This window comes from Dunckerocampus dactyliophorus, chromosome 11 (genome assembly GCF_027744805.1).
Source record: "Dunckerocampus dactyliophorus isolate RoL2022-P2 chromosome 11, RoL_Ddac_1.1, whole genome shotgun sequence".
NCBI lineage: Eukaryota > Metazoa > Chordata > Actinopteri > Syngnathiformes > Syngnathidae > Dunckerocampus > Dunckerocampus dactyliophorus.
In genome coordinates, this window is record NC_072829.1 from 23358863 (window position 1) to 23494830 (window position 135968).

Below are 135968 nucleotides of genomic sequence, written 5' to 3' on the forward strand. Positions count from 1 at the left end.
AGAAACTTGAGTTAAAAGATAAACAATGTTCGCCATTTTAATTGTAATAATAATCATAAAAATATATTTTTAAATTGTTTTCTTATTGTTTTTATTTTTAAATTGTTTATATCCCACAGTTTTGGGGGGGAAAACCACTGTTAAAAATGATATCATTAACTATGTAGATATGCCTGTAGCCTATTGACAAAATATAAGACTAATTTTGCACATAGAATTTTATGTAAAAACGTAAAAAAATAAAAATAAAAACAAAGAAAATGTTTTTTAAAATTCAATGCACTCTCTAATGACAACTGCTGAAGGGTTATTTTTTTGTGCAACTTTCTTGTGTTACGTCCAGCTAAAAAGATGGATATTTAACAAATATAAATACAAATTAACTCACTAAAATAACAATTAAAGAGTCCGTCTTGTGTCAGAAATCACTCAGAACAGAAAGAGGTCGTCTGCCTCAGTGTAGACATGTGGAGTTAGGCTGTGTCTCCATCTCGTCCCGAATGGACTGAGTCAAATCCTACACCATATGTCATCTTGTTTCTATTAGCTTCACTTGAAATATTCCGGAGACTGTATATACAAATGCTGTGTGCACTGAGTAAGTGTTGCTGCATCAAAGATGTTTTTTGCAAAAAGCCTAGTGCAGTGAGGCATGCAGTGTACAGGGAAAACAGAAGCTTGCAGAGAGTGATTAATAATTGTCAGGGCCAACTATGACTGAATTAAAGATGAGGCAGGAATTGGATGAAGCGCACAAATGGAAGAGTACAGTTACTTGTCTACTTTCTGAGCAGTTCAGTAGTATGCAGGTAAAAAAAAATATGTATGTATACTTATGCTCGTGCTTAATGTATTGTTAACTACAGTATGACAATAGTAGTACATTTTCTTCTTCTCAGCCACAATGTCCAAACCTGTATATGTTCGAGCGTCAACACATGACGCACCTGCTGCACCACGTGGGCGGACAAACATATCTACGCGCAAAACCCAAGCCAAAAAAACACCCATATATTCCCGCCGCAAGGGTAGCTTGTGGTACTCTTTCTCCCAGCATTCTGTCGCATTTCCGCTAGATTGCAAAATATGTTGAGGTCGTCAGAGAAGTAAACACGGAGGAGTTAACATACTATTGATATCCAATCTTTTATTGTTCATAGTTCGTAGTGTTGTTGCAGCTGGGCTGCCCAGCATGCTTTGCGGGCATTTGGAAATAACACTTGTAAGTTACGGGTTATGTTTAGTGCGCAGTTGTTTGATTTATGTGATGCGCTAACTTGCTGTGGATGTGTTGTGTTTTCGTTTCGTTGCACCGTGAAGCAAGTATGTCGTTCTGCTTGATGCCACCTATATATACACAGTAGACAGCACCTCCACCAATTTTCTTTTAACCCAATGTGGCCTGCCGGTCAAAACGTTTGCCCACCTCTGTATAGGATGCTTTCAGTCTTTGTGTCAAGATGGCCACCAAGAAGTGTACAGTAAGTATACAGTATATGACAGCTTTTGGTAGAAAATAGACAGTTTTGGCACAAATAGACAATGAATGTGGAGTCACTTAGCTTTTCTGTTGAATAATTTCCACACAGACAGCTTCTAAGATGATCCAAGGAGAGAATTCCATCCAGACCATCAGCGAAAATGACCTCACCGACATTGTTTTAAACAATCTATTTTTAATCTCATCTTCCTCTTGTTTCTTTCACTTTACTCCAAGTGGCTAGTAATGCATTGCTAGTTTTTAGGTCACATTTTTAGGTCACTTGTGTGTCACCTTTAATGTCTTCCCCACTTCCTTTTCCTTTGTTGGACTCCCCATAGGTCTGGTGAAGCACTAGCCTTCCCCATATTTACTCACCAGCCACTTCATTAGGCACACTTGTACAATGTACTGAGATCCAATGTGTCACAATTTCTGCTTAGTTTTATGCTTATTTTTAATTGACACTAATAGTATGTTTATTATTGGCACTGCGCCTCTTCAAGCTGCATGAAATGTGCAAAATATATGAAAACAGTATGGTTCAATACAGTTTTACACCACAACTACATTAATCAGCATATTGTTCCGTTGAAAGTAAAAGCGCTTGTATTTAATATCATGACAAGTACCGAATAAAGTGTCCATTGCGAGGTATGATGGTAATTCTGTGTCCTGGCAATAACATGTCCATGTATGGTCGTCTGTCTTACAATGGTTCATGTCTAGTCACCGTGAAAATAAACCAAATATGAGTTGGATTTATGGACTTTTCACTCTATTGTGAAAGCTCTGCTGAAAATTCCTCACACGTTTCTGTTTTTGACAGGATCATATCACACAGTATTTAACCCAAACCCTCCACAGCACATTCTAATAAAAATAAAATGAAAAAATAATGAACTAAAATATTCTCTTATTACAGTTATAACAAGTTTTGATCGACACTATATAACAATATATTTATTATTGTGGTTGTAGCCTTCTCTTTAAACATATTTAATTATGCAAAATTTACTTTTGAATGATGTTATAACAGTAAAACGTCGAAGAACCTGTTTTTGAGCACCAGATGTGAGTTGCGTTGATTGTTAGTTTCGCTTTTGAGACAAGACACGCTCAAACGGTCATGAAGTTTCATGAAGGAAAAACCTCATTCCTCATGGAAATGATACTATCTATGACCCCCACCTACATTAGCCTGCCCCGTTTATATGCCTACCCCATTATGGAGAAGAGCAAAACAAAACAGGCTTCGCTACACATCTTAAAACAATGCCAGTCACCTACAGACATGGGCGATGTAAGTTTGATCTTTTTTTTTTTTTTTTTTACAGCACACAGACTAACCTAGCATGATGTTGCTGTAAAAGGGTGTGTCCTCCTGCCCCATGCCTTAATGTTATGGTAGGTTGGTGTTGCAGCATAAAGCAGTGATTCTCAACTGGTGGGTCCTATTTTCAGTGGGTCATGGGTCTTTGCCTGGGCAAAAAAATAATCTTGTGCTTTAATTCAGATTTTCTCTGGGAAAGCTTGCCTTGGTTAGAGTCCATTTTGGTTTGAGTCAGACCTTTTGGCACGGATTAACGATGCTAACCAGGGCACCGCTGCACATTCTTGAAATATTTCACTGTGTGTGGTGAATAGGATATATGAGTTTCACTTTTTGAGTTGAACTACTGAAATAAACGATCTTTTCAAAGATACTCTAATTTATTGAGGTGCACCTGGATAGATGGTTTTCTGTATTGGAAAAATGTCCAGCTAATGTTTAAAACAAACGACAAAATGAGAATAAATTCAGTCTAATTCCTCACACACTTGTTTGTTAAGGATCATATATCCTTATTATATACAGGAGCCCAGGCACCACCCAGGCACCACCACAACAGTAACAATTTTATTGTGAATAGCTGTCAAAACCGAGCATTCTTTGTGTTTTGACACAGATTCAGATTTTACGTTTGGTGTAATTCTTCAGCATTAAGCCGTTTAATCACTTCATTATGAAGCAGAAACGTTCCATTTTGTCTGTAAGTATCCTTTGTGGACACACGAAGGCGCCATTTCCCTCCTCCGTGCTTGACTTCTCTTATAAAGGTCGCTCACTAAAAACAAACCATTGTTAACCATCATTAATAATAGCTGGATTTAAATTTAAATTACATATTCGACTTGCTTTTCCACGAGTTGGTTCTTTTGGATGTCATCTTCACAGACCTGTCAGGAACATGGACTGCACGCACACACTCTCGCACACGCACACGCACACGCACACGCACACACTCACCGACAGACAGTTGCACAGAAATGCGCTCACAAGTCATCTGCCTTGAGAGCTTGAACACAAGTGCAGCCTTTATTGATGCCAGAAAAAAAAGCCAACACGGGACTCACACTCTTGCTGTGTGCATGAGTGAGCCTCGCATCCTTCCATTACGCACCGGAGCTGGGCTTACATGGGCTCCCCTCAACCAGCACCCCCTGACACATGGGGAAGAGACAAGGCACCCTGACGATATGTTTACCACCTCATCCATCAACTTATTCCACTGAATGGCGTTAAAAACACACTACTGCTGCACCACCGCCAACAACGCAGGAGGAGCTTTTGGATTCGCACCACAAGGAAGTTTAAAACTCCCTCGGGTTAAGTGTTGTTTTCTTTTCTACCCCGCTGAAACACGGAGGAACACTTCCACCATGGTCGCCGTGGCCTGAGGGGAGATGGATTTAGACGGAGGAGAGCTCAACGGCTCCGCTTGTTTGTCCCGGAATGAGAGCGGCGCCGGGCTGAGCGCCTCCGCCGGACTGTCCACTGCGCTGGCCAGCGTGCTGATCTTCACCATTGTGGTCGACATCCTCGGCAACGTGCTCGTCATCCTGTCCGTGTACAGGAATAAAAAGCTGAGGAATGCAGGTGAGAGAGTGGAAACACACCTTTGCTTTGAGTAAAAAAAAAACAAAACATGATTAATTCTCATGATTCTTCTTTGACTGCCTCACATGCAGTACATATGTCCAAATGCATTCTGTGGGCATTCAAGCAATGCCAGTCCAAGGACGAGCAGTATGCAGGTTCCAGTGCAGACATCGGCAAACTACAGCCCGCGAAGCTTTTAAATACCGACCGCCAAATTATTATTATAAAACCTTTAAATCGAAGCTGTGGCCATTGATAGGATTTGTAATGCTATTTTTAAATTAACACAAGATCTCCAGTGATACGAGTCATTACAGTAATCTTAGGGACTGCGCCTTAGAATCAAAGACGAGGCTTTGATACAAAGCAGAGTGGGGGTTTGTCTACAGCAGTGTGAGCATTTGTGACAAAGAGGGACAGACGCAAGCTTTATACAACAAAGTTCTGCAGAAAAGTGATTTTTTTTAATATTTGGGTGTTTTTTGCTGCCGTTTCACCATGTGGTTTATCACTTTTTGGGTGGGGGGACTGCGCCTCAGTATCAAAGACGATGCTTTGATACAAAGCAGAGTGGGGGTTTGTCTACAGCAGTGTGAGCCTTTGTGACAAAGAGGGACATACACAAGCTTTATACAACAAAGGTCTGCAGAAAATATTTGGGCATTTCGCCATGTGGTTTGTCATGTTTTGGTGGGTTTTTGGTGGTCAGGGAAGTAAACAAGGGAGTATTTTCACTTACTCTTGATATTCAGTGTACTACTACTACTACTACTACTACTAATAATAATAAATAGGAATTATAGTTAACAAAATTATTCAAAACTTTGCAACTTCATGAAAGCAAAAAAGAGTACTAATGAAAAATAATAAACTTTGCATGGTTGTAGTCCAACACAATGTATCCTACCAGACATATTCTGTATTATGTGTTATGAGAAGTAATACTAACTTGCAATGTATGGTTGAAGACAACCATAATGTATCCCACTCGATCTATTTCAGACCTCAGTCAAGTCTTGCTATAACAAATAATAATGACAAGGCATGCACGGTTGGAGACACCATGTCGTGTCTCACCACACCGCACAGACAAGTTTAATGTAGCCAGTAATAATAACAACTAGGAATGCGGAATTGTAGACAACCGTAATGTATTCCATTAGACATTGTTTGAATGCAACTCCATCCTATTCATTTTCTATGCCGTTTATCCTCACTAGGGTCACGGGGGTATGCTGGAGCCTATCCTAGCTGACTTTGAGCGAAAGGCAGGGTACACCCTGGACTGGTCACCAGCCAATCGCAGAGCACATATAGACAAACAACCATTCACACTCACATTCACACGTTCATGGACATTTTAGAGCAGGGGTCATCACTGCGGTGCCCCCACAACCGCATGAGGCGCCCGCAAGTCTGCTTTCCGTTCAGGTTTTCAGTTAATAATGTGAGAACACTAGAAAGAAATGCATTCAGGAAAACAAAATGTGAGTTGTGGATACCAGCATTTTGCTAATGTTCTGGTAAAACAAGCATGTTTGTTTGGATTTAAATAAGATATGACAATAAATGTTACAAAAATGAGTAGCTCTTGGCCATTTTCAGTCTGTAAAAGTAGCTCTCACAAAAAAAAAAACATTGGACACCACTGATTTAGTCTCCAATTAACCTAACATGCATATTGTTGGAGGGAGCCGAAGAAAACCCACGCACGGGGAGAACATGCAAAACTACACACAGAGATGTCCAAACGGAGATACAAACCCAGATATTCCATCTCTCCTGACTGTGTGGCCAATATGCTAAACACTAGGCCACCGTGCAAACCCTGAATGCAAATCGTGTATAATAAAATAAATGAAGACTGCACTGTTGTACACAACCATAATGCAACCCCACCAGACATCTAATGGATTTTGTTATGCATTCCAGTGCAGGAATCAAAGTACAAATAAAGTCTATGACTGTATACATAGCATATTGTATGCTCAAAGTTTGTGCCTCAACTTATAACTTGAGTAATGTTTGGCAGTCTTGCAGTGTACATCGAAATCCTCTTATGAAAAAAAAAACATAATATGACTTAAGTTGCCTCCATCTGCTCTGCTAGACTGGCTGTTATCTAAAGTGAGTCGCTCTAGGTGTGATGGAGTTTCCACAGCCTTGCCTGTCATCTGTCACATCTCCCCATAAATAATAACACCCCCTTTCCTCCATTTGGCTTTATCCTTGGTTCTGCATCCCTGATAAATCACACCCCTCCCCATATGAGGACCTGTAGATGGCTCATGAGGTGCCAAGGTGAGTGACTGTTGCATCACTACACACAACCTCATATCATGTTGTCATACACTTGAGGGGTCCTAAGTGTCGCGTGAAGGTGAGCAAGGTGTTTATTACGGACGCTTGAAGGCTATTTTTCTTACCTATTTTATTCCCATGGTGGCTTTTAGGAACTTAGCTGTTGAACTCAACATACACAATTAGGCTATTAGGCTATTACGTTTTCTTTTGCTATTGACAGCCACAGTCGAAGGACAATTTGGGAATTTTTTTTTTTTATTTTCATTGACAGGCGTCATGAAAATAAAGTATACAGGTTGTGATTGAATATACAGACCGCTTATCCTAGTTTTAGAGTCCATTTCAGCTTGTCACGATCTGGCTTGTTTCCACCACTGGGGTTAAAGACGGGATAACAATAGCTGCATCAGCTTTGTAAATAGTAACACAGCGCAATGTAACCCAACAGTAGTGGCAGGTGTCAGGGCCAGCAAGGCCTTCTCTGCTGGCCTAAACCCAATCAGAAACACTGACCTATATTTACAACTTAAATTCTAGTATTGTAATAATTGATTCCCAACAGTCTATTATCTTCATTTCAAAGTATGTCCCTTGGCTGCATTGTTTCCAGTACAGTCGTCCCTCCCCACTTCGTGCTTCAAATTTTGAGGCTTCAATCTATCACAGTTTTTATATTAATTAACTCATTCAATCCCAGCCATTTTTCAAAAGACAAACCCTTCAGTACTGGTCATTTCAAACGATTTGACTGATCTTTCAAGGCACACAGAATATTGTACAAACATGGAACCTACCAAAAGATTAGACTCTCGTCTTTCATCAGAAAGACTTTCCGTCTTTCCGTTCTTTAGTAATCAGCAGCATCCTAATCCATTGGTGAGGAGTTGCATCATCACCTCTATAGCCTCTGGCGCAAAAAAAACCTAAAAGACATAAAAATACGTGGTTCACGTTTATAAAAATGTATAACTATGTCTTTGGTATTCCATCCATCCATCATCTGCTGTTTATCCGACGTTGGGTTTGTGGAGGCAGCAGTCTAAGCAGGGAAGCCCAGACTTCCCCCTCCCTGGCCACTTCGTCAAGTTCCTCTCGTCAGATCCCGAGGCATTCCCAGGCCGGTTGAGAGACATAGTCTCTCCAATGTGTCCTGGGTCTTCTACCGGTTGTATGTGCCCTGAACTCAGTGCAGAGGAGCAGCAGTTCTACTATGAGTTTGTCCTGGATGACAGTGCTTCTCACCTTATCTCTAAGGGAGAGCCCAGCCCCCCTACGGCGAAAACTCATTTTGGCCGCTTTTACCTGCGATCTTGTCCTTTTGGTCACCACCCAAAACTCATGACCCTAGGTGAGGGCAGGATTGTAGATCGACTGGTACACTGAGAGCTTTGCCTTTCGGCTCAGCTCTCTCTTCACCACAACGGAGTCTGCATCACTGCAGACACGGCACCAATTTGCTGGTCAATGAGGATCTCATCCCCGACCCAGAGATGGCACTCCACCCCTGGAAATGATGGCAAACCGATTCAGTGATAGTTAAAGGTCATGGCTCGATGAAGCCAGCAGGACCACATCACCTAGAACAGAGACCCAATCCTTCACCCACCAAACCCGAAATCTCTCAACGCCCTGGCTGTGCCTACAAATTCTGCCCATAAAAGAAATGAACAGAATCGGTGACAAAGGGCAGCCTTGGTGGAGTCCAACCCTCACTGGAAACGGGTCAGACTTATTGCCGGCAATGCAAACAAAACTCTGACGCCGGTCATACAGAGAACAAACAGCCTGAATTAGCTGGTCCGATACATCACACTCCCGGAGTTCTCCCCAGAAAATTCCTCGAGGAACATGGTCGAATGCCTTCTCCAAGTGCACAAAACACATGTAGACTGGTTGGGCAAACTCCCATGGACCCTCAAGGACCCTGCCGAGAGTGTAGAGCTGGTCCAGAGTTCCACAACCAGGACGAAAATCACATTGCTCCTCCTGAATCCGAGATTCAACTATCCGGCGGATCCTCCTCCCCAGAACCCCTGAATAGACCTTTACCAGGAAGGCTGAGGAGTGTGATCCCACAATAATTGGAAAACATCTTCCGGTCCCCCTTCTTAAAAAAGGGGACCACCACCCCGATCTACCAATCCAGAGGTACAGCCCTCGATGTCTACTTGAAGCTGCAGAGTCGTGTCAGCCAAGACACGCCCACAGCATCCAGGGCCTTAAGGAACTGTGGTACGGTGTCTTTGGTATTGAATGAGTTAATCAATCATGCTGTGTTGTGGTTGAATACGGCCATTTATTAGTCAGAAAATATGTATATTTAAGAAAATGTTTTGTATTTTTGTCTAAATTAAACACTTGCTAGCATAAAAATTGCTAAATGAACTAAAATACAAACATAAGGCATGGATAGGTCACATTCAAATTGTGATTATAGTATATTTGGTATTTATATATATATTATATTATAGTATTGTGATTCCACACTGACCATTAGGTGTCATTAATGTTACTGTAATGTTCGGTGAGACACACAATCGCCAGACTTGTGCGCCGGGACAACAGGCTTTTATTGCAGGTTTGAATTTTCTCACAGCAGGGACAATAATTACATAAGAATTATAATTATACAAATCATAATAACAAGTTCCAAACCCCCAGTGTCACTTCCTATCTGCCACCCACGCATATCCCCTAGCAACAGACACAAGCACAAGTTTTATTAATGTCTTAAATCGCTTATTTTCTGTTATGCCTAATATATTATAATAAATAATAATAATAATAAAAATAAGCGTACATAACTTGCTTTGAAGTTCAAGGTGCTGAACCTTAATCCTAGGCTCTTTGTACCGTGCCTTCTCAGTGAAGGTGGTGAAGTCTTGTGAGAGTGAGTCGCACAATGATGCTAATGAGCCCATGAGAACTAGGCAGCAGTATGTTAGGTCAGAGAGTGCTTGGAATAATGAGCTTTTACCCTTTTCAAATGCATTACATAACACAGTCGACGTTCTCCTGTATGCCCGCGCCACAAGCAGTTTGGCAAGAAGTGTCCGGGAACAATTTGATTATCGATTTTGCAACAAAAAAAAAAATGACACAGTTGGATGGGCTCAGACAAGAGCAGCATGGGTGCATTGAAAAGCATTGCATGCATGCCAGTGGGCTGTGGGAATGTCTTCCATTGCAGATGTAGCGCAACCATCGCTAATGGGACTGACTGATTAGAGCAGTCACACGCGAGTTTACAGTACATTTATAGGCATGTGTGAAACTCAGCAGATACTTGCTCGCACGCTACATCTCATGCTTTTTTTTTTCTTCATATCTTCAAAATCAGTGTAATAGTGGTACAGTCAATTTATCAACAATCTCTGCTCTGTTCTTAAGAAACAATTTATAGCCTCGGCTGTCTTGTATGAATGTTTGATTGTGAGTTTCTTAGAGGAAAGCAAAGTCCTGGAACAAAGCTGAACATGCTCTTGTTTGGTCTTGAGCTCATCTCTTCTAAGAGGTAGTGTTTGGCGTTTACATGTTTTCCCAGTGCTTTTGTTGGTTTATTTGAGACTTTACAGGAAAACTGCGCTTTTTTTTCATCAGCAATCTTATGTGAGACATGAACACACGTGTCTTTGTCTTTTATGTGCTCATTACTGAACGTAATGGGACACACCTATACCGCTGTTAAAACACCTCCAAAAACCTCCAACAAGGCTTTATGTACGTGCTGTGACCATGTAGCAACAGGTACATTCATGATAACATGTAATACTTACAGTATTTTGCATATTTTGACCATTTTAAGCATTCCCGGAACTTACTTCCTCAGCGCATTGATTTCACAAAGCAACATACAAACGAACGCCTACACCTTGCGTTCACTTTTTCAAACTCCGAAATAAAAACACAGCAGCAGTGGTGTCAGTTCAAATGTGTTGCCTTACCTTTTTGTTAGTAGTCTGAGGCGTTGTGAGAGCGACGCTGACGCGTTGCAGGCGAGTCTGTGGTGAAGCTAGTTGCTAGCTGGCTAGTAGCTAGCCGGTGTGTTCTGGCTAATTGTCAGTGCGCCAGTAACGCAGTTCGATCGGCGTAACAATGTTAATAATAATACTAACAATGTTGCTGTAGCTTGGTTATATGCGTGTCACATTATATGTAAATGCAGCATTGTTGGCGCTTTTTGGAGTCTTTTTCAGAAGACTTTATAGACGGAACAAGTGGTTCCCATAAGTGCAGTAATGAGCTGTCTCTTTTTATGTTTTTATATCTCAGAACACGCAGAAAAGAGAAAGAAGTGTTCATGTCTCTCATAAGGATTGTGGATGATGGGCAACATTAAAAAAAAGTGCATTTTTCCTTTAAATTGTCCATAGGTGTGAATGTGAGTGTGAATGGCGTTCTGTATGTGCCTGGTATTGATGGGTTGCATGTGACGCCACTTCCAGTTGCAGTCGTCACTGGCGCAAGCAGATCAAACAAACAAGTGTATTTGTATCTAGACATCAAGTGAAGTGGGTGTACCCCGCCTGTCGCCCGAAGTCAGCTGGGATAGGCTCCAGCATGCCCCCGCGACCCTAATGAGGAGAAGCAGCATAGAAAATGGATGGATGGATGGATGGATGGATGGATGGCTGGCTGGCTGGCTGGATGGATGGATGGACTTTAGGTTAGGGGTAGGAGTGTTGCGAGAGGAGACGATTACATGAGATCGGTTCTACGAAAACGAGACGAGACAAGATTTAAACATTACGCTTAAGATATTTAAAAATGTATGACAATATCCATCCACCCATTCATTTTCAGGGTCGCAGGTATATGACAATAAATTATATTATATATTATTATATCTATGAATATAATTTCAAATACGTTACACTCTTCTGCACTCTGTGTGTATGCTACCGGCCCCGCCTCCACCCACTGAGACAAAGAGCACGTATGACTGACAAAATTGCTCACTCCATTCTATGGAACAAACATGGAACAAACACGCCAAGGTGCTGAAACCAATGCACAGAGTGAACTCCCATCCCGCCTGCCTGTTTCATTTATTGTGTGATTAATTAATGAATTTATTATTGTCCCAGCCCAGCCAGTTTTTTTCCAAATGAGACATCTTGTCACGTTTTAATCTTGCGAGAGCTTGTGACACCCCTAAAATCGAGTAATACAAGTGTAAAAGGTAACAATAGGGGTGTTATTTCATGTTTAGAGGGCTCTAGTAATGTTAAAAACTGTATTTAGAAGGTCGCAACAAACAGGTTTTCTGTGCTCTTCTACAAAAATATTTGATTTCTAAATAAGGAATCCTACTTTGCAGAAATTCACTTATCACTGTCACTATCGCTGTATCACCAATTAACCGTGATAAACGAGGGATTACTGTATTTACACTCATGTACAAAAAAGGAGTGAAAAAAAGCATCAAACCTCTTCTCCAGAGGTTGCTCATTTCCTGTGTTTAAATGGCTCATAAAATAAAAATACCAAAAATATTTTTTGGACCACAAATGTGCAAATGTGCCGGATCCACTGCTGTACAGTGTAGTATAGTACCTGCATTTTCTTTTTTAAAAATTTTTTTTAGTTCAATTAACCTCAGCTTGAAGCGAGTTTGAAAGTGAGTTGTTTCCGGTGTTCCTTGCTATGGGATGACACACTAATTTACAATATATCAAGTTTTTTCTTCTGTAGGAATGTCGTTACAAAATACTACTATACAGTATATATGTTGATAATTTGACCCAAAAGGTCAAAGGTTTTTTCAAGAAGCATGCTCAATTAAAATAACCCAGCGTGTGCTAGCATGAAAGCAACCTTAGATAGATACAGCAGTTTACAGTAATATTCTGGTGCAAAGTATTATAATGAGTTATGAACCATTTGTCTTGTCTGTGCTATTTTTATGGCTGCTGTTGAAAGTCTGTGCTGGAGTTTACTGGGTATGTACTGCACATCCTATCGGACAATTATTGTAAATGTGTTAATTTATGGTGAACAAAAACTCCCGACGTCACATATATTTTGTAGACAGCAAAAGCAAACATCCAGTAGAGGAGTACAACCACCTTTTTATATCCATCTTTTCTATTGTGCATTTGTATTGGAAAGGTCCAGGGGGAAAGGGGACACATGACACTGTGGTACTGCCAACCGGGTGTTAACATTGCAGCGTCCCAGTGGGGTTAAACAAACTAAAAATACACTCACAAAAAGCGCTCATGAGAGAAGGAGCAGATGGTGGAAAGAATGACTTGTTCTGCTTGCACCTCCATGACAGGAGCTGTGGCTGGGGTAAATTTGACGTCATGTACTGTATTGCAACTTATGAATAAAACCTCAAAACTGGGGTGTCCCTAAGGGTTGGTTAATTGAGTCATTGGACTGAGTGAGTTAAACCAGGCCGGGCATCTTAAGCGGACAGGATGGATCCACAGGGAATATCACTTGGGACGCTACATTAACTTGACATTTTTTTTTCTCCTAATGTGGTAAGCATGGTGGAAGTTAGGATAATCTGATTAAATCACACCAGATAAGATGACGACAATTGCATTTATGCTGCATTCTGTCTTTCCTTTCACATAAGTGTTAGGATTGATGATAACATTTACAGGACATGGACACCAGCTATTTCTCAGAACCCGTGGAGCATAACTGGCAGCTTCCCTTCAGCCCAAATGTGTGTGCTTGTAGTCCGTACTCAGTGTTGTGTTTGTAGACTTTATCTTGCCTCATAAACACCATTAAAACGAAACATTGCGAAGCAGATAGATGCTGTCCATACAGTTGCACTCGAACTTATTCAACCCTCATTGTGAATTCTGTTTGAAGTTATGAGCATACAGTAGCCTGTGCATTGTTGTCCAACAAAACATAAATAATTGATACTACACACATACAGTAAGGGTTCAAGTGCATATACTGCTTTAAACATGCGAAGACACAGTCTGACTTCTCTGTCTCACTAGTGACCTGCTGGAGCATGATATGAACAAAGTCTAAGTTTAGTTATGCAGAAAATGCTATTGTGGGTTTTTCCTAATTTGGTGAATATGCCTGATGCCTCAAGCAGTCAGGCTCTGAAACTAGACCTAAATGAATGCACAATGACTGAATTGACTGAATGTATGCAGTGGGGACAATTGCATTGAAAAGTTGCATAACTTTGCATCCTGTCAATAGAAATTGAGCACTGCGCCGGTCGCTTCTTATTTTTTCTGAAGGTACGCGAGCTGCGACTGAGATGTGATATTAGAGTAGAAGTATTAAAGAGAGAAGCCTTACTTACTTACTTTACAGTCTTTGCAAATTGTATATTTACAATCCGAAGGCATCGTAAGCTAGCAAGCTTGTTTCTGTGTGGAACACAATGTCATCACCCGCACGCTGATAGGGTTATCAGCAGAAAAAACAATGTCAATATAAACATGTAATATCAGTCACCAGCTATTAGCAGACATCTCTATTTATGATATATGCTCTTGCATCCCACTCTCATATATTCATAAAAATGCTTTCTTTTATTCTGTTCATATTATTATCGGAATTTCCGGTGTATAAGCCGTTACTTTTTTTCTTAAACTTTGAACCGTGCGGCTTATACAGCGGTGCGGCTAATTTATGGCTAAGTTCTAATCTCGTGACACCTCTTTTACTTCAGAACTACTACTAATCGTTTAAATAATGCGCCACTCGCGATATCAGTGCACTTACTACGAGCTTATCAACCCATTGGAAATCACAGGAGGTCATTACTCAATATAACACTCTGACTCACGGTGTCATCTTACAAAGAACACTAAACTCATCACACAGCAACTTAACACTCAAAAGGTATACCTAAGAAGAGTTTAAAATGAAAAAAAAAAACAACTATTTTAAAGTTTTCCCACAGTGCATTGCGTCTGAGCAAAGCATTCATTGGTGCCTGCCTGGGCGCTGCAATGATGTCAGCCTCCCTCTGGGCTCCTCTGGCTACCTCTGTGGACAGAGGCAGCATTGCAGCGCCATCCATCCATTCCATTTTCTTAGCCGCTTGTCCTCCAAAGAAATGCTTTGCTCAGATACAACGCCTTATGGAAGAACTTTAAAAAAATATATTTTTCATTTTTAACTTGTATTGGTACTTGTTTGTATATTTCTTAGGTATACTTTTTGAGTGTTAAGTTGCTGTGTTAAGTTTAGCATTCTTTGTAAGATGACATCGTGAGTCTGACTGTTATATTGAGTAATGACCTCCTGAAATTTCACAAGCTCGTTGTGAGTTTTTTCATAGCCCATGATTGGCTCCTGTCAAATAAAGTGCTTCCTGGTCCTCATGGACTTGTGCGTGCCACAATATGCCATTTTATGACATGGCCATATATGTCTTATAGTCCGGTGCAGCTTGTATATGTACAAATCTGTTTTTTCCTCTAAATTTAGTGGGTGCGACTTACACACCGGAATTTACGGTATTTATTTTCCCACTTCTGTTGCAAGAGGTTGGAAAAAATATCAATATTACATTACCTCTCACAGTACATTGTCCGTACACAAGCACCATATACTGTATCGCTACTACTGTAGGCGTGTCACGATACATTCAGCTCACAAGACGAGATGATACACGACGTTGATTAAAAGTTAATCTAATGACGGCAGTTGTAGCTGCTACTACAAATTATTTATATTGACGTGTAGTCATGTAAAGACACATGCAAAATAGATTGCAGAAGATTAGGTTTGTTTACGATTAAAGAACTACATTATTGCATTTCCGAAGCAGTCTTAAGAAGTCTTAAGCAGAGATCGTGTTTTGATCTGACAAATCTTGTGTTTGATCATATGTACAATTACTACTGCTTCGACGTGGACACTTACACCGCCGTAGCTGTTGAACTCCAGTGAAAAAAAGCACCTCACATCTCAAGTGAGTGAGGCGGGGAAAACCCGAGGCCAGCTCAAATTACAAGGTATATAGTGTGCGCAAAGCACTTCATGTGCGGTTCCAATCCTGCCTCGTGGACTGCCACTTCCATATTACGTGTGTTATCATTCACACACTCGTTTTAATCTCATCACACCCCTAATCGATGCTGTTGCTGTCCATTGTGTATGTGCAATTGCACACTTAATCACTTGAATCAAATATGACGTTTTCTCCTCCATATTGCCAACACTGCAAATCGAAGTAAATCATGACAGTGATGGTTTACTACGCCATATGTTTAACAATTGGCTGCAAAGCTGCTTGAATTCTTTCATTTACTTCTTGACAAAGAGTCTGATGCACACAGGCCAGAATAGGGCAGGTGGGGGTATTAGGGCTGCCTTCGACTAAGGATTTTCATAGTCGTATGTCATTTGTTAGATTTTATCCATAGTTGACTAATAGTCAAATATATATATATATATTTGACTATTAGTCATATATATATATACAGTCGTATGTCATTTGTTAGATTTTATCCATACTTGACTAATAGTCAAATATATATATATATATATATATATATATATATATATATATATATATATATATATATATATATATATATATATACAATTTTATTTATTTTTTTTTAAGCACCGCTAATGGCGATCCCTACAAATAAACAGATCTCAGACTTTTTCCGCTTTAAAGAAAGAGGCTAAAACACTCAGATAAACAAATAAACATGGCAGGTGTGCAACAACAGTACCTTGGTGTATTTAGCGACACAAAAAGCAGTTCCCATAGATGCACAGTCCTCCGCTTTTGGTCTTTCCGGGTTTCAGTCGCTGCTTTATCAACCCGAAGTGTGTGGCGGTTAACTAGCTCAATAGCATTGTCCGCTACTCCACTGTTTAATCATGTGAAAATTACGGTGTTGCAGTCCAAAAGTCTCTTACTGTGGGTTATGTGGAGTCCTAACTCGTCCATCTTATTCACTGAAGACCGCACATTAGCGAGGAAAATAGGGGAGTCTTTGCGGTGTTACTTAAGCTTAGCTCGTATTCCTCTGCAGCTTCCTTGCCTTTGTTTATGTTCTCGACGCCACAGAAGAGCACTTCTGCCCGGCTGGGTGGTGTGTGTAGACTCCGGTACTCTGGAGATCTCAGGGACAAGTCGAAGATCGGTGATAAAAAACATTGGCGCTATGAAATCCAATATCCAAAAGCTCATGTTGAGCTTGTCGAGAAACCATGAGCTTTTGGATATTGGATTTCACCTATGAGCAAACTAATAACTACAAAAATGCAAATCTGGAAGAGATGCTGGGACACTTGTATTATCCAATATAGTAGACATAAGAGAAAATAAGCTATTTTAAACATAAATACAACTCGTGCTCCTGAGTGTTGTCATAAATGTGATCTCTTAAGGTGGAGAGTGAGTGGCGGACCGGAAGTGAAGTCGGGTTCAGAATTGGATTTCACCTTGCCGTGGGTTACGGCTGCAATAGTAACCTGTGTTTTTGCTACTTTTCTAAGGGATTGTGCCTCTTATGAAATAATTCAAGCGTGCAAGAAAAGCCTGTTGTCCCAGCGATGAAGTCTGGTGACTTTGTGTATCACTGAACATGAAACTAACATTACTGACTCCTAGTGACTAGTGTAGGATACTACATCAATGTCTTTGCCGAAAATGCCGTAATATTTGCTTAAATATGCATATATTTTGACTAATAAAAGGCAGCATTCAACCATGAAACAACATAATTTATTAATTAATATATTTTTGAAAAACTGTGATAAGTGAAGCCGTGAAATTCGAACTGCGAAATGGCGCGAGATGATTAATTAATTGGTAATTGGTGGGTTTGTGTGGGGGGTCACTTCGCTGACTATCATACATCTCGTGTGGGAATAAATGAATGTGCTCTTTACAATTGAACTGTGACTGACGAGTGAGCACTGCAGCAAGACGTCTCCCTACTGTGATCCTGAACAGGATAAGCGGTATAAATGGATGGTTGTAACGTTCAATCATAATAAAGGAATGCCCATATTCCTTTTTATGCTCTGAAGGTCTTTCCTTGAGATGTGCGCACAGATTGAGCATGCTTACGTGCACAGAAAGAGCCTAGAGTGTGACAGGCGAATATGAAACCCTCGAGATCCACATGTGCAGCCATGCAAGTCTTTTGCATTGCTTATCTTCCCTCGTGGTGTATTATTGTTGTTGCTTATTTGTGTCGGTCTTGCTGCTATTTTGCATGACTGACACAATGCTCCATAAATATGCCGACATATAGAATCTATTTTTATACTTGTGCACAGCCTTGTAGGCTTGGGGGAAAGGAGTGAGTCACTTCATGTTTCTGGAAGTGCTGCGGCCCTTTTGTACACTGGTGACAAACATACCATACAGACTTAGAATGGTTCCCTGTTGTGTTGTTTGGCTTTATGCATCATTCGTCAGAAATATTGTTTATGACACGGAGCTCCTCCTGTGGCGGTTCAACATGGTGGTCAAAATAAGGGTTCCTTGGTTGGACTCTGTTTTAATAGACTACAAATCCAAAATGGCTAAATACAAAGCTACTGTAGGAGCACATTGAACACATTGAACATGCAAATAATCAACTTACTACACGACGTTTTGTGAAAAAACACAGGAGAAATATCTCATATGTACACACAGGCTAATTACACTGCAAGCAACAGCTGGTGGGGACACAGGGGAAGAGAGGAAGCTGATTGAAAAAAATCTCCTTGTGACCTTTTGGTTTTAATTATCATTATATGTCTTGTATATGTAAAAATGTTCCCTAAAGAATAACCTGATACAGTAATCCCTCATTTGTCGCGGTTAATTGGTTCCAGACCCATCCATCCATCCATTTTCTATGCCGCTTGTCCTCACTAGGGTCGCAGGGGTATGCTGGTGCCTATCCCAGCTGACTAACAGACGAGAGACGGGGTACACCCTAGACTGGTCACCAGCCAATCGCAGGGTTCAATGTCAGTGTTCATTACTCCAACATAAAGAAAGACACTGGGCAAAACCGACATTAAGATTAAGATTAATATTAACGCTCATCTTAATTTTGCCAGAAGACATCTTGATGACCTCCAAGACCTTTGGTAAAATATTCTGTGATCTGACGAGACAAAAGTTGAACTTTTTGGAAGGTGTGTGTGCCATTACATCCGGTGTAAAAGTAACGCTGCATTTCAGAAAAAGAACATCGCACCAACAGTAAAATATGGTGGTGGTAGTGTGATGATCTGGGGCTGTTTTGCAGCTTCAGGACCTGGAATACTTGCTGTGATAAATGGAACCATGAATTCTACTGTCTACCAAAAAATCCTGAAGGAGAATCTGTTCGTGACCTCAAACTGAATCACACGTGGGTTCTGCAGCAGGACAATGATCCAAAACACACCAGCGAGTCCGCCTCTGAATGGCTGAAGAAAAACAAAATTAAGACTTTGGAGTGTCCTAGTCAAAGTCATGACCTGAATCCTATTGAGATGCTGTGGCATGACCTTAAAAAGGCGGAAACCCATGCTGGAAAACCCTCCAATGTGGCTGAATTACAACAATTCTGCAAAGATAAGTGGGCCAAAATTCCTCCACACGCTGTAAAGGACTTATTGCAAGTTATCGCAAACGCTTGATTGCAGTTGTTGCTGTTAATGTTGGCTCAACCAGTTATGAGGTTTAGGGGACAATCACTTTTTCACACAGGACCATGTAGGTTTGGATTTTTTTCTCCCTCAATAATAAAAACTTTCATTTAAAAACTGCATGTTGTGTTCAGTTATGTTGTCATTAACTAATATTTAAATTTGTTTGATGATCTGAAACATTTAAGTGTGACAAACATGCACACAAAAAAAAATCAGGAAGGGGGCAAACACTTTTTGACACCATTGTATATGTATTTTTGTATGTATAATAGTTCCTTCCATTATTCCCCTTCGGGATGATGTTAAAGTTGTTTTTTTCATGGTACAATGACTACAACAAATAGTTAGGTAAAAATTAATCAAGACGATTTTAGAGGATTTTGCCAACGTGCATACTAGTCAGTGGGATGACTCTGTTCTACAAACGACTAGGACGACTAAGACTAACGACTAAGAACGACTCAGTTTTGTAAATCAGAACAAACACAACTGTGTGCAGTGTGTGTTTTCAAGAATGTATGCTAACTAAACAAGCCTAACCGTTTCACCGCAACCCTCCGAGCTGTGAGTGCTTACCTCATCATCTTGACGATATGGAGGAGAGATGGTTTAGCCAGCGAGAGTTCAGGCAGCAGCTCGGCCTGCCTTGCCAGCCTGCGCAGACGCTAATGCCGGGCTGCACCACATCAGCCAGCAATCAAACCTCTGCACAATGACAAATGCACATAGTGAGGTTAGCATCACAAATACAAACTGACAGATTTGCCCACTGAGCTGACTGGAGAACGGAGTACAAATGCTTTTATTTTTATCTTAACAAGCCTGAGAGATGGCCTGTGCTGTTAGGTCTCTTAATGCACAAACTATATAATGTTATGCATGGAAATTAGATTTTAAAAATGCTAATATTTTTGCTACATTTGAATTAAAGACAAATGGGGCACACACAGTAAAATAGCAGTTTGCATGCGTACATGTATTTATTGTATCCAGTAATCCCTCGTTTATTGTGATGAATTGGTTCCAGACCCGACCGTGATAAGTGAATTTAGGATTCCTTATATATAAATGGAATATTTTCAGCAGTGGACTATTGAAAACCTGTTTATTCATTTTCAATTTATCGATTTTCATGCTTGAAAATGCTTAATTAATGCCAAGAATATGTCACATTTGCTTAAATATTTTTTTTGACTAATAATAAACCTTAGTCAACCACGAAACAGTGATCATTTCTCAATTAATTTATTACAGTGATAGCGTGAAGCCATAAAATCTGAACAGCGAAGTGGCGGGGGATGACTGTACAGTGGATTCCCACACATTTGCGATTCAGCATTCGCGGACCCTTTTTTTTTTGCCAAAAAGAGATTTTTTTTCCTGCAGAAAACACATGTTATTTGCACAAAGGGCCTGTTCTACTCAAGGTACATGTATAAAAACATATGCATACTTCAGATGCTTTAAAATGCCATCATATTTACAATTTTGAAGTTGTTTGCAGAAAAGGAGGAAACAAATCATAGACCAGACACTGATATATGTAGTTCTCTTAATAGGGGTGGCTAATGCTAATGCTTTTGCAATATTCCCAAGTAGATTGAATTGGGGCTCCACTGTAGAAGCGTCTTTATTATCTGACACAGCATTACAATTTGATTTATATTTTATCTTCCTGACCCAGTACAGCTACACTGTAACAACATCAGACGTCATTTTCTATGATTCATGCCCTCTGAGAAGATCCAGTGTCACGCAACCGTCAGCTTTGACCTGAGGAGGAGAGGATAATAACGCTCTTGCTCTACAACCACAAAAATCACAATCCATGCTCTGGTTTTGTGTGTGTGTGTTTGTGCTTCCAATGCAGTGTCCTCACAATGTGCAAACATAAATACTCTAGATTGAGAAGGGCTGCCCTTAATCTGCAATTACTGGACTAAACAGATGTCTGTGCTGCATGCTGGCGAATGACAAATTGAGTTAGTTTTGGTTCTAAAGACACGTATTGTTTAGTAATCTAGCCAGCTGCTTGAAAGTCGGCCACGGTGTATGAATCACTGCACTATCAAAGACTAAACAATAATAAAGATGCTGTTAAACAAATACCTCTTTATAGCTCAAATAGGTTTGTTTTGTCTTCTTATATAGTATATATTCAGTTTCTTATATTCAAATAGTGGTCAGGTGACACCTGGGAGGAAGACTGCAGATGATAACATGTCAAGGTAAAACTCCATCTAATATACCTAAGCAGCTTGTGTGCATATAAGAAAGTAAACATATATAAATAAATAGCTGCTTGGCAGTGTCAGTCATAATTGTGAGACAAGAGCTTATAATTTAATTTACTTAATTGGACAAAAAAATATAACGGAGAAGGATATGCAGATTGAGTTATTTCTTGTCACTTTTGGATGTTTTAGTCTGCTCGCACTGGGACCAATGGGGGCCCACCAGATCCAACAAATGGAGCTATGGTGAAAAAAGGTTGCTGTGCACCCATATTTGTGTTGTGCATTACCACCACCTACAGGGCTGGAGTGGAACTGTATCACGCAGCCCGACTCGCATGGATATCTTTAGGATTTTTGGAAGGCCTTGGTGGAGGTCTGCACTAGAGATGTGCAAGTTATGAGTTTTTCACTGAATCGGGACTTACGGGTACTCAACTTTTGACTCACTCACTCACCCCTGCCTCCACTAGGTACATTTAAAAAAAAAAAAACAGGTAAGATGTCATTAACTGTGCAACTGTTACTCTAAGTGCATTTGTATAAATGTATTAGCAACAAACAAAAAGCAACACATCCAGTCATTGCCTTAAATCAACTCACTTTTCCCCTTTCTTCCTGAACTGCAACACGGGTGCTCGACGACTACTTGGGTTTCACCGACTCACAGGTATAGGACAAAAACTCGAGTTTCTCTGACTCACGAGCATCTACAGCTCAGCTGCCAATCGTGTTGTGCATGTGTGAGTTTCTGTGATGGGCGACTCGAGGAAATCAAGTACCCAATTCACCTCAGTGAGTGACTCACAGGTTCTCGAGTCAGTCAAAGGAATCAAGTTTCCCATCACAAGTCTGCACTTTGTTGTCAAGACATAATTTATGCATGTGTACTTAATGTAATGGTATATTTAAAAGTACAGTTGACGACTTTGATGGTGCATTTGACCTCACAGTCCTTCCTTCTACCTAGTGTTGGAGCCAGGACCACATAAACCAAGTCCAAGACTTAGAACCAAACCAAGAACTAAGAACAGGTTAGACTTGTATGATAGCATGGAGGAAATTAGTTTGAATACTTGAAAAATGAAATCGGCTAAACCACTTTCCACAATGAAACAGTTTCCAAATTGATCCTCAGGGAACAACTCAAAAAATGATGACAATATAAACTAAGCCGCAGCAAACAACCTCTCTCCTTGTAAAGTAAAAACATGAATGAAGAAATAATCCAATGACTCGGTGAAGCACTGCTGTTACCACAGTTCTGCTTTCGACAGGTGTTGAGAGTAAATCTTGAGTCCTCTATGTGTGAGTCTAAGAAATACAATTGATTCAGACTGACAGCCGTCAAAAGTGCTCTGAAACTGGTCTTATGACTAGGACGGATCCCGTGTACGGCAACACTGCTCCAAACCACCAGAAAGAAGGACACTGCACCAGAATATTGGTAAACGGGGCTGCATGACCTGTAGCAGACCAGTTTTTTGTGGTAATCCAATCAAGCAGTCCAACTGCCTAAAGCATTTATCCTTTTAAATGTTTTGTAAGTACTGTATTGTGAAATGAATCTGAGCAACTGTCCCTTTTTCCTCTCTTTTGTGTTCATTCAGTCTGGGAATTAACAACTTTTTCGTTATAGGCTGTTTGTATTTGTTGATAATAGTCATCAATCAACCCTAAGAGTTTGGGTTTGAGCCTCAGAGTCCTCACAGTCATGTTGAAATATCCTCAAGCTATGTAAAACTGCTTTGATTATCTTGGGGGTAGGAAAGCAACATGCAAGTGAAAGCCCCGTGGGTTCATGATTATCTTTAGAAATTTCCAGGAGTTTGTGCAAAAGAGGCTTTTAGTTCGGAATTAAGAAATGTTTCGAGGGAGCAGCACTACCAGTTTTTAGGCCAAAACAAGTCTCAGAGGGCCTAACAAACTGTCTTATTTATGAGAAAGTCAGATTCAAGGTGGCACTTGCTTGTAGGATTCATCCCCAGGCCACCGTGACTCTTTCCAGGAGGTAGGCCAGACACTAGACACTAGAAAGGAACCACAGCTACCACCTTTTTAGACTTTGTCAAAACAAGCCAAGGGCATAAAAACTGCATCTGTTGTGAGAGGAATGGTTTATTTTTGGCAGTCTGTTGCTGTCTGATTTAAAGAAGTATTTTTGGTTATTTGTGGTCATGTGTTGTCTGTTGTTTGAACACCCTGTGTCTCTCCAGGCAACATCTTTGTGGTGAGTCTGTCAGTCGCAGACCTGGTGGTGGCGCTGTACCCTTACCCTTTGGTGCTGACGGCCATCTTCCACGATGACTGGACCATGGGGGACCTGCACTGCCAGGCGAGCGGCTTCATCATGGGCATCAGCGTCATCGGCTCCATCTTCAACATCATGGCCATCGCCATCAACCGCTACTGCTATATCTGCCATAGTCTGCACTACGACCGCGTGTTCAGCCTCAGGAACACCTGCTGCTACCTGGGCCTCACCTGGGTCTTCACCGCGATCGCCACCGTGCCCAATTTCTTTGTTGGCTCGCTGCAGTACGATCCTCGCATCTACTCCTGCACCTTCGCCCAAACTGTTAGCTCATACTACACCATCTCCGTGGTCATCATCCATTTTCTGATCCCGCTGCTGGTGGTGTCTTACTGCTACATGAGGATATGGGTGAGGGTGATCCAAGTGAAACATCGGGTGAAACCGGAGCAAAGGACCAAACTAAAACCGAGCGACGTAAGGAACTTCCTGACTATGTTTATGGTCTTTGTGTTGTTTGCTGTCTGCTGGGCACCGTTGAACTTCATAGGCCTGGCAGTGGCGATAAACCCCGCGAAAGTTGCGCCGAACATACCCCAGTGGCTTTTTGTCACCAGCTACTTCATGGCGTACTTCAACAGCTGCCTCAACGCCATCATATATGGCCTCCTTAATCAAAACTTTCGCAAAGAATACAAAACGATCCTCCTTGCTCTGTGCATCCCACGTTTGTTGCTGGTGGAGACCTCCAGGTGTGCCACAGAGGGCCTGAAGAGTAAACCTTCAGCAGCTGTAACCAACAATAATGTAGCAGAGATAAATGTATAGCATAAATGTTGTCTTGAGAAAAGGCATTTCTCAGGAATTTTGTGCCTTTAAACTTGATGTCATTTCCTAGTTTGTATTCCGTTCAGGGTGACCCCAGGAGCTGAAGCCTATCTGAGCTGACTACACCCTGGACTGGTCGCCAGCCAACCCTGTGCCAAGCTTATGTGAACCACTGTAACATCAGTGGTGCATTTGTATTGCAATGTAATCACATTTGGAGAGGCTGCTGCTGCTGCACATCGTATTTCTTTCAGAAGCGTCACGCACATCATTCGCAGTGATCCACAGCCGCAGCTGTGCTCCCTTCCACAATGAATTTAAAACACACTGAGACAAATCAAGTTTTCACCCTAAACTATTTGGCTTTAGAAAAGCAGTCAGCTGTGTGGGGTGATTTCCCAAAGTCTTAGGCACAATATGTCTGTTTTGTGGCTTTTGAAAGCGCGTCCCAGCATGGTCGCATCACATGCGTGCTCACTGTGTTTCAGTCAGATGCATTCTGCTTAAATCCAAAACAAATAAAAAGTGTGTTTTCTATTGCACTGTTTTGATCTTTTAAATGCAGCATTAGGGATGAAAAAAAAAAGGCTCGCTGCAGTGCAATCCGTCTTCAGATGCGGGATTCAAGCTGAAGCCTTTTCACTCAACGTTGAGCTCAGATCCCAAGGATTATGCACTTACTTGGAATTTAGCGGCCAAGAATATTGAAAGTCCGGAATGACTGATTGTAATGCTGCTGCATTATTTCATCTTCAATTTGTATAAATGTGAAGTGTAAGCCTTCTTTTCACAAGGAATGTAGCTTTCGTTATGAATCACTTTGATACTGTTGGACTGTGTGGAACTGTGACTCCAATTCCATTAAAAAGACAAACAAGGAGTGTTAGTTTCATCTTAACGTGACAAGGCATGCCCTGTAACTAAAACTGAAATCCTTAAAAGTCCTAATTTGATTTTAACACTGCTTTTATCGGGTCGTCAACAGCTGCATGCGATTCGAATTAAATTCTACAGGGTGTTGCCTCAAACACATTAAAAGAAAGAACAGAACAGATGCTTATACAAAAGGCTACAATCATGTTTATTAAAAGCCAGAGGGGCATGATATGCATCAGGGAGCCAGTGATGTGATTGCATGATTACACTAAATCACAACGCCCGCCACCTCAGCTTTTATGGCTCTGAAGCATATCTTCCCAACAATCTTTCCTGCGGTTCCCCTCCCACAGCGGCCCAAAGATGTATTACTGTCTTGAAACATTACATAAACTAGAAAGGCACTTGGGAGAGTGCAGACCTCCGCCAAGGTGAAAAGATGTGGTCTGCATATCAAGGCAAAAGATCCCTGGCAAAGAAACAGACGGTGATATTTTTATTCACATTGTTACATGCACTGTATATAGTGGAAGCGGACTCATTAAGACAAATGATATGAAGGTGCTTTGCCAAGTCTCAATGGAGAGTTATGGAAGCAAACACTATTAACGGAAAGTATGCAGCTTCTGCAGCAATACTCCATAAGTAAGTCACATGTTGTTGTGTAAGTGACTTTACAATGTGCGGGATGTCGAACCTATACAAGACAGGACCACCAAGTCGGGGGGGAACAACTGTATTGTAAATGCAAAAAAGAAAAAAACTTAAAAACTTTTTGCAGAATGATATTCTAATTAGACTTTACCACTGTAAGTCAAGTAAATCTCTTTGCTTTTATCACATAAAATCTCTGGACAGGATTGGTAAATACTTTTATTCTTTAGCATATCAGATTGTTATGCTCTATTTTTGTTTCCCTTTATTTTAAAGGGGACCTTGTATTCTGGTGTTAAACGATGCCAACGCGTCAGATAATGAGGTTTTGCGCATTTGGAAGTGAGCCCTGAAAGCAGTTTTGGACGGCTCTGCACGCAGTTTTTTTTAAACATGTAGTTCCACTGACGTCAATGCAACCCGGACTTCCTTATATGGACATGCCCAGCACCGCCCCCTCTGCTTCACTCTGTTCACGGCGTTAGCACGTCCAGCAATGGCTCCCAGGAAATGTTTGTTCGGGTGTGCCTAAAGCGGCTAGCATCAGGCAGAAGTGGTTGGAGTTGCTGATTCCCGGCCAGCAAGAGCAAGGTATGCTTCAAGGTATGCTTGGTTCAGCAACGTATGCTTGAAAGCAGCATGTGCAGATTCTAACTTCAGCTTTGATTTTTTTTGGTCCATAGGTATCAATGTGAGTGTGAATGGTTGTTTGTCTATATGTGCCCTGCGATTGGCTGGCGACCAGTCCAGGGAGTACCCCGCCTCAGCTGGGATAGGCTCCAGCATACCCGCAACCCTAGTGAGGATAAGCGGCGTAGAAAATGGATGGATGAATAGTAAACACTGAATCCTGGTTTTATAATGTAGAAATTATGTCATTTTATAAAGTAACATTTTGTACACCCAAAAGTAATTTGTTTCCGTGTAGCACCTGACAAAGCAACCACTTTATTTCTGTCATGTTCTGTCATGCTGCTCTGTTGCCGCCTGTCTGCATCCTGTTGCAGTACACTGCAGACTCTCCTGGGAGGAGTTACCTGTCCACACCTGCGCCCAATTAGCGTGCCTGCGAGGCTGTGCAAGTGTACGTTGGTAAACCTCACTCCCTCTGCCTCGAGAGCTGCGCTGAACACTCGGCCGACAGTCCGGGCTTTTGGCCGTGTAGTCAGTGCTCTCGTCTCCCATTGCGAAGGTCATGTGTTTCGAGCCCCGGTGCGGGCGGTGTGAAGCAGGGCGGGTCACATTGGCTTCTCCGGCAGCGGTTTTGTATTTTTGTAATTTGGGCTCTAGTCTCACCTGCTTGGTTTTCATGAGAACATTTTTGTTATTGTTAGTATTTTTTCCTGCTTGATATCTCAGCAGTGATTTTTAGTTCTTTTATATTACCTTTTTCCTGCAGAGTTTGTTGGTAGTGTTTTTTGTTAGTGACTATTTTTCCCGTGGTTCGGCCCGGTGGCCTTTGGTTGTACTCTTTTCTTTTTTGTGTTTGTGTTTTTGCTCTTGTGGACACCTTTTTTGTTGTAATAAACATTGCGTTTTACGGAATGACTTGTCTCTGCATTTTGGGACAATTTCAGCATAGTAAGAGTAACATAGAAAAGAAACTTGGATCTACTTTAGAGTAGTCAGCGTACAACTTGTATAGCTTTACGATCCACTGAAAATGGCTGACCATTACTGTCTAAATAGCTGGGAGCACAAGTGAGTCCAAGATAATTGTGTCTTAGTCTGATGCTGCATGAGTGGTGCTGGCACTGGAGGAGCTGCGGTTCACTGAGGGAGAATTCCAATATATACTATGTTCTGATGATGGTACCATGGAGAAAAACAACAAATAAATTCCTCTATACACATTATTATTCCAATGTGCACCAAAACAGGCAATACCCAACTGTATCAGCATTCTCAGTATGCTTTAACATCAGGACCGTTTTGACTTTTCCTCCTGCTTCACTCAGATAAGCTGTGTGATGAATGACTGAAATCAAAAACTGGCTATTTGTGGATGCAAAGATGAGATGATGCTGACGTGACTCAAAGTGTGTTTGGGTGCAGCCGCTGTCAGGTGACAGAGCAGCAAAACGGCACAAACCTGCGCCTACAATCTCACAAGTCAGCGTCTGTGATGTGGAAAGGAAGCAGCTCACATGTCAGTGCAAGGTCAGCCACAGACGAGTGGCTAAAGGAGCTCCGGGGAGGTTGACAGTCTCGGCTGCACCGCACCAAAGAGTCACTCACTAATGGAGGGGGTCACCCCTATCACCCTATACTGTTCTCGGGAAGTGGAAGGAAGAAAAAGAACAACACCAGGGAGCGATCCCATTGCTAACATCTTTGAGTCTGGATTATGTCTTAAAAGACTTATATTATGTCTATTACATTGGGTAATACGAGAGTAAAAGTGACTATAAGGGTGTTAGGTCATGTCTAGAGGGCTTTAATGTTAAACAATGTATTTAGAAGGTCCTAAACAGGTACAAATACATTCCATTTATAACAAGAAATCCTACACTCCATTCACTTATCACCGTTGGGTCTGGAACCAATTAACTGCAATAAACGAGAGATTACAGTACTTGCATTTAATTTTTGTTATACACTATTACATAATTTACATGTCTTTTTTTTACTGATATTAATGACATGAATAAATAAATACAAAAGGGACAAATTAAACAGTTATTCTCTGACTGCGCTGATTTACGAAAGAAACATCGGAGCTCTGTAAAAGACCAATATGTTCATTGGTCAATAAATTACGTTTAAGATCCAGAACACACCATGACAGACCCACACATTGGGCCAGCAGCCACTTTTGGTTATATGATCTATCCATGCATCAATCCATTTTCTATGCCGCTCATCCTCAGCAGGCCACCGATCTAGCCTTGTAGTTTTATATTCTATTTCTCATCTGTTTTTATAATTATTTGATTATTTTTTCCCTTCTGCTTCCACAACAGACATAAATCAGTCCATTTCAATGCCACGCTAGATAAAATGTATTATATACAGTGCTTAGTTCTGGCCCTACTCAACATGGCAGAACATTCATCACAAAGGCGATTGTGTAAAAGTTGTTTTCAGTAATGACAGTGAGGGATCAAAAGAGACACTGAAGACACAAAATGTCTTTCAGATTTCCACCACTAGCGAAAACCGCCACTTCCAACACAATTACCAGAAAATGAAAGAGCAACGAGGCATTTGCGTGGATGCGGCTCGTCTCTTTGCACACAGGAATTTCTATAGCTCTCGCACTCCATTGCATTTTACAACAGTCAACGTCTCTCCTAAGTCTCCTAATGGTTTTGTGCATTGGATTTAGCGCTCCATGTGTTCTCATGCATATAATGTGTTCCTACATGTCCCGACGGGCTTTGGGTCACAATCATACCAGGAGGTTTTTGGTGTCATGCATCCACTGAGGTGGATGAGAGCGGGAAATACGGATGATGAACATGAATTGCTTCAAGTGTGTTGAATTATTTTTAGATGAAAATAAAGTTGTGGGGATTTTATCGTAAATTGTTCAAATAACTTGATGTTAGCACGCAGAGGTTTTACATCATAGCATTTTGTCTTACGGAGAACGTTGATGATAAATTACATTCAACACAATCCCTCAAACTTTGAAGAAGATTGATGGAAAACCAGGTGTGGTACAACACAACGCAGATAATTGTGCTTCTTGTCGTGACAATCTTTGAAAGTTGGAGATTCTCTACACATCTTAAAACAAAGCCTGGTGCTTTGTAGGAGTTGTAAATTTGACCATTTTGATTCTCTTCAGCGAATACAAGAACTTGGCAACCGGTTAAAATGTTAGCACTGTAGCTTACATAGCTATGCTCGTGTCGCTAACGTTTCTATCCTTCCCCACTCATTAATGTTAGTTGTTGTATGTGATATTTGGCATATATTACGTTACAGCGTAGATGTAAAAAAAAATGAATTAAGTCCACATTACCTCTTCTTGGAAAAACACTCTCTGTCAGAGACAAACGTGGACAAACACAGCTCATTAGCATTAAAGCTACAAACACACAAAAAGGTGTGCTCCCAGTACAACTTAATAAAAGCTTAGCTTCACACTCAATTTCTTGTTTCATGCTTGCTAACTTGTACAAGAATCTTCGGTTCGTCTGCAGCAATATGTTTTAACAGGGATACAAAAACGCTACAGTACAGCGGAACAGTACTCATAGAAGTGAAATATGCGTGAGTGACTTACTAATTTCTCGTGTTGACCATTAAGGTTGATCTTTAAAATTCAAACGGAGGTTTGAACCTTTTTGAGAGTGTTTAAACAAGAGAGAAATGTCAGAAAATGCTATTGCGTGTCTGAGAAAAGTGTATAAAGTGTATGATGAGGGGTTTTACAGCCTTAAAGCATATATAATAATTGTAAATTAAAAAATGAAGTTGGCTACTTCACGGATTTCACTTATTGTGGGCTATTTTGGGAACCTACCCCAAGGAGGGAAGACTGTATATCAAAAGTGTTGTATGTTAACAGTTTTGGGTGTCCGGAACGGACATTATTTCTACGGTTAGCATACGTTTCAGTTTGAGTCGGTTCGAGAACAGATTAATGACGCTAACCAAGGTTCCACTGTATTACTCTATACTAAAGCAAGAAGGCTGCTACGTTGAAATATCAAGTACCACCTTCCATCTACGCTCTCGCAATCCCAATTTCCCAACGACCTTCACAGTCAACACGTCTTCACTTGTGGTGTATACGCAGCTGCCAATCTATTTATACATGATTTTATTCTAACTCGCTAAGGATGCCGTTGATCCAAACAACAGGTGTAGCATGCCACGCCTCATTTGACAGCAGGAATGCAAAAGGACATAGCTGGGGTTTCCACACAGAGAGAACCATGGGAAATCTTTTCAAATAAGGTCAGAGGTGAAAAAGCTACAGAGAAAGGCAAACCATTGTTGAACTTCCAAAGCTATACGCTCTAATTCCATTGAGAACATGACCTTTTTTAAGCTCCCATTTTTGACGTGGTTGTTTTTATTAAAATTCCTAATCCCAACATAACGGGGGTGATCATGTGTGCCCTGCGACTGCTGCGGCTGATTTTCCCAAAGCACAGCTCAATAAACCATCTAATTGCTTTTTACTTTTGCAAATGTTTTCAGAGAAAATATGAACCCAGTAATTTGAGGGGATGCAATGCTGATCGGCAGTAATAACTAAAGCTGTCATGTTTAGGAACACACTTTGTTTTGTACATTCACTGAAGATGAGTCAAAAACGATTCCCCGATTAAGCTTTGACAGTGGATGACTTCCATGGTGCCTCAAAAATAGAACAATTTAGATTGCATTATTTTCTGGGCAAAACAAACACAACTTGAAGTTTAAACCATCAGATGTCAACAAATCTAATAAGTCTGCAGCTCAGTGTTTTGTTTTTTTTTTCCTTTGGCTCGTGTTGTACCTGTGACGACAAAGAGAAAACGTGATGATAACCATACAACCAGAAACTGCATTTATTGCACCATTTTGCATGTGTTGTATATCAATTGCATACACAAATAAATGCTGTACTATATTGGGTACTGCAAGTGTAAAGGGGTGTTAGTTCATGTCTAGAGGGCTCTAATAATGTTAAAAACTGTATTTCGAAGGTCGTTAACAGGTTTCCTATGCTCTAACTACGAAAATATTCCATTTATAAATAAGGAATCCTACTATGCAAAAATTCACTTATCATGGTCAGGTCTGGACCGTGATAAACGAGGGATTACTGTATATGTGTTCTAGTACACAATTAATAATGTTGTGTGTCATACATACATACTTATACTTACTTACATACTTATACTTACTTACATATGCAGTACATATTATACTGTATGTTCTCATGCTTGATTTATTCATTAAATAAATTATTTATTGAATTATTAATTGAAAGAAAAGGGTGAATCGCACCCTCTGGGTTGGGAATGTGGTCCTGCCTCACTCAGGTGGAGGAGTTAAAGTATCTGAGGTCTTCACGAGTGAGGGAAGGTTGGAGTGTGAGGTCGACAGGCGGATCGGCGCAGCGTCTGCAGTAATGCGGTCGCTGTACCGGACCGTCACGGTGAAGAGAGCGCTGAGCCAGAAGGCAAAGCTCTCAATTTACCGGTTGATCTATGTTCCCACCCTCACCTATGGTGATGGCCTTGGGTCGTGACCAAAAGAAGGACATCGCGAATACAAGCTGCTGAAGTGAGTTTCCTCCGTAGGGTGGCTGGGTAGCTGGACTCACCCCAAGAGATAGGGTGAGGAGCTCGGTCATCCGGGAGGGGCTCAGAGTTGAGCCGCTGCTTCTTCACATCAAGAGGAGCCAATTGAAGTGGCTTGGGCATCTCGTCCTCCCCCCTGGTGAGGTGTTCCGGGCATGCCCAGAAGGCCCTGAAGGCCCCGGGGCAGACCTCGGACATGCTGGTGGGATTTTGCCTCACTGCTGGCCTGGGAACACCTTGGCGTCCTCCCGGTGGAACTGGAAGGGGTGGCCGAGGACCGGGAAGTCTGGACTTCCTAACTGGGACTGCTGCCCCTGCGACCCGGACCCGGATAAGTGGAAGAAAATGAAATGGAATGGAATCAATTATTGATTTAAATACATTAATGTTATAATTTAAGTTATTTATTTATTTATTTTACACCCTGAAGTATATTGAGGTAGCGGGGTGATTTACAATATAGTCAAGCTAATATACATAACAAAAACAGAGGACAAAATCACACAAAATATGTGAAAATTGTATTTTAAACAATAAAAAAAGAAAAGAAGTAAAATAATAAAAGCAACCAAACCAACCAAATAGGCAGAAGCCAGCTATAAAATATCCCCCGGTGTTTCATCTTGCAGCAAGTTTGGGCACAATTTGATTCACCCTGACAGCTCTTGGCATCTGCAGAGTTGGCAACATGCTGGCCTGAAAGCTCTTAAGAAAGCAAAATGGTGGTCCAGCCTGCATCAGTGGACTGCTCTTAGTGCTTGTGGCCTCTGTCTTTTGTCTGCCCTCTCTATCTTCAGTGTGTTTTGGGGAACCTGCAGAGCACCGGAACAGCGAGGCCGAAGATAACTGGAGCAGAAAGTGCTGCTCCTTGACACATGCCACCAGGGAGCACAACCAGAAACACAGTCAGTGCACCACCACTAAATCTAAATGTATGTATGCAGCATAAAAATGATGCAATCCATTTAAGAAGAAATAGTGGCTGCTGTTGAAATGTACAATAATGTTGGGTTTACAAAGCACTTAGCCTGTAGAATCACTGCAGGCGGATCTTCTTTATCTATTTTCCATTCAATGAGAAAGATTAATTCCAGTGGAAACATTTAAGCAAACTTGAATGTGATCTACTAAAGAAGACAAGACTATGTAAAACAATTCCTTATACAGTGAAACCGCTTACCAAGGTTGAACGATTTGGAAATCAACCATTTGAGCCACTGTCCGCACGCATCAAAGTGTTTTTCTTGGGCGTTTTGTGGCTTTTTTGCGTCACCTATTCCAAAAAAAGGGCCAGCCTCAGCAAGGTCAGTTCAGAGAATAAAAATATGACAATAGGAAGAATACTATACAGTAATCCCTCGTTTATCGTGGTGAGTTGGTTCCAGATTCACCATGATAAGTGAATTTCCGTGATGTATGATTCAATATTAATAAATGCATTTTTTTGTAGAAAAAAACCTGTCTATGACCTTGTAAATATGTCTTTTTTACCATTAGAGCCCTGTAGACATTAAATAACACCCCTATAGTCACCTTTACACTTCTATTACCCAATATCATAAACATGATAAAAGAAAGTAAGCCATCTAAGACATGAATACTATAAGATAGACTCACATATTAGCATTGACAGTGTACTCTCTGCGGTTGTCTCATCAATGTCATGTTACTGACACCTAGAGACAGAGCAGAATACTACCCTTACTGCTGGTGTTTGTGGTTAAGGAGAGACTCACGATGCACTTCGATCGCTTCATTAACAAGCAGAGAACACATGCAGTGAACATTCACACAGGGGTTGCTGTCGGCCACTCTCTACACTGCTAACCTGCTGCTCGCACTCAGTTAACAGTCAACGCTAGCGAGCCGATGTCACACACGTCAACAGGTCACAGACACTATATTACACTTCACATCACATCTTTCAAATGCCTTATATTTGTATTTCATTTAGCCATTTTTATGCTTGAAAATGCTTAAGTTATGCCATGAATATGTACAATTAGCTTAAATATGCTTTTTCTTTTTTTTTTTACTAATAATAATGTCATAGTATGGTGTGGTGATGACCCCAGGATGCAGAGACGGTAGCCCAGTGCAGGTAAAAGAGAAACTTGCAGAGCTCGTGGCAAAAAAAACACTCTAAGGGCACGAGACATTGACATACGTCCAAAAGCATGTACAGTAACATATACCTGATACCTAGTGACTAATGCAGAATAGTACGTGTCATTCTTAGCATCTTTGAATACGTCTTCAGAATGCCTTATATTTGTATTTTAGTTCATTTAGCCCTTTTGATGTTTAATTTAGACAAAAAATGCCTAAAATTTGCTGACTATGTGAATGACCCACTGCTCACTGAGCCACTGTGAGCCACTGCTCACCCCACCCCTTTCTACTGCTGTGCAGGCCCTTTAACTGAGGGAGCGGGAGTGTGAGCAGCATGGTGCATGTCTCACCTTGAAATAAAAGCTTTATTCACCTTGGTTGGGAGGTGATATGTGAGATATGTAGCAAACTATGCACCCAACATTTTAACTCAGCTTAGCTTTTGGCCTTCACATGATTGGGTTGGTCCAAGAAGTCAAGTAGTCTCCGTCAGGCAAAAATCCAAGCAGCTCAAACAGAGACAGTTAACATGACTTGGTTATGTAATTTCACACTCGATGCTTGGACAGGCACTCCAGTATGCCTAATACAAACAATTAAAAAGTCAGTTTTACATAATATGTAAAAGTGAGAAATCACCCGTGCTCTGCTCCTTCATTACAAGTCATGAAGTCATTGTTTAGACCTTAAATTAATAGGTTAAATTATTTTTTACAGTTGTTTGACAATTAAGAACATCCACCCATTTTCCTCCGCTTATCCCGGTCGCGAGGGCAGCAGTCTCAGTAGGGAAGTCCACACTTCCAGTTCCACCGGGCGGACACTGAGGCATTTCCAGGCCAGCTGTGAGACATAACCCCTCCAGCATGTCCTAGGTCTTCAATTGATTCTTTGTGGACCGATGCACGAACAATCTGCAAAGTTGTGTGGGAATCACAGCCGTGTGTGTCCTAACAGCCGTTAAAACAACAACGTTCAAGATTCAAGATTCAAGAGTTTTATTGTCATATGCATAGTAAAACAGGCAGTTATACTATGCTGTTGACTTAAGACTATTGCATGATACTGTAGATGAGTCGGCTTGGCTTATTTAGGTTTTGAGCAAGTCTTTGTCACTTGGGAATGAACACAAGACTTATCATCATATTTGATTTAATTGTCTAATTGTCATATTCAAGGTGTGGAGGGAGACTTTTCTTGTATTCATTTTTTACCCTTAAAGAGATAGTTTGGATTTTTTGACATCCCCATCAGCAGTGTAGTGCATCAACAGTGACTTCGTCTCATCATCCGAGTTCTGGTTGGTTTTCGTGGTGGAGGAAAAGTTCCGGCGTTGAGCGTTTTGCTTCTCAAAACAATCTGTGTTCAAAAGAGTAATACATTTGCGTCACAAAACCATTGCCGACAAAAAAGGCAGATCCCCTTAATCGCTCTACGTTATTTTCTCTACGTCGGTATCACTGTGCGCTGCCGCTTGTCCATTGTCGTATATGCGCTCCACAGCGTTTAAATGCGCGGATGAAGGCTGCTGCGAGCGGTCTTCTAGCGCCCACTGCTGGCCAAATATATTCCAAAGTGCTTTCAGAGACATCTCAGCCTTTAATGTAATCCAAAATCATTTATTGTTGCCTTGCAATAACCTCCACTCTAACATAAACTCTGATAAGATCGTTGGCAATTTGTCAACACCGTAGAAAAAACGGGGACTAATGAAGTCCTTATGGCAGATGTTCATCACAGTCAGCTGACATGACCCAAAATGTCATGGAATATAATTTAGGAACCAACGGACATTATGTATGTATGTATGTATGTATGTATGTATGTATGTATGTATGCATTTGATCATAATTCCGACAAAAACATTTTTTTCTATTTTACCTGCAACCAGCGCATGAATAAAACTGACACTGTACAAACATTGTATTAAACATAAGAAAATAGATGTACACTTCCCTATACTGCTGATTGCTATATATATTCACATTTACATTCACATTCAACCCTCTAGTTAATGTAACATGCATGTTTTTACCATGTGGGAGAAATTCGGCCCACTTATATAGAAAACCCATACAAGCATCTCCTGACTGTGAGGCAGGCATGCTTACCGCTCATCCACCGTGGTCTCCAACATCAGTTGTATAACATAAAAGCAGCCTGGCTAGTCAGATGATATCGTATGCACACACGGCCAAAAAATGATGTTTTACAGTGATAATACTTATAATACTGATTACAGTTACAAGTTCAAATATTATATTGTTCTCACGATTATCAGGCGTGATTCACAACATGATTCATAACAATGGACACTTTTTTCCCCCTACTAGATTAACTCCTGACATTCAATTATTTGCCTGCATTGCATTCTTTTGACATTTTTTAAATAATGAAATGAAAGTTTAAACAATATTGTGCACATTTTCATTAGGCAAACACATGCCTGATTTCTAATAGGAATAAAAATAAACTTTAACCTGAGTGTGTAAATAAATAATATGGCCCACTACATTATATTAGTAAGTTTAAATTGTGTATGGTTTGTGTATTGCCATTGATTAAAAAAAATAAATTCTTGGAACTTTACTTCACAAAAAACACTTGGGACTCTTGTTAAAAATAACAAATTCTTCTTATTTAAAAAAGTGGACTCCTAAGGCCTCGGGAACCCGACACGTTATCTCGTCATGTGACGGCACGGTCTCGTGACCTAATGCGGAAGTGACAACACAACATAACACAAGGAAGAGCCGTTCGTGTTGATATTCGCAGCGTAGTAGCTCATCTTTTTCGTCTATCCAAACAACAATGGATGGATCTATCAGGGTATCATCGGACATCGCAGGCGGACCGCCACCTAATTTCAGAACGTAAGAAAATGAACATATTGTTCCCTCTTTTGTTGTTCAGTAGTTGCTATTTAGCTAGCTTAGCTAAAATAGCAGCTTACTGTTTTAGCGTGACTCGTGTCCTCCATGTGGAGATTTACTTAGGAAAATAGACATTTAAAATAACATAATTAATAAAAAGGTAGAATAGTCAGCTCAGTGGCAGGGAAGGAGTTGCACCCAAAGAGAACAGTAGTTGACTGTATGCATGTGTGCGTGTGGTCTCTGTGTTTGTGTCTGCCTCTGTGTCGGTTGCTTGCAGGAATGAAGGATCATTGGTTTCAGCCCTGAAGACGCTGTTGTTCTTCACCATCTTAATGGTCACGCTACCGATTGGTTTGTACTTCGCTTCAAAGGCTTACATCTTTGAAGGTAAGGAATCGCATTATCTAGTGTATGTACTAAACTATATAAGCATACAAGTAGAGTAACATGTACTTGTCTCTCATAATGTTTCAATAAAATGGATATTAGGACTGTAGTAACAAACCAGTTACGCGAGAAAGTGTCAACAGTCCGCTCTATATGTTACAGTGCTTAACGCGTCTATTAAACCACCTGTAATAAAAGAAAGAATATGTATATACAGAATTTTACAAAACTTACAATAACTAGCTGAACACTTATTGTTACCATATGGCAAGTAACAAATGTAGTCCTTTTTCCACACATAATACCCATATGCCTCTATTTTGTATGACATCCTGTGGCCTATAATTAAACTATTTAGATTTGTTTATTTTATTTTTTAAGTAAATATCTATATCAAACATGCTTTACTAATTTTTCTGCAAATTAAAATTTAATATCGGTAATTACCAATGATGTTAATTTAAGTCAGCTTTGGTGTGAACCACGGATGTCCAAACATTTTCCAGCGAGGGCCACGTCTACGTTGTTCGTTTAAAAAAAAAAAAAAAAAAAGCGAACATGAAATTTGCAAACATTGCATTTTTGTATGTGGTGGGCATCATTTTGGTCTCAACCTCTTAGAAAAGGGGCGTTTCCCAAGTGACGTTGGGAAGGCACAGCTCTGAGCTGATCATGCCTCGTAAACAAACCCTTCAAGTCGACTTCGTTCGATATATTTTCCATCAAAATGGTAGTCATGCCAAAACGTTGTGTTGCCGCTGGCTGTTCTGTGTCCGAGTGAAACTGGAAGTTTCATTTCTTTTCCGAAAGACATCGGTTTAAGACTACAGTGAACAAAGGAAGTACAGAGAACGACAGCCAATTGGACGCATCACCTCACATTCTGTTCTTTTCAATGGTAATTTCACTGAAGACTGCTATTAAGGAACACCTCTTCAAGAAGCGTTTGGCTCGAAAGTACTGTATAAACGCATTTGGATGCTAGGATGCTATTCCTGATGCTGTGCTACACAGGAAGGGACAAGACAAACCACGTCAAAGTTGCCACAGAACAGTAAGTCATATTTACATATTGTATTGTAAACACTAAGCCACCATGGCGACAAGCATTGAAAGCATTATACATGTTAAAGAAGGCTCCAAAGACCACTTTGCGCTCATTAAGAAGCCGATTTAAAACAGTAATTGAAGGATAAGCAAACTAATGATGCATTGCTCAGATTTTTGCTATAATGACTATAAACATCTTCTGTCTCGTCCATCCTCTCATGTTTGTTTACTCTGCCTAAGATGACAGCTGCCCCTTCGCCTACGTCACTTCCGCAAACACCCCTTTTCTGCGGCGGTCAGTGAACGTTTCTCCCGCCACGTACTATAAATGCAATTTTTACGAAGTTACCATTCACTTTCAAAAAACTGACAGCGTAGAACATAATTACAAACAATATAGAACATATTTAGACAAAGTTGATAAATCATGTCGGTGACCCTTTTAAATGCACTAGTGTACGCTCACAGCAGGTTTCCACCATTGCTGTGCCATACCATGCGCCTTCTTGTGTATAGTTTTTGCTGTTGTATACATATTTGTGGCTGGAATATCACCCAGTAATATGCTGCTAAAGCGAGAGCTGCTGAACCCCAACAATGACAAAGTTCTATTCTGGGTTCAGTGAAGTAAAACATGCCGCCGGCATGATTCAACTCCCTCTGAGCCTCCTCCGGGGTTTACTGTATGATCTGGTTGCACACATTCTCCATGGTTCATCATCTCCATTTTCTGTTCCCAGGCTCAATGAAGATGTCAAGCTCTGATAGCTACTTTTACGCCGCCATCGTCGCTGTGCTGGCAGTGCACGTGGTTCTGGCCTTGTTTGTTTATGTGGCCTGGAATGAAGGCACTCCCAAAGGGAAGGGGAAACATGACTAAAGCGCATCGCCATCCCTACAGTAAGACCAGAGCAGATGCGCAGACCTTGGGAAGGGATGCTCTTCTCCCCACCATCACCACTATCACCACCCTGGCTCAGCACTTCACAGTCAGGGATTTGGTGTTTGTTGGGCTTGAATCCGAGGTTAGGGCTATTGAAGCCACTGGACAGCCTCAGCACGGTCCCTTCTGACTTCTTTACTTCTGTCAACAGAGGGCAGCTCTTGTGTGGAAGTGCAGAAAGTCTCTGTACAATAATGTAGCAAAACATCTTCCCTATGTACATCAAGGAGATTATTTGCAACAATTTGACCATCAGAATTGCAAGTTTTTTACGCATGCATGTTCAAAATTAAAACAAAAAAATAGGATATCGTTTTTCCCGTATCATAATGTCACACCTCAGTTTTGCGGTCGAGTGGTGCTGTGGCACTTAGAATTAGGAAACAATTGTGATGTTGTGTCATGGTTTTTGTACAGATATTTGCTAATGTAGATATTGGTGTTAGGCAGAATGACCTCGTTGAATAAACTTAAAAATATGCAACCCCCTCAAACTGATCAGTCACTTGATTGTGATGAAGATTTCATTGCTTAAATCAGGGATGTCCAAACTTTTTTCAGCGAGGGCCACTGAAAAATGAAAGGATGCAAGGGGCACTGATATTTTGTAAAGCAGCACATGTAGATATGCTCAAAAGTTACATATATTTTCAAGAAGAAAAATGCATCTCATCTTCGTCATATACTTTAGGTGAAGAAACGTATTATTAATATGAACTTGGGTCTTTGCTCCTTTTTCCCCCCCATTTTTGCTGTTTTTTCCAAATATTTCAACTTTCTTCAGAAATAATCTCGTAAATTTTCATCTCTTAGTATAATTACTTTTTTCTGTAATATTTTGACAATATTTCCGTAACAGTATAACTCTTTACCCAACCTAATTTTCCCATTACGACTTTTAAAAAAATCTTTTTGCTTTAATATTTCATCTCTATGCTGCTATGTTTTTTTTCCAACCATTTCAACGTTCTTGTAAATTTTCTTCTCGAAATTATGACTTTACTCCCACAATATTTTGACCTAATTCCCATAATATTATAACATCTTCCTCAACCAAATTTTGAAAAAATTACAACTTTATTCGTTGTTTTGTTCAAAATTGCGTCTTTTTTTTCCTTTAACATTTCAACTTTATGCTGCTAAACTGACGAAATTGTTTCTCATAATATTAAATTACCATGTTTTTACAAGACTTTATTCATGAGGGATGCCCACTGCAACATCTGCACCTGAAGTTTACGGTGGAGTTGAAAGAGAAAGCACATTCTGAAAAGGTAAAAAAAAAAAAAAAATAACCCCAAAAGAATTAGCGATTGCAGCAAACATGATCTGAATTAAATGTATTAACAATACATGCTGCCAATTTGCATCATGTGGTTATAAAAAAAAACAGAAATCAGTTCGACCCCCCCGGCCCTCGCAAGGCGTTGAGGCGGTCACATGATGGCAGCAAAACACATGTTGCCAACATCCGAACTATCAAAACCAGGATTGCAAGAACATTTTCTGGCTTAGCAACCATGTCTCCGGCTGCTTCGTTCTTTCTCTCTTTAGTGCAAATTTGTTGTCATCTCCGCTGTGGCTTTGCAGCAGAATGTGTGCGTGGAGTTGACGGCTGAAGGCAGTCAAAGTCGTTCAGTCAGCATACATCACAAGATTGTTTTTCTTCTTCTTCTTTCTTCCTTTGACAGCTTTTTGTGAAGCAATTGTGAGCTTTGCTTCTGGCTGTTAATCATTTATTACACATTAGCAGGTTGGATTGTCCGTAAAATTAAATAACGCTTCAGTTAAATAAACGCTTCAGTGGTGCTTGACGGTTTTATTCCAAAGTATTATATGCACATGTCGTGGCTGAATAGATGAGGGAGCCATATTGGATACGTACAGCATGCTGTATCTGCTCTCTGCTTGTTCAATACGCTGAAGTTCCTTTAGAGTCCAGCAGGTGGCAGCGCAGCAGCGTCCCAGTGCTGATGGAGGCCTCGTCTAATGTCTGCCTGCGGCTGCTTGTGGCTCACATGGGGCAGCAAACCACACTAAGGTGACAAAATAACTCATCTGGACACCTGATTTTAAAGCCTCAATTAAAAATAAACAATAGAATGTTATTCCCCATGAAATTCTTCCCAGGTGTTTCTTTGAAGACCGCCGTTTAGAACAGAACCAATGGGGTGTCCCCTCCAGGGCCCATTTCTTAGTAACCACAACGCGTATGCTACACCTTTCTCTCTCATGGTTAGAAGCATTACTGAAGCGCAAAAGGTCCAAAAAGTGAGAGGACTGTGCCACACCTTAAAAAGGTTAACTAACCAAATAGCTAACATAGTCATAAATAAAGCCATACATTAAAACAGAAGGACCATTTTTACTCTCGTCAAAAGATCATCCATAAGATCAAATATCTTTTAAGGACCTAATGCAAAAATGCAGGTCAAAGATAGTCGTGAAATGACAAGAGGCTCTGCTGTCAAAGATCATCTACAGTCATGGAAAAAATGATTAGACCACCCTTGTTTCTTCAGTTCTTCTACGCTTGTCAAAGATCATCTTTATAACATGGGGTGCACAGCTGTTTTTAAGGACCTACTGCAAAAAATGCAGGTCACATATCTTCATTATGACAGGAGCCTCTGCTGTTTTTAAGGACCTAATGCATAAATGCAGGTCAAAGATCCTCAATGACAGGAGGTTCTACTGTTTTTAAGCATGTACTGGGGAAAAAAAGCCTGTAAAATAATTTTATCAAACAGGAGGGCACTGCTGTTTTTAAGCATACTCTGCAAAAAAAAAAAAAACTTGCCAAAGATCATTTATATGACAGGACTGCGCTGCTGTTTTTAAGGACCTAGTGCAAGACATGCTTGTCAAAGATAACCTACTGTATATCACAGGAGGGCACTGCTGTTTTTAAGGACCTAATGCAAAAATGCGGGTCAAAGACCCTCAATATGACAAGAGGCTCAGCTGTTTTTAAGAACGTACTGCAAAAAATGCTTGTCAAAGATCATCTGACAGGAGGGCACTGCTCTTTTTAAGGCTCTAATGCCAAAATACAAGTCTGAGATCCTCAATATGACAGGAGGTGCTGTTGTTTTTAAGGATCTACTGCTAAAAACGCTTGTCAAAGATACAGTAATCTACATGACAGGAGGCCTCTGCTGTTTTTAAGGAGCTACTGCAAAAAACACTTGTCAAAGATAAGCTATATGACAAGCGGCACTGCTGTTTTTAAGGACCTACTGGAAAAATGCAGGTCCTTGATCCTCAATTTGACAGGAGGCGCTGCTGTTTTTAAAGATTTACTACAAAAAACGCTTGTCCAAGGTCTTGTATATGCCTGCTGTTTATGAAGACAACTGCTGTTGGCTGACAGGCCTCATTCGATTGCATCTTAACAATTGTTTTGCACCACAAAAGAATGAAACTATTCTTGGTTTGGGGGGGTGCCTCTGCCTTAGAAAATAAATACTTGGACCTTGCAGCGTCTCCTCAGATGAGAGCTGTCCTATCTAGTCTTTGAGCATGTACAGATGAAGCCTGCTGGGATGAGAGGTGAAACGTCTTCGAAGACACCCTGACCAGTGCAGTCGCAATCGATTCAATACCCTGAGAATGTTTTTAAGGACCTACTGCAAAAGTGAAGGTCAAAGATCCTTAATATGATAGGAGTCTTTTTAAGGAGATACTGCACAAAGATCATCAGCATGACACGACCGCTCAGATGTTTTTTAAAAGGACCTGAGTCAAAGATTCTCTATGCAACAGGAGCACTCTTTTGTTTGCAACATGTGTTTGTCGTTCCACCAAAAGCATACACACGCAAAGACGGCTGAAATCTAATGATCTGGATTTGTTTTTAGTACATTTATATTGCAACACACACGCATTTCCTCCTTCCTGGACGTCAAGTGTTAACAGGGAAATTATTATCACACCAGGCAGGAGGCGTGTGAAAGCTTTGCCGTCATGAACAAGCTATGCTATTAACTCATTTACAAGCTTTTTTCCTTTTATATTCCAGAAGTACCGAGGTGATTTCCTGGATGAGCTCAATGAGCGCATGTGTGGGTATGCACACGTGCACAATATGTTGTTTGGACGATTGTGTGATGACTCACTCCCACGATCAGTGACCCCCCCCCCCAAAAAAAAAAATTGCATGGCAGTAGAGTGTTACATGTTTGTTCCATCAAATACGTCGTGTTGTGTTTGTACTTTTGTGATGCCCCCACTGAAGGATACCAGTGGAAAAATGTAATGAAAACCATAGAACAGGAAATGGAGCTCAGTGTGAGAAACACGTGTCCCTGTCCTGGCTGCTCAGTACAATACGAGCAAAGCGACAGTAACGATAGAGAAGAAGATGAATGTACAATATATTACTGAGCTGTGTTTGGTCTTAGTGTGAAGAGACTCGCCTCCCAGGCAGAAGCAGTAGTCCTCCCTCTGTTCTGCTGTTTTATGCCAGTTAATACAGTCCAGCAGTATGTCATGGTAACACTTTCACACTGGAACAGATTCATTCAAGTTCTCTTTTACTCCTTGAGAAAAATTGCATTGCGTTGGACCTTTGAGGTTCCACTAAAGCACAGGTGTCAAGCTCAAGGCCCGGGGGCCAGAATCGGCCCGCCACATAATTTTTTGTTACTGTGAAAGACTGAAAATAATTCACGTCAATTTTGACAGAAAATATGTACCGAATGCGGTTGGATTATTTTTATTTTTGGTGATTGTGATTGTGTGTGTGATGAAAACCCAGAACTTTGAGCAACTTTTCTCTCAAAAGTAAAGCTAAGATGATAGATTTAGATTTCCTTTTACATAATAAAACAGGATTGATTGGCACAGTTTTGCATAATAGGGCCTTTCAAGGGAGAACTGCAAATTGTTCTGGAATTTTGTCTGTCATCCACAATCCTTACGTGAGACATGAACACGTCTTCCTCTTTTCTGTGTGCGTTCTAAAGATGTAAAAACTAAAAAGCTAAAAAAGGCAACTAATTAGTGCACGTAATGGGACACACCTATTCTGCCTACAAAGCCTGCTATTAAAACACCTCCAAAAACCCCCAACAAGGTTTTATGGTTTTATATACAAGCTGTGACCATGTAGTAACAGGCACATTCATGATAACATGTCATACTTCAGGAATTTTGCCGTATTTTGATCATTTTAAGCATTACTGGAAACATAGAAACGAACGCCTACACCGAGCGTTAACTTTTCCAAACTCAAAAGCAAAAACACAGCAGCAGTGGCGGCAGCTCCAATATGTCGCGTTACCTTTCGGTAGTGGCCCGAGGCGTCGTGAGCGAGGTGCTGTGAGCCAGTCTGTGGTGAAACTAGTCGCTAGCTGGCTAGTAGCTACACGATGTGGTGTGGCGAGGTGTCACTACTCCGGTAAAGTAGTTCTTCGGTGTAACAATGTTGATAACAATAATAATAACAATGTCACTGTACTGTAGCTTGGAACGTTGTTGCCGTTTTTTTCAGAAGGCTTTATAGGCGGAATAGTTGCGTCCCATTATGTGCATTCTTAGCTGCCACTTTATATCTGTTTTTATATATTTAGAACGCACATAAAAGAGAAAGATGTGTGTTCGTGTCGCACGTAAGGATTGTGAATGATGATTATTCAAAAATAAGTACGGTTTTCCTTGAAGTACATCTTGATTTGTTCACTATGACGCCAACTACTAAATGTCAAATTTAAGACAAGTTTATTTCAGGATTTTTTTTCCCCAAAGAACATTGTCATCAAGTATGGTACAGTAATCAAATGAGAAAAACACGAGATAGAAACAGCTGTCCTTAGAATGTTACTGCAGTGTGAAAGAGACAAATATGGAAACTCCTGAGACGAATGCAGCCTCTCTTGAGGCACGTCCTGGAATAGGATACACTGGTTTCATGAGTGCCAGGCATTTCACAACATTGCACAAGCCTCCATCGATGCTGGATGTTGACGAAGTTCTAATTCACTTTGTCTTATTTCCTCAGAAGACTTCAGGTCCAAACTGAAGCCGTGGATTTGGTTCTCAAAAGTGGCAAGTTTTCTTGTGGAGTTTAACGTCCGCCATAAAAACCTGAGCATACTTCTATTTCAGTGTTCAGTCGCAATGGCGGAAAGAGCTTTTCACCATTCACACCAGGGACGTCACTAAGTTTGAAAGCTAGGGGGGGGCTTGGTCCCTAGGTGTATGTCTAGGAATGCCGGGAATTTTGTAACGGCACCAACATACGCTTCATCAATGAATCAATTATTTGAAAAAGTGTCTGGCTTTATTTGCCTTCCCTGGAAGACTTTACTACCACAGTATGTCTTCAGGAAATCTTGTTGTGAACAACGTAAGTAAACTTTACATTACATGAACAAGGACTGACATCAACTTACAATCTGATGTGTGAGAAATTTGTGTGAACCCCTCCGGCCGACTTCAGGATCTTGACCTTTTGCGTAACTGCGAAGCAATGACATGCACCTTCTGCCTGGTGTGAGAGAATTCAGGTGAAAACCGCCATTGTTTTATTTTGAAGCTTCGTTTGCACTGAACAGGAAGTCGCCGTGTACATGATTTATTGATGTTGTGTGACTAGACAAGAAGTATGTGAAGTTGTCCAACCAACACACGGCACTTGGGTCCTAATGGTGATGTCTGCCATCATTTTAATCAAAAACACAGTCAAACCTCGGTTTTCAAATGCCCCAGTTTTCGTACTATTTGATTTTCAAAGAATTTTTGCAGTGGTTTCCGTACACCATCTCAGTTATCGTACAAACTAGTGCGTTTGCCCTGTATTGTATCATTCCACGGAATCGAGTGCCCAAGTAAAGCACCCTAGGCACTGCCGACTCCGTGCATTTTTTCATTGAATGTGACTGCTGCATAACCCGCCATGGGGCCAAAACATTTTAATAAAGGTGAGAAACAATACCGAATTCAAAATAAGAAATCATCGCTAAGTGAAAAGGTGGCCAATCTTGCCAGGATGTGTGGGAAGTCAACAAGAAGGAACAGTAAGTTCCAGAAAGTAGAAATCAAGGACGCTAATGTTGTTGGTGGGGATAAACCCCTCCCCTCTTCCTTGTCCACTCCTCACCGTAAAGTGAAAGGTGAGGTTAAAGGTTCATTCATCCATTTCGTTCAATAACTGATATGTATTTCACATTGTTTTCTGCATGTGAAACAGATTCATTGGATTTACATTCTTTCTTTTGGGAAGAATTGCATGAAAACCGAGGTGCCACTGGAATAACGACGTTATTTGTATTTTATTCTTATTTGTTTTTTATTGCTAATATTATTGCTGACTTGTGTCACAAAAAATCAGCTGTAATTTTGGCAGACGTAGGAACATTTTAGCCACCCTAACATAGACTTAGTGACGTCCGTGATTCACACTCCTTCCAAGTACTGTCTTGCCTCAGAAAGTGGACCGTGCACCATTTCCTGCGTCTAACAAAAGAACTTTACCGAGGACCTCGAACGTCAACTATGGAATGAGTCAAACCTGCACTATGAGTGAACGCTCCCAAACAACATTCACTCCCTTCACAGCGATGTAAGACCCTTCAGACAGAGAAACCTCATATCTTCAGATCATCTATTCTCGTCTTGTTGCTGGTGTGTTTGACACCGCGGCCCGGCCTGGCCTGCGTGGGTGTCCCGGGGGCCGACCCTGCTGGCTTCTTCCCTTTCAGGTCACATTCCTCCGTCTTGCTGCTGCTCCTTTCCGCCGCCAAGTTGTCCTTGTTTTGGTCGTAGGCCGCCTTGCTGTGGCAGGGGTGGAAGGACGAGTCGGCGCCCTCAGGCAGAGGCGAGAGGTTGTAGCTTGGCGGGCGATGCTCGTGGAAGTAGTCGTCATAAGTTGGCCCGAACTGCACTCCGGTGTCACTCGGCTCCTTGGAGATGCTGTCAGGTGACTGGTTGCGTCTTTTAAAGGTGATGCCCTGGCGGCACTTGGTGAAGCCCAGGTGATAGATCTCAATGAGGTTGAGGAAGAGGGAAACACTGGCTACGCCCAGCATGAAGATGATGAAGATGGTTTTCTCAGTGGGACGGGAGATGTAGCAGTTCACCGCGTTCGGGCACGGCGGCCTGTCACATGTGTACATGGGCTTCAGCTCAAAGCCGTACAAAAGGTACTGGGCCACAATGAAGCCCACCTCAAAGAGGGTCTTAAAAATGACATTGAAGACATATGTGCGCAAAAGCTCCCCCTGCAGGCGAACCCGGCCTTTATCGTCCCTCATTAGAGGCTTCTTGTGCTTGTGTGCATCCACAACAACGGCCGGCCTGTCTGGATGCTGTGCTTGCTCCTTCTCCTTCTGCTTCTCCTCCATGCGCACCAGATGTAGAATGTGGCCCAGGTAGATCAGCGTCGGCGTGGACACAAAGATGATCTGCAGCACCCAGAAGCGAACGTGAGAGATGGGGAAGGTGATGTCGTAGCATACATTCTCGCAACCGGGCTGCTTGGTGTCGCAGGTGAAGCCCGACTGCTCGTCGCCCCACACCTTCTCCGTGGCGGCGCTCAGAATCAGGATGCGGAAGATGAAGAGGACCGTGAGCCACACCTTGCCCACCACGGTGGAGTGCTCCTGGGCTTTTTCCAGGAGCTTGCCCAGCAGGTTCCAGTCCCCCATGGTCTATGTCAGCTCACAGCTGGGACTGGAAGAGTTAAGAAGACTGTTTAGTCCAAAACCTTCAAACAAAGTAAGTTTTCAATTTGGACCCTGAATGCATCACTACACCCCCTTACACACATGTTCTGTTGCTCATTCTGTGTGCGGACAAAGAAGCCGCAATTTTACAGCCTCAGAGGTAGTATCAAAGTCGGAACAGAGGCTGGACGATGCCTGTGTGAAACCGTATAGCGGAATGCCGGGGCCGGAGTGTGAACTTTAACACCCAACACTCACTTTTCCTGTCTTGTTGCGCTGAACGCAATCACGCACAGGCATCTAATTATCTCACTGTGGCGGGGAAGTACAGACAGGTTAGGGCAATGTTCTGCTTTGACCGTGTCTGTGTGAAATCCACAGGTGGATAAATGTGAGCTCTACTGATGCAGCGCTTTTGTGGGATTTCTGTGTGAAAGTGGTCAAAAAATACATTCCTAAAGATTTCTTAGAATAATGAAACAAGCTGAATAAAATATGATAACATTCAACACATTATCAAGCGATAGGATTTAATACAACAATGCTACTGTACTACTGCTACTTGCGATAGTAATTATAATAACAACCATAACAGTATTATTACTGTTCATAACAACAGCAATGACAATCTAGTCCAGGGGTTTCCAGACTTCTTCCAGCGGGGGCCGCAAACTAAAAAGTCAAAGTTTGTGTGTGGGGGGGGGACCACTTCGATATACAGTCATCGCTCTCTACATCGTGGTTCACCTTTCGCGACATCGCTGTTTCACAGATTTTTTTTTTATGGCAATTTTGTATGCTTTCTTTTTACAGTGTATGAACGCACATTGTGTTATGCGTCCTGATTGGCTGAGGGACTGTAGACCATTGTCAATCAACCTCCCCCGTGCCGTGTCTCCTGTTGTTTTCGATCGCTAGCAAACAGCTAGCAGTGTGACTCTGAACTCTGTACGTTTGCAAGTTTTCTCCCTGATAAAACCCACAATGTCGACGAAACGTTCTGCACCCAAAAGGCAGAGGAAGACGCTAAACATGGCACAAAAAGTCGAACCTCTGGACATGCTGGTGTTTATGTGAAAGGCCCATCAATAACCAGTGTCATATTTTTGAAGTTCCGGAATGTGCAATCCATCCGTCCATATCGTGCACATAAGTAAAATAATCTAACAGTTACAGTTAGTATCCTCCTCTTTGAGAAGGCCTTACCAAGTTCAGCAGGGACAACAGCAAATGAGTCTCAAGAGGCAGGCGGTTAACAAAGTACAACTTCGTGACGACTGCTCTATTCCACGTGGACCTCAACAGGATTATATTTACTTTAACAGAGTATATATTTGGCATGTGTGGACAGGGAACGGCAGGTTCCAGTCATGATCCTGCAAGTCGTGGCCCCAGCTTTGGCAACACAATCCGTGCACTGAGTGAAATGAAGCACCAGCTGTTGAAGTTCACGTTGGTAGGACTGGAATAATGTTAGGAAGGTCAGCACCTGGACTACTCAGAACAATCCTGTTCAGACAGAGGATAGCAATTTAGATGTAAAACTCACCTTATCAGCCGATACATCCCTTGTGATGAACTCCTACGCGTTTTCCAGGGTCCATGAGGCCGACTGCCCCTGCTGACAGGCCGTAGTGCGTCTAAACGTGCTCTTCGGAGTCCTTTAGCAATGCCCTTGAATGGACAGGAAAAGTGAACTTCCACACCAACGACCCCACTGTCTGCCTGTCCAGCTCAGGAAAAATCCAAGACCATGTTCTTCCACTAACCACAACACGCTTCTAGACACGCTCTCAACCATGTCCCTCTCCCAAACACCCCCCCCCCCCCCCCATGGTTAAATTTGGCCCAGGGTGCACTTGAATGTAAACTATTAAAGCCGGTCTACTAGGTTGGTTGCTTGAGACGGACAAGTCATCTGGCCAATGATGTTCCAAATTCAAGTGGTCCTGGTCTCTAAATATAGCACGGGGGGGTGGGGTGTTGTCTCTCCTATCATGGAGGGCATGGTTTGGAGATGAGTGGCCATTTGCATCCTCGCAGTGGAATGAAAGGAACAGGAGCAATAAGTCAGGAAATGAACCTAATTCTTACTTTATTCATTGACTCATCCAGGAACATGTGTGACATATGCTGCATGTTCATTTTAGTAACCTTTTGAAATCGTGCAACGGACGCATGCATCGTACATACTCGAGTACTATTCAGAAAAGTCAGCATTTGAGTTGAAACACGTCAAACACAGCACCATGTTGCACAGTGGACAGATGTAGAATCATGATACAACATGTCATATTTACTTTGCATGAACTACTACTGAAAAATGCAGCTACGCATAATTAACATAGCTTTACAATACGCAAAACGCATGAAACACTGTACAATGTTTCCCGGTCAATAGCACATTTACACATGGTTAAAACATGACAGTAGGGCTGTTGTGAGCTGGAGCCTATCCCACCCGATTTTGGGTGAGAGGCGTGGTACACCCAGGACTGGTCACCAGCCAATCACAGGACGCATACAGACAAACAACCATTCACACTCATGGACGAGCCCCTAATATTAGCCTAAGCATGTTTTGGGGATCTGGGAGGAAGCCGGAGTACCCAGAGAGAACACACGCAAGCGGATGACGTGCAAACGCCACAAACAGATACGCCAACGGATATTCGAACCCTCAACCTCTCGACTGTGAGGCCGACATGCTAACCACGAGGCCCTTCATTCATTTAATTGAATGTGATCTTGTAATGGCTTTGCTACAATAGCAGAGTTATGACCCTGCCACACTCACACTGATCTCTCAGCAGGACAACAGCACAAACTACTAAGCTACTGCTATAGCTTGATTCATTAAAATCAACATTAGAAGCTCTTAGCACAGTCGTACAACACTGCAAGCTACAACAACAACAAAACTACACAGTATTGTTAAATGAATGATATGACCAATTTCAATACAATACTGTCAAGGAAAAGGCTATTGTGTGCAATTAACATGCAAATAAAAACCATTCAAATGCTTAACTGATATTTTAAAACGTGAACACATTTGAAAGTGGACAAATCGACAACTATATTTTGGCGAATAGATACCAGTACTGCCAAAGGTGTTTTAATTAAACGCACCAAAACTATTAAAGTACGTGAATGCCAAGTATGTCCTCAAGACCCAATAGCAAATACAGCTTGTGTCAGGAATAAATGAGAAGAAAAAACTGGAATAAAAGTATAGCATACGTGTAATATATTATTTTCCACTGTATATGAATAACAGTGTAGCACAAATGCAGAGTCACATCCTCTGTGGATGTTTCGCGTAGTTGCTCACAGTGTCTGCCATCAGCTGATTGATCTCATTTTATAGGTAGACAATTTCTGACTCATCCAGTCAACTTTGGATTCCTCCTCAGAACGGCGAAGGCAGCGTTTGCATGCCCTGCCTATGAGGTACACCACCTCGGCAAAGTTGAGAAGCACACACACTCCGGACACTGCCAGCATGAAGACAGTGAAGATGGTCTTCTCTGTGGGCCTGGACACAAAGCAGTCCACAGTGTTGGGGCACGGGTACGAGTCACACTTCACCAAGCGTACCATCCTAAAACCTGGGTAGATCATGTAGAATATGTAGAGAAAAGCAACCTCAAAGATGATTCGGAAGACGATGCTGATCATGTAGGTCCACCACAGTGCTCCGGTGATCTGAAACTTCTGGTTCTTGATATGCTCCAGCTCCTTTGGGCTGTTCCGCCCTGCCCGCTTTAGGATCTTCTTGTCAATGTGACGCCTATGGGCCACATGCATGCCCACCAGGAGAGCAGGGGTGGAGACCAGGATGAGTTGGAGAGCCCACAAACGGATGTGCGAGATGGGGAAGAACTGGTCGTAGCAGACGCTGTTGCAGCCGGGCTGCTGGGTGTTGCAGGTGAAGCCGGATTTCTCGTCTCCCCAAACGCTCTCCGCCGCCACCACCAGGACGAAGATGCGGAAAATGAAGATGACGGAGAGCCAAATACGTCCGATGCCTGTCGAGTGCCGGTTTATGCCGCTGATCACGGCATAAAAGGACCCCCAGTTCATTTTCGACTCCAGGGCTGAAAAACAAGATACACAGCACTGTAATAAATATTCCCATCCATGGATACCATAGCATTTAATGCAAAATATAAATTATAACGTAACAGTAGTTTAGTTCTTTACCAGGCTTAGCCGGCCGTGCAAGCGGCGTAAACAGCGCCGCGTCCAAAGGTGCCCATGCTAACCAATGACTTGACAATATGGCAACAGACAGGAAATGCCCAGTGGTGCGTTGCTCTATAAAGGCCGGGGCGATGGCCTAACATCATGCACCGTCACACGACGCAACAGGTTGAAGCCAATTGAGAAACATCCGCTCAACCACGTGATGCGCTCGCCCTGTATTAATACCGAACTCCCAAACGGATCGACAGCCCAGTTCCCGACAGGCCGACAACAAATTCCTCCCCGACTGCAGCCACACGAGTGAAAGACCTCCATTGTTTTACTTCAAACCACCAATTCCACAAGTCAAAATATGACCTTCCTTCAAATATAGTTGATGATGCTCCTCTGGGGCTTGTTAGCCATCACTCGCACCCCTTCAGTCTTCTTAAAGAGTTAGTGCAACACACAAGTGAATGATGCATTTTACCTGCAGCTGTGGTGGTACACGCTAAGTGTACAAAGCAGGACGAATTGAATTGAAATAATGTTTTTACAAGCAAACCAAAAGACTGTGCTGAAAACACCATGCGTTGGGAAAATGCTAATCCTTCCTCCGCCACAAGCCAGTGCCCTGCACCGTAGCGGTCATATGGTCTCGGACAAACAATTTACATACAATGCCATCCTTTATTGGGCTGCAACAAGACTCTTTCAGATCAAACGCCTCGATTTCCGCCTACCCCCAGGCTTAAGAAGGAATCTGTGTGGACACAAAGCGCCCGGACCATGCTGCATTATTTATTGTGCTGGGAGGGCAGGAGGCTGAAGATGGCCTTTGACCTGTCACTGACAGGTTGCACGTGTCATGGAGATACTTGAACTCTTCATCTATGGCCAACACTTTATGCAAGAAGTGACACAAAGAAATGGGATGTTTTGGTTACTTTGTATTATCAAAAGTAATATTTTGTACTATTAATGAATCATTTGTAATACTGTAGTAGTTATGGTCTCTTTTTTTTGTCAAGGAAAAAAGGTTGTTGCTGAAAATGATTCATTATTTGTTCAGAAATGAACACCGATCACAGCAAATGTTGGCACTCGTGTTTCTCTCGATGAACTTTGCTCCCCAGTGCTGGCAGCACTCATGCAGGTCCATACGGTGACACTCCCACCACCATGCTTGACTGTACAGTACAGTCATGGCCAAATGTTCTGAGAATGACACAAGTATTGTTTTTTTCAATGTTTGCCACTTCAGTGTTTTCAGATCATTTTGTTAGATGTTCTTATGTTGTTTCCTGCATGGGCGCCGGCAGGAATTCTGGGCCCCAGGAAAAAAATCACCTTGGGCAGGTGTTGTCACACCTCTAGGTTGCTGCAGTAATTCAGGCAAAAGGAGTATTGAATACTGTACGTGTTCGTACTTTTCAGGTAACCAACATTTCTAAAATCCTTATTTTTTTAATTGGCCATAAATAATATTCCAATATACTGAATTTGGGATTTCCAGTAGTTTTCAGATAGAATTATCAAAATGAAAATAAATAAACATGTAAAATATATCAGTCTGTGTGTAATGAATGTATTTAATATACAAGTTTCACTTTTTGAGTGAAACTACTGAAATAAAATGAACTTTTTGGCCATATTCTAATTTATTGAGCAGCACCTGTATGCTGGTGCCTCGACACAGGAGCATCATCCCAGTTTCAGAGACAGAACTCCAAACTGACACTGGCAAAAAACAACAAAATGCATACTTGGACAGCAGCAATGTGCACAAGGGTCAACATGCGTGCAGAGTACAGAAAATGTGTACATGTTGGCAGGTCTGGGGTTGGAAGTAATCAAACACTTTGGAGAAGCCTCCAAATTTATTTATTTATCTTTTTAGAATAAAGCTCCATTGAAATAAAAGACCCTAACAGAAATTTTCTATAACATCAATTGCAAACACTTAACATTTATATTCATTATATTTTGTTGTAATACAAGAAAATGCATATGCTTATACTCTAGTGGTTACACCTAATAGTCTTTTACAACACCAATATCATTTAATTTTGGGCATCATACTTTTGTATAAAATACTATTGTACTAAATTTGACACTTGCTTTTTGATTTAGGTCACCCGTCGAGTGTACCATGAGACGAGGTACTTCTCCCATTCTGTGTCCTGTTTATGCCTCAGTTGGACCTGGACGCTTTCTGAAAAGAAGACGACAGGCTTTAGAGTAGGAGACAACACAAACATCATAACGGCACAAGGAGAAGATGGAGGGCATCTTAAATGATTTGATCACAGTCTTACTTTTCCTGGCTAAACTGCTATTCTTCAGTTGGCTGTGTTTGGCATGTCCGTTCTGGGCCAGTCGCAAAGACAATGGGGGGCCTCGCCTGCAATGCACCCAATTACACAACTTACTCAACAAAATACATGTGTATCACAAGTACAATCATAAATACAGTCCGGTGCAAAGGTCTTAGGCCACCATTAGTGCTTTAAAAACCACAGAACTAGAAATGTGAGCACAGACCTCCACCAAGAATGAAAAAACTAAGGCTGTCAATCGATTAAAATACATTTAAATCACATTTAGTCCATAGTTAACTCATATTTAATCACAATCGCAGATAGAAGTTTTTATCTATAGTAAGTAGGGATGTAAATCATCTATCATCTGTGATTCAAAAACAATATTTTGAAAACAGAATGATTCGATACAGTGTAAAAACGACATACGATTCAATGGTTTGTTGATGTAGACAATCTTGCATTATAAAATAAAGAAGCCAATTCTACAAAAGTGGCATTCTTACACTATTTTCAAATGTGTAAAACAGCACATCCTCAAGCATGGTCCCCAACCACCAAACTGTGGGAAAAGTTAATGTGCAATGATTAAAAAAAAAAAAAAACTTATAAAAACAATAATAATTTGTAAATAACTACATCACATTTTATGCAAAGGGATATCCATTGTGGAAGTATGGGCCATTATTTTATTCAAACAATAATATACAGTTAGAAATTCAATATTATTTGCATGTTTAATGCAAGCGGCGACTTGTCCCACTTTGTTCAACGGCCCTTGAACGCACCATCTAATGTTTTCCCACACTGCAGTTTGACTACTATACTGTATTTTTCTCCTTTTTCTTTCACCTCACATTTGGTCCCAAATGCTGATACTACTGTATGTGGGAATGCATAAAGGTAAGATTTGATGACCTTATTGAGCGCTAATGTGCACATTTGTGCGGTGCGCCTTTCTGAAAAACAAACTCGGGGCTCGTACTTGTGGATGGTGTGTCTGCATTAATTTAGTGCTTTTGATTTGACGTTGTTCCTATCATAGTTTTACACAATACAATTAGATTGCTATAATGTACGTATATTTAGTGTTGAAAATCTTTCCTGGTTACTAGCTAGTGCGCTGCTAAATGCGATTTAGATCCATCTTGTCCTCAGTCATGGTCACATTGACACAAGCCCCCAAATAGCTGTCATCGGCTATGCATGCCAGTAACTAGCAGCTCGTAACCCAAATTTTAGCTCGCATTTCAAAGCAAAAAATAAAAAATAAAATAAATCAGCCGAGAGATGGCTCACATCTAAAAAAACAGTCATATGCCATGGTACCGCTGTATAAATGGCTCTGTAAATAGTAGGACACATACAGGGACTAGCAACAACATTACTTGGGGTTTCATCACATTTATGCTTTAGAGGAAGTTAAAAAAAAAACAACAAAAAAAAAACTGACATTTTAGATTCTGCCAACTTAAAGGTTTTACTTGTGACATGCTAAGTCAAGCACCTCATAGCTCCAAGCTTCCCTTTTTCCAAGAAGAGCTCAACTGTCACACGGGGCCCTTGTGTGTAAAGTCTGGCATAGAAGATCCGGTTGTGCACCATGGCTCTGAACCAGTCCACTGCTTCATCAGACCAGTCTGTCTCATTTACTGGACTCACCTAATGTGGTGGGGGTGGGTGGGCAGACACAAAATAGCATGAAGTGAGACTAAGGGGAAAAAAACGTTCATGTTGCTATCTATGGTGACAGGTAAGTCTAACTAATCAGATAAATGAATGCCAATTATCTAGATATATTGCATTATAATTTGATGACACTTATCAAACATAAACATGACTACGTTCACACTGCAGGTCATTCCCGATTTTTTCCCCCTCATATGTGACCCGTATCTGATTTTTTTCATGTCCGTGTGAACAATACAATTGAAATTTTTTCAAATGCGACTCAGGCCTCGGTCGTATGTCGATACACTGTAAATCCATAAAATATGAATTAGGGCTGGGCGATATGGACCAAAACTCCCATCTCGGTATAAAGATGTTGAATATAAATATACGATATATATCCCGATATTTTTTCCACAAAGTAAGTCAAAGTCAGATATGCGTACAAAGTTGTTACATTAAAATTAAAGGAAGTTCTAGAATTACAGCTGCTAAAATAAGTCTATTCACTTTTTGAAATATAGATAAAGTAAAATATAATCATTGTTTCTAACAAACCTTTCACGATGCTCAAATCCAAAAGCACAAAAGAATAAAATATGAACTTAAGTGACCCGTTAGAGGAAATTTTTTTAAATGTGAGCAGCAACTCAAAAGTCCTTCACTTTGAACAGTATTATTATTTTTAGAAAGCAGAACCTCGTAAAAGAGAGACATAACAGTGAGTAAAAACAAATAGAGCCGCACGGTGGCCGAGTGGCTAGCATGTTTTCTTTTACTATCACGGACTGTTTCAGACTTTCAACATTATCAGCAGCCTTCTTTCAAGTAATTCAGACATGTCGGGAGGTACAACGAGCTAGCAGAGCTGCCGCTAAAGTTTACTCCGCTCTTACGTTATTCTGCTGCTCGATGTAACGTTAGTAGTAGTTGTGAGATGTAGCGCACTGGGATGTTTATTACAATTTCCAGAGTTTTCTGCGTTTACCTTGACGTGTGCGTTTGCTGTCAGGACATTCTCCACATGAGAAAACCTCCTCTCAGCTGTGTGTGTGTGTGTGTGTGTGAGGACAGCGTCCGCCTTAGATTGGCTCTGCCACTAAAGCGTGCTGTGGCTTGCTTAACCAATCAGATGGCGCCACGGGTGGAGTAATACTGGAGACAGAAGTCGCAGCCGGCAGGAGAGAAAGAGACACATCTGAGCTGAAATACGCCAGTTTGAAATTGATTTTGTGATATTGGCCCGTTTTAAATAAAGGCCGATACAGATATACGTAAAAATTCCAAATATCGGCCCGGCTGATAATCAGTCGACCACTATTTTTTGATATTGTGCTTCAAAGAAATGTTGATTTTTAATAATATCGATATATCGCCCAGCCCAGCCCTCTTCTGCAGTCTGAACGGTCAGGTCACATATGCGACCTATAAGTTATTAAAAGGCATGCTTATGCGAGACTGCAGGGAGGCAAAAGTTCTTGTCATCAGAAAATTATTTTTAAAAAGCATTAGTGAAGCAGCTACATCAATGTCTCACCACTCCTGGCTCGTAACAGACATCACAGCAAGTTCTCCACGAACTGTCATAGCCAAAATTCTTGCGCTCTATCTTCTCAATCTCCTACATGGAATCATTCGATTCAGAAAATGTTGACTCCCGCTGCACGAAGTCCTTGAAATTGCCACAAACACACCAAGCACAGCACAAACTGAGGTAATGTTTACACACGTAAACACACAGCAATGGGGGTGACGTCATGTTTTGCACACGCGCGTTAAGTCTCATGTGCATAGCGTTCAAATCTACAAGTTGCATTGTTTTTGGTAATGTGAACGACTAAATGAAACACGGGATTTATACACTGCAGTGAGAACGTAGCCTGTGTTGCATGATTAGATGTGTTTTTAATCAGCCAAAATCGTCGTGCATGCTGCCTCGTGGATGAGACAGCAGAACCCTGTTTTTTGGGGGGGGGTTTTTTCTTGGCCTTGTTTAAAAAAAATAAAAAGCACAGACCCAAAGATCTGGTGCATGTGGAGGGCTAGATCATAATCACTAGATGATGTCAAATGTGTAATTTTGTGAGCAGTTGTGCCTGCTGAGCCTCCGCCTCCAGCATGTGGACAGAAAGCAGACCAGATTGAGGATCAGTGGATTTTCTTTCATCTGAGATACCGTGGGTTCTAAAAAGTGATTGCAGACTGTTTTTACGCCTCAGCGCCATTGACAATACTGCATGAAGAGTTAACAGCAATCCGAGCAGTTCACACGTGGTCTTAGTACAGTCTTGATGCTTTTGATGACCGTCAATGCATATGGAACGTCATGAAGGCGATATTGTTGTAAAAAATGATTAAGAAGAAGCTACTCACATTTGCCAGTGAAACTTGCATTGACTGCAGTGGTAACCTTGCCATTTTTGGACTCATCTCATTGACGTTACACAGCGACACACAGGCGGTGTCGCCGTGATCCAGCCTCTTCACCTCCACTTTGATAGAGGTCTTACCTTTGGCTCCATCAGTGACCTCATCTTGGGATAGTCAAAACAGAAGGCATGAGTGTCCACCAAGAGATTGGAGTGAGGTGCTGCTGCCACCTAGAGGTTACCTTCACGTAAACAAAGATATGGACCCACCTGTGCTCATGCCACATATCTTTGTCACCTGAGCCCTGCACCATTGTTCTTGCTTAGGCAACCAGGCGATTACATGGGCTCCGATGTCTGGAATGCAGTTCTGCTCAGCATATGAACTACTGGCTTCACAGCTGCTTTAAAATGAGGGATAAAAAAACATAATAGCAACCAGAAACATGTGGAATATTAAAAAAAAAAGGCGGTGGGGGGATCTACAAAGAACAGTAATGAACAATAAGGATAAATGCCTCTTTAGGTTCTGTAAATGCGATCATGGAATTAGTGAGGGCTGTAAAAAGCTGAGAAAAAGCAGATGGGAGATTAGATGAGAATGAAAAAGCACTGAACAACTTACTAAGTAACAAGAGCCTGCAGTTTGGTGATAGAGTCAGCGTGCTGGATGTAGAAGTTGCTTGGACTCACAATGTGGGATACAACGACCTCATGTTCCTCAAACCTTCGCACCTGGAACTTGGGAATGGTGAAAGCGTTGCTTTGAGGCTTTCTTGCAGAATAATTGTCGTTTTCACAAATTGTACACTGGAGTGTTTGGGTTTTAATTTTGCAGGCCTTCTCTTCCTCAGACTTTGTGCTTTGCCGGTCTTTGTCGTCAGAAGAGCCGTTGTTGGCTTTCCCCTCTGCCGCCTCTGCGGTGATGATGTCTCCAAAATCCCACAATTCAGTCTCAGTTGCAATCATACAAGTGTATGTGGGCGAGCCGTCTGACTCGACCCGTTTCACTCTGAAGACAGGAGCTTGGTTTACTGTATCTGCAAGCAATGTTTTTGGAGGTGAGGTGTTGACTTGACCATGTGACATCTGCCTGATAGGAGACAGTTGTCTTTCCATGGTGGCCAACGATAGCTGTGAAGAGACCTCCAGCACCCCTACAGTTTTGGAGTATGCTCTGAGGAGGTGCAGCACCTGGTCACATGTTTGCTGTTTGCGCTGCACATACCCAACATCTTCACGCCCCCAAATGAATGACGGCCTTATCTTTGTTATTACATTAGAGCGCTCAATGAGGACAGGAGGAACAATCTCAGCCTGCAGTCGGCATTTCTCTTCTAGAATAACTTCTGCTTCTGGTTCTGCATCCTTACAGCCAGATGATGTGTTGACAGCCTCAACAGAGCTGTTTTGATCGGGGATTTTATCCACCTGGGCTGCTGGGGGCAGGGCGATGAGTGATCCTGTCAACTCTTGTCGGGTTCGTGTGGCTGTAAGCACCTGGACTGCTTTGGATATGGACGTGGCCATAATGAAGGTCTGCAATAGAGGCCCGAACCTGAGCACATCAGCGTACAGGATCCCTTTTAAGCCCCGCAGCTGACCTTGGTGTGTCCTCACCCCATTTTTGTGAAAAGGCAGCAGAAACGCTTGCGGCTCTATACATGATGGCAAAGGAAAGAAGTGTTCAGATCAAACAAGATGAATGTAAATGATAATTGTGATTTAAGCGTTAAGCCCTTTTGAACTTACGCAGTTTTAGGTCCTGAAAAAGAGATGAGAGCTTGTCTATGGTTTGACATTTCTCATCAAGACTGCTTGAAAGATCATTGAAGACACTTGTTGAAAAAGATGACATCAACAAACCTTCAACATCTTCATATGCCTATAGGACAGTTAAAGTTAATAAATGTCTGAATGTCTGGATAATGGGCAGCAGTCCTAACAGTCAGGACATGCAGGTTTAAATATCTGTTGGAACATTAGTGCGCCGTTTCAATGTTCTCCTTGTGCTTACGTGGGTTTTCTGTGGATACTCCAGCTTCCTCCCACATCCCAAAAAACATGGAGACTCGAATTTGTCCATAGGTGTGACTGGTTGTTTGTCTATATATGATAGTCACCAAATGTCCTGTTTTCCAGGGATATGCCGTTTTCACTTCCTGTCCTGTTTTGTTTTGTTTTAGAAATGTTCTGGTTTTCTGTGGGTGTCATTAGGGTACTCTGCTGCATGTGCAGACCTGCCAACGTGCACACATTTTTCATACTCAGCACACATCCTGAACCCTGAATATGTGTTGCTGGTCTCCAGGTCAAATTTCTTCAAGGTTGGCAGGTCTGCATGTGATGTAATCTGTGAGAGTATTTGAGTATCTCATTGCCGGGCCGAGTATCTTGGTTTTCGGTAACTAAAATATGGTCAGTCTATACTATACTGTATATGCCCTGTGACAAACTGGTGACCAGTCCAGAGTGTATGCCGTCTCTCGTCAAAGTCCACTGGGATAGGCTCCAGCTCACCTGCAACACTAATGACAACACGAGGTATAGAAAATAGATGGATGGTTGGCCAATTTGAATGACTCCATCTTCATCAATCACTGAACACACCATTTTATAAAAACAATATTGCTTGGTTTTGACTGTTAGAGAGGAATCAATTTAACAATGTACTGTATTTATTATTATAGTTATATTTCTATAGTTATATTATTATAGTTATATATATATAGTTATATTTCATAGCGTTTTAGAACTACACTGCATCAAAAAGCTGAGAGCTGTTTGTATTATTGTGGTTACTTTAAATGTTGAACAAAATATTGTACACACATCTCTATAATTCTACACAAGTGCAAACAACCACAACAGTGAATATATTGTACTGAACGGAATATTTTAATCTAAAATAAAAAATAAATAAAAGCAATCAATATCAAGCTCTTGACTTTGATATAATATTATTGTGCAGGTAAAAAGTCTGACTCAACAGTAAAATGTAACAACGTAACATGCAGGTAAAAACAGGTTAAAAGACTTATAATGTAATATAAAGGTTGTAATAGCCATATTGTATTCTGGCTTCGTGACCACCTGTTCATGCTAGCCAAATGCTCCGTGCATACCTTGTTGGTGACAATTCGAAGCTCTTTTTCCAGCCTGTTCCTAGCGGCTTCCAGGAGTAAAACTTTTGAAAGTATCTGGAGTTTATGGAGATTGTGGGAAGGATGCGGCCGTCCGTGGAGGGGGAGCAGCTGAGCCGTCATTGTTGTCGAGCTGAACCAGCTCGGTTCCCGCTGAGAGTACTGAGCAGCTATAACTTCCTCTCAGGTAAAGTACAGAGAAGACGCCAGATAACTTGTCACCAACTTTGACCGACACCTATTATATGTTTGTTTCTATTGACATTGACGACATACCGTTCACTGCCTTAATGGTTAAACGCCTTTCAACGGTGTACTTCACCTGCAGTCAATCACGAAACTTCCGTCAATGTCGACAGACATGATTAGCTATTAGCTAGCACCATGGCTAGCACAGGTACCATTAGCTTCTTCTTTTTCTTATATTGTTTTAGGTGTTTGGCAAGCAGGGAAGCATTAGCTTGGTTGATCCGTGTTCATTTCAAGTAATCAGTGAAAAAAAACCAAAAAAAAACAGACATACATCCACCGAAGTAAACCAACAAAAACATGGCTGGCAACCACATATCTTGTTTAGTAGGCCTACTACGTTTACATAAAAGGAATTACAATATGTTCAAGCGATAACTTTATGTCGAGTGGACATAGCGACATAGGGAAAATAAGTATTTGATTCCCTGTTGATTTTATACGTTGACCCCGTAACAAAGATATGAATATGGTAGGTTTACTGTAACATAGAGAGACAGAAAGGATATATTGATTGAGCGAAATAAGTATTTGATCGCAATGCAAAACGTGGCGTAGTAGAGGTTCTCGGCTTATGTACGAGTTCTGTTTGAGTCATGTTTTAGTGCAGGTCGGATCTTATACATAAATTATAGCTAAATTAACTCATTAGTCACTCACACTGATTACTTAAAAGAACGCAGAAAACAAACTACTAGTGGTTTTACAAGATCTCGCGAGATTAAAACATGACAAGATTTCTTGTTCAGAAAAAAAGTCTTGTGGGCACCAGGCCTGGGACGCAAATTATTTATTCAAACAATAAATGAGATGTTTGAATGACTGCTCAGACTGTTTGTGTGACTTTTATCCAGGGGTCAGCTTGACAAATCATCAATTATTTATTGTAACCACTGTATATTCACGCTGATAACAATGTTCTCTTGTAAGCATCTTCAGTGCAATTGTAGAGCAAGAAGTAAGAACTGAGTAAGAGAAAGAAAGTGCCTTTGGCAACAATTTCGTTTTCTCTGACAGGAAATGGAATACACTAGACTGAATACTGGACAATTACCGTATTGGCCAGAATATAAGACAACTTTTTAGCCCCAAGAAAAGAGTTGTTGTCTTATATACATGGAAACCAATAGGCCGTTGCTACCGCCCCAGTCTTTGCATCTGGTTTTGTCTTAAAAATATTTTTCCAAAAAGGGGTCGTCTTGTATTTGGGTCACTACAATATTTACTTTCAACTGAGTATGATTGAGCAGCAGCAAAAGACACCTATCACCACAAAACACACAGGGCAGAAACAAACCCTAAATATAGCAACACTTTGTGTACAGGCCCGTTTAGCTATGTTTAATTAGGCATGGATGACAAGTCCTCACTAGTTTATCAGTAAACCGGCTATTTAATCTTCGAATGCCAGCCGCCAGTAATCACCACCACGGAAGAACGAATACAATTTGATCCTTACATTCCCATTATTTTGCACCAACACAGTCCCCTTTCTTGTTCTCTTTGCACAGACTTGTCAAGCAACTACTTGATCAAGTACCCAAAATTGGGTGGGGCACTTTCTCAAGAGCATACTGGCATTTTTCAGTCATTAATACTGGAATCAGCACAACTTATTGAGTATCACTGTTCAAATGAGAAGCATATGTCTGCAGCTGGGATAGGCTCCAGGATACCCGCGACCCTAGTGAGGATAAGCGGCATAGAAAACGGATGGATGGATTGATGGATGGATGGATGGATGTCTGCAAGCTCAAGAGCATGGTTGCTTACCAGTGTAGCATTTGTGCCCTGACAGTGTTGAACTTTTGCTTCCATTTGTTTTACACTGCCAAAAGTCACAATGCTTCCACCTATCTCTTACCAAATATACATAGTGGATTATAACATGTAGTTATTTAGTTTATTGGCTAGACTTGCTTGCTGTTGCTCTTATTTCATTTCATCAGAATTAGTCATAGTGTGAGTATTAATTTACTTGCAGACTATTTTTCTAATTACACATGGCCATAATCCAAGCTATGACTAACATAAATACCTAAGTGCATAAGTGTCATTCTTTGTAATGACCAGCAGGGGGCACCTTGCGTAGCAGTTAGAAGACTGAACACATTGCACACACATGGACACGTTAGGTTAATGTCTCTATCAGTCAACACAATGAAGCCTTCTCCTTTGCTTTCACTGTTTTACATTTGCAAATGAAAACGTGGTTAAAAAATAAAATGCATACCACAACGTCTCTGTACAAGAAGGAAAATATCTCTTTTGTATGGTCTTTTTAGATGGCATTCATCAAAGAAGAACTAAGCAGGTGCTCTTTTATTTTGATGAAACCATACCAGCAGACAAAGCTGTATCGAAGTACCATGCTTTGTATTAAACAGCCACTGTACATTTTGAGTGATAATGTTTACACATCACCTAATAGAAATGGAAATAATCAGTTCCAGAGTCAAACTATGGCCATCATAAACTTGGATTAACTATACAGGTATTTTTTTTTTCCAAGTGTTAACCGCTCTTAATATTAAAATGTTATGACCATAACACACTTTTTAAACTCTTTAAATGGCTGTAGTGACAATTGATGAGGGTGTAATGCTTGATTGAGTCGCACTGCAGGTACGCCTCACTCATCACATGTTTTTAGCATAGCTGTCACAAATGTAAAAAGAACTTTCACAGCAAGGGATGATCTTATGGGGTACATTTCTGTAGATTGCACATTGACGAACAGAAGTGGACATTATTAAATTTTGTATTGTATTGAAAATAAGACAATTTTTTCTGGAAATTCTGAAAAAGACGAGTCATCTTGTATTTGGAGTCTTGAGATACAAGCAAACCACAGAATCGCAGGTGCCGAAAAACTACTTTTTCCCCAAGCAAGTCAGAGCTTTTCTTCCTGTCACTCACATACACCAGTGTCCTACAGAGCAGCCGTGACACAGAGAGAAAAAAAGTGTCTGAAAAGTTGGGCAAGTTAGAAAACAACAGAGGGGAGGGATTATGATGCTAATTTTAAAATAATGGTAGTCAATGAAGCAGTGATCAACTGTCGAGTAACTTTCATTGCAATCTAACAGTTATATTGGTTATATTTTAAAACATGATTTAAATAACAATCATTTGTCTCTCATACAGTATGTCAGAATTTTTTTTGTTAAAAAGCGGGCATCTTATACTGAGGGTCGTCTTATATTCAGGTCAGTTGAATTTATATTTTTTGACCATGTCAAAACCAAGCAGACTTTTTGATACAGCGTTTGTATTGGATCTCATACTACGAACGATTCTTTGATGCTACACAATTTTCTTGTGAACATAATCGACACCGTTATCATTATAGTTAAAAACAAAACAACTATAATCATTTCTCCCAAGTGAATCCCTTTTATGTGTGGTGAGCAATAGAGAGAAGAACTCGTCAAATACTCACCAATCTGAATTCTGGTGTTATCTGTAAAGCATGCGCTTTGATTGACATCAGGCAGTTTAATCCTCGACTCATTGAGGATCCTTAGCCAGTGAGCGTCACAACAGTTAAAGGCATTTCCGCTAATGTACATAGCATGAAGATGTGTTGATAATGCGAGAATCAATGATTGGTTTAAAGACAGAAAGCTATTATTTTGTATGCTGAGTTCTCTCAGAGGAGAACAACTTAAACTGTGAGGTAAGACATTTAGATTATTGTTGGATATATTCAGATGTGTTAGTGCTGGTAGGCAGGGAAGGAACATGTCAGAACTGTTCATGTTCACTTCACCCATCATCAACGACTGTAAAGTCTCCTGCACACCCTCCAGTGCACCAGCTTGCATGACCATATGGAAATTTCTTGCGAGGTTGAGGGATATCAAACAGGTTTTCTTGAAAGCGTTTGCATGAAGGATCCTGATGCCATTGTTTTCAAGGTTGAGATATTTGAGGGTTCTTAATTTTCCAAAGGCTAAACATGATGAGTTAAAGTTAAGTTGCTGCTGTGATGTAGAGCTCTGCAGCTGGCTCACGGGAGCGCAAGGCTTCACTGAGTTGTCTTGGAGATTTATTGTCTCGACTTGTGTGAGGGCCTGAAGAAAGAGCGGCGAAACCAATTTGAGTCCATTGCTTTGCATGTTCAGGTACTTTAAGGAGGGAAAGTAGAGTTGCCTGTAGTGTCCAGATTCACTGTCATGCCGAACAGTCCATGTGAGTTTTTGCAGGCAGTTAAAACTGAAATTTAGCTCTTCCAAAGAGGAGAGAAGGCTCAAAGTCTCCAGAGGGAAAGATGTAAAGTGGTTATAGCTGATGTCAATATAGATCAATGGCATCAGTCTCCAGTTTGAGTGGAGGTAATTTTTTGTGATTCTAATGTCACCCTTTTTTACGACGTCATTGTAAAGAGAATTAACCTCTAATACCATTGATGCCTCTGAAGTTAGGGTGCCCATCATGTTATGACGTAAATAGAGGTATTTCAGCTGGTTCAGTTTTGGGAGAATTGGGAAATAAAGTAGTTTGTTATGACTTAGATCAAGAATTTCAAGATTGTACACTTGGTTATCTTCTGCGGTAACAAAGAACTGTATAGAGTTTCTACTTAGGTTTAAATACTTAACTTGTGGTAATTTAAAATCACAGATATGGGCGAGGTTATTCTTGGCCAAGTGTAAGCTCTGTAGTTTGTCAAGCAGTTCAAACGTCCCCGCATCAATTGCTGATATCAGATTGTCATCAATAGTAATGCTCCTCAGACCTTGATTCTCTTTGAACAAATAGCGTGTGAGTGTTGTTAAAGAATTCCCAGTCATCTTAAGTTTCTCAAGAGAAGATTTGTTTTGTAAGTACAGCTTCACCGCCTCAACCCCCAGACTGTTCATTGATATGTCCAAAATCTTCAGTCGACCAATAGATTGGAGGCTTTTGCTGTTTCTGTCAAGGTTGGTGTTCAGCGCATTTACAGACAAATTCAGCTCCTCAAGCAGAGCCAGGTTGTCAAACGCCCCTTCAGAGATGAGCTCCAGCTGGTTGCTGCTCAAGTCCAGCTGCTCCAAGTACGGCACATCAAGTGTGTGCAACTGTCTGATGAAATTATTGGATAGATCGAGTTTTCGCAGCCTTACATCCAAATCCAGGGGGACGGAATACAGGTTCTGATTACTCCAGGATTGCTCCTTGTAATGAAACATTAATCATCATCAGTGCATACTTTTAAGATCACAGAGCAAATGTATTGTCTAAAACATGAATAGATTAAGCATGACTTTTTACAAATTGCGTTTCCTTAAGCCTACCTTTGGACCATCATCCTTTAAGCCAGTTGTGTGAAGGTCATGGCCAAGTGACCAGAGTAGTAGGAGATTAAAAAGCACGTCTCTGACCATGTTCCCTCTGCAGTTTCAGTGCTTTTGTCAACCTCTTCCACACCCTTTTTACAGCCCTGCTTTGTAAAAAAAAAAGAAGAGAGAGGAAGAAAACAGCTGTGGACACCAGATAGGGTTTGGGATACTATTTTTAAACAATTAATGCATGAAGAGTGCATGACTTAGCTTTTAGACCAAAAATATATTTTTTGTCATCCAATTGACTGATTATAATCTGATTATACTGATTATATTATCCAGGGTGTATTCTGCCTCTCACCCGTAGTCAGCTGGGATAGGCTCCAGCATACCTCCGCAACCCTAATGACGATAAGTGGCATAGAAGATGGATGGATGGATATATTTCTGGTTTAGCCCACTTAATTTCTTAGTTGGGGAGTTTTATCTGGAAAATACCTCTAAACATTATTTGTATTTTTTCTTGACACTGGCAAAACGGAAAGGATTTTCCAAACGGCCAGAGAGGAACAAATAGACAGTGTGGAGGTGGAGCCCGACGGAGGCCACAGGCGAAATAGGCTGAGGTGTTAGCAGAGAAGGGAAAAAAAACCTTATGCTTTAAAGCCAACGTATTATTTACCAAAACTTGCATGGTAGTAGATTTCCTGCTGCTGTCAGTCCATTTGTTATCGTCCCATAAACAGATTCACTTCCTGTATCCTGCAACAAGCTTCTAAGTTATAATTTTCATCCCAGAAGGCTTGTGTGTTTTATTTTACTGTGGAGTCATCATAGCTGAATGCCACTAAGGTTACAAATAGACACTTTTGCCTTTTACACAGGGATATTGACTATGTTTGCTTTTACACAGCAACACAGCATTAGATATCAGATGCTGATGATGATGTCAGTACCAGCATCTGGATTGACAATTGCTTTCAACACAACAGGACGGAATAGGTGAATATCAGGTGTTGAACTTCAAACACTGATCCCGGTTTTGTTATACCCTTCCTTACAGGCAGTGTCCTGCTTCTGTTGCGGTTCTGATAATACAGCTGAAAGTATAAAATTGCTGACTTAATTTCCCCTTTCTGTGTCGGTGCTATTTACACAGTACATATAAGTGACACAAATGACAGCAATTCAAGACACAATATATTATATACAGTGTATTTTACGCAAGATAACAATACTGTCACCATAAAGCCATTGTACGTTAATCAGTATTTTGGAAGAAAACAATCTATGAGGCCTTGTGATACAGTGCCCTCCAGAAGTATTGGAACAGTGAGGTCAGTTTCTTAATTTTTGCCATAGACAGAAAACATTTGCATTTGACATCAAAAGACGAATACGAGACCCGAGAGCGACATTTCAGTGTTTATTTCCAAGTATTTACGTCTGGATTGGATGCACAACAGCATCCAACAAGATAGCACCATTGGTTTGAACCCCATTTTTCATGTGGGCAGAAGTATTGGAACATGTGGCTGACGGGTGTATTCTGTTGCCCAGGTGTGTTCTATCACATGGCTCTACGCTCAGTTTCCGATTGGGTAAGATAGGGTTTGCCTGTGTAGACTGCATTTAGAGGTGAAAACAATATGAAAACCAGTCTATGGTTAAAAAAGAATAATTGTGAATCTGAAAGAAGGTAGAAAATCAGTTACAAGCATAGTTTAATGGTTGTTTACAATAAATTACTCAATGCTCAATTTTTTTTGTCTCACTCCCATTTGTTCTTTTTGCATTTTGAAGCTCTACTTAGAAGGTCCAACAGTGCAAAATATAAATTCTTGCAATTTTTCAACTGGTCTTAAAATTTTGATCAGGTGTACTACAATGTACACATTGTGGACTACAGGAGGTCCAGAAGGACAGAACACGCTCCTCTCCAAAGGGGATGCGGTGGAGCGTGTTGACAACATCAAGTTCTTGGGCGTCCACATTACATCTGACCTGACCTGGTCCCTGAATACAGCTCACCTGGTGAAGAGGGCTCAACAAAGACTCTTCTTCCTCAGGAAGCTGAAACGTGGTGGTCTCTCCCCTCAGCTCCTGGCAAACTTCTACAGGGCCACAATAGAAAGCATCCTCTCTCTTGGTGCAGTAGTGTGGTACGGCAGCTGCACAGCTCAGGACAGGATCCCGGGTGGTGAAAACAGCACAGGAGATTGTGGGAAGTCCTCTTCCAGACCTGGACTCAATATACGCAGGCCGGGTCCAGAGGAAGGCCCGACTTATCACTGCCGACTCCACCCACCCAGGAAATGGACTGTTTGTTCCGCTTCCCTCGGGGAAATGGTACAGAAACATAAAAACTCTGACCTCCGGACTCAAAAACAGTTTTTATCCAAGAGCTCTCCAATTAATTTCCCCCTACACATAGTTGTTTAAATATTTATAACTTCTTAAGTTGTAAGTTTTAATTTTATTTGTGCATAGTGTGTTAAAAAAACTCTCTCTCTCTCTCTCTCTCTCTCTCTCTATATATATATAGTTGGGCGTTACCAATCGTAATTTTGCTGTGTGGAAACCTAATGACAATAAAGATTCTTGATTGTTGATACTTGGTTTTCAAAAGACGGCAGCAATATCAATATTTGATGCTTTTGTATTGACAGCTGTAAGAGATAATATGATCCATTGCTTGGCGGAGCATCCAACAACCGTTAATTTCTTTTATCCCTACTCTTCACATGACTGTAATACAAGTTGCTGGTCTCATGGGTCAAATCTTTTCAAGGTAGAACTCCATGATTTTCACCTTGTTTTCACCTTTTGGCGTCTATTCTTGTAGACTTTGACAATGATCCACTAAGCTTCTCGGTAGAGTTCTTGACCTGTTTGGATGTTGTAAAAAGCTTTGGTTTCCTCTGAGGGAAGAGTTCTGTGATCATCCACTTTAGTTGTCTTCAGTGGTCTTCCAGGTATTTTGGTGCTGCTGAGCTCGCCAGTACATTCCTTCCAGATTATAGATTTTGTCTCCTCCAATTTCTGTTTATGTTGGGTTTATTTCACAGTTTAATGAGCCGTTTTCACTTTCATTGACACCACTTTGGACCACATATTCAGAGTTCCCCTGAGCTTCTAACACATGCAGATTTTAAACTTGGAACCAATTGTACACCTCGGATTAATTTATGGTTAGGAAATTTGCATCTGTCATCAAGGGAGCGTTCTCTTGTCTTGCACATCTGTTGCAAGCAGTGCAGGGAGGCTGTTGAACTCCTTGCTAATGTTGTGGGACCCCCAAGTTTTAACGATAAATACTACTTGAATCAGAATAGCCATTGCTAAATATTTCCAGAACAAAATCTGGTCCACATGAGCGTAGTTATGCTTCAGTTAAGGTGACACAAAATTTTTCCAAACACAAGAAGCACATTTTACTATCTTTACTTCTACAGTTTATGACTCTACTATCAGACTCATTGAAACAGCTGACAGCTCACATGTTCTTGTTTTAACCTCCTTCAAGAGCGAGAGCTGTTTGGAGAGTACCCAGCATTAATTCTCGAGGAAAGCATTAAATATTATTTTTATTGCTTCACTGGCATGATTCTCACTAATGATGTAACTCTCAGTAGTGTAACATCCATCCTGACTCAATTAGTGACATGTCCTCATTTTATTTCCTGTAATAATTTTACTTACATTTTTTATATATCACTTATCCAAACACTGTCTGGATGCTATTTTATACTCAAATAGATTAGGTTAGACACCAGCAAATACAGTCTGAATGGCTTTCTGAATGGAGGCTGCACGGTGGCCGAGTGGTTAACTTGTTGGCCACACAGTCAGGAGATGTGGAAGATCTGGGTTTGAAACTCTAGCGGGCATCTCTGTGTGGAATTTGCATGTTCCTCCCACATTCCAAAAACGTTCATGTTAGGTTAATTGGCGACACTAAATTGTCCGTATGTATGAATGTGAGTGTGAATGGTTGTTTGTCTATTTGTGTTCTGCGATTGACTGGCAAACAGTCCAGGGTGTACCCCGCCTCTCGCCCAAGTCAGCTGGGATAGTGAGGCCTTGGTGAGGATAAGAGGCAGAGAAGATGGATGGTTTCCTGAATGGCTCTCACGTGTAAAGATTACTATAAAATCTGCACCATGAAGGTGGTTAGCGCTATATATTTGTAATAAATACAAAGGCCCCACTCAGAGAACATTCACTTCGGTATTTGTTCCAGTCCAACATGAAAGAAAAGTCGGACACTTTTAAATAGGGAACAACGGCTTAAATGACAAAGGCATTTCGACAGAACAAAACATTTTAATCCATCAGTCAACTTCATTTACAAAAGTATATCCCATTTTATATACAATATGTACACAGACGTATAAACAACAATCATTTTTCATGTATGCATTCATACGGTAACTTGACAATAGCACTGTCACAAAACATATCACTGATATTCTGCAGGGATGCTGTAGTGCAAAATGTGTGCAAAATATACGTATAGCGCTGTTGCTCTGTAAATACCTTAGAACTCCATTTGAATGGATTTCCTCAATAGTTTTTGTAACTCTAGAGGCTCTTATGAAAACCACACAACTGTAGCTACTTATAAAGTTAAATTAAGTCTAAAAAACGCAAATACCACAATTTGGAGTCGCTTTTTTTTCTGGGCGATACAAAAAATGATCTTTTGGCAGCATTTAAATGTTACATGAAGTACCTGTGTGTACAGTATCCTTTCTTGTTATAACGATGGAGAGATGCTGGTGACACTAATAATGACATTTACTTGATGGGCAAACAGACATTCAGCTCATCAAGGTTAATAGCACTTCTTAATCAGTGGAAGCACAAGGATTACAGTCCATGTTGTCCTTGTAGGGAGATATTGTCTCCAACTTTATCACTGCATCGTGTTTCATTGTACTTGTAGTCCTAGCAGGATCTCACAGGGTAATGCTGGAAGCTTCTCGGCACAGATCTTATTAGCTCAGCAAATCCATGTCAGCATGACGCACTGGTGATGAGAGGGCAGACATGTGTAGTGATCAATTCTGTCCAGCAGATGGAGCCTCTCCGAGTCTGACGCTTCCCAGGAAAGTGGTGTGGTTGGTCATACTGATGAGCGTGTCCTCATAGACTATACGAATGGAGATCCTCTGGCCAGCACGCAGCAGGCTCACCCCAGCTGTGTAGCAGGTGTTGAACTTGCGCTGGCCTGTCTCGATGCTGCAGGTGCAGCGGAGGAAGGGGTTGGAATCCACCATCACCTCGTAGCTGGCGATGTCTGTGAAGTTGAGGTAGTACACCTGGTGGAGGAGGCGAGAGATTTATGAACGACAGCAAGGGCTCATCGATTCAAGATATACTATGTCCAGCTGAAACTGATGGGATAGTTGAGTAGCTGACATGGACTTACAGAATTATACAATTAGACACAGATGGTAGAACAAATGTAGCTTTCAAAATAAGCAGAAATGTATGGCTCAGCAAAGCAAAGAGGACTTGGATAGTGAATTAGACCAGTAAGAGTTATAAGAGTTACGTCAAGGACCGTACTCACTTCTACCTGACTATATATGAAGTAGACACCATCCAAAAGCACCTCTAGCTCCCCTGAACGAGAGTGCATTTTAAACACACGGTGATGGATGGACACCATCTTCCAGTTCCTGAGGATGCCTTCAGAAAGATCTAAACATGTCACAGCAAACAAAGAAAAAGAAAACAATGAAGGTTGGTCCTATCCTTTAACTAAAGGAGTGTGACTAATGAGATGAGATCACCGGTATGAAAAATTTGGCTTTTGCAAAGATAATAGTGCTGTGTCTTGATCTTCTCGGAGAGGTGTTACAATATACTTATTATTGCAGTTTTTAGTATCATAGAAATGAATTGTGTAATACTGAAATATAAACACCTCAACATGATGGAATGCAGTTGGACCCTACTACAACCTCAATAATTAAATCTCTAAGCCAACACCTATCTGACAGTCAACCTGTACAAACTGGCAGAATTGATGGAAAACTTTGGCAAATTCTCTACTGTGAGCCATCTTAAAGAGACTGCTTTTTGCTTTTTGTAGGCAGCCATTACGTGGCTGCCTACAGGGCGCTAACTTTCGAGCTGCAAGCCACACCCCACGCAACACACACTCAGGCAGACACACTAGCCATGTTTGATGTCAGCTAATGATAGCGATTTGGCAAAGTTTAGCGACTAATGTTAGCCATCATTGAATGTACAGCCCATCGTGTTGTTGGGACCGCTCCTGTGAACGTGCATGTGCATGTGCCACAGGCATGCGCATGTATACAGACAGCTTCAATTCAATTAGCAATTGTGAAAAATAGACATTATTCTTTTCAGTCTGTTCTTTTAAACTAATGGAAACATATGCCAGCTGGTGGTGTTCTATGCACTCAAAAAATATATAAATGCAACATTTTTTGCTCCCATTTTTTGTACACAAAAGGCTTATTTCTCTCAAATTCATTCGCTCATTTTCTATGCCGCTTAATCCTCACTAGGGTCGCGGGCGTATGCTAGAGCCTAACCCAGCTGACTTTGGCCAAGAGGCGGGGTACAGCCTGGACTGGTCGCCAGTCAGTTGCAGGGCCTCTCAAATATTGTTCACAAATCTGTCTAAATCTGTGTTTGTGAGCATTCATAGTCCACCCACGTCACAGGTGTGGCATACCAAGACAGCGTGATTATTACACGTGTGCCTTAGGTTGACCACAATAAAAGGCCACTCCAAAATGTGCAGTTTATTTGTATATCAACTAACTTGTAGAGAATGCATCTATGATAAAAGACACACAACCCACCTTCTCTCACTTGGATGGTTGTTTCCTGCCCTTGCAAATGGACTACTGCAGGCTGAAAAATAAAGATGTCATGTGACTGATGGGGTTGGAAAGAGTGGTCAAATTTATGCTCTTGTGTGGGGATACAATTCTGTTTTTGTAGGTGAGACAGTGTACCTGGAATTCTTTTGTTTTGGTCCTATCAGGAACCCCTAAAACAAAAAGAAAGATGCGGTTCTGAGCCATTATTAAAGTTGAAGCAGAGCTGACACCACATTGACTGAAACAAAACAAGCAATGTCCTAGAGTACAGAAAGATCCCTGCTATCCCACACAATGTTTGACATCTTGCATTAGAAAGTCCCACTGTAAATGATAGGTTTATTAATTTTGACAACTTGAGCCCTCTCCGAGCGTGGGAACATGGCTACGTGCAGGCTCATGCTGTGTAACCCAAGAACAGGACTAGAGTTTTGGCCATTGCAGTACGATAACAGTCATCTTCTATTTTGAACTTGGTACCTGTTGGGCCTTGAATGCCTGGAGGCCCCTGTGGCCCGGGGGGGCCGGGCGGTCCTGCGGGACCCACGGCATTGCTTCCTGGGATACCAGGGATTCCAGGGATGCCCGGTGGGCCTTGTGGGCCCGGGGGTCCTGGAGGACCAGGGGGGCCTGGTATTATTCGTTTCTTCCCTATGAGGACAGAATGCAAAAGAAATGATTGAAATGTATTGAAATGTATTATAATGTAAGAGTAATGATGTTAAAACCCTATGATAATGTGTGCATCATCGACACAACATGTCTGATAAAAAAGTAATGCGGCCATGAGTTTGATATGGTTACCGTAATTTGCATATATACAGTAAGCCGCACCAGTTTATAAGCCGCAGGTGTCCACGTCATAACATACACAGAAAGACGTTACACAGAAAGATTTTTTAAACATTTGATTAAGTACAGTAAATGCTTTCTACCATGACGAGTGTAACATGACTACTGTAGTTAACCTGACAGTAGCCTACCAGAAAAGTCATTCATAGCTGTCCTCCTCCTCCTCGGAACTTAAACCACTAAAGTCGTCTTCTTGAGTATCACAATTTAACAGCATCATAATTCTTTCGTCACACACTTTGGCAGTCTCTCTCTCTCTCTTTCGTTGTCGCCCTTGTTCACTTTTGTCTCGAGGCAAATTAGCCATTAAGCGTGACCTATCCTCTTCATCATGCAGTAGTCCAGCCTTTCGAATATATTGGCGATCGTGGACGGTGGGCAGTCTGAACAGTCCAAACAGAAGCTGTAGTAATTCTACACTTGATCGAACTTCCTTAAGATGTGTCAGAGATTGCTGCATAAGACTTCAAAACGCAACATTAGCTACCACTTCACTCGTCTAGGTCACTACTTCCTGAAGCTGCACTCAAAGCATCATTGGAAATGTAGTTTTTAGACATAAATTAGCGGCTTATACACCGGACATTTTACCAGTACTTTTGGAAAACAAATCAGCCATCAAATGACTTGGCTGTACATCCACAAAGGCTGAATCAAAGGCAATTAGACTTCTTCTTGGCTATTTCCGGTGAGTTCCTGAAGCCATTTCACCATTAAACTACAAGGCCTCTTGAGTTCTTTCCAGAAATAAAGCATTCAATTCATTTTTGGGGGGATTACCATGACCTAGATGACTGACAATATACACAGACAGTTCAACCCTCCTTAGATGACCCACATGACTCAGCATCCTCACACAAACTTGTCTGACTGAATATCTGATTACCTTTTTTCCTTTCTTTCCTTTTCTCTTTTCCTGTCGATTCTGAAAGAAAGGAAAAACAAAGTGATTAAGCTTGAAATGCTCTCCTGACCAATCATCATCTTCTCGGATTGCATCTTGAGAGTCTGGCTTGTTCCACGCAGGTATCTTCTCTATGCTGACATGTTGGGCACTGAGCACTGGAGTTAGTCCTGTGGGTTTGTCTAGTGTAGCAATTTGTAAGTGTGGTTTCACCTCATCTGTATGAACAAGTGCCTTAAGCATTCACAGGCAATGGAACTGGAGAAGATCATTAGAGAGATACTTTATCCTGCCAAAATCCCTTTCTTTGAATTAAGCCCAGATGGAGAATGCAGATGAAAGTGTGTGAATGTGCATGCGTTTATGTGTGTCTTTTTTTTACAGCCATGTGCACGTGTGTGTGTGTGTGTGTGTGTAGACGACGGCGGGGCATCTATGTCAGTGAGTGAAAGACAACGTGCCCGTGTGCATACTTACTTTCATGCAGATGAAGATTTATTTTCAAAAGGCCGTCTCGCTGATCTTGTGTTTACCATGCCATTACAACTACAAAGGCCATTTAACCTTAAAACCTCACAGTTTGAGTCCCCTGTGAACATATGGCCAGGGTTTCTCCTCTGGCTACATGACTGGATGCATCCGCGTAGGTTTTTCTTAATGAGCAGCCCTATCTGAAATCTGGTGCCCGTTAGGAGGGCAGCAAACACACATTGACACACACACATATGCACACACACACACATCTCAAGCTAGGATTAGAAAAGCCTTTGTCTGAGTACAAGCAGAGGAGAGAGCTGGGAATGATTAGTGTTTAGAGGCTCGGGACTTTACTGATTTATGTAGAAAAGTCTCAAAGGTGAGTTTACTCTTCTAATTTAAACACAATCATCAATTCTCCTCCTCCCAAGTAGTCAGTGTCACGCCACAGACGTCAGAATGCCTTCTGATCATGTAGCACTTGTTGCGCTTCCACATGAAACTTCAAAGACTTTGCTATTTTTTTATTTGCATAGCTCACATTCTAAACAAAAAAAGCTACTAAAGCTAATTCAAACATATTGGCCCATGTGGTTTGCCGTCGAGCCATCAATTATGATGAATTAGTTCCACCAGATTTATGAAAGCCACCAGAGTCTCAGATGATGACCTTGAATGAGTGCACGGTTGATTGAAAAAGTGCATGCTGTAAAATATCATCCCTTTATATCATATTTACTGAAAGTGGAGATTGATCAACAACATTGAGCATATCTGCTCAGTGGAAATCTCTAAAAGATGTTTCAGGGATGTCATATCATTTTAAGAAACGAAACTCAACACAGGCTTTTGTGCTTCTTTCAAAAATGGTGAAACTCCTTGTTTGCAATCCAAGTAATAATCAACCTCATTTCTTTTGATCTCTCAGTGCATAAACTCCGTAACATGATGTGGAACAGCAGCTTTATAGGTATGAGCAAAACGCTTAAAAAAAAAAAATCTATTTGACTAAAAGTGAGAACCCATTAACAAACTGGTTGCAATGTTTCAAATCCTAAATCTATCACGCTGTTCTTGACACTGTACTGAAGCCCCTCCAAAGAAACATTTAAGCCAGAGGAATCATTTATCTACCATGATAAGCTCAAGAAGGCACTTGCTTCTCTTTTTAAAATATACAGTAATAATGGACAGATTTTGGCAACTGAAACTGAAACCTAGCCCAAACTCTTAAACAGTAATGAGGTTTTATATACCTATTTCTGGCTGCTTGCCGGGACTTCTTTTCGCCCTCTGAGTTATGCCCCTGTTATCTTCTGTGGCAAGGATGTCTCTATTTCTACGCTGTGAGCTCTCCTAGGGAAAGGGGGGAAAAAAAACAAGAAATGTTACAGGCAACCTTAAACTTACGTCCTATTATTTCATGTACACAATCAGAAATGTTGTAAGACAGCACATTTACTGTTCTGCCTTATATAAACATTTAAGGATAATAGAGGAATATTAAGGCTCAAACGTGAGTGTGAAACCGACGAGTCATTGCCTGTCCCACTTGGTGTGTAACCTAAACTGTAACTTAAGTCACCTTTGTCTGTCCGCTTTAGACGTCCGCCTGGTCACAAATAATGTAAAACTCATGTCCATTTACAAAAGGAGGACATGAATTGTGTTTAGTCTGAGATCACTGCTCATTCACAGGGCACCTGGTCCCATGCCTGCCCAGATGCAGCATGAATGGGCTAAAAGGTGAGTCAATGAAACAGCTGACGTGGCCGACGAAAAGCGAGCTACAAGTGTTCTCCCAGGGGTCATGACTAACTCCCACCTGTGTAGCAACATTAACATGAACTCTCTAGACGGTATTTAAAATTTTGTCTCAAAAAGGTACTACGATAACTGCATCATTAGAAAAGAAGAACCTTTTACTCAAATTACTTATAAGCAACTGGCACGGGTCATAATGGAATAACATAAAAAGTCATCTGCTAAGTTTTTTGTTGGTCCGTTGGGAGTGTTTAACCTGCCACCTTCTGCTCCCAAAGCAGTGTTCTAAGTCCTTACAGATTGAGCTACTGTTGTCCAAGAGAATCTGAAAGTAAAGAGGCTCACTGGAAACTCAACAAGACCACCCATAGATCAACCAAGAGTTCGGTCGCACTTTGTCAGCATAAATAATGATCCCAGAGAGTGAGAGGCTGAACATCTGCTTGGAGGTTGTGCAATGGACATCCCGAAAGTAGTGACACGTGCAGCATCTTAACATGGTTCAAAAGGCTGTAAATAATTCTTTATCATTTCGTCATCTGGCTCTGAATGAAGTTAACATAACTCAAGTAAACACAGTTAATCCCCAATGTAGAGGAAAAAAAGTCTTCTCCAGGTTGGGTGAACTTGCAGAACCTCTTTTTTGTGGTTGCATGCAGAGCAACTGAAATACCACAATAGGAAAACAGACAAAAGCCCACAGTAGTTAGATGGTGTTTGTCAATGTCAAGGAAGGATCTTCAAGCAGATGGATTTCAAGGATGACGCTATGTAACCGAATCCTGCCAAAGGAATTTCCAGGATCCTTCAAAATTTACCAACAATGTGGTCCTCCTTTCTGAGAATGTTTAAGGCCTTCGTCCTTGGCAATTGTACATCACACACAATCCCAGGAACATCTAAAAAGTTCTGGTGCGATTGAAAGCGAAGCAATGATGACTGTGGATCATACCTAGTGTAGTGTAGAATAAGTAATTGGAGAGGCTAACTAGTTAGCTCGGTAGCGTGCTATGCTAGAAGTGGCCGTCTCTTATGTCCTTGAGGTGAACCGGTAGCCTCTGCATTGTGGTGTAAACAAAGAATAATAGGAGTGTAAAGGCGACAATAGGGTTGTTAATTTGTGTCTACAGGGCTCTATAATAATGGTAAAAACTGTATTTAGAAAGTCATAAATAATACAAAATTATACTACCTTTTAAATGGGAAAAGGTTCGACAGTGGAACCTCAGTAGGTGCCGTTAATCCGTTCCAGAAGGTCCGACTCAAACCGAAACGTACGCTAACCAAATACATTTTTTCCATTAGAAATATTGCAAATCCAATCACACTTTTTTAATAAATAGTTTTCAATTATAGTTTTGAAAGCATAAAAAAATACATATACAAACGTACATATAAATGTTGAATAAAAGGGATAAATGAACATTTAACATCACTTTTCCCTTGATTGTTGACACAGACGGCTACAAGGCACCAGTGAGGGACGAGCAGGAATCAACACCACCTTCCTTCCTTTTTTAACCATCATTTACAACCTAAATTCTACTATATGTTCCATGAAATTGTAAGTTAAGTTACAGTAGTAGTAGTCAATTATTTTCATTTAGTAGCGTGTTTCTTGGCTGCACTTCAGAGTCACATCTCAGGGTCAGCACTTTTCCGTCCTCTGATTGGTTGATCAGAGCAAAACTGTTCTACAAGATATGTTACGCTCACAATGGCTGGCTGAGGAAGAGATATTGACATCTCTGGTGAGTAGATGTATTTTACTTTAAAGGTTTTATATTTGTGTTATATTATAGAAATATTGATTGTGAACTGCTCCAGGTGATGTTGTAGTGTACAAGTTGGAGTTGTCAAAACCCTTAACCACCGACCCTATTTACGCTCATTATAGTAGGCTGAGCGCGAACTTTGCAAGCACCGAAATTAGTCACTAACTCGAAGTTACAAGCAGTAGATTGTAGGGCAGGCATATGGGTGACAATGTATTCGAAGATATGGGCACTTACATTATCATTAGGGATGTCCGATATTGTTTTTTTTGCTGATATGCCGATGTTGTCCAATTGTCAATTTCTGTTTCCGATATCAACTGATACTGATACAGATTTGTGTAACATCACATATCTCCTGTTGTGAAATTAACATATTTATTGTGAAGCTAATGGATACAGCACCAGCAGTTAGCAACTCGATGTGGCTGTGAACAACATTGTACAACTGTAAACAAACATCCGAGAAATACTTTCGATTGGGCATGGCAAAGCGTGGCTCGAGGAACTCCACCAGTTTGGGGATAGAAAAGGGCTGCGCGCCGAAAAATACCGAAAAATCGGTTTTCATTATAGGGAAAAAAAACGATACCGTTATTATATTTTTATGCCAATATCGGGCCGCTTATATCGGCTCACCGATATTATTAGACATCCCTACTTATTACCAATGCAGCACTGGTATCCCAGCGATCTGGGAGACACTTATGTATATGCCACCATGGCGCAATGGTAATATCACTGGTGCTTAACACGAATAACAGAGTTTCCACTGTATTAATAAATGAATATTAACTTTCCTGTTTTAGCGAAAGAAAAAAGCAAAGCAGAAACCACAATGGAATGTCCACAGAAGCCTGAGGCCATTAGGCAAAACCACATTCAAATTTATAAGCCAAGTCTAATAAAGTAACCCCAACGTACTTTTGCTGTTGTGTCCTTAACATGTCAACATTTGAAAGCAATACAGTGACAAATAGTCCAATAGATGAAAATGCTTATTCTGAATGTAACGTAGCTGAGGGCATGCAGATGAACTGACAGGCAACTTTGACAACTATGTCACTTTCCACTAGTTTGTGTTGTAAAGCCACCCAATATTGGCTAGCTCGCTGGACCGGAAAACACGCTGCTGATTGTTCAATTAATGAAATTTCTTACGCATTAATTGCATTGACACCTAGCAACTGCAAAACATAATGTCATAAGAGTGATCTAATTGATAACATCCTCATAGAAAATTAACATTCAATTCAATCAGGGCCTATCCTAGTCCAAGTCCACATTTTCCATAACCGTAGATGAAGAGTACAGAACTGAAGGTGGGCCTTCCAATCTGTGAACTCTAGTAAGAAATCTAACGTGCGGGTGACCTCTTCGATGGGGCCCTTTTAACAAGGAATCTATATCTTGACCAGCTGACATACTATACCTGTACATGTCTGACCTGAGCATTAGAGGCTGATGGAGGAGTGTAGTAAACCATGGTTTATCATCACACAGACCTCCAGATGTTTGCTGTTCATTTGGTGTGCAGGTGTCTCCACATCTCCTCACCAGCTGTTGGCATATAAGGGCCTGTTACCTCTCAAAGACTTCTGGGTGTACGTTCAGGCATATGGCATTAAACTTTCTTCTGTTCTGACAGCCAAACATCATTCCACAGCCAGTTTCTGGCCTGAGATGAAGCTGCACCCAAACGCCAAAAAACAAACAAGCAATCTGCCAGGCTGCTGCTACTAAGGTGAAGCTGGTGTTCTAGATGAAAGCAACATGAAATAATTTCATGAAAAGACTATCGGAATTCTCTTCATTAGAACATTTACAGCCTTAGTACCCTTCAAAGGCATGCAGTGTTACAGTAAAGCAAGACGACAATGTGTTGGTATGTATGCCAAGTGCCAACTATTGAGTAAATCATTCTTTTTCAGAACAAGGAGAAAATGCTAATAATTAGAGGGCTTTCAAACCTTCAAAGCGAGGGGGGTGATGGTGTGTGCCGAGGACACGATTCCCTGTTGTTCTGTGAGGATATGACTAAATTTAAATCACCCCGGGGATGTGTAATTTTGTGATCACAAGATTCTTTTTGGCCTATTAACACAGAGTAAAACAACCGCTTGTGTTTTCTCTTCAGTTCTGCACTCAGACTACTAGAATGCACCAACATTTTAAGCTAATTATGAGAGGGAAACAGGGAAACACAGCCATTAAATCATGATACCCTCAATCTGGTCTCGCTCACATTGCCCACACAAATACATGGATTCTGGCGGTATTCATCCAAAACTGCAGATTTGTAGAGAAAACCACAATACGTTTGTAGTTGGAAAGGTTAGGTAAAACTGAGGGATGAAGGTGAGGATGCCAGATGCGCAGTAGGAGCTATCTATCACTGTTGTATTGGAAGTATGAACTTAGAACAGCAGGCATCATGCTGATTTCTCATACAAAACGCTGTGGTCATATCTCAGCATATATCCGCTGTGAGTGCCGGATGAGCCACACTTTGGAAATGTACTATGAAATAAGCCAGATTCTTTGACTGCTGCGTAAAAATAATCTAAAAAAATAATAAAAATGTCATGTCGATTGACACTACCATGTGATCTAATTTCTAAATGATGTCAATAGAAAAAAAAATAATTACTTAATGAGCTACATTACAAACAAACTAGTATTTTACTCAAGGACTGACGCTACACAGTCGACATGATAGTCGACATGTCCTCCTTACAAGCAAGCATCACCAGCAAGGGCAAGGTAGTCCTGGTTCTCCATATTGAGTGCTGTGGGAGGACTGCAACAATGATATGGAGTGAAAATCATGCCAAAACCTCACACACACACCAGAAAAAAACCCAAAAACTATACAACTACGAAAAATTGCCACGTGGCTTTTGTCACAATTTTACCACTATTGTGTGACTTATCACACTCTTACCGCTGTCACATGACTTTTGGCACCAATCTTCCGCCTTGCAGTTCCACACACAGATGCACTCTGATTTACACACGAATGTAAGGAAACTTTCTGAGAAATGGCCTGTAATTTGCACAGCTCAACAGCAGGTGGTGGTTTTAATTTTATTAATGTTCATACTCCAGTGATACGTAACGAACTGAGTGTGTATGCGTATTTGGGGGCATGGCCGCAAGTGTCACTAATGCAAGTAGAAGGAGCAGAAGAAGTCATAAGTGAAAAATGAGGACCTCTAATAAACCATCCTCTTCACATTGATTTATATGAGGGCACCAACACATCACCAAGATCACAATTGTCTGTCACCAAAAAGTAAATCGGTCATAGTTGAATATGAACAAAGGAGACGGCTGGAATCGCACCCGTAACCCAAAGTTTAAGAAAAAAAAAAAAAAACACTTAAATTGTGGTCTCCATCACCACTACACTACACAGTGAGTTAATTCCAGAAGCGACATCATCAACACTTAACATCTTACTTCACTTATGACTTGTTTTGCTCCTTGCTTTGCATTAGTGACACGCCCCCAAAATTGCATCCACACCCATCCATTTTCTATACCGCTTCTCCTCTTTAGGGTCGCGGGGGCATGCTGGAGCCTATCCCAGGCGGGGTGACAGGCGGGATGCACCCTGAAATCAATCGCAGGGCACATAGAGACAAAAAAACATTCACACTCATATCTATGGACAATTTAGAGTCGCCAATTAATGTGGGAGGAAACCGGAGTACCCGGAGAAAACCCACGCACAGGGAGAACATGCAAACTCCACACAGAAATGCCCAAGGGAGAATCGAACCCAGCTCTTCCCGATCTCCAGACTGTTACTGTGTTGGCCAACATGCTAACCATCAGACCACCGTGCGGCAGCATCCACAGTTACATTAAAATCGTCCTTGTGGCCTTAAATTTAATCAACATCCCCACCTGCTGTTGTGCTGTGCAAGTTACAGGCCACTTCTCTAAATGTTTGCTGGCATTCGTGTGTACATCAGAGTTTATGGAAGTGTAAGGCGGGAGATTAGTGCCAAAAGTCACGTGACAGCGGTAAGATGGTGGCAAATGTCATTTGTGAATGATGTTTTGTATTTGCACACTGAGTTTGTTTATGAATCGTTGGGTATGAGTAAAACGTGTGTGTTTGTGAGGTTTTGGTATGATTTTAACTCCATGCAATCGCCTTTCACATTTAAAGTTGTGGATGAACAGCATGCCTGTTTATGCTTGACTATATGTCTCTCTCTCTTAAGAGCTTTCGGTACAGGTCCATGCACATTTAATGAGGTTAATAATGTTTTGTTGTTTGCGTTGCACACTAATGACACGTATCAGAACAGCAATGACCCAAACATACAGTGGCAAGTCGTGGCTTTCAGTTTGTCTGTACCGTGTGAGTGCCTCTATCATTATCTTTAACTATCACAACGGTTTAGTCGTACAGTGTGAGTTGTAATTAGAACATTTGCCTAACATTAGGGTGATGCTTAGCTACTTGTCGAGGTTGCATGTTCACTCTAGAAACATTGTGACTTTCCTTTCCGTACTGATTAATGTCTCTCTTATTGGAGGCTCACTTTTAAATTAGATGCTGGTGACAGCCCACCCTGGTGCCCTCGCAGCATGCATGCTGGACTTGGTGCCCCATTCAAGCTGACTCCGTGATAGCTGTTAACAGGGCTCCAGATGTTTTAACATCTGGTTTGTTCAGGACTTTGAAGGCACACTTCTGAGCAGAAAATTATTTTGCAGAAAATAATTTAATGTAGGATAAGCGGCGTAGAAAATGGATGGATGGATAATTTGATGCGATAGTTATAAGAAAAATACTACACTCAAGCCTACAATGCAGATTATTTAATGTCTTGGAAGAGTCAACCAGATTGCTCAAGAGATTTTAAGGAAGATAGAGTCCTACCAATGCTGTTATCTCTAAACTTGAGTGCAACATGCAGCCAGGAGGAACCTTTTGCTGATCAAAACAGGACAGGTCTGCTGAAGAGCTCAGATTTACTGTTACCAGAGAGTTTACTAACAGCACATGCTGATTGGATGGCTGTTTGTGCCCTGTGTGAGATCATACACGATCAGATCATCTGCAAATCATCATTATGAAGTGAGTACAATCATGTGTAAAATGTTACTGCGGATTTAAACCCATGCCCAAAATGAATAAATAGGGTATCTCTTTTAAAGCCGGAAAATCTCAGAGGCTCAATAGCCTTTCATGTTAAAAGACAGTTTATCATTTGAGTGGATCCAGTAAAATTGGAGAGACCTCCTGATTTAGCTACAAAGAGGTTTAAATACATTTTACAAACAACTTATGTTACAAACACACATTATAGAGCTTCCATCCTTAGCTGAAGCTATTGAGATGTCTAAATATGGACATTACTGGATAAAAATCAATTGGGATGTTTGGTACTGAGCTTAAGGTGATTTTTTTTCCCCGAGCAGTTATGGTGGTTAGATTTGTGTGAATTACGGACTAAAAGGGATTACAACAATGAAAAGTGAGATTTCATGTTTTTACTGATGGTTTAGTATACAGTACTGGTACACTCCTGATAAAAATTTTAAGACCAGTTGAAAAATTGCAAGAATTTACTTTTTGCACTGTTGGATCTCAAGGAGGTTCTAAGTGCAGCTTCAAAATGCAAAAAGCGGAAATGGGCTTGAGATTTTTTTTTTTTTTTCATGCAAACGACCATTAAAGTGAAATAGTCTGTATGTCAGTTGGTCAAAAGTTTAAAGCCACAGCCTTTAAAAGCCAAAATCTTGGCAAAAATGTGGATACAATACCATTTTCACAATCTCATGATCTCTTGATGGCAAAGGCAAAAAAGCTTTTTCTCTTTGATCGTGGTCGGATTGTTGAGCTGCATAAGCAAGGCCTCTCATAGCACACCAATTCTGCTGAGGCTGGACATAGTAAGACAGTCATTTGAACCTTCTTAAAAGATCCTGAGGGTTATGGAACAAAAAAAGTTAAGTGGTATACGCAAAAAAATGTCATTGTCCCTAAGTCGGTGGATCCATCTGGCTGTCCGTTAAGGCATGGGATGATCCATGAACGGTGATACTGGTGCCAAGTGCAGTCCAATAACCATAGTAAGACGCCATCTGCGAGGGGTTTTAAGAACAAAAAACGTCTTCAAAGGCCTCGTCTCCCTCAACACCACAAAATTGCCTGTTTGGAATTTGCACAAGAGCACCAAACATGGGACAATGAAAGGTGGAAGCAAGTTTTATTCTCAGATGAGAAAAAATGTAACCTTGACAGTCCTGATGACTTCCAGCGTTACTGGCATGACAAGATCCCACCTGAGATGTTTTTCACAAGGCACAGTGGAGGGGGCGCCATCAGGATCCAGGTTGCTTTTTCCTTCAATGAAACAATGGAGCTTTAGGTTGTGCAGTGGCGTCAAATGTTGCAGGTTGCATCCCTCATGACTGAAGGCACTTGTCGTGGTAATGACTGGGTTCTTCAACAGGACAATGCTGCAGTTCACAATTCCTGCCTGACAAAGGACTTCTTCCGGAGGAATAACCTCATTCTTTTGGAACATCCTGCGTGTTCTCCTGATCTAAATCCAATTGAGAACATTTGGGGATGGACGGCAAGGGAAATTTACAGAAATGTACATCAGTTCCAGACAGTGGATGTCCTCCGTGAAGCCATCTTCACCACCTGGCGCAACATTCCCACTAGCCTCCTGGAAACACTGACATCAAGCATGCCCAAACCAATTTGAGAATGGCGCAGCTACTCATCGAGTCCTTTTTTGAAAATGTTATTTCTATTTTGAGCTTTCGTCTTTTTGATCAGCCTATTTCAGTTTAAACAGGGATAGTTCAGATTTTTTGACATGAAGTTGTATGACATCAGCAGTGTAATCCATCAACAGCGACTTACCCCCCACTTGGTCGCCTAACTCCAGTTCTGGTCGGATTTCGGTGATGAAGAAGTGTACTTCCAGGTAGTCGCTGGGGTTACACGTAAGGACTTTGGCTTCTCAAAACAACATTCATTCAAAAGAGTCATACATTTGGATCACAAAAATGCCTCCTCAAAAAAATCAGACCTCAAAAAATCGATCGCCGTTACATTTTCAAGCTGTACTTAGAACCTCGTTAAGAGCCAACATTGCAAAATGTACATTCTTGCAATTTTTCAACTTGTCTTAAAATTTGATCAGTTTATATTTAGCAAATACAACTGTATGAAAACCAAAGACTCAGCATGCTCTACTGGTCATATTACACAATTTTTATGTAAACATTTACTGGATAATTATGTGGAAAAGGATTTTACTTTGGGAAATTTTAGAAAAAATATCTGAATAATCAGTCATCCCTTTGTCTGGCTCTCAACACTAAATTGTCCACCTAAATAAACAACATCTGCTTATTCTGAAATTATAACAGGTGGAAATGAAGCGTCAGCAAGTTGCCTTTTGAATTCAGTTATAACCAGCTGCTTTAGAGAATAATAGCGTCAAAACGCCCCTTGCAAGGCTGAGTTATGTTCAGCACTGCCCAATCTGTTTGACATATCAAATTAATTCTGACATGCTCTAAATGTGGTATGCAAAGTTGTTTTCACACAAGTCACAAACCTTACGCGGCCCTGCTACTCTACACTGAAACAGCCAACATGCCTCGGGTTCGGCATGTTAGAGGTATGTCGACACAGTATGTCCTCAAATATGCTCGGGTCTCCTAATCGTTTTTGCACATTTCACTTTTATCATCCCCTGTTGCACATCTCTGTTTCCCTACTAAATTGTTGCGTTCCTGCTAGCGTGCCTTTGATGGACACTTAAGTGAAAAATCCAATGAAAAGTCTTTCAGCCTTCCAAAAAACCAAAAGATTCTTCAAAGGAAAAGTCTCAAAAGCTAACAAGTGCGGCAGCTGCGTCCAAACGCCACATGCTCCTGTTTCTCCAACTATGTAAACTGTGGGATGTGTAATCAGAGTTGTTTAATGCAGACATCTGGAGAGGACAGCATCACAGCACTGTTAAATATTTACAGCTGGCCCACAGTCTTTCACTTCATGAAGTGTCACCATCTGGATTGAATACCAGGCCCATCTCCTCGGCCTAAGCCAGAAAAACCTCGACTATCTAAAATAAGTTATGCTATATTAAGAGTCATAGCTAAGGAAAATGTTACAAAGCAAACACTGGCACCAACAGACCTATAGCTAATGGTAAGACCTGAAGAATATAATACAATAATACTTGTATAACACTGTCAGAAATAGGGATAGTGTACACCCTAGGTTCCCAAAGTGGGGCACACCAATTGTCATAAGGGGTACGTGAATCAAAATGAAAAACAATTAGCGCCAGTCAGAATTACGAGTGCGCCTGAATGCCTGTGTGTGCGTGAAGTTGTTCATTGCTCTTGGTGCATTATATGAACAAATAAGTAAGCTTGATGATTATTTTGTGTTGAAGAGTGTTTAATCTCAAAGATTTCACTCATACTGGTGTTTCAACCCCCGCACAGCGCAGTGGTGAAAACCCGTCTCTGTGAGTGGGGATTCCCCCGAAAAATGAGGCTTTATCGCTGGTTATGTGTATTTTTGTACTTCGGTACGTTTACTTTTGTACTTTTGTACTGCTTTATCGTGATTGTTAAACTTTCCTCTTCAATTTGGTATTAAATAAATAAGCAGACTTCAACCATAGCCATCATGAGTGGACAAAAATCGCGAAGCTCAATTCAACCCATTAAAACTGAAGGATGCAAACATCAAACTGGAATAAAATATATGTAGGATTGTTAATGTTCATGTGGCACTTCATCAAAATGTGACCATGTGCCAAACACACATTTTTGTCCGTGAATGCCTGAAAATAAATTACCCCATTTATTATGTTCAATATTTAGTATGGGAACCACTGGTGTATAGTAATGTACCCCATTGGGTTAATTATTGGACTACAGGTACCCGTTTCTATTCCAGGGCATAAAAGTGTCAAAGGTCAAAGACCTCTCCCGGCGATAAGCCATACACCTTAATAGGAGAATGTTTTTTTCTAAAGGTGGTGTAGTGTAAAGCAGTGTAAGGAGACTGGCTGGTGGTGGTGGAGAGTGAGTGTTCCAAAGCCACAGACAACACAATGAACATTATTACATCAGCCGCCACCTCACAAGAAAACACATGTGAGGTGAGCCTGGCTACCCTCCCAACTGCACCATACTGCCAATGAATGTACATCCAGCCGAGGGCTCTGCACCTGCTGACTGGAGATCTCCTTCGTTTTCTGACTACCTGCTCCGGCACATTGACTTGACTCTCATTAGGAAGAGTATGAACACCAGTCTACGTGTTTAGGAGAAGCTTTGGAAGCAACGCACTGGTATTTAAATGTGATTTGATGAAGCAAATAATCAAGCCAGAGCACAGAGGAACCTCCCAAGTCGTACAGTTTGGAGTTCAACCAAAATCTTCTGGAAATACATGCCGTAAAAGGCTTTAGCTCTAAAAAGGATGAACTCCACAAGTGTGTTTTGCTGCTTGTCTTTGGCCGTTTTATGTTTTTGTGTGCTACCACTAGGCACGAGCCAGTATGAGAGTCTGACGGTATGATAACCATGGGCAAAAATATCACGATATCACAGTATTACATGTATAATTACAGCTGTAAAATGTATGATTGCGAAATGTCTGTTGAGAACAAAAAAAGTCAATTCAATTTTTAAGCCATGTAATAGAACACGATGAAAGTGGAACTCGTGTTTTTTAAATAAATAACACAAAATAACTGAATTGTTTCTAAATAAATAAAATGCAGTTCTCAATGAGAATTCTCATGCGATTGTTGTTAGCATTGTGACGTTATCTCCACATTTAGTGACGCTCGACATGAGTAATATGTTGACCGACAACAGCGACAACATAATGGTTGTGCCGGCGTCGCTCAATGTTAACGCGGTGCTATCTATGCCCGGCTTCTGGCAACACAGCCCACGCCTGTGGTAACACAGGACGTGACCATTTTTATACATATGTAAAATGATAACAATATTATATATTATATAATATTTCCACGTACAGGCCGTGCTGCACCTCCACTTTCTACAAATTTCGTGATTTTGAAAACCGGTAACCGGCCCATGCCTAGATACCGCCACAGACGAGTGGCAGTGATGGCACAGAGTAAATGTGGGATGGCAAACAGAACCGGAAACTGATGTTATATAGTAACGCCTAAGAGTGATACATCGAATGAAACATCAATTCCATACACACACACACACACCCATTTTGCCAACCACATGCTAATGACTAGCATGAAAATGACCCGAGAGGATTGCCAACAACATTTCACCATCATAAAACCTTTATTGCATCTAAGTAAGTAACAATTTAATATCCCTAACTAAACTCCTGACCCTCTGAAGACTCCTAAAAGTCACCTAATAAAAGTGGGAAAAGATCAATATTGTCACCCACTGACACATAAAGAAACTGCTTAAATGAATTCATATTGTGTAGTGTATGTATGTTCACATCTGCTTGGTAAAACACTGTTCTGCATGCAAAACATACAAACCCAGGCTATTTCCTATGTCAGCATAAGTTCCATTTCAGGCTCTATGGTTATCATAACACTTTTGCTGTGGTGGCATTACATAAACATAAAAAAGACAACAAAAAAAACTAATCACATGGTTGTGGTCTACCATCCTTGACAAACAAATGATCTGGAGCATATCTGGTTGCTTTTCTGCTCACCCGAGACTTTGTTTCATCTTCCAGTGTAGGAACTACAAAATCAATTGCCGTTGCCTTTAAACGTAGCAAAAGTTAGTGTAGCAGGTTTGAATAAATGTATTTTTGTTTCTTTTAATCGAGCTGCTGCACCTCCCCTTAAGTCTTCCGGCACCGCCCACATTTTCCTACATCAGCGTGACTTCCACTTATGGAAGTCATCATATCTTATCACTGATCATCATATTTTTCTTCTTCTCATTACCGATACCCTGGTGGTATTACATAAGCACAGAAAAGCCAAGGAAAAATCAAAAAGCAATTGTGGACTTCACTCAAATTGGAAAGCTTTTGGAGGTGATTGTCTTTGGAGGTTGCCGGAAATAAATTTCCATTGGTTTGGTAATTGTGAATTATATACTTATATTGCAAAATTGGAACAATTTGGAGGTCAACCAGTGCCACAAAGCAGATTGTGTTTGATTTTGAATGTTCAACAATACTGTACTTAATAGTACTTAAGTCAATGGTGCACAACAGACTCGGTTCATGCCCTTCATGGTAATCAACATTATTTTATTGTTATCATTGTCTAATAATTACACTCAAAAGCTAACATCTTAGAGGGCCAAAAAACGTACACAATGTTCCCAAGCCGTAAAAGTGTCAAGAGCCTTTGTAACTCTTAACGTACACTAATGTGCGTTTTATAACATTAACAACATTTCAGTATATTTCAGTATATTTCAGACTTGATTCAGTATACATTACAGTATTGTAGAAACCGAGTTATGAAAAGTTGAAACACGCCACAACAGCACGCACACACACAACCTGACAACAACCATCAATTATGTATTCCCTCCAAGAGACCGCTTTTATGGCTTGCTTTAATTTACCTCGGGATCATCTGCGCCGCGGCTGCTGCCGGGGTCGAGCCGCGGGGGGCCGGGCGGGAGTGCCGCAGACGCCGGATTGGCCAAGTCACTCCCCACAAGTGTCAACATGGAGTCCCGCTTCTGGTGGATTAGTTCCCTCTTGACCTCGGAGCGCAGGTCCAAGTAGCAGACCAGGGTGACAGCGTGGAGGGAAAGTGACAGCATGAATAATCCCAGGAAGACGACGCTGCTGCTGCTGCTGCGATTCCGGCACTTGGCGTTGCACATGCAGGGGTCACCTCTGGGTATCACTTTACGCGGGAAGTCCTCCACGGGTAGAACATCGAGTGCCATCATTGGACAGGGCAAGTCAGATGCTCTTTAACTCGGCATAATCAGCCGCGGCTATTTATTTACGTGGACACTCATAGGTGCAGCAAGAGCCGCAGCAGCGGCAGTTCGGTGCGAACTTCTTCTGTAGTAACACTGTAGAACCCGCCCACCTTTTCTCTGATTGGTCTGTAAACCAGGCCAGCGGTTGGACGCTTAGAAGCCTCACACCCAGTAATAGCGCGACATCTAATGGACAAATCTTGTTACTGCAACACCTGTGAGTAATTAAGTACTGTGAGAATAATCCCCACTGTGTTTGTTTTTCATTGTTGTGACATGCAGAAAAAACACATTTGTGGCCACATTCAGTGATTTAGTCCCTATTACAAGAGCGTGAATACGCTGGAGTGGAAATCGATGCCATGTATGTTGTTTGTGCAGGCTTTCAACATGCTATTTTTCAAAAGGGTTCTTTGTTTGGCACCTTGCTTTGTGTTATGTGGGTGGTACAAAGGCTCAGCGAGGAACTGATCCAAAAAAGCTGGACAGGTGTGACTGAAACGAAGCATTTCACACGCAATGAGAGGACAAGCATCACATTGTTATGCACACCATTCATTTATGTTCCACACTGCTTGTCCTCATTAGGGTCACAGGTGAGCTAGGGTATATCCCATCAGATTTAGGACTACAGAACACCTTCACAGGGCACATATAGACAAACAGCGTAAACCCACACAAACACAGAGATGCTCCAGAGATTCAAACTTCGGCTATCAGCAAGACATGCTACCCACTACCCCAGTGTGCCGGCCATATGCACACTATACATTCTAAAAATACATCCAAATGATCTGGACCATATCAGCCACCAGTGTCACAACGCGATCTGCTGTGCTTTGTGTACAACCCCATGGTGTTCTCTAAACATGTGTCATTCAGCTGCACTTGGGAATAGCTAGACTTCTTCCAAAAAAACAACCGTGGACAATTCTTTCACATGATTTTCATCACTCAAAACAGAGCTTTGTTCTCTCTCCGATGTAGAGAATTCGATTTTTGACACAAGGGCAACTGCTGATCCTTGAGTTAAAAGGAAAACTGCACTTTTTGGGTAATTTTGCCCATCATCCACAATCCTTACGGAAGACATGAGCCCACGTTTCTCTTTTCTGTGCATTCTAAATATATGAAAACAGCTAAAAAGAGACGCAACTAATGGGACACACCTACAAAGTGCGCTATTAAAACACCTCCAACAACATTTTTAGTTTTATATATATGCTGTAATCATATAGTAATAGGCACATTTATAATAACATGTAATACTTACAGTATTTTGCCGTATTTTGGTCATTTTAAGCATGACCGTAACTTCCTTCCTGAGCGCATTGATTTCACATAGCAACGTAGGAAGAAACGCTACACTTAGTGTTCACTTTTTCAAACTCAAAAACACAGCAGCAGTAGTGGCATCTCCAATATGTAGCGTCACCGTTTTGGTAGTAGTCCGAGGCATTGTGAGCACAGTGCTCTGAGTGAGTGCGTGGTGAGGCTAGTTGCTAGCCGGTGTGGTATGGTGAGGTGTCACTACGGCAATAACGTAGTTCTTCGGTGTAACAATGTTAATAATAATAATAATAATAATAATAATAATAATAATAATGTCACTGTGGCTTGGTTAATATGCACATCACATAAATGTGTAAATGGGGCATTGTTGGTGGTTTTTGAAGGTTTTTTTCAGAAGGCTTTATAGGCGGAATAGGTGCTTCCCATTCTTAGCTGTGTCTTTTTAGCTGTTTTTATATATTTAGAATGCACAGAAATCAAAAAGACGTGTTCATTTGTCACACAAAGATTGTGGATGATGTGCAGAATTACAAAAAAAGTGCAGTTTTCCTTTAAGCGAAAAAAGAACAGAATTTTGGGCCTTGATGGATGACCGGTGTGGATTGCTTTTCTGGAAACGGTTGCAAAATGTTTATTTCATCAGGACTGATGCATGACAAAGTACGTGATATTGACTTACACATGAGACGCTGAGTAATTGTGTGTTTAAAAGCAAAATAATGGAGAACAACAGGACAATTGGAGATGAAAGGCTAGTACTTGTCTTAGAGATGTTCTCAACATGGAGTTGATTACTTTAAGAATGCATGCGGCTCTGAGTATATATATATATTGTGGTTGATTCTGTTCAGACTGTCATTGTATCACTGTCTGTTTCTCATTTCTGGGTTGTGTCTAAAAAAAAAAGTGATTCTACTCATTTACCACTGAAGGGCAGCATTGCCAAGCCATAAATCAATAACACTGCACACCAGTATCATGTTAACAGAACTTCAAATATCAGCAATCACTGCTTAATTTATGCAGGGTTTGATGAGATGAAAAGCGCATGTTGTGGTTTTAAAATTCAGATGTATGGTTTCATAGAGCTTCTCTTTGCACTTGCAGTTGGAGCATCTTCCCTCTTTTCCTTTTAAAGAGGGAAGAAAATGAAGTGGGATCACAGGGGAGGGATGCAAGAAAAAAACACCTCACCCTTATAGGGTCTGCAAGTGAGCGAAGGCTCAGTCGAAGCCTGTTTTTCTTATGCTCTTCATCTGAGCAACATGCACAATGACTGGGAGAAGTAGTTCATTCACAATAGACGGACACATGCGTGTCCTGTTTGGGTAGATATATTTTACACATTTGCATGAGAAATGATGACATGTTATGAATCTAGCAACTTTATGTTTCTGTTACTTGGCCCATAGTCAGAAAAAGAACACAAAACATCAGTGACAATTAAAAGCACTTTTCCGAAGCAACAGCCAGCAGGAGTAATTCCTTTCACATCCGCCGAGCCTAGATGCAGTGTGCAGAAATGGTGTGCCTCGATCCGCTCTGAGCTTATAACAAGATTTAGAGCCTTTCCCTGCCATATGAGGCTTGCAGAATAGATACTATGTTACATTTTAACCACGAAGAGTTGTGGGATGGGCTAGAGCTCACTAATGGAAGAAGATGCTTGCCTTGGACCCAGATATAAAAAGGTGCTATACAGTATGTCACTGTCTTTCATCAAAGTACACACTCTAGAATGGACATCTAATTGCTATTATAAGGACGCATATGAGCTGAAGTGATTCATAGCCACAAAGAGACTTGCACAGTAACTGTTGAGTAGTCATTGTTTCTGCACACTGGACCGGAGAGGTGTGACCCCGGCAGACTGATAGGCTCCGTCTTTTGATTTTCCGACTCATACATCTTAAGCTGACGAAACCTCGTCTCCATTTATCCTAATGATTCATTTAGTCTCACTGAGGGCTGTCTTCGACTAAGGATTTTTATGGTCACATCTGATTCATTCGATTTTGTACGTAGTCGACTAAATGTTGAAAGTTGTTTTTTTGTTTTATTTCTTTCCCCGGCAAGTGGCCATGTTACCTGGGACGTCTTCAAGTGCAAGTGGGCATAATACACATCATAAAAGTACACAGAATAGGAACAACATGGCTTGAAAAACAACAATGTTCAGAACTACACAATACTATACACCTGTTGATACAATACAATTCAAAAGCGAGATTGATAGTTGAATCAGATTCCTCTGACTCGAATTGGCGAATAGTCGACTATTCAAAGACGCCCCTAGTCTCATTCTAGGTGACCGTCTTTAACATCCTCTTGCATGTCACTGTGCCAGAGTTGAACTTGCTTGTTCTAATTTCTACTTTCTGCAAAAGAGCTGTTTACACAAGACTGGGCGATTTTGAAGACGCAAAATGCAAATATTTAATAATTTGTGTCCAACTGACTTTATTGTGCCTGTTTAACAACCAAAAATCAAACATTAAAGAGTTAAATGATGAGCCCATTTAAACCTAATTGCTAACTAAAACAGCAGCACCCACCCTACCTAAGCACTTTAACGGTCTTTCAAATGAACTATCTTACCAGCTGCCACTGCCATGATGCAAATACGTTTCTTGTGCAGTATTAAAAGATACTTTTACATCTGTAAAGTACATTACTTTGTTTTACTGTCCCCTGCTTTGCTTGCTCCATAGTGTTGCTCCATAGTGTATACCCAATTTTTTGTTCCGGGGAGGTACACGTCTTCAAACTAATTTCATAGTTTCACATTATAAATGTTGTAACGTCATATATTGTTTTATTTTTTCCAAACACCTATATTTATTTGTGAAGAAAAAAAAGATGTTGCGAATGGAATAATGCAATCTCCATTCTTAGCGCCTCCAGCTCTGCTATGAACAGCTGTTGGGATGTTGACAAGGATGTTGAAGAGGAGGAGATGATAAACAGTTAATGATTTTATAAATAAAACAGATACTGGATAATTTGGCCATGTTTTCCAAGATGAGTAGTTGTCCTGGCTTGACATGAGGAGGACTCAAAGGCAGAGTTGGCAGCAGTTCTCAAGGTGCAGTAATACATAGGCGGGGGTCGGTACACAACATGTCAGTCCAGAAAGGTAAAGGTATTCAAATACGGCAGGCAAAAGGAGAGGCCAAAAAAAAACAAGCAAAGGTCTTTTTTTTTTTATTAAAAAAAAAAACCAGGCAATGTAAAAATGAGAAATTGTAGGGTGGGACATGAGATGAGAGTCAAACAAACTTGCAACTCCCAGGAGGAACCAGACGGTATAAATAGGCAGCAGGTAATCAGAGGTGATGACGAACACCTGTACAGAATCAGGCAGGGTGAGGGAGCTCCACGATGAGTGATTGGCAACAGGTGTGGCAGGTGGCAGTCATGATAGTGGTCTATGTTTGTGTAACATCGGCCAATGGCGAGAAATGTATGGTTTCTTGTCCAAAATGTTTATAGTGTATTTGTGAAGTGAATGCAGCGGTTTGAGAGACGTAATGCTAGCCTGCGACCAAATGGGTAAACAGTAGGTGGCGGTATGCACCTTTTAAAGTCATGGTTGCAACCCCCCATTAAACTAAAAGAAGAAGAATGGGTAAACAGTATGTGGCATGTGAGAAGATCAGAGCGTGCATGTCCATGAACTTATCTACCACCTGTGAGATATCACTACTATGAGCGTAAATGACAGTGTCATCAGCATACATTTGGACAGAGACATCAACGCAACTGGATGGGAGGCCATTAATGTAAAGTGAGAACAGCAACGGTCCCAAATTTGATCCTTGACGAAGACCTGTGGACAGCCGGTGGGCTGCTGATTTAACGGACTGGACTCTGACATATTGGGAGCGCTTAGTGAGGTAAGACCAATCCACTTCAGTGCATCTGGTGATTTAAACTACATCATTTTGTTGGCAAGATTTTATGATTGACGGTGTCAAATGCCTTATTGAGATCCAGGAACACCGCACCGACAACCCGACCTCGGTTGGTCTAACATAGCAGTTTGCTTGGAGCAATTGGTTCTAAAGCCAAACTGCATGGGATGTAGGGCAAAAGGTGTGGTGTTTAAATGATTGATTATTTGTTTTGCTACCAGATTCGCTGCAATGTTGGACACTGTGGGCAATATGCTGATGGGCCTATGGTTGGCCATAGAATGGGGATGTTGTTATTCTCTTAATGAGCAATTGTATTAAAAAAAAAAAAACGCCAAAGGAGTCAGTGCCTCACCAACCATGAACCTCACCATACATCACCGGTTTGGAGTGTGTACATATCATATTGTCAGATTTTATACCTTTTGAATTAAGTGTACAAAAGTCCTAAAATGGCCCATTTAGGTATTTTTTGTTTTCTCTTCGTGTAGCCACTAAAGCCAAGTCCAGTGAGGAGTGTGATGCATGTTTATATCAGTTTTTACGCTGCATGTGTTAGGATGATAGTTATGGTCCCTTGTTCCCAGGGTATTTGGCCTGCTCCCTTTAGGACTCGTACTAAGGCTGCTCCGTCGCCTTCGCCAGCCCCAATAAACAGTCACTACACATACCAGCAACAGCAAAATCAAAGCTAATCTAGTCTTCAGCCGGTTCTTTTTTTTTGTCTTTTTTGCTATACTTGCTTAGATTTCCACCAGAAATAATGTGCAAATGGGTGCAGTGTCTCCCTCTTCATTTGCTTTCTATTCTCAGCAATATCATGCTGTGAGAATTGTCACCCCCATAGGTCAGTGTTTCCCATTTTCTCTCCAGGACCCAACAACCTTAGTTTATTTCCGAAACTATTAACTGAGCATTTTGTTCCTTCTCCCTCAATCTCCCTCATATTCTCAACTTGGATAGCGCCGCATTCCAGCAGTCATTGTTGGAGGAAAAATGTATGTTTTCTGGGGTCAGTGTGCACATTATTTCTTCCTGTTCACCTGCACTCTACAAGATGAATGACCTGAGCTCTCAGACTGGGGAATGGTTGCAGTGCGTTAAATCTAACAATCATGCTTCCTCTGAACAGCTGAACGGACAGGCAGAAAAAATGTGAATGGGAAAGTAAAAAGGGCCGGCGATAGAACATAATTGCTGCTGTGTTCACCAGAGAGAAGAAATAACATCAAGCAAGTTGTTTGCAGCAAAAGAGCAACATATTAAATTGCCCATGTTGGTAGAAGGACACAGGTTCAATCACTGGAAATGAACTAATTTGCTTTAAAGCGCTCACTTAATCCAACTCGCTCACTGAGAGGACCATTGTGTGTCAGGTACTACAACACTCTATGGGTCACCTGTAGCGCTTTATACAAAACAAGTGAACTGATCAAATTGCTTAGAGAGTGATGGTGTTTCACCTCTATGTTTTGCAGTTTTAGCGATCTCTTTGTATTGGCTTCACGGCGCACTGCAGTCCATTAAACATTAATCAATTGAGCAGAGGTTAAAAAGCAAATTCGTATCACATGAATGTATAATCATGCTCAAAGGTGACTTGTGAACAATTTCTGAACATTTACTTTGACCACCGGTGTGTAATTCATGTATTTGTATTTATTCTATTTCATGTTATATTTTATTTAAAAAGTAGCAGGATGAGGTTCCATTAGGGACTGACTAAAATGTGTAGAATCCTTCCATTCATCTAGTTGCTTTTTGTCTATTTTCAGAGCTAATAAATCAAGACCACACAGAAAGGGCAGACGTCTGCCCATGCCAAATTTAAATTAGCACTGAGGTCCACTGATGCCCAGTTATAGCAACACAGTTGGATGAATCCTTCATCATAATCTCCAGTTTGGTTTTCTTTTCGCCGTCATATATCTTGCTGATTTTGCTTGTCACTGTAGTCCTACACGGTGGTTTGTATGTTGGGCCACCTCTGTTAACCCCTTGTTTTCCACTATGTTTATTGGCCTGCAGGTCATCGCAATCCACTTGGCAAGAACATTTTTTTTTTTTTTTTTTGTCGTGTCCAGCCATTGGGCCAGATAGTATTGTTGCTCTAAATGCCTTTTCATGCTAAACAGATTTGCTTTAAGACTATCTTTTCCTGTAATATAGATTTTATTTGACTTTTTTTAATGTTTATTATGCAAATTCAGAGCGACCGGATAGAAGAGAAAAGCAAAGAAAAGAAAACGGGGGGTGTAACTGCAACAGCAAATGCCAAATTAAACCCAAAGAGAACACCCCGCTTGAGCAAGTCTGCAACCGACAGGCTGGTGATCGTTCTTGCCAAGTGGATCGTGATGAACCGCAGGCCGGTAAACATAGTGGAAAACGAGGGGTTAACAGAGGTGGCCCATCACACAAACAACCCGTGCAGGACTACAGTGACGACCAAAATCAGCAGGACGTATGATGGCAAAAAGAAAACCAAACTGAACATTATGATGGGGATTCACCCAGCTGTGTTGCTATAACCGGAGATCAGACGGTGATGAACAATGTTATTTTTGTTCTGCTAACTTACAGCACTGTGATTGATGGGTCTCTTTTATTTATTTTATATAGACGAAAAGCAACAAATTCAGCGTTCAGTACTTGCATTGCTCAGAAAAGTGTTCTTACTGTGGCACTGGATGTGCCAGGAATTGTCCGCTTTGTTAACAGATTGGCCTTGGCACCAGCCTGTGGTCTCGAGCACCCTTCTTGCTTTCAATAAAGTTTTGAAAGTTTCTTCCTTGGCCCACAGTACTTTTTATACTGACTAACACATTAACTAACTAACCAAATAAATCACTATATAAATCCACAGACACTTATTCCATTTTATTGTGCATGTGCTTGGTAGAGGTAATCAAACACCTAATAGAAACACTGGAGGGAAATTATCCCTTGTATTCCTGGTATATACAGTACAGTAGATGGAGCTTGCAAAAACATTAAGAGTTGAAGGCCAAGAGACTTTTGTTTTTTTTTTTGAGTGTTACTGATGGTTAGTTGTCATGCTTGGCTGCCTATTAGTCAGACCTTTTTGGAGACAGTGTGCTTTAGGCCTACACTTGAGAAGGGTCATTTCAAGTGCAGCTCGGCGCAGCATTTAAACCCCTAATCGAAATGTAAATCCATGTGACTGGACACAACCAAAAGTGACAGCGAAGGGGGGGAAAAACCCTAATCTGATATGCTCATATTCCGTTTTTCCTCAGTTCAAAGGCTCAACACCAGGCAAGCATATGTTATCTTAAAATAACTATGTCATTCCACCACTTTGGTCCCACGTGAAATGTGGCACTGGATAGATTGCATGAAAGTGTGGCATAAACATGTCCAGTCCTACAGAATGCTGAACATTCATGAGTCAGAGTTCGAAACATCATTCATTTCTACCGTTGATCGTGTTCAGGATCATGGGTGAGCTGGAGCCTATCCCGGCTGACTTCGGGTCAGTAGTAAGCTGTACCCTTGCTGTGGCTATGAGGCAGATGGGCTAACCACATTTCCACTGTGCTGCCCAGAAAGAAACATGTTGAAAGTGAAATATCTTCTGTGCCTCTTAAAATGGGTTCATGCTTTATGATGAATGGCAGATGAATGGTATACATCACAATGGTTTGACAGCAGTTTGGCACCTGCTGGACTGAAGTGGATGAAAACAGCATTCAGTCAGTCTGGATTTTACAAGCACTTTGGTTGCGACAGCTCTGTCACAAGTAATTAACACACGCAGTTTAAGTTAGAACTTAAAAGTAAATTAAATCATACTGTGAATTACAACTTACAGTTGGTGTAAAGTTTTGGATTTATTCTAGGTGTCGTCACATCCAGTGTTGAAGGCTCAGTGATTTAAGGCCTAAAAGTTGCCTAGCAGATGTCACAAGTACAAATGGGCATAATTGTCTAAAAACGTCTCAAAACAACTGAGACAAAATGGAGTGCAATGCTGCGAACAGGAAAGGCACTTTTAATTCACTCTGAGCGAGTTTGTGTTCTTGAGAATAACAACATCAACTATCCGAAGTTCACCTCCATCCAGAAAGACCCACATGGCAGCATGATTCTGATCAATACCACACTGGCATTCAGATCAATGACTTGTTATCTCCACCCGCCCATTACTGATAATGGAAATGTTGTCAATTGTCCAATACATTACATTATTTCATCTTCTATATAAAATACAGTGCACATTCTGAGGATGCAACAGGGGCAGTTGTGATTAGCACTTTGGCTCATAGTCAGGACACCCAGATTTGAATGTCTTTTGGATCATCTCTGTGTGGATTTTGCATGTTGTCCAAGTTCTCCCGCTTCCTCTCACACTATGAAAAGATACAGACTCTAAATTGTCCCTAGGGCTGTATGATTGTGTGTGTATAATTTGTCGCCCTGTAATTGACTGGTGACCAGTCCAGGGTGTACACTGCCTAAAGTCACCAGCGATAGGCTCCAGTTCACCAGAGACCCTAACAAGGGCAGGCGTGATCAAAATTGCATTCACTCCGACTAAATGAAAAAAATAAGGCTTTCAAATGATTTGTAATCAGATTAATCAGTTTATAAGTTAATGAATCGTGATTAATCACCATTTGCAAATATGTCTTAAATATAGCCATTTTCAAATACACACACACACACACACACACATACATACACACACATATATACCACAGAGACAAAACACACCCAGAAGATCCTTCACTTGGAACAAATTTACCCTGTTTATATCTGCACACACACAGTATCTAGATATGTCACCTTTTTAATCTCTGTCTGAGGAGAGTTTAGCTGCCCAAACCTAGACTGGCTGGCGCCTAATATCCCAACAACTAAAAAAGGGAAGTTTACACCCATTGCAGCAATTCTCCGACAGAAGTCATAAAGGAAGAGCAACAGAGTTCCTCTTCAGAGAGCGATTGGACTTTGCTAAACCGTCATTGGCAGCTAATTGCTCTCTCCAGTGCTGGCATTGTAATTGTTTATATCTACTCCTGTTCAAATTAAATTGTAAATTGTCCTTGAGACTCCTAGACCCATTTCACAGATGTTAGAATAAAATAATCTGTGTGTTCCAAAGGTGTGATTCTATGTGAATATGGGAACATGCCGACAAGCACAAATGTTGGCTGTTGGCTTGGTGGTCGAGTGGTTAGCATGTTGTCCCCACAAGCCGGTGACTTGGATTAAAATCCTTGTTTGGTTTGCTTTGCTTTGGTTTTATTGGAACATGCATGCAGGTTACAATGGAATACATCTCATGAATCATTTCACAGTTCCACATGTCCAAAAGGAAAAGCAAAGCTCATTTAATCCTACCCCTATACATTCCAGATCTTGTGCAGTACATATTATTCACTTCCTGCATTCCATGTAATTTTATTCCATATAATAATCATTGTAATAATAAATAAATAAATTATCTAAAACAAAAACAAGCATGACAGAACAATAAGTATAATAACCAAGACTCTTCTGCCTTTATATTTAGCAAACATCAGCTGCTTGCATTGTTTTTTGAATTCGCTCGTTTCGGTGACTTCGGTTAAAATCCTTGTTGGAACATTTCTGTGAGGAGTTTGTGCATCGTCAGCAAAGAGTCCCAAATCAGTTGCTCTAGGGTCTTCGTGTAGCCCTGTGGCGTTGTAAGTGGAAGAGGCTAGCATCAGTGCGGTATTGAATGTAGATGCCATCTTCGTCACCGAGGTCTTCTGTGGCCCGTTGAAGCATCATGCTGAAGAAGATAGTAAAAAGAGTTGGTGCAAGGTCAAAGCCCTGCTTCACCCTGTTGATGATTGATTGGGAACGGTGTATGCGGTGTTAAAATATCCGTATTTGTGTGGCCAGGGCCACAGTTGTCTTTATAAGTTGTTTACATTGTACATTTTCAGTGGTACAGGAGTGATCGGAGTAGCAGATACTGGCACACAACAGCGCCCTCTCGCGGCTGTCAGTGTGATAAAAAGTTGCTCTGGAGTACAAGTCACAGGACCAGCCAAACCATGACAAAAAAGTGTGCCTTACACTCTGGAAAATATGTTAAACACCATCAGTGTGTTTTTTGACAGCCCTAAAAAAAATGACATTTTTGTAAGCAGCGGACTGCAAACTTGAGAGTTTCAAAATCATTGTGCTTTTTCAAAATGTTGTAAGAAATTAAATAGACAAACTTTATTTAATCAGTTTGACCTGGAAAAGTCCATCAGACCTCCATCTGTCACTTTGCGTTCAGACTTTCCTGCTGACGATCTCAGCTCCTTTCTCTTCCTCTATCGCCTTCCCCCATCTCATTATCTCTCCAAATATCATAACTTATTCAGAAGCCCTTAAAAGGCAGACTATACCCTGACACAGCAATATTCTGAGGAAGTTTGCCAGTTCATTAAAAATACTCATCAAAGATGCACAACACAAACATGCACACACACACACTCGCATACTCACACATGCTAATTCAGCCTTCTGGGGGGGGGGAAAACGGCCCATGTGGTGCTGATAAATTTCCTTTACTCCTATGCGGTGTCCTATCATGGTGTAAGATATCTTGTCTCTCTGATAGCCTTTTGTCAGAACACCCTGATGGAATCCAAGTTCGCTCGAGGCTGTGCGTGAATGTCTCGGGGTGTCGTGTTTGCAAAAGGCAGATTTTGTGTTAAGAAGCTGCTGACTGCAAAGCTTTATATTGTCACATGCCCAAATACATTTCCCTTTCCCCATGCAGCATATACATAAATGATCAACACCAGGTCACCATATTGCTGGCATGTTTTTGATGAAAATCACTTGCCAGAAAGGAATGCTTTTCTCTCAGTAGAATAGCCCAAAGCTGACAACACCCTCCCGATGTTGTGTTAAATACCATATGCAGCCGTTGTTCCTTAGAGCGTCTTAAAGTATGTGGGCACGTTTGGCTAAACGGCCCTCTTCAGCTTTATTACATGGCCTTGAATCACAAGCCTTCATTACGGCCTGCTCATTGTGTTCTGAAGGTTAAACAAACCAATTAAAGTTCCACACACGCCGTTGGGGTTCTCGGCAACAACAGCACCTCTGCTTCGAGCATTTCAAATAGCCTGATGAGGTCCGGGTATTGAAGGAATAAAGGCAAACTCTGAAATCAGCCTGTTGTTGGCAGTACAATAGAGGAGTGAGAAATTGCCACAAAAGAGGAGTGGGGAATGAGGAAACAAGGCTACGAGAGAGAAAGAAGCACCCATTAAAAGAAATGACACCGTCACGGTTCAGTGAGTCCTTGCACTGGGCCGCAGTGTGCTTAATGCTCTCTGGCTGTCAGCACCACAGTCAGCCGCACTGCTTTGCTTCTCCCAGGGGGAATCTGTGTTGGGCTGTGCTCTCGATTAACTTGCTGCTTATTAGAGCTGATACCAGGAAGGGAATCAGCCAACCAAAGCACAGATTTCCACGAGAGGACGAGACACAGTTTAATACTCATTTGAAGAAGAAATTTGGAGTGCCCCTCAGCTGTACTCAGATCTGACATGAAGATACAGCAAGCCATCATTTTTTGAGGCTGTAGCCACATTTGATACATGGATTGTTAGCAGGGCCCTTGGCGCTATGTGTAGAGACTGACAAAGCACCGGTCCCTCTGATATTCTGCTGAGCACCCTGGGGACTCAGGTGGAGTAAAAGTAAGTTTTGAGAAACTGCTGAAATGTTGGCTTTCGTAAAGGGTGTATAAAGGTAGTTCTTTTCAAAAAGGCAAAAAGAAATGTCACTCCATGGCAAAGCATTAAAAGTAATTTAGTGTAGAGGATGCGATATGTGCTCGTGTCCCGAATTTGTAAGCCACATCTAAAGTTTTAACTTTAAGTCCACAAGAGGACACAGAGTGACTGAACAAAGGACCTTCTGATCTCATCAAGGAGATATTAAGATGTGAGGTGAAGGCTGGGAAAGGCTGACGCTTGTGGTTTTATATTAGGAATGCAGGGGGAATAGCAGAGGAATCAGGCAGGAGACAAAAAGGGAATCAAGGACTGAAACTAAATATTATTCTTATAAGACAGAAACTCAAAATCGGGAAACAACAAACCAGTAAGCAAGAAGGCATTTCACAAAAGGTGCTACCAAAAATTGGCTCAAAGCATCAACCGATTGTTCACAAGACCAGATAAAACTCTCACAACAAAGTGCTGTCCCTTGCAAGCAGACGGTGCTGATGATGAGCAGATTAACAAGCCATGCCACTGCAGAGCAAAGCACAATGAAAAACACACCAAACCAAAACACTACAAGGATAGTGAAAAGCAAGAATATGTTCCCAATGTTTTGCATGAAAATTAGATTGAGGCTACAACTCTAGATCTTCTCTGCATGAAGCTATTCGGTAAAATATAGTGTTGTTGTTTGGGCTGTTGACAGTGAAATTGTCTGTCTTCACAAACAAAACAAATACGTACTTATTGTGGTCTTCAACTATGTTATTTTGTTGAAGCGCGACTGTTTGCCTGGAATGCTTTGAGGTATGACCCTGTTGACCCCGTCATGTTAACATCCTACTTCCCAGTTTTGATGAGTACAATTTTTTTCCTCAATTCTTTTGTTGAGGTTGCATGGCCTGTCGGAAGATCACAGCACCCATAGACACACTATGATATTGTTGCTGTCTGATGTTACTGTCTGTCTGAGGGATCCTACTATAGAAATGAAACTTTTCTATACTTTAGAGAAGGGTTGCCCATTACGTCGATAGCGAGCTACCGGTCATTCAGGAAGGTAGTTTGGTTTGATCGCATAAACGTCACTTTGTAGATGTTAGTCAGCTGACATTCAGGTCCCTCCTGATTTGCTATTGGCAAAGATGCTATCCACGGAGATACAACGTTCTTCTTTATTATTCCGATTATGGATAAACTAACTCAGCGGTAAGGAGCCTATATCTATAACAAAAGTTGTCCATTCGATTGTAGCGGCTGTCTTCCAACCCAAAGGCGTAGGGAAGTGACACTCTTGTTCACCAGGGATGACTCCAACATGGAGGCATCGAGCCGGGGGAGCAACTCCAGAGTAGAACAAGGTCCAGCCCCTCTCGAGGAGTTTGGTTCCAGAACCCAAACTGTGGGTCGAGTTGAGTGTCTCAACCTCTCGCACGAGCTTGGGCTCCTTCCCTACCAGAGAAGTGACATTCCATGTCCCAAGAACCAGATTTGGCCGCTGAAGACCAGGTCGCCGTGGCTCTCGTCCTCAACCCACACCCAAAGCACATTGCACCGGACCCTTAAGCTTGCCCCCGTGGTGGGTCTTTCGGGGGGAGATCCCGTGTGGCTTCTACAGGCTGGGCGGTGAAGGGCCGACCACCAGACGCTCGCCTGCCAGCCTCTACCCCAGACCTGGCTCCAGGGTGAGGCACTGCGGTCTCACGTCCGGGCGAGGTGCGATTCCTCCTCTTGTTTTTATTCATAAGGTTTTATGATATGATTATTGGTTATCATACAGTATATACTACAGTATATTAGGTCATACAAGTAGAAAGGCGACTATGGGGTGTTTCATTTTATGTTAAACTTTTTTATGAGGTCATAAACAGGTTTTCTATGCTGTAAATCTTCCATTTATTCATATTGAATCCTACTTCACGTATCACGGCCGGGTCTGGAACCAATTAACCGCAATAAATGAGGGATGACTATTCTGGCTCTGACCAATGTTTGTTTCACCTGTTTTTTTTCACCTCTAAATGCAGTCTACTTACTGTAGGCAAAACCTATCCTACCCAAACTGAAATTGCGCATACACAATCAGTGCTATTTATTGATAGAATAAGCAATGCAACTGGACACACCTGGGCATCACAACACACCTGTCTATCACATGCATCCAATGCTTTTGACAAATGGGGTGGGTTCAAACAAAAGTTGTGCATCTGATCTAGATGTAAACACCTGGAAATCAAATCTGAAATGTTGCTATGTTAAACCCAAATGTTGTCATAGTTCCAATACTTTTGGAGGGCACTGTAGCTGGCGGTACTGGGAAGCTGCGGTTCACTGTGGGAAAGATGAATTCCAACATGTACTGAGACATTGTAAAGCAGAGCATGATGCCCTCCCTTGGGAAGCTGGGCCATGTGGCAGTTTTCCAACATGAGAACCAGCCCAAAGGCGTTAGAAAACATGTTTTCATTGGGAGTTTGGCTACATACTTTTATCAGGCCATGAGTATAATCAAATTGTAATATTTTCTACATTTTAAAACTACAGTGTCACTATTTAGTCTTTATACAGCTTTGTATGCACATTATGGGTGTTAAGATTAATCGCTGACATTGTGCTTCTCTATGGTATGTGGCTTTGGGAGCTGCTCGCTTTGTTGTGCATTCGTCCCTGTTCATCTAGAAGTGGTGCAGGGGAATACAGCAGTGCCTTTGTCAGACTGACCAACTATAAAAGGCCACCATCGCCCACGAGTGAGAACTAAAATGCCAGTTAATGCTGAGCCCCATCATCCAGTTTGGAGGTCAGTTCACCGTAACCTGCTTCACATCCAAATAGTTTCCTGTAGTCTTTACACATTTAGTTTGCCTCATGTTTTTACTGTCTTGTTCCTATAATTTTTTTTCCTTTTTTTCATCATTTTCCTCCTCCTTCTTTGACACATCCCATAATTTTCTATCCACTCCTTTCTCCCTGCCAGGGTGCTTTTTGTCAAGGCCTTCTTCCGACAAGTTTTTCCATTAATAAAGGTGGTTTCGAAGTTCTTTGACAAAGTCACTTCAGCCGGTGTCGTCAGTGCCTTTCAGCAGCAGCTGAACTACATGTCATATTTACTGCTGTCAGCAAGTTTATTATGGCTTTTATTGCCTCTCTCGCTGCATTTTCCATATGGCTCTTTTGTAATGTCACATCTCTGGGGATACTTTGTAGAAGCTGCTGTAAAAATCATTTAAGTTCTTTCCTCACAATTTCATGGCCTTTGTACATTATTCATATGCTGGGTCATTATAGGTAAATTACTTTGGGGGCATCCCTGATCTCATATTGAATTCCCAAAATGGGAATTCTATTATTTTTCTCTTATTTTTGTTCAGTATTGAGTCCAGTGAGATTTTAGTTTTGTTAACCTGTTTTTCGGTGAGTCTTGGGGCATAAGTAATGCTCCAAACTGTTTTACCTCAATTGTATAAGTGGTTTACCTTCCTGCTAGAAAAACAGTCGGCAAAATTCTTACTGAATTGCAAGTGCTCTTCTTTCCAGCACCCCTGAGTACAATGGAAATATTCAAAAGTTCACTCGCCATGGAAATTATGTGACTGGAATATGTGAGTGCTAGTTTGACCCAGTTTCTATTATCATAAAATGTTGAACATGCAAAAAAAAATTGGAAGATGAACCTTAAAATGAGAAACCCCAGCATGTCTTTGAGGTACAGTATATGGCTGGAAGAAGATCTGCCCAATCCACGCATCTTTTAAATGTACATTTATGTTCTCCTTGTCCATGAAGCACCTACACCTCATCTCATTCCAGCTTCACCCTTCACGTCCTCTGGCTATGAATCCTTCCCTTGAGCACTCCAGGTAATTTAACCAAGGGGCAAGTTGGATATAGACATTCGTGGCTCTTATAGTGTAACCAAAGTGCTTGATGAGACATGTCCTCCACTTCTTGGCCATCTCCTAACCACACTGTGTCATCAAACTTTACCACAAGTTCTCGTATGGTGGACAAGATGATGAAGTAATGTCACAGCTGCATTGCTCAAATTTCCATTGTCCCATTTAATTAAGAAAGTCCACAACAGTCAAGTCCATAGTCATCAAAATTGTGACTCAAGTCTGATTCGTGTCCAAGTCGTGTGACTTGAGTCCTACACCTCTGTATACGGGCAACAGTTAACCTGTTAACCAGTTACGGATTGCTTTAGAGACATGCAATGGATTTTGGACATTTCCTACCATAACAATGATTTCACATCATCAAAACAAAGTTACGACTAGATTTGTCAAACCTTGAGACCCCCCCCCACTGCACTTGTGCTTTGTGGATCAACAGCATGCCCGATCATTGCATTCATAATGTGGTCATGTAAGTGCATGAGCATTTGGAGTCCAGACAGCAAAACTGTCGTACTCATTAGTTTGACATTTGTCAGCAATGTGAAATGTGCATTACTGTGACTTACAGGAATTAAGAAAAGTACGGCTTGAGATGTTGTGGCTGTCAGTGGTCGTCTCTCGTTTATTGCCGTTCATTGGTTCCAGCCCCGAAAATGAATTTCCGTGAAGGACGATTCAATAAATACTATATTTTCATAGTTAGTTTCATAGAGCACAGAAAACCTGTTTTTGACTTTCTAAATGTGGGTTTTAACATTATTAGAGCCCTGTAGGCATGAAAGAACACCCCGATAGTCACATTTACACTCCCATTATACTTTGTTTACATCACTTTGCACAGGCTATGGGATCACTGCAGGGACATAACAGAAGGGCGCCACTAGCATAGCAAGCTACCAGGCTAACTAGTTAGCGTCTAGAATTTTACTTATTCTAAAGTTAAAGTGTTTCAAACAGAGTGGGGACGAAGGACAAAGAAGCCAGAAACTTACCACATAATAATTCACTTTTGTTAAAACGTGGTTTCAGATACTTCTTAGTCCCATTTATTTATTAGTTTTAATAACTGAAAAACGTGTGGTCTTACGTTTTTATTTGTATGAAGCGCATGCGCCCAATCCTTCTCCAGCAATCGTTCTGATACTTTGTAGTAAAAGTTTGATCACCTTCTTTTGATCATGGATATATTTGATTTTCCTCTCTATGGAAGGATGGCAGCGACAAGCAAATTCCAGCCCACGCACGTATACGATTTGCCTGTATTTTATTGTCCGATTAGCAAGGGTAATGATGTCATACTTACATCAAAGACATTACACTGGCTGTAGAACATCATGGTATATAATAAATGTTTTTGCAAACATTATATTGGCGACATGCTGACAAACAGAAACGTGCATGTGCCATCTGCCATCCGGTGCACTCAATGAAGTGCACTTAGATTTGTAGTCTCAGCTCACACACTTAAGATGAGAAGAGAGATTTGCCACAACCTAATTTCAGCTTTCTGCACTGTATTTGATCAGCAAATGTGCAAATTCTGTGATTTTTTTTCCAAAGAAATTGTTTAAAAATGATCAGAATCATACAGAAAATACATTCATAATACAGTACAATGGGAAAATATTTAGTTTATGTTATTTGTTTTTGACATTTTTCATGATTTCTGGTGATTACCCCATCCTTATTGTGCTAACAATAGATTTCTCAAAGCTTAATGTCAAACATTTACGATGCATGCTGTAAATCTACACCCAAAAAGCAGCTTATTTTCCTCGCAGATATGACAGCAACAATTTGGGTTTGCATTTGTAGCAGATGGCGATACTTTGAGCAGAGTCTGCTGTTGCACATCTGGTCAAAACTGGGATGGAATCAAAAGGTTAATGAACTGACCCTAACAGTCTGTGACAGACTGAACCGCCATCTCAGTTGTTTGCACGATCTGGCTGCCATGCCAACAGGATTTGCTCTTTAGCCTTGCGGTCGGTTTGCAGTCTTTTAAACCCAAGAAAGTCAAGTCCGTTCATATCTGGATTGAGGGTACTAACTACTGTCTCTGTCCTCTACATGTGGTGACACTTGTGTGGCTGATTGCCGTGAGGCCGTCACTTGCGTGTCCAGCTTGAAGGACCCCTGGGAAAGGTGACCCCTGTGCAATGGGCTCCAGAAATGGGTGAAGCATGGTAAATAATACCCAGTGTGGGTCTTGGGCATGCATCTCCAAGGCGGAGCTAGCATGCTGTCACCTTGAAGTATCAGCGATCGCTCAAATGTCCTTGATCAACTATTTGGTTAATTGTTCATGGAAAATAGAGTAAAGAGTGAGGCCTTGTGTTGAGAAATATGAGCACCTCATCATGAGCACAGTCGAGTGACAGTCAGTCCGGCAAATGTAAACACAGTTGAAGTAATGCGGAAATACTGATGTGCTAACTTCGCTAGCCTGGTTGCATCCAAATAGTATACTCCACTTTCTCTCAAATCCTCCAAGAAACAATCAACAATCAATTCCACACACTATTGACAGTGTTGACAGCGTACTTTTATACTTGTATTACCGTTTATGAATGATATAATGTAAAACACAATACAGGTATTATGACGGTAACAGATATATTTCTATTATTTTCTGGAGTAAAAATCTTTCCCAAATAACAACAAATGGGAGGCCGACCAGATTGTGTTCAGCCATAGAGGTTTCGGTCCAGATGGTATAAAATGTAATGTATGTTTAAACATGGTGACAAATTGACAGCTGCTGAGGAATCTGTGGTACGTTCATTTACACATGGCTCAAAGAAGCACGTGGTGCCAAGCAGCCTCAAAGTGACAACCTGAATCAGATGACACATTTGACTGAAGGGGGATATTTGCTTGGCTAAACACCCCCCCTCCCCCCAAACAGTAATGGATGGAGCTTATGTTGTCAGCGGAAATGGGAAGTCAGTACAGGCGAATAAAGTTGCCCACCAATCTGAGAATTACTAATATCTTCCCACTCCTTTTAGCATGGGCACATGCTTTTTGCTCGAGCTTAGTGGATAATTTATGTTCCAGTGTTTTTGCCCTCCTTCCTCTCACTTATCTAACACTTTTCAATAGAGATGGTGTACAGGCTATGGCTGTCTGACTCATATTTAATAGAGGGAAGTCAATTATTGAAAATATGCATCCCCCATTACTTTTGAATTCATTCACATTGCATCAGAACATTTCCTATATCGGGGTCCAATTTAGGGTCCAATGGAAATTTTCAACTTCTTTGCTACAGTATCATGGTGTCATAATTAGTTTAGAGTTGTTTTGTCAGTGCTGGAAACTTAAAAAAAAAAAAAAAACACAAAAAAACATCAAGATGTAATCATCTGTTTTTTGTCACAAGCTCCTTCATATCTCCCATAGAGAAGCAGAGTGATACCGCCTCCCTGAATATGCATTGATGATGATTTCATGATTTATGCATGAGCATTATGCTGCTGCGTATCTTTCCCAGCCAAGCTCAGACTTCCAAATTCACAAATTAGTGCTTTTGTCAGACTCCTCAACAGGTTTGTTTTTTACAAGAGTCTTTGTGACTCACTGGGCTTTTCTAGAACATATTTTAACACCGCTGCGAGTTTAATGTGGACATGTAAGATCACTGTGGCTTGCTTGAATGTTTACCAAGTGGGTTGTACAAAGCCATTAGAAAACATGTTGTATGCTGTCATGTTTCTTTTGGGCTTGGCTCAGTATTCATTTGGGCTCGGTGGGACTTTGGACTTTCACTGACATTACCTGTAATTAAGCTGGCGTAATTGAAAATGACAGCAATAGATCAGAATTAGGGATGGTGAATGATGGTGATATGAAAGTAACAGGAGTGGTGTACGTGTTTGACCTTCCTGCGAGCTCATGTCTTGTGGGCATTGACCCTTCAATAAATACTGTCAAGCCTGCCCAGACAGAGCGTGTGTTCTTCTGTTTGGACATGTATGCCTTAGAGCTTTCCTGTTAGGTCTGACAGATAATGCTGCTGCACTCATTTGCTCCCTCCTCCAACCATCGTTGCTTCTTACAGTCCTTGTTTGTTGTGCAGCGGTAGTCGTTGTGCCTGTAGTCCCTATGAAGCAACTGAGCTACATAGATTTTGGTTCAATGCCTACATATCCGACGTATTTCTACGTCAGCAGTGTTTGAGGTAGCTGAGGTCAAAGCACTACCACTGACAATTTTCAACTGATCATCAAACCTTCATGGATTATTGTGTCTGACACAAGAGGACTGAATACATCTGAGGGGAAATACGTACACTGCGCAGTGCTTTCGTCGCTTTCAACCGATGGTACCAGTGGTCTCTGCTGGCGTAAACACTATCGGGAGCACTGACCTACAGTACATTTACAACTTGCATTGTAGTATTTGTTCCATAAAATCATTCATTTATTCCCAACAGTCCATTATCTTCATTTTGTAGCATGTCTCTTGGCTGCACTGCTTCCAATGTATGTTTTTTTTTTTTTTTTTTGAGCTTGTATGTGTTGCCATGTCAATGTAGTCTGCCCAGGGCCTTCGGAAGCAGCAGTGCTGGCCCATGTCACTTAAACACTACTAGTAATGGGTCTGTTTTTTCAACCAATCAGATTTCAGATTCGCCTCACAGGGTCAGCTAACAGTACAGTAGCGTCAGCATTTTGATTGATTGGTTGATGTCTGAATGCATATGCCGAACACTAAGTTACCAGTGCGCTTGAACGCATCATCACATAAACAGCACAGTGCTTAATTGATCCTGTTCCAACACAAAAAAAGGAGACAGATCATCGCTCAGTGTGCGTTATATGAACACATAAGTTTATTTGTTCGCCACTTCCACTGGAAACCAGATCCAGATTTTTCATGTTATTAGATCAATTTTGATTCTCAACTGCTCCAAATGATGCTGTAATGTAGAGGTTTGTAGTTTAGAGTTGTTTAGAGACAACGTATTCCAAGATAAGGGGTAAACTAGGTTTGTTACATTTGTAATAATGGTATTCATCCCCAATTCTGTAATGTCCCACATTCTTATGCTGCCTTTTTGTATGTTACTGATGGTTTATATAATTGTGAAGTGATAGTGGTGGTATTAAGAGGTGGAGTGGATCGCTTAAGTCACCACTGAAGGCCCGGGTACGAAATGCATCGCTCGCCATGGCATATAGTTCACTTGTCCCCTCCCGACCGGCCACTCGTCTTGAAATTTGTAGGAATTTTTGTTGCACAGCGGGGCAAAATTCACTGCTAAGACCAGTGGCTGCTTGAAGTCGGCATGTTGTCCATTGTCCACTGTCCATTCACTGAAGATACAAGAAAGTGTTATGATCTAATGTGATGACTAGATTAGATTAATAGGATTTCTTATATTTAAAGATACTACTGAGAGTTTGCTGGTTTTCCATCCATCTTAAAAGGCTGCAGGTGCAACAATTACAGAAAGGAAAAAAGTCAACCCTGTGCCTTTTGATGTTTGTTTGCATAGCAACATTCTTGCCGTCCGCCACAAACATGCTGACCAATTATCCCCTTCTACTCTCACTTTGCTCACCGAAATTCTTCTCTACGCGCTCTCTCATCTCCCGCTGCAGTGCCAGACTGCTTCCATATCCTTTTTGCTCACGTCCCCGGGCTGAAACTTATTTAACAAGCACCTGGCTGCCTGAGCTGTAGGATGCAGCAGCTGTGGAACCGTGGAACATGCCGCCCTTCTCTTCCACGGGAGACTAAATCCCAGGGAGGGTGCTCTCCAGATGGGCTTGGTTTGAAGCACTTCGCCCTTGGATCCCCCTAGATGGACCCCATACAGCATAGCCTATCATATTTGAATGCTAATTGCATACACAGGGAGAGTAATTACCTGACTGCAAATAAATGCAGTCAGGTATAACTGGCGTGGGCTCATTCCGGACTACTCTGTTCAACAACATGAAGTGAGTTTCCATCCAAACAAACATTTTTCATCACACACGCACATAGAGTGACAGATGTGCTGATGAATTCCCGCTTCAATGCTCTTCTTCTCACTGACATGTACGGCTGTTGGTATTACCCTGGCGTGCCTCTGTGCTGACATTGCTTTCCTCCGCATCCCATTGATTCAGGAGACCTGAATGATAGATGGGCTTAATAAAGTAAGGTACAACCCAACTACGCCAAAATAAATTTAAAAATGAAGGATTTATTACCAGCATCTACATTTTTAAGGAGTGTGTACAGTAGGTTCTAAGATGGGAATCACTGTTTCCAGATACTTTCACGTAATCTTGTCTCGATATGAGCACCAACACTGCCACATATTTAAACATGCTTACTTAAAGTAACAGTCGCCCTCATGTCTCTTGTCACTCCATTCTCACACGTTTAACAGGTCATCCTTTTCGCTTAACATCTCTTTGTATTCACTTCTCAATTACTCACACCTTCTCTCGCATCCTCTCCTGAGAGCTTTCACTTAGAGCCCAAGTGCTCGTCATCATTTTGCCATCATTGCCTCTTTTGCCGTATAAGCCGCGCATTTTATCTGACCTCTCCTCCTTTGTCACACCAGTACTAGCGCTTAGTGCTGCTTTGTGGCCGCGGTTTGTCCATGCGGCGCTAAATCACTACTCTCCCTGGCAATGACAGTGTGCATGGTTTAATTTCAGCTCGGGAAGAATGTTGTACTTCAGTGATAACGCGGGCCTGTTTGCCAGTGATTGGACTAATTAATAGGCTCACAGATGATCCGCTGCTGCGGTACCGACTCACAATGGCGGAGAATGAGGGGAAAAAAAAAGAGAAGACAGACATAAACTGCTTTGATCTGTATACTTAAATACCCCATAATACGGTACACCCACTCAGTTTTATTGTTTCTAATTTGACAACTGACTAAATAAATAATACTGTTCAGCTATGTAACCATTTACACTATAGACGCTGCTTCATGAACATGCAACTCAGCTTATTGACGGGGTCTCGCATGGATTAATTAATGTCTGTGAATTCATGCTAGGATGCTGGTCAACCAAATTTCCAAACAATTTTCCCATAGGAAATAATAGGAATAGAACTAATCTGTTCCGAGATCAACCTGTTGAGGTTTATAGGTGGCAGAGCTTTTCTTCCACTCACTCACACAAACCAATGACCTGGAGAGGTGCAGCCATGACACAGAAATCTACTCAAGAAAAAGTGTCTCAAAAGTTGGTCAAGTTACTCCAAGAGAGGAGGGGTTATGATGCTTTTTATTGCATGGTGACATTGTCTACCAGTTGTTGTTTCACCGATAATGACAGCATGATTTAACAAAAAATTTGATTTAATACAGTGGAACCTTGATTAGCGTCATTCATTTGTTCCAGAGGGACCGACTCTAACCTAGACAGACGTCAACCGAATCAATTTTTCCCATAAGAAATCATGTAAATCCAATTAACACGTTCCAGAAAGCCATATTGTATGCTCACCGGAGAATGCATGCAAACCGAGGCAAAATTGCGCCATACGTTTTCAGCGTTAACGGAAAAACACGCTAAACTGGGCGGATGCCAACCCAGATTCCATTATATACTGTAAGAAAACCCCGTATGCAGAGAAGAGGCCAATGTCGTCCTTAATAAGTTTTATTTGATTCACAAACAATCCAGCTGGCAAAATCAGGTCAAAGGACGAGGGGAAAAACAACTCAGAGGGCTGCAAAGGCGCCGAGCGAAGCCACAAGACGAATAAGGAAAAAACAAAGCGAGCTTAGCAAAAAGCTTAGCAAACTTACTAAAGTTCTAAACTGAGGAAGTTGCATGCAGGCATGAGAGGTCGGGAAGATGTGACACAAGTCAATCAGAGGAACAAACTGGCCAATGGACTCGTGGCTCCGCCCAGGACCAGGAACTGAGGTGTCTAGAACAGAACAGCAGAGGTCAGCAAAAACCGCACAACAGTCAAAAGATACAGAACGTGACAGGCTTGTCTCATATGCAGGGTCATTTTGTACTTACACAATCCTTTGATGCTGAATGAACTGAGCTCCATTGAGGTACGACTGGGTCTGCTGTGATGTGTTTGTTGGTTGGTCAGGTTCCGAAATGTACTATTTTTAAGGCACTCTAATTTAGAGGTACTGTTGTCATTAGAAAGAGCTGTTCACATGTTGTGGGACTGAAGTGCAGTAGATCTCGGCCTATTCGAGGACCAGCTTTCGATCCCCTGCGTTAAAAAAAACACAATAGAAAATAGTGTTTGATGGCAGGGAGAAAATGAGTGCTGTACCTATTAATCCAGCAGCGGCCGCCATCTCTCAAGTTAATTCACTCAACATTCTCCAGCAGGAAGATGCTTTCGCAACTACAATACTATCTTATATGTATATAATTGTTTCTTAATGTGCAAAATGAATTTTAAATGTGTTTAATAAGTTTGAGAGGCATAGGGTTTAGACTATCCAAAATGTTAAGTGCTTTTTTTTATGGGTGTATCCCGTTTTCACGGAGGGTCTTGGATTGGAAACACAGTGATTAGTGGGGATCTACTGTACCTGATGGTAAGAGTAGGATTACGACATGTAATAACTACAGTAAATGCTGTCTCGTATTCCTTTCATGATGAAATGAATGTTTGCATGGTCCAGGAAATACATTTTAATAGGAAGCTCAGGCTGGAGCAACTCTTGCTGTTTTTGTCAGATGAAAGTGTGGGCTGATGAGTGTTTCACTCTCCCCCTAATAGCTAGCTTCCTCCACTTTGGACAGACTGAATTGTCAGCAGGAAAATTAGAAATATGTATGGACCAGCAGTGGTTGATCTCACAAGGGGGAGCAATTCTAATTGGACATGCAGGGAAGCGGCACAAGGCAGCAGCAGCTTGAATAACAAGACACCCTAAATGACAATCAAGGCTAACAGAAGGGGAAGAACACAGCCAGCAACTGGGTACTCAACTCATATGGGCTGGCTTTGGATCAGCTGAGCTGGATTTCAGATGACCTGCCTGAACTCGGGCTGTATTTTTAGACACTCCAGACTTGCACATGTTTTAAATTTGTCTTGTGTCTCCCCTGCTGCTGCATAAAAGTGTATTACCCAGAGTGGAGCTCTTCATTTCCCTCTGTCTCTCAGCAGACAACCTAATAAAGTAGTGCTAGTTTGAAGAAATGCGTGTTTGTGGCACATGCTTCAGGTAAATATTGCATAATGCAATACAGAGCTCCAATACATTAGGTGTACGTTGCTGATTACCATGTGGCATACTGTAGATAGCGGCTGCTGGTCTCAAACTGATGAGTTTAGGTTGGTGTGGGAATTTTGACATTCACAACCACAACTTTTTCTCATACGATTGCAAGGTTTTTCTTGTAACCTTACACCTACATTTTTCTGTTAATTACTTTTTCTGTCATTGTAGCTTTAACACCCCCTAATCCTGCCTGCACTGTATATGAATACAAAACATAAGTAGAAGTGCACTGCATCACACGGAGATATTTTGAGTACCCGATTCACGAGGGGCGCCACGATACACTCGGCTCTCGAGACGAGACGATGCACGATATTGGGTACACGAGAAAGAGGCGAGACTATATTTTGACATTACTTGTAAGTAGGGCTATCAATGGATTCAAGTATTTAATCACGATTAATCACATGTTGTCCATAGTTAACTCCTAATTAATCACAGATAAAAACAATTTTTTATCAATTATAAGCGCACCTTTCAAAGATCATTTTAACATTTTTAATTAATACACCTATCAACATGAGACTGGAGATTATGTTTGCTTTATGCAAATTTTTGTTGACACTTTTTTTTTTTTAAACAGCTCAACACAAAATGGACTTAAATGTTTAAAAAAAACAAACACAATGTACAACAAGTAAACACTGGTAAGGTAAACTGTCCATTACACAAATCTAATTCTCTTCAAGCAAATAATCTCACAATTGTGACTAATAATCACTGATCAAATGTACAATTACTACTTTGTGACAGTTGCAACATAATTCAATCAGGGTAACATTACTGACAGCTAGCGACTAGTGTAGAATACTACTAATTCTTTCAATACGTCTTTTGAATGCCTTCTATTTGTATTTGAGTTCATTTAGACATGTTTATGCTTGAAAATGCTTAATTTAGGCACCAAAATATGCAGCATTAGCTTATACATGCGTATGTTTTGACTAATAATAGGCCGTATTCAACCACGAAAACATGACTTATTAATTGATATATTTTTGAAAAGCCATAATCGAGTGAAGCCCCAAAATTTGAACCGCTACGTGGCGAAGGATGACTGCATTTTACGCAAAATAAATAATATGTAGTGATAACAAATATAAAGGTAATAACAAATTGCAAAACTTGTCTTCACCAATGAATTAGTTAATTCCAGTAGCACTTCTATATAAAAAAGTGCAGTGGTTCAGCAGCGTAGTAACACTTTAAACACTTTAAGACATCTACAGTATAATGCAATGTGTTTCATAAAGTCCCTTAATCCAAAATAAGGTGCAGTAGAGTTTTAGTGTGCCGTGTGCAAGCACAGATGTATTTTACATCATCTTGGTCACGATCCCACAGGATAATGTTTGTGTGATATTTTTTTTTTATATTGTTTTTGGAGATAATTGCACCCACTTGACATATTGCTGTAATTTGAGCAGGTCGTGTCCCGCTGCCTGCGTGTCCTACGGTGAATTAATTACTACGGCTGATTACTGAACTGACTCTTGTTTCACTGCAATCACTTTCCCAAAAAAAAAAACACTTCAAAGTTTCAAACGCAACCACCAGTACGTCATGTCAAGTCCCAATACTAGATTCACACGGTTGAGGATTAGATATTACATTCATAGAGCGATTTACTGTACCTGTATGGAAAAATCATTTCATTTTAGGTCAAAACTTTCTCAAACCTTTTCCAATATCATTTTGATGAACATTAGCGTCATAGAGACATTAGTCCAGGTGTACTAAAATGACCGCAAAGTAGATGGTGTTTTTCCGTCCATCCATTTTCTGTGCCGCTTATCCTCACTAGGGTCGCAGGGGTATGCTGGAGCCTATCCCAGCTGACTTCGGGCAAGGGGCAGGGTACACCCTGGACCGGTCGCCAGCCAATCGCAGTAGATGGTGGTTTTCTATGGGATAATTCTCGTTTGGCACCACACCGTCCAGCTGAAGTGTTTCAATCAATCTATCTTTTTTCCTCTTACTTCTCTTTTGCCTTCCTCTGGGGGCTCATTCTCTCATTTTGTTCTTATCTGAGTTTTTTTCCCCTCTCCTCTTTCTCTCTGCTCATGTTTTACCTCAGTCAATCCCCAAGAAGATGAATTGGCAGGATAAGGTTAAAGGCCCACATTGGGGCTAAATGAATATCATTAATTCAATTGGGGCGCTGGTAGGGATGGTCAAAGCCTTTGTTCTGTCGTGATTAAGTGATGCTATCAGTTATCAATCGTAATGAGCTTTTGTGGCTGTGAGAGATGTGCGCCAGCTGGTGAAATATTAACATCTTGGTCTGACTTTCGCACGAGGCCTGACACCTACCTAATCCTGGCAAATGAAATGATGCTGTTGGTGGGCCACATACATATCTAGTAAAACCATGGCGTCGGCCATGTGTCTTGCTTCACAGCCAGTTAGCTCACCAGGTAGCTAGCATGATATTAGTGAAGACACGGTTTGTATGTTTTTTTTTTTTTGTATAGCTAATTTTTCAGTCATCAAGGATGATGTGTGTGTGTGTGTGTGTGTGTGTGTGTGTGTGTGTGTGTGTGTGTGTGTCAGTAAAACCCCTTGACAGGCATGGAGCAATATTTAGTCATTTAGGCCGTGTCCACACTTGGTTGGGCACATTTGGTTAAGACAGTGACCCAAAATATCCACGCACTGTGCAGGGGTCACGTGACTGAAATGGACGTTGAAAGTCAGACCGGCTAGCTTGATGACATATCAATCAAGACACTGCATGATCTGCCGCTATGACTTGCTGTATTCAAGAGGAAGAACAATTGGGCCAAATCTGTGGATAAATAGTGAAATATGAAAAGAATAGATGAAAATAATCTTGAGAGGCTTTACGGCACATAGCATGCTGGACGTGTGGTTATGTCTACTTCGATGTCCCTGTAATGGAAATTAGAAGAATTATTCAAGACACTACATTGTATCCTTTGCTGCAAGAATACATTGACATCCTTGTATTCGGCGATGCTATGCCTGACATCGCTGAAAAGAAAACTCCCTAATAAAAACACTACTGTTGCGGTCAGAACCCACGGCAAGCGGAAACTCAACTCTGAACCCCCAATGTCACTTTCTATTCACCCCCCATGACTCTGCTCCCTTAGGGAACACATTTATAGCAACACACATGAGTATGAGTCTTATTTATGTTTTAAATAGCTTATTTACTCTTGTTATGTCTACTATATTGGGTAGTACAAGTGTTAAGGTGACTATAGGGGTGTTATTTCATGTCTAGATGCCTCTAATCATGTTAAAAACTGTATTTAGAAGGTCGTAAACAGGTTTTCTATGCTTTAACTACAAAAATACTACTCCTACTTTGCAGAAGCAATTAACCACGATAAACGAGGGACGTCTGTATGACTATTATGAAGACTGATCGGGAGATTCTCCCATCTCAATAATAATAATATTTACAAAATAGCAGCTAACTGATTAATTGATCATCCAGGAAATGTAGTCAAATGCCTATCCTGAGCCATTCCTGACCACAGCCCATGCCATTCTAAATGGGTATTTGCTAGTTGTTACAAATGCACATATTGTAGACCTATACCGCTAAACAACTGCTTTAGGTTAGTAATACCGTACTAAAATGCTGGGATTGTTTTTATCCAGCTGGTTTCAACTAACTCAGAGTGTCAATTTATTTTATTTTTTTTTGCTTGTGCAGATTTTAACTTTTTTTTCCCCTTTATTATGTGGGCCTCTCTTTGTTCAGCTGCCAAACAAGCACAAGGTCCTGTGCACTTGAGCAGATGTCAAGTTCTGTATGTAGCGTAAAATCACCGAGAGCTTCAATCGACATCAGCACCACGCATGCATTCTTGATCTAGAAACAAAACAGCCTCTGGACTTTTGAAACAGATGAAATTCAATGCAATTACCCGCCGGCAGCTGTACTTTTGAACAGTTGACACCTAGCTTCATCACAGATTTTTGAGTACATTTTAGCATCTTATCAGTTTTCTCATATTGCTGCTCCTGTCCAAAAATTTGATTGGACAATTTGTATGGCCGTTGCACACCGGATTTTTAAATAATTCACACGGAGCACAGTTTCCATTCGTTTTTATGAGCCCCAGAGGCAGTTTAAAACCATTTTAGTTTGTTTAAATCACGTGAATATTATGTGCTTTCCATCCAGCCATTCTGAAACTGGCATTTGGTTGCAGCCTGTGAAGCATATCCCTGCTATTCTCTCTTGGTCTACCTTAAACACTCTTAAATTCTTACAGTTCCCTACAAACACTGCTGTGCTTCATGTTACTGGCTATGTCAATCCACAAATGACTTTCAGGATAAACCCAAGGGCACGTTGCTGAATTGCTTCGGACCCAAACCAACAAACAAAAACAAACAAGCCATCGTAAAACGGTATCAAGAACTATTAAACAAGATGGTTGAGCACAGCCACACTCGGCCTTCAGCAAAACACTGGTCTCATCTCTCTCATAACGTTATTAAAAGTTTGAGCCTCGAGGCCAAGAAGGTTTTGCAGAGGATTATTATTTCAAACGCTCTGCAAAATGAATCAATCCTTTTATCAAAGTCTGCAGTCGCCATGAAGTGCGTAATCACATCGAACAGTGTTCTAGGCTGGTATCCTGTTAATGTGCTATTAAACCGGGCTATTGCACAACTGCGGGGGAAGACGGCTCAACTGCCTTCCTTCCATGCACAAGGCCCAGAAAATTGAAAAATGCCATAAATTTGACCCTGTGAAACATTTCCTGAAAGAATTTGCCTTCAAGTGTTTTAAAACCATGCATGTAACCGTTTTTATCCAAACTCCTGGCATGTCTTAAAGATATCAAGAATGATGCGGTGGTGAGTCCCCCCACCCCACGCTTACACTACTACTTTTTCTTTACAAAAACTACTTCTTGTAACGACATTAAGTTATACCTTTTATACCTTTGGCCCCCGGTTTTCCTCTTCTTCTTTCTAAATTGTGCACCGGATGGCTTTGACTTTCTCTTTTCCAGTGTTGTTGACAAAAATAGCGGCGCTTAATTGCAATCTCCCACCGTCACGCAACTTGCAGTCAAGGCTAAACCAACTCACTGACTCGGTCACAGTTTCGTCTTATTTAGCATTTTTGTCGTGGAATAACATGTTTGAGACTGTTGGTCTGCGATGTAATGAATATAAGATAAATGTTTTATTTTTGAGCAATTGTTGTTGTAATTTACTTTTTTTATAACCAACCTGAGCAAGGGCTGAAGTGGAGCCCCACCCTACCGCTATATTTACAGAATTTGATATACGAATTGTCCAAAATATTAGCAACACGTGTCAGTAGGATGCAGTACAGTTCAACACCACTGCAAACTACAACCACAATAATTGACATATTGTAATTGTAATTGTATTGTAATGTTATTGTAATGAATAAATATTTTAATATGAATACTTATCTGATGTATTCTTGCAAATGCAAGAATATTGCTGTTATACGGCCATCCCTCGTTTATAGCGGTTAATTGCTTCCCGACCCAACCGTGATAAATTTATTTCCGCAGTATAGGAATCAATGTTAATAAATGCAATATTTTCATAGAGCATAGAAAACTTGTTTATGACTTTCTAAATATTTTTTTTTAACATTAGAGCCCTCTAGACATGAAATACACCTCTATAGTCACCGTTACACTCCTGTTTTTCATCGTTTATACCGGCTTGCACAGCTATTATGCTACAGGGACTCGAGATGGCTGCCATCTAGCGAGATAACCAGTTAGGTTTCGAAGAAATAAATTCGAGGCTAACAAAGGGTTTCAAACGGTGTGGGGAAGAAGGACAAAATAAAAAGCCACAAATTTACCACATCCCCACCGAATGGGAGGATAGCTTTTTCACTCTGCATGTAATGTAATAAGGATGGATGTCTCATCCATGTAACATTACTGCTGTCTAGTGGCCAGAATAGTACATATCACTCGCATCACAATATCCATCCATCCATCCATTTTCTATGGCGCTTCTCCTCATTAGAGTCGTGGGGGCATGCTGGAGCCTATCCCAGCTGACTTCGGGCGACAGGCGGGGTACACCCTGGACTGGTCGCCAGCCAATGGCAGGGAACATATAGACAAACAACCATTCACACTCACATTCATACCTATGGACAATTAGACAATTTAGAGTCGCCAATTCACCTAACATGCATGATTTTTTTTCTTGGAACGTGGGAGGAAACTGGAGTACCCGCAGAAAACCCACACACGCACGAGGAGAACATGCAAACTCCACACAGAAATGCCCGACAGAGATTCGAACCCGATCCCCCGACTGTGACCGTGTGGCCGACATGCTAACCACTAGCCCACCGTGCGGCCTACCACCAAACAACGATCATGAATGAATTCATTTCTGAAAAAACGCCATATAGCGAAAGAGCGTTAATGGAACCGTGATATTGCGAGGGACGACTGTGTTGGAGCTCGGGATTATGCAGCTGCACCGTATGTAATCTGTTAAACTTATATCTAAATACATTTGACTTCATTTCCTTTTTGACTGTGGTGAAAATGAACCATCACTTTTTTTTTTTTTTTTTTTAGGTTTTTCACAGAATGTATGGATTTCTCTTAGCATGTTATGAACTCCTGTTTAAATTTCAGTTGCATATTGAGCAGTAGATGAATCAGAGGATGATGGACGACAGCTGATCCCGTGTGTTTCCACAAACTAGTTGAGGCTGAATCAACAGCGTCTCTGCTGATGGCAGCACATCTTGCTTTTCCCCAGGTGACCAAGAACGCCTCTGTGACTTTAAACCCGAAAATTGACTGGAAAAAGGCCGATGCCTGCCTGCCGATATTGTATCACATAGTCCTGTAATGCAGCAGTATCTACCTCATGGCGCTCTCTCTCGTCCTTCTCTGTCGGGGGCAACTTTCCCTGCCCTGTGATTGGATAAGGCCTTCCGGCAGCCTTTGAGCTTCCAGTCAATCGCTCCCTGTTGAACTGCGCCTGTCAAGCTGCAAAGCAGATGAAGTGCTTTTGCTGTTATGGCCAATGAAGAGAATGGCAGTGAATTTGACACTATGCTGATGACTCCTCTTGAAACAGCGATTGCAGTAAATTTGGAGAAGGCAGGGCTTCCAGCCAGGGACTGGGCTTTCTAACTGAGGGGGCATTTTAAAGCCGTATTTGATAACCTGAAAACATGCACTGTGGTTCTACATAATGTCAAATACAGCCACAAAATGTTATTGTTAAATCACACCTCCCTGACAGTTTAGTACTCATAGGGTTTTAGTACACATCCACTTGCACTGGGAGTTTAATAGTCGTGTTCTGGATGGTTTGACTGTGATGGGGTTCAGTGCTCTACTGAAGGCCACCTATTCCCTAACCTTAACTCTGTAAAAGCTGAATTTATGGTGCAGTCCTTGTATCTGTTCTCATTAGACTTTGCAGCTGCATCAACAAAAAAAAAAAAAAGAGTCTTTAATGTACATTTAAGGTTATAAGAAAAATGATACCTGTTTCTTGCAAAATGTGAGAAGATACAAACTTATTTGCCTTTTAAACATACATTTTATATGCATTTATGATTAATGGATATAACTTTAATAATACATTTTACCCAGACATAAATAATGTAAAATGTTATAAATAGGTATTTTCCCTTATCTCACAAAAGATTTATTGTTTCCTTGATTAATCACTGTTGCTACCACAATATTTGGTATTCAAAGCAGGTTGCACCTGCAGCACTTTCACACTGTCTCCTGCACTGATGTATCTCATTAAAATGGAGAAAGGCATTTTAAAAGGCAAGGAAGCTGTGATCGATCTTCTGGTGGTCGCCAGAGGAGGTTTGTGAGGTTCATTCACGCCACATACCTGATGACAATAAAGAATTAGCCCACTCTTAGAGCTGTAATTGGGTTCTAGAGGAGTGTGTGCAACAGGACCATCACTTCCTGCTCAAAGAGCTGGACTTGGTGACTTATCTGTAATGAGGTGGGGATATCCTTTCTGTTTCTGTCATGCTATATTTTCTTTTTCTTTATGCAGTGCCCAGTCTTATTGCTTTAGAGTGGTACATGTCAAATCCAAATCGTGCTTTTAACGTCTTTTGTCTGATGATGATGATGATCAAATGAGTTCAAACATCATACGGCTACCACAACCTTCAAAACGCATACGAACACTCAGTAATCTTTATTGAATATGAAGGAAATGTTTAAAGGTTTAAAAGGAGGATGCCATCATGTGCCGTCGGGCGCTGCCAGAACCATTTATTTAGCTTTTTATCACTTTGAACTTGTCGAGTTTTCCACTCCAAAAGAATTTACTGCACGAGTGTGTGTTTATAGTAACCTGCTTTTATTTAGCGCCACAAATCCCATAGCCTTTTACTCAGCATGAATGGAACAATACTATCAAGTTAAACTAGGCCAAATATATACTGTACAGCAGGGGTGGCCATAGTTTTCCACCAAGGGCCACATATCGAAAAATGAAAGGCTGTAAGGGCCACTTTAATATTTCGTAAAACAACACATGTAGATGCTAAAATATATTTCAAGAGAAAAATCTTAGCTTAGCTTGTGAATTACAAGGTCGGCCATAAGTTTCCATACATAGGAAATATACCGTATTTTGCGGACTATAAGTTGCTCTGAAGTTTAAGTCACACCAGCCAAAAATGCACAATAAAGAGGGAAAAAAAACATATAAGTCGCACTGGACTCTAAGTCGCATTTTTGGGGGGAAATTTATTTGATAAAATCCGAGACCAAGAACAAGCATTTCATCTTGAAAGGCAAGTTATAGTAATAATATTAAAATGCAGAACAACAGGCTAAATGGACATCTGTTAAAGTTACGTGAACAGGTGGTATGTTAACGTAACGTAGCAGTTATTCGGATAACTACAGCCTAAACAACCCGCCAAGTCATTCTATCCATCGCCTTGGCACCCACCATAACATGACTGCAGCACGTTGTTCAAGCACCTAGCCATCTCGCTTTTAGCCCGCCATTAGCTTTTTTTTTTGCCTCCCTCACTGCAGTCAGAGCATCCTCCAAGTCTCTCATTCACGCCAAACTTTCTTTCTGCTTCTCGATTACCGTTTTGGGCTGCATATTTCACTACTTGCGGCTCGTAATCTGCAGAGTATGATTTTCTCTTTGGGGGGCATTTGTGGTCCGTCTTTCTCAGTTGTGCTCATAAGCGGCGTGAACAGGCACGCAGATGGAACCATGTGACACCCCAAATCATAGAAGGGAAAAAGAACGGATGCGCATAAGTCCATCTTCCGCTTATGAGAAGTGGAATTACTTCTGCAATAAAATATCAGGAGTGTCAATTGAAGTGAGTCATGTCCGTCAGAATATTCAGATATTATGTTGACTTGTCGTCACACACACACACACACACACACACGTGCCCCCCAAAGATGGAAATCAAGAGGGATGAGATCTGGGGATCTGATCTGAAACATCCAAAAAATACTGTACATTCTACATTTTCCTTTGTTTGGAAACTGAGGGCCAACCCTGTAGATGAAAAAGTATAATAATAGTATGAATCTCCGTCTTTGCTCTTTTTTACCCCATTTTTGCTGTTTTTTTTTTAATTATCCAAATAATCTTCTTAAATTTTCTTCTCGTAATATTGACTTTATTTTCATCATATAACTTCTTCCCCAACCTAATTTTCCCCAAAAAAACAACTTTTATTTTGTTTCGTTGCTGCTGTTTGCAGAAGCTGCAACGTGTCAAAGTGGTTGTGTTTCTAATAACCTCATCCACGACGTCACCGGACACTAACAGCACTGTAGAAAGAGATGCATACGAGATTAGAGAGATTAATCCTCTCTCATATGATATAAAGGGAATTTGTGATAGTCGTGGTATGTCTGAACACGGACCGGGTCCGTTTCGGACGTAATGAATCAACAAATAATGCGGTGATATTTGTAGGAATTTCTAAAAGTGGCATCGCTAATGATCCCCCTACCCTCTTTTGTGGTTGGCGTGACTGTTTTTGAACATCATAGGTGAAGTCGGGTGTTTGAATTAATCATTAGCTGAAGCCGAGGAAGTGAGAGCATCCAAACAGACTGCACACCCAGCATTTCCTTTCCGTGAGAAGTTCAATTCATGGCTTGTAATCATTTCTCTAAATACATGGAGCCACATTCATGCTAATTCTCTTCCAATGAGATATTTTGGAAGTCAGCTGTAAGCCACATCTTTTAGAAATGCACGCTGCCCTGAATGCTAATGAAGAAATGCGATGTCCAGATGTGAGTTCACACTGCGCTACTCGTCATTTCTGATGGGGAACATTTCATGAAGCTGCTACTTTTTGTTCTTCTTTTTATTCCTGATCCTACAATGTGGGTCAGTGTCAGTCATCGGGTTGCCAACTCCCTGAAAAATACATGAGGGGCACCTAGTTCGCAGCGCCAGCCGACCCAAATTCTTTTTTTTTTTTAGTTTTATAGACGCTGATTCAAACCTGATTTTAATTAGATGCGTGTTCTGGAGAAATACAAATACATGGGGAACATGGCCTTAAACCGACGTGGTGCCGGGACAGGGTGCATCTGGAGCTTGAGAAGACGTGGTGCCGGGATTGGCAGCAGCTTGACCTCAGCCTTTAACTGCCGTGGTGCGGGGACCGGCGGCGACGAGAGCTTGGGAAGGCCTTGGAGAGAGTGGGAGCTGAGACAACCACATTCTGGCGTTGCATAGGAAGAGGAAGGGACCGCAGCTTAGGCTGCTGTTGAACCCTCGCAGAATCCGTCCGAAACAGGCTTTTTTGTCGAGCGCGGTCCGGTGTGCCAACAGTGGCGCTCGGGTACACCGATTCCATACGTATAAAGGCTTGCCAGCAGGTCCCCACACCATCATCTCCAACGCCTCTATGTACTTCTTTGGACTTGTTCGCTTCTAAACAGTGGAAGATTCCATTTTTCATGAGGCGGTCGGCAACTCTAGTCAGTTCCCTTTCTTCGGACATATTTCCAAAACCATAACGAATACACGGCCCACCAGAAATGTGAGGAATCGGTGCAAGACAATTATCTTACATTCTCTTTGGACCACAAGATGAATTCCTCAGGTTGTCAATTCTTCTAAATTTGCTTGTGCCTTATTGTTCTGCGTTTGAATGAATAAGTGCAGCATTTCAGGCAGAAACAATGTGGGCAACATTACATAAGCCAGCCAACTCCAAGAAGCACATGAATGGCCATGAACGTCCCTCCTTGTTCTCGGCCTTTCTGGTGCCCTGACAAGAATCTGCATGGGATCTGAGTCATACCTGCATTACTCACCGTCTGGAAAATGTCTGTCTGGAGCGCACGCAGGCGCCTCCGTGCCGATATTTGTTTTTATATCTCATTCAATGCATTTCATTCTTGTCAGAAGCTTCTCACATGATCTCCACGTGCCTTCTCTCCACTGTACATCTTTATCGTCTCTGAAGTCATTAAACGTGCTTCAAAGAGCTCAAACCCGGTGCCTGCACGCTAAGAAAATACAGTTAAAACAGTTAAAAAAGCACAGAAGAATGGATTTTCTTTGCTCCAGGGTTCCCCCTACAGTTGCAATGGGGGGGCTTGCTTATGCATGTACTGTGATACAGTGCCTACATTATGATTGCAAGCTCTCCAAGGTTAAAGTTCTGAAGAGGGTGAGGACAGAATGCTTAATACGTAAAACATTTGCACTCAGAATCACTTAATTAGAATGGATTATTAGTACAAAAACCAATGACTGGTTACTGGTACGCTTCTACGGTGACGTGCTATTTCATTTCAAAGCTAACTGCATATTGTTGAGTTGGACAAAAAGTTTAAAAGGTAAGTTAAACTCGTCTCAATTGCGTGTCTGTGGTGCATGTGAACTAGCTGAAGATTTGTAGAAAGGAAAGAAGAAAATGGAACTAGTGACTCGGAATCTGATTTATTCATTGTGGTGCTTGAAAGGAAAGAGATAGCGCCGGTTGACTGCAGCGTGTTGCAAATTGAAGCAGCTAGCCAACCAGAAAGCTGTTTTCTTGTGATGCTAATCAAAGCATGACACATCGTTTCAGCGTTTTAACTTTTCTCTTTCTCACACCACACTTCTTTCTTTTCTTCTTTCACACCCAAGCCCGCGTTCCATCAGATAACGTTTTACAGCCACGGGCCTGAGCAGGGAGCATGCAGAGGAGACAGCTGAGTCTCACGGGGACATGCAAGAAGTGTACAAACACACACGCACTCGGCGGGGGATGATTAGCTGTCCTCTGGTGGAAGGAAATTAGCTTTCTTGCTCGTGTGATTGCTCTCCTTTCTTGCGTGTGACTTTTGGAAAATCAAAAAATGTCTCGCTCAAATCGCCCATTTGGCTTCTGTTTTGTCCCGTTCTCCTGCTCGAACTGCCGTTGCGCCGCCCCTCTTTCATTGGCGAGTAAACTCATTCTGGAGAACAGTCACATGGGCGTCGCGCACTGCAGTGAAGGGCCATCCTTGTGCACCACTCCCTGTCCGCTGCATGAGAGCGGACAATCCAGGCATTTATAATCAAATACGAGAAAGGAAAAGGCACTCAAGCAACGGAGAACAAAAAGCAATATCATTTCATGCTTTGTCAAAAAGGGCTTATTTGCATTGTACAGTAGTGCCTGGGCAGCCTCAGCCCCTTCCATGGGACCGGTGCAGAGAATCCCCAAGTGAAAGGGACAACTGGTCTTTTGCCAGGTTTATTGGATTTGGTGCTGGTGCTGTGGCAGACCGCATCCATGGATGAAAGAATTCATTTCAACGCAATGGTCACAGACTGGTAGAATTACACAGTCAGTCCGGCTTCATTTTGTCTATGGAAGAATTTCCTGTATAGTAAAGAGCTTTTTTTTAATTGGCCTCTGTTGGGACATTAAGAATAAAGTAGCTTTCTTAACCAGAAACCGGTTTTGGGATGATTGCGGTGTCTGTGTTCTGTATGCTTTGTAAGCAGTTGATGGCAGCAACAATACATTATCGACTATGTCACAAAGCTTCTTAAAAAAAACAAAAAGACGAGGGTGAGAGATCACAAAGCCAGATGAACCTGTCAATGCAGGCGTCAGACTGAGGATGCAAGGCAGGAGAATGAGACCAAAGCAGACTTCTCTCTCTATTGATCCAAAACATGCACACACGATCCCACAGACTAACAGCTCAATATTACACCATTACAGGGGAAAACTTACCGTATTCACACCACAGGAACTACCAGGATGAGCGTGCTTAACTTCTTAATATGACCAAGTTAGTGAATCTCCCCTGCTTTATTACTTTTTTGTAAATGTGCAGTCACATATTCTAGAATCACATAGTTGCTGTTTGAATTTAAAACTCTATTACACTGTACAGCGGCGCTTCCAATCCGAGCCGAATGGCGAAAATCTGCCAGTATTTGATACACCCATAAAAACGTCTGTATTTGACACACGGTCCGCACCCCTTCAAACGCTCCTGCTCACTTGGCGTTGACATTCTCTTCCGATTTCGGATCAACATTTGCAACAAAAGTGACCGCTGGAATTATTAGATTAGATTCACACCCAAGACCCTCTTTCTTCAATTCTTCATTGGTCACTAGCGACGGAAGCAAACAAGCTAAATGCTACATGCACAATCCAGGTTTAAGCCCTAAATGCGTCTCACACATTTATGAAAGGAATTTTAATGAATAAAATGTTTAGGTACTCACTAGTAAAGATGTAATATAGATAGAACAGATCAATCGGAGTCACGGACTACCGTAACAATAGTGTTTACATCTGCTGTGGGCCGCTTCCACCTCACACGGTATATTTAGTCTGTGTTGTCACTTACTGTATTTCTAAATTAGTACTGTTGGAGATGAAATTCTCTGCAACCTATCCCAGCTGACTTCGGGCGTGAGGCGGGGTACACCCTGGACTGGTCGCCAGCCAATGGCAGGGCACATATAGACAAACAACCATTCACACTCACATTCATACCTGTGGACAATTAGTCAAACAATTTGGTGAAAATCACCAGCCATAGTTTTACTCTGCCCATGAAGTAATCCAGTGAAGTACCTAAAAAGATGAAGTTGCATCTTGTGTACCAAAATCTTTGTCTGATACGTTCTTCAGGCAGAAATGGCTGATGTTGGTATTTTGGTCGTGTTGGTCCTCACAGACAACAATGTTATTTCAAGATGGGTCCGAAGCAGAGTGCTCCTGTTGCTGGAATAACGGCATGCGGCTTTACTGTTTTCATAAAACCTTGTGACCGAATGTACGGAACTACGATGACTGACTCCACTTTGATGTTGACAAACTGGACACACACACACAGGAACCTTTTTCTGTACATTTTATTTACAAAATGTATTAAAATTCTCTGTACAGCGCCTCGCTAATGAGGTTCAGTAAATTATGCATGCATCTCTTGCTCTTTTGTATCCACTACTATGCCTGGTAATATTGTTTTTCCAGAATGGTGAGTCTTACAAAAAAGAAAAATGTGGAGCTGATTTGACCAAAACAAAACAAGGCTGAACTTCTACTTTAGGGTCAGTTTGTGAGTTGTACAGCTTGTCAAGCATCACATGCATTTGATTGGAAAAAAAACAAAAAAACAACAAAAAAACTTTCATGTAATATAAATAGTTCATCTACATTTATACATCTCAACTGTTTTCTTCACATTATAATTTTTTTTTTTACATATAAAACTATTTTGCCCATAGTTTCAGGTGATTTAATAAGTATCTTCCTAAATCCTATGGAATCACAGCCTGTTTGGAAATAAATTATTACAGCAATATGGACGTGTGCTAAGCTTCCAGACCCTCCTTGGTGCAACCTTTTATTAATGTCACTTTTTTTATTTTTATTTTACAATGTGAAATCACCAAACACTGTAATGCTCTCGAAAGGAAACCAAAATGAAAAGCACAGTTCATTTTAAAAGGTGCAAATATCAAAAGAAAACGTTAAGATCGACCACACAGTATAGCTGGAAAGCCATCGCTGTTTGCTTTTAGTTAGATTCAGAAGTTCGTCTTTATTTTTATTTTTTGGTTCGACTTCCATGTACAGAGAGGATTTCAGGGAGGTGGGCAACCTTACGTGGGTATTTTACACACAATAAATGCCAAATATATTTCAAACATCATTACCTTTCTCTGAACAACACACACATGTACACACACGCTTGGCAGTATTGGAAGTGCGAGTCATGACCTGGTTCTGTGGTGTGTGTGCGGCAGCACCAAAAGAGTACAAACAACACACTCAGAACTGCTTTTAAATGGCATTTCTCGAAGATGAATTAATTAAAAGAGGGTGGGACAAGGTCACCGCCAGAGACCCACTAAAGTATAAAAGCTAATAGTGTCATAATCAGTGTCTGGCGGTGCACTGAAGAGATATAAAGAACACATTTGAATACATATAGCCAGTGAAAATCTGGCAGCAGGAGGATGAGGCGTAGTCTGCTCATACAAGAAACCAATTAGACCCTCGTCATGGAAGATTCATCTTGTCTGGCACTTCAAAATGTGCTTAGGGTTGCAAATGATGGCTTTAGTTCTCTCACATCACATGTGTTCTATATGTACTGTATATCGAATTCTTAACCACTGACCTTCAATTCTTCTCCTTTTGTGTGAGTTTCAAGCAAAAAGCAATATCATTGTGAACGCGTTGCATTGATTGGACTTTCCATAAGGCACTGAGAGGAGGGAAATCGTCTCTTCCCAAAACCGGTCCAGTCGTGTCGTCATTGCAGATTATCATGCCCGGGGTCCGGCCCAAAAGGATTTTGGCTCCATTCTCGTAATCCTGTCCTTTCATAGATATTTAATCACATTTGTACGGGACGATGGAAACATTTGCTCAACCTGTGTCAGGATACAGAGCAAAAGCAAACATGGCAGGAAATGAGCTTTGTAGAATATTCAGGTGATCTTGTACACATTATGAATCAAGGATACTTCCTCCGAGATCATGCAGGCCCACAAAATAGTCATTTGTGCAAACAAGCTGGATCAAATGTCTTATGCTCTCCAATGTTATCTCCGAGAGATACGAGGGAGATCATATTAACATTAACAACATTTTGGGGGCCTTTGGCGCGAAGTGTTAGCAAATACGAGTGAAGTGAAGAAATATCAGTGAAGGACTCCCTGTTATCTAATTATCAGCACTCGTTTACGTCTTATCTCAATGGGCTTTATTATGCTTTAGTTGCCAAGTTGTATTGTTTTTTTAATATCATCAGACATTCAATACAGAAAAGCAGCAATTACACTAAAAGCTCAAGTAGCCTCTTGATGCTTTATTTTGTGGCATTTGCACGAGGAAGCGGGTGGAAAGAAAATATTGGCAGGTCTCTGTTGACATCAGTAGTTGACTGGACAAAACCCCTGTAAAGCATCCAATTAAAACCAAAACTAACAATTTAAACTGTGTGTTTAGCAGTGTGTACCCCAATTTGTGCAGTGGAATGATTGGTTTACTTCTCATGGTTTCATGGGAGGGTGGGACAGTGCTTTGTAAAGAGTCTCTGAGGGAGGTGTTCATTGTGAATGCTGCAGCAGTCCAAATTTCTAATTAATAATTAACTTGTCGCTTGACTGCTCACACACGCCAAGCACTGCAGCTGCACATGAAGTACATTAGAGTGCTTTTTGCATCATCATAATACGCCATTGCCACTAAATGCAGGTATTATTTGGGACATAATTACTAGTGTGGAAAAAACTTCAATAAATGACAGTAACTATACAGCGGAACCTCTAACGTAAACTGCTTCTTAGATTCAGATGCCAACTGACGTTTGTGGAAAAACATGCTTCTGTAGTTGCCAAAAAGCTTTGAACATCGAACCGCCCTCTTGTGAACTGCCAGCATGTCGCGAGGGAGCTCAGTGCAATTTGTGCTTTGTGGAATACGTCCGATTCGGTCTTCGATGAACATTTTTGCCTCTACACTGTCTTGGTTAACGTACCGTTGCATGTTACCCCCTGGCACATTGAACCTTGTGGTATTAATAACAATGTGGACAGACTACTCCCAGCATTGCTTGTTTAGTCGGCCATCTTGGATCACACACCTAACACCAAATCTCACCATGCGCGACCTAGATACACAACCTAGTCCGTTTGGCCGGGTATCATTCCCACATGTTGGTGACTCGGTCTTGTCGTGTTAGTAATACACTACGCAGGTCCAACTATGTTCTTAATGTGTCTTTTAAAACGTGCTCTCAACTCTAACCCTGACGTCAGTCTCTCCCAGCTACGTGCATGACACCATCATCACTTGACTCTGTAGGTTTTTGCTAACTAACACAGTTACACCACCAAGTTTTACATTTTTTTTATTGCGTACAGCTGAAAAATAACAAGTACCAGCACTTTGACAAAGACGGTGAAAAACACCATTGAATTCAAGAAATTAGTCGTAGCATAACTTGTCCTCTTTCGCTGCTCGTCATCGCTGTCTTTGCCAGCAAGAGTCTTCAGCAACCGTAAAAGTGATGTTAAACGTTCATTCATTTCCGCTGTATAAGTCGCTACTTTTTTCTCACGCTTTCAACCCTGCGGCTTGTACAGTGATGCGGCTAATTAATGGCTAAA

At 41.2% G+C, this 135968-nt stretch overlaps 6 protein-coding genes and 1 pseudogene across 10 annotated transcripts in view; 2 read left to right on the forward strand and 5 right to left on the reverse strand.

Annotated features, from left to right (window-relative positions):
* The first annotated feature begins 3755 nt into the window (after positions 1 to 3755).
* mtnr1c (melatonin receptor 1C) lies at positions 3756 to 25797 on the forward strand. Its single transcript, XM_054793001.1, has 2 exons — positions 3756 to 4400; positions 23761 to 25797. The coding sequence occupies exons 1-2, from the start codon at positions 4208 to 4210 to the stop codon at positions 24624 to 24626; spliced, it is 1059 nt and encodes a 352-aa protein (XP_054648976.1). The 5' UTR covers positions 3756 to 4207; the 3' UTR covers positions 24627 to 25797.
* An 11444-nt stretch (positions 25798 to 37241) lies between these two features.
* Positions 37242 to 40266, forward strand: vma21 (vacuolar ATPase assembly factor VMA21). Its single transcript, XM_054792678.1, has 3 exons — positions 37242 to 37389; positions 37670 to 37779; positions 39570 to 40266. Exons 1-3 carry the CDS (start codon positions 37328 to 37330, stop codon positions 39707 to 39709), a joined length of 312 nt encoding a protein of 103 aa, XP_054648653.1. The 5' UTR covers positions 37242 to 37327; the 3' UTR covers positions 39710 to 40266.
* A 5256-nt stretch (positions 40267 to 45522) lies between these two features.
* Positions 45523 to 50201, reverse strand: LOC129190192 (gap junction alpha-3 protein-like). The gene is made up of 2 exons (XM_054792677.1): positions 49988 to 50201; positions 45523 to 48445 (listed from the first exon to the last, which is right to left on the reverse strand). The coding sequence occupies exon 2, from the start codon at positions 48418 to 48420 to the stop codon at positions 47362 to 47364; it is 1059 nt and encodes a 352-aa protein (XP_054648652.1). The 5' UTR covers positions 48421 to 48445; positions 49988 to 50201; the 3' UTR covers positions 45523 to 47361.
* Positions 50202 to 50548: 347 nt separating this feature from the next.
* LOC129189583 (uncharacterized) lies at positions 50549 to 63407 on the reverse strand (annotated as a pseudogene).
* A 1118-nt stretch (positions 63408 to 64525) lies between these two features.
* LOC129189785 (transforming growth factor beta activator LRRC33-like) lies at positions 64526 to 69893 on the reverse strand. Its single transcript, XM_054791865.1, has 3 exons — positions 69678 to 69893; positions 67659 to 67804; positions 64526 to 67538 (listed from the first exon to the last, which is right to left on the reverse strand). The coding sequence occupies exons 2-3, from the start codon at positions 67746 to 67748 to the stop codon at positions 65661 to 65663; spliced, it is 1968 nt and encodes a 655-aa protein (XP_054647840.1). The 5' UTR covers positions 67749 to 67804; positions 69678 to 69893; the 3' UTR covers positions 64526 to 65660.
* A 2090-nt stretch (positions 69894 to 71983) lies between these two features.
* eda (ectodysplasin A) lies at positions 71984 to 92336 on the reverse strand. 3 transcript variants are annotated; one of them, XM_054791868.1, is made up of 8 exons: positions 91901 to 92336; positions 78005 to 78104; positions 76254 to 76292; positions 74996 to 75166; positions 74651 to 74685; positions 74495 to 74546; positions 73267 to 73355; positions 71984 to 72970 (listed from the first exon to the last, which is right to left on the reverse strand). In XM_054791868.1, exons 1-8 carry the CDS (start codon positions 92234 to 92236, stop codon positions 72710 to 72712), a joined length of 1083 nt encoding a protein of 360 aa, XP_054647843.1. In that variant the 5' UTR covers positions 92237 to 92336; the 3' UTR covers positions 71984 to 72709. The 3 variants fall into 3 exon arrangements, with proteins under 3 accessions (XP_054647843.1, XP_054647842.1, XP_054647841.1); XM_054791867.1 differs by having other exon boundaries at positions 73231 to 73355; XM_054791866.1 differs by having other exon boundaries at positions 73225 to 73355.
* A 40346-nt stretch (positions 92337 to 132682) lies between these two features.
* gria3b (glutamate receptor, ionotropic, AMPA 3b) overlaps positions 132683 to 135968 on the reverse strand; it is a 116667-nt gene continuing 113381 nt past the window's right edge. For all 3 annotated transcript variants that reach the window (XM_054791861.1, XM_054791860.1, XM_054791859.1), the window contains one exon: positions 132683 to 134228. The gene's annotated coding sequence lies outside the window, so the exon portion shown is untranslated. The remainder of the gene's footprint in view (positions 134229 to 135968) is intronic.

Coding starts and splice junctions, on each gene's coding strand:
- vma21 (XM_054792678.1), top strand. CDS start 37,328: ATGGATGGATCTATCAGGGTATCATCGGACATCGCAGGCGGACCGCCA. Junction 37,390..37,669: donor CCGCCACCTAATTTCAGAAC/GTAAGAAAATGA, acceptor GGTTGCTTGCAG/GAATGAAGGATCATTGGTTT. Junction 37,780..39,569: donor AAAGGCTTACATCTTTGAAG/GTAAGGAATCGC, acceptor TTCTGTTCCCAG/GCTCAATGAAGATGTCAAGC.
- mtnr1c (XM_054793001.1), top strand. CDS start 4,208: ATGGATTTAGACGGAGGAGAGCTCAACGGCTCCGCTTGTTTGTCCCGG. Junction 4,401..23,760: donor TAAAAAGCTGAGGAATGCAG/GTGAGAGAGTGG, acceptor GTGTCTCTCCAG/GCAACATCTTTGTGGTGAGT.
- LOC129190192 (XM_054792677.1), bottom strand. CDS start 48,420: ATGGGGGACTGGAACCTGCTGGGCAAGCTCCTGGAAAAAGCCCAGGAG.
- LOC129189785 (XM_054791865.1), bottom strand. CDS start 67,748: ATGGTCAGAGACGTGCTTTTTAATCTCCTACTACTCTGGTCACTTGGC. Junction 67,539..67,658: donor TAAAGGATGATGGTCCAAAG/GTAGGCTTAAGG, acceptor TTTCATTACAAG/GAGCAATCCTGGAGTAATCA.
- eda (XM_054791866.1), bottom strand. CDS start 92,236: ATGATGGCACTCGATGTTCTACCCGTGGAGGACTTCCCGCGTAAAGTG. Junction 76,293..78,004: donor CGGCAAGCAGCCAGAAATAG/GTATATAAAACC, acceptor CCTTTCTTTCAG/AATCGACAGGAAAAGAGAAA. Junction 74,547..74,650: donor CCAAAACAAAAGAATTCCAG/GTACACTGTCTC, acceptor TTTATTTTTCAG/CCTGCAGTAGTCCATTTGCA.